General features: G+C 38.7%; 7 protein-coding genes and 2 pseudogenes across 9 annotated transcripts; 4 read left to right on the top strand and 5 right to left on the bottom strand.

The window, feature by feature from the left end:
- Positions 1–931, top strand: part of LOC132105396 (RAD50-interacting protein 1-like) — a 4,236-nt pseudogene extending 3,305 nt beyond the window's left edge.
- Positions 932–10,709: 9,778 nt separating this feature from the next.
- On the top strand, positions 10,710–11,522 carry LOC132105395 (protein SCO2 homolog, mitochondrial-like). The gene is given in 2 exon segments (XM_059510479.1): positions 10,710–11,330; positions 11,332–11,522. Coding segments are annotated over 2 exon segments (774 nt in total). The 3' UTR covers positions 11,485–11,522.
- Positions 11,523–12,338: 816 nt separating this feature from the next.
- Positions 12,339–19,064, bottom strand: LOC132105818 (condensin-2 complex subunit H2). The gene is made up of 19 exons (XM_059511240.1): positions 18,853–19,064; positions 18,281–18,411; positions 18,091–18,192; positions 17,054–17,115; positions 16,886–16,961; positions 16,732–16,797; positions 16,396–16,475; positions 16,027–16,193; positions 15,361–15,479; positions 15,201–15,275; positions 14,975–15,044; positions 14,773–14,874; positions 14,643–14,687; positions 14,492–14,562; positions 13,786–13,882; positions 13,519–13,658; positions 13,336–13,437; positions 13,073–13,222; positions 12,339–12,507 (listed from the first exon to the last, which is right to left on the bottom strand). The coding sequence occupies exons 2-19, from the start codon at positions 18,392–18,394 to the stop codon at positions 12,364–12,366; spliced, it is 1,782 nt and encodes a 593-aa protein (XP_059367223.1). The 5' UTR covers positions 18,395–18,411; positions 18,853–19,064; the 3' UTR covers positions 12,339–12,363.
- A 5,832-nt stretch (positions 19,065–24,896) lies between these two features.
- Positions 24,897–38,518, top strand: LOC132105816 (suppressor of cytokine signaling 2-like). 3 transcript variants are annotated; one of them, XM_059511239.1, is made up of 3 exons: positions 24,897–25,275; positions 26,585–26,839; positions 35,270–38,518. In XM_059511239.1, exons 2-3 carry the CDS (start codon positions 26,713–26,715, stop codon positions 35,734–35,736), a joined length of 594 nt encoding a protein of 197 aa, XP_059367222.1. In that variant the 5' UTR covers positions 24,897–25,275; positions 26,585–26,712; the 3' UTR covers positions 35,737–38,518. The 3 variants fall into 3 exon arrangements, with proteins under 3 accessions (XP_059367222.1, XP_059367220.1, XP_059367221.1); XM_059511237.1 differs by having other exon boundaries at positions 35,267–38,518; XM_059511238.1 differs by lacking the exon at positions 24,897–25,275 and adding an exon at positions 25,473–25,869 and having other exon boundaries at positions 35,267–38,518.
- Positions 38,519–42,555: 4,037 nt separating this feature from the next.
- Positions 42,556–63,752, top strand: LOC132105394 (death domain-containing protein CRADD-like; annotated as a pseudogene).
- A 14,156-nt stretch (positions 63,753–77,908) lies between these two features.
- On the bottom strand, positions 77,909–89,078 carry LOC132105814 (plexin-C1-like). The gene is made up of 10 exons (XM_059511235.1): positions 88,890–89,078; positions 88,673–88,784; positions 88,495–88,588; positions 88,294–88,332; positions 79,749–79,882; positions 79,482–79,661; positions 79,207–79,303; positions 78,738–78,908; positions 78,444–78,605; positions 77,909–78,259 (listed from the first exon to the last, which is right to left on the bottom strand). The coding sequence occupies exons 1-10, from the start codon at positions 88,903–88,905 to the stop codon at positions 78,122–78,124; spliced, it is 1,143 nt and encodes a 380-aa protein (XP_059367218.1). The 5' UTR covers positions 88,906–89,078; the 3' UTR covers positions 77,909–78,121.
- Positions 80,214–83,874, bottom strand: LOC132105357 (plexin-C1-like). The gene is made up of 9 exons (XM_059510448.1): positions 83,850–83,874; positions 83,430–83,719; positions 83,168–83,293; positions 82,742–82,876; positions 82,017–82,117; positions 81,777–81,888; positions 81,521–81,680; positions 80,457–80,568; positions 80,214–80,320 (listed from the first exon to the last, which is right to left on the bottom strand). Exons 1-6 carry the CDS (start codon positions 83,872–83,874, stop codon positions 81,864–81,866), a joined length of 702 nt encoding a protein of 233 aa, XP_059366431.1. The 3' UTR covers positions 80,214–80,320; positions 80,457–80,568; positions 81,521–81,680; positions 81,777–81,863.
- A 43-nt stretch (positions 89,079–89,121) lies between the features above and the next one.
- Positions 89,122–93,562, bottom strand: LOC132105813 (plexin-B2-like). The gene is made up of 5 exons (XM_059511234.1): positions 92,552–93,562; positions 92,290–92,415; positions 91,981–92,115; positions 89,441–89,541; positions 89,122–89,258 (listed from the first exon to the last, which is right to left on the bottom strand). The coding sequence occupies exons 1-5, from the start codon at positions 93,455–93,457 to the stop codon at positions 89,132–89,134; spliced, it is 1,395 nt and encodes a 464-aa protein (XP_059367217.1). The 5' UTR covers positions 93,458–93,562; the 3' UTR covers positions 89,122–89,131.
- A 7,501-nt stretch (positions 93,563–101,063) lies between these two features.
- Positions 101,064–134,298, bottom strand: LOC132105815 (plexin-C1-like). The gene is made up of 5 exons (XM_059511236.1): positions 133,890–134,298; positions 133,631–133,756; positions 101,954–102,088; positions 101,383–101,483; positions 101,064–101,200 (listed from the first exon to the last, which is right to left on the bottom strand). Exons 1-5 carry the CDS (start codon positions 134,148–134,150, stop codon positions 101,074–101,076), a joined length of 750 nt encoding a protein of 249 aa, XP_059367219.1. The 5' UTR covers positions 134,151–134,298; the 3' UTR covers positions 101,064–101,073.
- Positions 134,299–144,179: the final 9,881 nt, after the last annotated feature.

The following is a 144,179-nucleotide window of genomic DNA, read 5'->3' as shown; positions in this document are numbered from 1 at the left end:
GACCAAGCCACTATGTCATTATCCAGCTCTGCATATCCCATGATGCTTTGCCTGAGGGATCACCTGCTCCAGCTGCAGCAGTTGTTGTGTCTTCCTCTGTTTCAGATGTTCTGGCAGGGCCTCTCCGAGAGACTCGACTGCTTCACCTACAAAGACGTCAGTCTCTTGCTTCTGCTTTTTAAATGTTTTTGAAAGAAGTCTCCTATACTCAACAAGGCTACACTTCTATCATCAAAAATACAGCATATATATAGTAATATTCCGAAATGTTATTACAAATACTTTCCTTTTGATCAGTTTGATCATCCTCATTGAATAAAATCATTCATTTCTTTCTTTTTTTTTTGTCTGACTGACCCCAACGTAAAAATGAAGAATGGTTAAAGAAATCAAGTCAGGATTAACCGTACTTAAAATCTGCACACAGTAGTGTGTCAGGTTTTTTTTTGCTTTCATCCTTAGCTGATCCTCTATAACCATTTCAGTGAAGGCGGGGAGGCACAGCTTCAATACGATGTGACCAGAAATCTCTTCCCTCTATTTGGACACTACTGCAAGAGACCTGAAAACTTCTTCAAACAGTAAGTGTGTTGAATCAGAGCTAATATTAAGAAAAACCTGATTCTGCTGTCTCTGTTTCCTCGTCTCAGTGTGAAGGAGGCCTGCATCATCTTAACTCTTAAGGTCGGCCCGGTGTTGCTGTTGTGTGATGTGCATCATCAGCAGCCCAGTCCAGATTCAGCGCTCAGTGAGCTGGGAGTCTATAAGCTGGCCCCCAGTGATGTGCAGAATCAGATCCTACTCAACCTCTGTTCAGCCTGGCTCAACCAATCATAAATTACCCAAAGCAGCATTAACAAAGCATCACCAAGCACTAAAACTCCTGTTATACTTCAGATATGACTGAATGAAATATCCTACATCAGCTGCACTACAGTATTTAAAAATTGAACTGAAGTGAATTGAGAAGAGTATGCTGATGTACAAATGTAAAACTTGGTGGATGGTGAAACTTGCCCATCAACCTCTACACCTGCTGTGTTCAGCAGTGCATGAACAGCCTTTCAGCCTAAATGGAGTAATAAGAGTAAACAAAACTCAATTAACTACAACTTAAATCAAACAGACAAAAAGAGAGGGGTCAAAATAAACCACGGTCACATTTGCTAACAATAATGCACTATGTAAAAACAGCATATGTGTATCCAACACAAAATAAGGTTTGTCTTTAGATAGATAATCAAAATCTACCTGTCTAAACAGATCGCTCTTTGTCCAGCCTGTAGTGCTTCCACTGCGTCTGCAATAGGGCTCATTACTGATAGAGGAACATTATTAACAGCAAAGAGAAGCAGAATCTAAAGAGATCAAATACAACTCTTGCTCAGGAAATACAGAGTTCTGGCATGAAACTGTGATGGCGCAGTCCGATAGGTCTAACTCAGTCTGATAATGACAGTAATGACATCATTATCACATGGCACAAGCTGATTGGTTCTCCTCTGTATCGGTAGCCAATGAGCTCACTGCCCAACATTTAAATATCTGACTAGAGCTTGCTGTAGCAGTGCATGTTGCTTCCGAAACTCTCCACCTTCCCCAGCCTCACCTATATAGATCTGCTATGAGGTGATTCATGTATGCTATATGGGGGTTATTTCATGTATGTTATATTTGCAGCAGCAATATTCTTACATGCTCACAGCAGCATGTTGTGGATGTATTTGCATTAGCAAGTCTCTGTTCTTGTTGATCTATTCTGGCAAAACCAAATACATTAACATTCTCATGTACATTACCATGCCAATCCCTCTGAAAGTTGTCATGATAGAACTGATATTTATTACACAGAGAAGCATTTAATTTAAATAAAGGACAGATAGTTAAAAAAAACTTACTCTAAATAACTAAAAGAAGAAGAAAAAACGTTAAAAAAAGTTAAAATAATTTGTAAAAACATGAAGGTCTGATTACAGTGTTGTCCTCTGACATGGGTCTGTACTGGATGCTCCGTTCTTGCATGTCAGTGCTGGCCCAGGGGTAAAGATCTGACAATGGCTGGTCATGCTGGCAGGAGTTAGGAGAGAGACAACAATAATGATTTTATTTTTTCTATGATCATTTGGTGAAAAAGTAATGCATGTGTGAACAGAAACCTGTATTATATGATGCCTCTGTATTACAGCTGCAGGGGGATCAGAAACAGCCCACTGCTGTCTGTAAGAGGGTTGGTGATGGCTAAAGAAGGTGTGTAACTGGGAGAATCTGAGAGCAGGCTTAGGATCACCAGACATGGACAACAGCTCATCAACAACCTGAACTCCACCTGAATATCAGTCACCATTACATAAAAACATATATACAGTGAAAAGATTTTCAGAGTTTAGATTAATTGTTGAATGAACTGAATAAAAACCCTAGTTTAATAAAGTTATTTTTCCTGATCCTGTAATGTCATGTTTGACATTACAGAATTAGAGGAGAACTTTTATAGTAAAACAACTTAACATAAGCTTTGGATAAGAGTATGGTTAAATGTGGTTAAACACCCAAAATAGGCCTCTAGGTCTTTCTGTGGATCAGATTTTTGCATGGAAATAAGATGTCTGCCCACCAATCCTGCAGACAAAAAAGATCGACCATCTACAGTTAGTGCTGGTTCACAAGAGAAGATGCTAGGTATAAAGATTACGCCCTACTGGTCACCTGTACAGGATATCAGCCTCCAGCAGGCAGTCTCTGTTGCTAGAGGCCTGAGAGATGCTGAGCGCACATTGCAGAACTTCCTGAGCAGATATTAAGGGCCTCCAGGGTTCCTCACCTCCCTCAGAGGAACTTGACAAAGCCTGCAATGCCAAAGGGTGACCTAGAACAGATAGAATCCATATTCATCATAGCAGCATCTGCTAAGCCATTTTTGGAAAGAAATAGCCATGGCATAGCAAAATAATTCGTTTGACATTTGATTCTGTGTAAATGTAATGCTTAAATACATGTTAACAAAATTTCTATATGTTAAGCAGTTGAATTAACACATTTTAGATAACAGCAAAGTTTAAGTCCACATGAATATCTACTTGAGTCAGGCTTCAACAAACATTTTGAGCATAATAATATCAAAAAACCTGTTGCTGCAGTAGTTTCTGTGTGAGCAGATGGAGAGTCTGTCTTCCTGTTCCTCTCAACTCACAATCTCCTAAATAGACACACATCAGCCAACAGAAAGAGTCAAATAGCACTAAATCAAAATCAACTGTCTTAACAAACTACTGACCTGTAGCATGGACGAACTGTCTTCTCTGGGTCTGCCAAGGTGTGTGTTGAGTTGGACACCCTGTAGGAGCAGCAGGGCTTTAGTGTCAGGGTCTCCCCAGGCCTCAGTCTCCTCCAGACCATCTTTCAGTGGCCGAAACGCCTCTGCACTGCTGTCCGCACCTGCACAAACAAGCACAAGTGTTCAAAAAACACCGGATACCAGTTACATCCAGCAACATTTACACCACATTAAACTTTGCAAAGCAGCTAACCAGAGCAGATTGCAGTTAAGGGATATGGCCTACGAGGGAGCGAGCTACCGCCAGCCCATAGTGCAGCCAGAGAAGGAGATCCATGCGTTTTCTCGCTTCCACTTCTTCTGGAACTTCTCCACTATGGAGATCAAGAACAGACTTTGGGTCCCGGGAGCTTGTCTGCAGAGATAAAGACAGAGAGATAAAAGCCTAATGAAACTCATGCAAGACCTGAATGAAGCACTGGATTTATCTCAGTAAATCAGAGGTTGATCATTACCTGATGTGCTTTGGCTCTGGGTCATCTGAAAGCAGAGGAGGGTGGTCCAGGACTCCTGGACAAGGAGGAGCCTCAAAGCAGACACTGACAGATCTGTACTACAATAGTGAGGAAAGATGTTTAGATTTATAATGGATTCAAACATACAGACAAGCATGCATTCCCAGGGACCTACGATGCCATAAAAAGTTTTTGAAAGTTTCATAGGCTTCTTATTTGACTAAAAAAAACTGTAATATTGCTAAATATTATTACAATTTAAAATAACTGCTTTCCATTTTAATATGTAATTTATTCCTTTGATGACAAAGCTGACTTTTTAGATGCCACTACTCCTGCTGCTGCTGGAAATCCTGATGCATTTTTTTAGGATTTTTCAGTGAATTTAAAGTTCAAAACAACACTTATTTGGAACATTATAAAAGTCTTTACTCATATTTTCTGAATAAATTAATGCATCCTTACTGAATAAAACTACTAGTTTCTTAAAAAAAAAAAAAAAAAACACTGATCCCAAGCTTTGTAACAATATAGTGTTCATACAGACACCCACACAACTTCACAAACATGCATCATTCCTCTTGATTTAAGTTTCTGTACTACCTGGCAGACATTCTGACCTGGTGCATGTTGATATTGGACATTAACAGTCTGATCTCCACTGCAAGCTCCATTTCTTCAGGATCGGTGTTCAGAGGATGTGGAGTAAAGAGCTCTAGACTAACCAGAGCTTGTGCTTCTTTAAAAAGTATGGTCTGAAAGGGGCAATAAAGAGACATTATGTTCACTTTGTCCTTAATGTTCTTGGCATTCAGCAGATGCATTTATATTTGTGTTTATAACTTTATACTTTACAGCTATTAATGCTATAGGGTCAAACAATGTTAAAATGCTTTTATAGGCCTAGATCTGGAAGAACAATTTAACAGAAATGAAATCTGGAAAGCTTTAACAGTAAAATGGAGCACCTTGAATTCTCCTAATGTGAGTTTCCTGGCACTGAGCTGAGACCCTTGGACTCGTCACTGCTGGAGACATCAGGCAAACAGGAAGTGCTAGAGCGTTTCTCCTGAGATTCGGATAACTCTGTGGGTTAAAGAAAATAATTCAGTAATGTGTTATGGAGATTTATTATCTGTATAATAAATCAGTCAAAACAAGTCAGTGGCTCAGGCAAAATGAGATTAACTCTGGCCATCAGGAGTCACCTGGTCAATTTTTGCCATAAAGATCCTTGATCTCTTTACAATGCATACTGTTAACCACTTCCTCTATAACCAAAGTAAGAGATCACACAAAACATTAAGCTTTTTACAAACAGTACAGTATTTTCTCAATGACTTGATGTACATGTATAAAAACAGGTAAACTAGAAGATTGGAAGGATCCAACAGCGGTTTACCTTCATTAAATATTTCCTTTGGCTGTGGGATTCAATGTGAATTTTTCAGTGTCACATGCTGCTTCAAAAATCTTTCTAATATGCTGACTTGGTACAGCATTAGAAATTAACTGCTGTATTGCTTTTGTAAACTGAGTATTTTTTAAATTGTTTATGCTGCTTTACCCAAGATTGTTTCTCCGCTCTGTGGTGGCTTGCATGAGGTACAGGCATTTCCATGCTAATTGTGAGACTGCTGAGTTCTTTAAATGCCTGAATGAAGGCCCCCAAATCTGTCAAACCACATGGAAAGAACCTATATGTGGATATATGCGCATATATGAAACCTATATGCAGTGTATATGCACATATATGCTGCATATACATATATGATAATATATATGCTACATATGCGCATATATGCTGCATATATGCATATATATGCGTATATATGCTGCATATATGCGTATATATGCCACATATAGGCAAAATTGAGGTGCTCATATCCCATTTTTGACTGTCATACAAGATGCATAGCTCATATTTTCTATTATTTCTGCAACAGAGATAGACTTAAAACGGAGAAGACATGGATTTGCTGATAAACCTTGCGCGTGGTACACAAGCGAACACAAGCGAATACATTTATTAATCCGTGTTAATGTTAGCGTTCAGTGTTTGTTCATGTTTTTGTTGCTGTTACGTGATGTAGTGGTGTTTGACTAGGGGCGAGACGTGGGCTGATGACGCCATATTTTCAGAAAATGTACGGATTCGCCATCCGGACGAAACGCAAGGGCGGCGTTTTCAAATATATCCACTCTGGGACCCGGTTTCAAAACATCGGGTTCACTCTTCCAAAACGCCAGATCCGTGTGGACGAAAATGCCTATCCGCTAAAAAATGTGTGCGCGAAAAAAAAAGGAAAAAATAAAAATCTAGGACACCCTATCAAACGTCATTGGATAGTGCAGGAAGGAAGAGGATGATGAGGCGCGTTATGACAGACCTTCAAAGAATAATAAAGATTTACAACAGTCGTTAAAAAAAATCTGTTTTTTGTTCTTGTACTATTTGATTGTTTTTGTAAATACATAATTTACATTTCTATATTTTGGACTTTTATTTATGTTGCTTAGCAGGTTTTTGTCTTATTTTTGTTCTTGTACTAGATTTTTTGTTTTGTACTATTTGATTGATCTTGAGTAAAGAAATAATTTACATTTCTAGATTTTGGAATTTTTTTTATGTTGCCTAGCACCTATGGATTTTAATTTTACTATTAGTGAACATATAGGTGCATATATATGTGCATATATGTACCTATATACGTATATGTATGCACATATATATGTGTGCATATATGTACATATGTGTAAATATATGTGTGCATATATGTACATATAATATAGGAAAACGGCCAATTTTGTATGTCACATATATTCAAAACCTATATGTTTTTATAGGTTTTTTCCATGTGGGAATACCTTTACCTGTAACTGCGGAGCGTATGATCTTATTAAACTCTTAGTGTTGACATGGGTGCTGCTTGTCATAATTTCCTCATTAGCGGAGTTCCAAAAACTGCTTTTTCAACTCTATGAAAAGTGATTCAGTTTTCATATTGAAGAGTTTACCAGAGAGAAGGCAGCACTTTGTGCGCTGATCGATGTTGGAAGTCAGGATGTGCCTGTTATTAGAGGGGAAATAATACTGCTGTAATGAACAGTCACAAATATGCTTTATGGTTTCTCACTTACTGTGCAATCTTGGCTAAAAGCGAAGCTCCATGAACATAGGGCCATAAGCCGTGGGGTTTCCAGAGAGGAGCTGCTGCCCCATGAGTCACCATCTCAAGATTCCAGAACTCCAGAGCTTTGAAGAGCACAGTCCAAAGCCTTACTCTAGAAAGAGTGTGTGGATCTAGACACAAACATAAACACATATTGATAAAAAAAATACTTTTCTTGTCCTTATATGGTGTGAAATCAAAACATCTGATTACCTACATTGCTGTTCAAATGCTTGTGGTCAGTAAGATTTAATTTACAGAAAGTAATAGTTTCATTTGGCAAAGATGCATTAAATTGACCAGTAAATTATAAAGCATAAACGTAACACGTTATGGTCTTTAGAAAAAATGTATACATTTTGGGTTATTATATATGACCCAAATATGACATGCAAAATACAAAATGGTAAATTAATCAGGTAATATATAGAATTGTATCTGCAAGTTTCTTGGGCTCTGGGTCAGTGATCATAATCTGACCTCCTCCACAGGGAAACAGTAACTGTCTGCTTGCATAATTCCTGCATGTTACCTATGGACGTCAGTTACAAAATATAGAAATTTTTCCAACTCTAATGGACACAGAACTGGAATATCCATTCTAAAGGTTTGCACTGAACAGGCTGTGAACTCAATTTTAAGCAGCTCTTATGGGGCTCATTGATCTCCTGAAGAAGCATCATTCCCAGCTCATAACCTAAACAATATAAAACATAACATTAAGTGGATGCCTATTTTGCACGACACATAATAAAGCTTGAACAATTTACCTGAGCTATGTGGGCCCAGCTTGTTTGTAGTGGTAGAGGCAGGGAGGCAAGTAGAGACCTGGTGGTCTTTCCAATGGCACCCCCCACAATTTTACCCTGAGCTTTAAAAAGCAGCCACTGCAAAAATGTACTTCTTATCAGGTTCTAACCCATCTACATGAAGTAAATGTTCACCTCTGGCAGGAATCTGGTTGAAACACAAATTTCACTTAAGGTACAAACAGTTCAGTATGAACAAATAATTCGGACATTAAAAATGTAACGTAATATGATATTTCAAAACTCCTTGAACCCACCGTATCTCAAGTTCCACACAAGCAACAGTCTTTAAGTTCTGAAGTTCAAAAATCCACTTTGTTAAAAAAAAAAAATCATTTGGTGGTCTTTTAAAAAAAAAAATTATGAGTGAATCAAATTATGTGATTAGTACCAGCTTGACCATCAAAAGCAGCATCTTTCATGATGAATTTAACCCTTCGAGTGGACATCAAACATTCCACATCCTCCATAATCCTCAGTTCCAGCTCATACTTCCTAAATGCACGTCCTTCCATGTTCTGTGAACAGTACAAGAAAAAAAAATCCACTGCAATCTAACTCTTTCCTGAGAGACACAAAACAAAGTCTCTTTAATCTCAAATAAGTGTAAAGGAAAATAAATGGCAAATTAAATCCAAGCACTCACCAGCAACAGCTGTGTCAAAGAGAGAGGAGGAAGGAGTGACTGCATTTAAAGAGGGAGACAGGCTCTCATCAAAAGTGTGATCAGAATCACCAAAACCTGCGAAAGAAAGGATATTTAAAGGTCTGTTTACAACAATAACTATATTAGCTTGACACCAAATGCACAATAATGTTCTATTTATCATAAGCACACACAGCAGTTTTGTGGTCTGTATAAATGCTTAAATTCAACAGCTGGGAAAAAAACGCTATTATTCATCTGTGTTTTGTTATTGTTATAGTAGGGGTGCGAACTCCATTGTTGTCGTAGTATTTAAAAAATTAAGTATAAAATAAAGTGTGGCCCTCCAATGCAGGAAGTTGGCAGTCAACAGTGGAACAGCGGTCTTTAGGCATGTGCATGCCCATATAAGTACTCTAAAACCTGAACAAAGAAAAACCAAAATATAAAAAAAATATATGTTTTGTGAAAAATACAAACAAGTAAATACATAAAGACATTGAGTACTTGCTCCAAAGATGAAGGAATTTAATTCAAAGAAATGTAATAGGTTGTCAATTACAATTTTAAGCAAGTAGGCTATCTTGTTGTTTTATGTATCTACCAACATATTCACTAATATTATTTTTATTATTATGTGCACTTTTTTTTACTCTTTTCACCTCATTTACGTTTTTCTATATGTATGTATATTTGTATTGCATAACATCCTGAGGCAGGGGGATATGGGAATATAACAGTGGATATGTAAATAAACTACACTTACGTTCAAACGTTTAGGGTTGCTTAATCTTTTCAAGTTTTCTAAACTTAACTTTCTTATGCTTGCCAAGGCTACATTTATTTTTTTTATCAAAAACACTACAGTATTATTATCATATAAAATAATTGTTTTATATTCGTAAACTATACGTTCTTTTGAAACGTATTCCTGAATTATCAGCTGCCATTACTAAAGGTTTCAGGATCACGTGATTCTTCAGAACTCATTCTAATATTTTGATTATCTTTGTTGAAAAAGCTGTGCTGCTTAATATCATATAATGTCAGTCTTCTTTTTCTTTTCTTTTTTAGATGCATTAAAATGCACTTTATACCAAAAATGCCATATTTTATCATGCACGTTTTCTTTTTTCCATGTTTCCTGTTTTATTTATTTATTTTCTTGGTTGTTAGATGTAAAGTATAATTATATGCAATACGTTTTCCCTAAAACACAATAAATAAAAAACGAACAACTTTAAACTTTGTCCGTTTAACAGTTTTTCACTCAACTGTTTATTTTTTACCAATCTGGCATCTACTGGCCATTCAGTAATGACGAATCTACTGCAATATATGTATCTTAGCAAATATCGATACATAGTATATAGTAATGTATTATACTTAATAATATAAAATAATAATTATTTATATTTCATTTATTATTATGTTATTTAAATTTACGACAATACTACACGACGAATCTGCGCCCTCGAAACTCAAGTCTGACATGTTACATGTGGAGCTCATGTTTATATCGAGAAGGACAGACGACTGGAACCTCAAGGTTTGTGACATTTAAACGTTTTGTAAATGTAATATTGAGTTCATATTACAAAGCCTGTATTTGCACCGACCAAAGGCTCTATTATAAACAGACATTTTTTCGAAGAGCTATCTTTGCTAACGTTACCTTCCATAGAAGGCTGTTTCATATGGGATGTGATAAATGCATATTAAGTGTCCATTCAAAATCCCTTATATGTCTTAATTTATTTTGTTTGTTTATTCGTTTTCAATATAACAAAAATCAAGGTAAAATTAGCAGTATCAAAAATAGTTTTTACTTTATAGTGTTATTTTATTTATATACTTTTATACCGATGATTATATGTTGAATATTTATAAACTAACGATTTTTTAGTTTTCAAATATTCTTCATTTGTAGATCTGAATAATCCATGATGAATACACTATGAATATCAACAGATTGTGATCCTGTTTCTGTAGATCTGCCTGCTGAGTTGAGGCTCAATCCCTAAATAAACACACCAGACTTCTCACTTGTAAATGGCAACATGTCCGTCTGCAGGAATACAGTTCTCCAGGATTCAGAGCCTTGAACGTGATTGCTCCACTCACTCTTCATCAGTTATTCTGAGGATGTTGAGACTCGGCCGCCTCGGAGGACTGGACTGTCATTTGATGTCACAGAGCATCCTACGGTCAACAACCAGAGAAACAAATAACCTTACACATCACATCCCAAAAGCCTCATTCCTCTCATGCAGATCTCTCAAAAAGATACAGATGTACCATATTAGAACCTCAGCTCAAGGTGTTGCTCCACCACACTGCCATATACCACGATTACTTGGAAAACAAATAACTTTTTACTCTCAAGACTCCTCTAAAAGGCCAAACCCAGGCTCATCAGCGGGGATCAAACTGCATACACGCTTAGTGGTGACGCTGCTTTTCGGAGGTGTCGTTATTGGTACCTGGTGGTATGTTTATCAGGAGAAACAAAAGAAGATCCAGATGCAAAGACTGGAGCAGTTGAGAAAAGTGGCAGTCGGACAGGGAGACTTCAGTCTGTTAGATCACACAGGACAGCGAAGGACCAAACGTGACTTCTTGGGCCATTGGGTGCTCTTATATTTCGGCTTCACCCACTGTCCAGACATCTGCCCAGACGAGCTGGATAAAATGACCAGTGTGGTGCGTATTCTTGATGACGACCCAAGCCTGCCCTCTGTCCAGCCAGTATTTATCACCGTTGACCCTGAGAGAGATGATGTGTCTGCTATGGCAAAGTACGTGAAAGATTTTCACCCCCGGCTGATTGGATTGACGGGAACTGCGGAGGAAGTGAAGCAGGCAGGACGCGATTATAGGGTATATGCCAGTGCTGGGCCTAAAGATGAGGATGGGGGATTATATTGTGGACCACACCATCATCATCTACCTGGTTAATCCAGACGGACTCTTCCTGGACTACTACAATAGAATGAAAAGCGATGTTCAGATTGCTGAGAGTATACGTAATCATATGAAAGACTATGTTAAATTATTTCCAGATTAATCTAAATGGGGGGAAAATGTTTGCACAATAAAGCTGTATTTCAAGTTAAACTGAAACTATTATCTTTTTGTAATTAAAATTAGGCTGAAATATTATATTGAAAATTTAACACTTGAAAATCTGTAAAATGATGAAAACTAATGGAAATAAGTTTAAATACTAATTTGACTCAAATTAAAACTACACAGAACAATTTTTGTGACAAAAGCATATAAAATTACTCAAATAAAAAGAAAGTATATCTATAAAAATATAAACCATGAATTAATATCTACATAATTAAAAGATTGGTAGAGGGAAGGTTCTTTTTCTGATTTAAACTCAGTTTGTGCAGTTGATTAAATCTGTACAGTACATATAAAGAATCTTATTTATCTAAACTATAAATCCAGAAGCAGTTCTCATATACCTCACTGCTACTAAATGTTAGATGCACATGCAATTTACTTACATCACACAAAATGACTTTTTAAATAGTGCAGCACTCTTTTATTTTTGTGTCTTCTGTAATTCTATAAAAATTGGTATAGAAACTGTACAGACATGCAGTTTACATAGAGATGAAAATAGGAGGGAAATGTCACCATCATCTTAAAATCTCAAAGAATGCATAGAAAAATACTTTTTAAAAACTTTTTTTTTCATAATTTTAGCCAATGAAATATGACATATTAGCTTCTTAAAATGCAAAGCCAATCTCAAACACAGGTTATTTCTTCACCTGTTATTTCTTTTATTTTATTCAGCATATGTAAAGGCCAAACTGAAATCTTAAGTACCGTGCTGGATATAAGAATACAGGAATTAGCAGACAAAAAAGAAAAAACTTTTTGAAATGTTGAGCAATTGAGATGATGAGCAATAAACAAACATAAAGGGTCAAGGTATATCTGTAGCAGATGGTGCGTTGTAGGTTTTGAGACGTTCATGAGCCCTCTGTGTAGTCAGTAACGTGAGCTCCATAGTATCTACGCTCTCTTCAAGCCCATCTCTCTTGTCAATCTCCACTGTGTAATCATTGGCCTGTAATACAAAAGTAGCGTCAGGTGACATTTTTTTTTAGAAGGTTATGTTGTTTTAACTTAAATGTCGCAAGTATCGATACAAATCTCAGTAAAGAAATAGAAGTTGCTTAAAATGCCACAGACAACCTTTCTGGTAATGCATACCGTATTTTCCGGACTATAAGTCGCACTTTTTTTCATAGTTTGGCTGGTCCTGCTACTTATAGTCAGGTGCGACTTATTTATCCAAATTAATTTGACATGAACTGAGAGAAATGAACCAAGAGAAATGAACCAATAGAATACATTACCGTCTCCAGCCGCGAGAGGGCGCTCTAATGCTGCTCGGTGCTCCTGTAGTCTACATACACTGAAGACATAGAGTGCCCTCACGCGGCTGTAGACGGTAATGTTTTCTCTTGGTTCTTAATAAATGTGACTTATATATGTTTTTTTCCTCATCGTGACGTATTTTTGGACTGATGCGACTTATACGAGGGTGCGACTTATAGTCCGAAAAATACTGTAACTATACTCTAAGCCTCAGGTAGAAAGTACCAGCAGTCATTGCTTTTAATACCCACCAGCTGTAGTGCAGCCAGCATGTATCTGCAGACTTCTGTGTTCTCCTTGCCTTTTACGACAAAGGCAAATGATTTTTTCACACCCACGCTACAGAGTGATTGGACAATTCTGTCTCCATACTCATGTATGTCAAAAACTGGATGGGTCTCCTGTGCACAAAATATTTCAGACATTCATTAAATGGGGATAAATGGTCACCAATTGTTTAATTCACTATTGAATATTTTACCACAGAAACCTTGCAAGGCTCAGCCCACATTACCTGAGCAGCAAGATGAGGGTTGATTCCATCCTCCCACTCTTTGACTCTCCGAGACAACGCAGTCTCCTGCGCATACTTCTGAGAGTTCACCAGAAACAGGTCCTACATACAGAGAAAGTTTAGAAAGAATAAACTACCACTGTGCAATTCATTTCTCTAGAAATCGATCTTAAGCTTTCATACCACACTCTTCTTGACCAGATCTTCATAACTCATCCGGCTCATATGCAAGTCATGGAAAATTTGCTCCTGTTCACTAAGTTGCTCCGCGGGTTCAAGATCATCAACCAACTTGTCATGTTCCTCATCCGAAAAGTCCTCACCTGAAAGAAATTGAGGGAATAACCACAAAATATTTATGTCTGGTGCATTTTAAACAATGGTTCTGGGCAAATAATGGTGTAGGGGAAAAAGTCTAGGGCTGGATTATTTTTAGTGTGTGCATCTCACCCTCTTCGTCTGGATGCCGGACAACCTCGACCTGGTCCTCAATATTTTCTGGTTCCAAGTAAGTTTTCTTTAACTCCTCATCAGAGACAAAAACACCCTAAAACAGAAAATACCTCCGGTAACATGACACATCACAAATACACTACTGTTCAAAGTTTAGAAACGGTAAGATTTATGTTTTTAAAAGAAGTCTCTTATCCTCAGCAAGATATTTATTTAATTTAGAAAATACAGTAATATTGTGAAATTTGATCACATTCAATTTGATATTAATATATAAATTAAAATGTAATCTATTCCTATAATGCTAAAGCCAAAATGTGATTGCTCCAGTCTTCCGTGTCACTTGATACTACATTTACATTCAGTCTTTTAGCAGATGCTTTTATCCAAACCTACAAAAGAGCAATAATATGTAAATATGCTGTGACAAGTCTCGGTTAGCCTTGCACAGTACACGTAGCAAGGCTTTTTTAATATAAATAAAAAGAAAACAAGTAGCTTGAATAGAAAAAGAATAGGAATGCTAGCGAGGGAGGGTCTAGAGAGAATAGATCCTGCTGATTTGTTTAATTAACAGAAGGTTCAAAAGAACAGCATTCATTTGAAATATAAATCTTTTGTAACATTACTGTCACAAATTCTTGCTGTCAAAAGAACCCAAACGTTTTGAATGATATATCACACTACTCAAAATTGTACTTACCCTTTTCCTGAGGATCTGCTTCTGTGCTTTCAGACGCTGACCCATCTTACTCACAAAGATGTAATTAAGGTCTACAATAAGAAAAACAAAAAACTCAATTTGTATACATTTCAACCACTTCTTAGAGAAAATGTATATATATTTAAATTACCAGGATGAGTAGGTCCATTCTTAAGCTTGCGGTCTGCAGTCTCAACTGTAAAATAAAAAAAAATACTCTAATTCATCCAAACAGTTATCCCATCCATTCCTTTTCAAATAACAGCCTGATAACAACTTACAGGCTTTAGAGAACCAGCTCCCAAAGTCCTGAAGTTTTGAAGGACCCTTCCTCTTCCTCTTCCCAGACTCTTCAAGACCAGCAGGCACTTTATAACACTTCCCTATAGAGCAGAGAAGAAAAGAAAAGTTCAACTGCAAAAAGCCACTATAAAATAATGTAATTAGTTATTTTATTGGAAGAACATCAGATTGAGCACACACCTGTTTTGAGAGGTTTGTCCTCCCCAAATGCAGCATATGAATCATGGCATTTCCAAGGGTCCACAATTTCCTGGAATATGCACATGCAATTGAATACTTTTACAAGGACATGATTACAGAATGCATAACAAACATAACATACCAAGATCATATTGATATTTTAACATGTACTACATGTGAATGTTGTTTACATGATTGATTTAGTGTAAGTGTGAAGAATCTATACCTTGAGCTGCTTGGGTTCCTCTGGAACTGGCTGTACTGTAGGTCTCGGTCTTAACATCCTCCTCTCACTGGGGGCCTAGATCATTTAAAAAAGGGAAAACTTTAATAATTACATTCAACAGATCTTTTTCCAAATGCCAAATATATCAATTGTTAATCACCTGATGTCTTTCCACCCACTCTTCAGACTCCACCTGCATCCCATGATCTTCCAGTGGAGGAAGAACCTTCGCACCATCGTCGTCTTCATCGTAACCACCGTTAACCTCAGCGACACCCTCTGGACCCCAGATGACAACGATAAGACAAAAACAAAGCAGATCAGTGTGCAGATTAGTCTTGAATTAATAATAAGGTTCAGGTTTAATTCTGGGTCGGTAAGATTTTGGATAAATTTGTTTGAAATAAGTCTCATATGCTCACAAAGGCATTTATTTGATTAAAAGTACATAAAAAAAACACTAATACTATGAAATATTATTACAACTTAAAAAGTGTTTTCTATTTTACTGTATTATAACATTTTAAATTTTAAAATGTTTTTCTGTGATGGCAAAGCTGATTTGTCTCCAGTGTCACAAGATCCTTAATAAATCATTATAACATGCTGATTTGGTGCCAAATAATAATTTCTTCTTGTTATTTTGAAAGCTGTGGTGCTGCTTCATATTTTTTGAGGAAATTGTAATATATTTTTCAGGATTCTTTGATGACCATACAGTGACTTTTTAATCAATTTGTAATAATCTGATCTAGTGCAAGTTCTCGGTTGTGAAACTTTCAAAAACATCTGTGTAGATTGTCACACGAGAAGCCTGTGTACTCACCATTATCTAAAGGCAGAGGTTCATGTACAGAGAAGTTGTGCTGGATTTCTGCGACCTCCTTGAGGAAGTGAGTGTGGGAAGAGCCCAGACGCATCAATCCGGATTCATCCATGGTGAAATGATTCATTCGAAAATCCTTACAGCTGCCAAGAAGCTCCCCTTTAAGGCTAGAGGATAAAAATTAAGCAATTTGGTAAAGCATTTTTAGCTCTTTGCAAGTATGAACTTAATTTCCAGCAACTTGTCACTTGTTCAGATAATATTCTCCTGGAGAGCATGAGACTGGACTGCTATTTTTGGACTCTAGCACCAATATGATTACAGAAGGAACAGTGTGCCACTATTTTCTTTGTTTGTGTGGGTCTTTACCTGAGAAGGGGGTATTTCTGTTTCTCAAGTGATTCTACAGGAATGAGAGATTCAGGAGGGATACGAATTATCTTCACTGGCTAAAAAAAATTAAAAAAATTAGTCCCCACAAAAAAATAAAAATAAAAAAGACAAACCAAAACTCACATGCTATACAACTTGTCTGCAGAGCATTAAAAAAAAAAAAAAAAACAGTAATATTTGTCAATATCAACATTTTTCCTAATTTCTCAAAATTTTTCCTAGTCAAAGACACAAACACATTAGTATGGATGCCTAGTATACACATTATAAATTGTAGAAACAAAAAGTATGATGAAGTGAAGCACAACCCACCTCTGTTGGATCTTTCATCGTTATATTCTGAGAGTTGACGTTCTCATCCTGCTCAATCTCATCAAACTGCATCAAAATACTCAATTACTTACACAGATATTTAAAAACCGAAATCTTTGTTTAAATTAATAAGCACTATTGCTCATTTAGGCACCTCACAATCATCTCCTTCATTGCCTGAAGGGTTTTTTTCCTGGTTACCGTCTGACGAAGAACCTTGTTGGTCACGTCTGTGGAAACAGGGACAAACAGCATGACAACACACCAAATGCCGATTCAACAGAATAAGCAGAATATGAAGGTCCAGGACAATAACACTTACTTTTTGTTTTTGTTAGAGATGTAATCTAATGTTTGAAACACCAGAGTGTGAAGGAGCTCGACCTAAACATTCAGAACAGATCATTTTGTAAAGAAAGTCTTTTGCCATAATAAATGTAACGAGGTGACATATTATAGGATTAGTTCCCACAAAAATTTTATTTTATATGATGTAGGTGGTTTTATTTCTTCGTCTAGTAGATTTTGAGATTCACTTGCTCACCAATGGATCCTCTGCAGTGAATGGGTGCCGTCAAAATTAGAGTTTAAACAGCTGATAAAAGCATTACAATAACCCACAAATAATCCACACGACTTCAGTCCATAAATAAATGCCTACTGAAGTGAAAAGCTGTGTGCTACAGATAAACAAATCATCCATCAAGGCATTTTAATACCACCTCCAGTGAGAAATAATAAAATAATGCCAATGCAATAATAAAATAATGCCACCTCTTGTAAGAAATAATAAAATAATGCCAATGCAATAATAAAATTATGCCACCTCTAGAGAGAAATAATAAAATAATGCTAATGCAGTAATAAAATAATGCCACCTCTAGTGAGAAATAATAAAATAATGCAAATGCAATAATAAAATGATGCCACCTCTAGAGAGAAATAATAAAATAATGTTAATGCAATAATAAAATAATGCCACCTCCAGTGAGAAAGTGGCTTGCTCAGTGCATATGTCTCTCCTGATTCAGACTAGATGACTTTTTTTTAATAGAGAAAGCAGTATAATGTACAAACATGCATATTTGTGCATCTCAAGATGTGAACTAACGGCCTGAAATTGTGTAAATTACTTGTGGATTATTGTGATCGTTTTATGAGCTGCTTGGATTCTCAATGACGGTTAAGACTCTAATATGAATTATAAATGTATTTATTTCTGCCACGCATAAAACTTTTTAATAAAATATCAAAAAGTAAATAAATTAAATAATATTTTAACTTTACTGAAAATCACTAAATCTATATATCAGTGTAACTAATCACTGTAGCACACACATAAAACATCAAATGTTTTACCTTTCTGCCATAGATGCATGTGGATCCTTGGATTAAAAGTGCAGCCTCTGCAAAGTTCATCATGGTTTTCCCACCATCGAATGAAATGGTCATCTGGTCCAGCTGTGAACACAGACAACATACTTAGGCTAGAAAATGAAGCTTTAAATGAATGAAGGTGCTTCTTGATCAGTCTGTCTGTGTTTCTCACCTCCTCAAGATACTCTCCGAGCTGGCTGGCCAGGTCAATGTCCCAGTTCTTGGTGAGGTCTCGCAGGGGCTGCAGCAGATGGGCATATCTCGTCTCCGCAGAGTCCATGACCATGTATTTACAAAAATACTCTGCAAATAATCTTTCAAATTAATCACCATTCACCAAATATATTAATAATGATATAAAACAAGACTGCTTCATTTTGAAAAGAAGACAATGGCATGTTGTATTTGATTTAATAAGCTCTGTTTCACTATGTTACTGCTCTTTAGAGTCAAAGACAGAAATCCAGTTAACGTTACACATGAAAAAAACAATTATGTCGTTAGGGAATCACAGTAACGTTAAGTGTAAACATGACATTTGCTATCTGTCTAGTAACTACAAGCATAATAAATATATCTGTATATAAACATTACCATTAAATGTAAGGTGGTTTTATAACCAGTCGTAATCGCTGTTAAACTGTAAGATATGTTTAATTTAAACCGGTTAAACAACAGTAACGGTTTAACAACATTGAAGCGCCGCGCGACGCTCATATATAAATTACATGTCAATACGCTCACCTTTAGTATGCGAATAAGCAACGGTTGCTGGGTAAAAATAATCTCTTGATTGCGTATTTCGAAAAACGTACAGGTTCTGTCTCTAAATTTAGCAAAAAAAAGAGTAAAAATTTAAATCTACTCTTTGAGGAAACTCGGCACGTACGTCATTTTTGTTTTTGCCGCCTGCGTGACGTCACATCGGAGTCACTAGGCATCTAGTGAACCGCTGCCCACTTTCGGCCTGGAGGAGGATCGTCGCAATCATATGTCTATATACAGGTACATACACGTATATACATATATGGTCTGTACAGGTACTGGTCGAATAATTAGAATATCATCAAAAAGTTGATTTATTTCACTAATTCCATTCAAAAAGTGAAAATTGTATATTATATCCATTCATTACACACAGACTGATATATTTCAAATGTTTATTACTTTTCATTTTGATGATTATAACTGACAACTAAGGAAAATCCCAAATTCAGTATCTCAGAAAATTTGAATATTGTGAAAAGGTTCAATATTGAAGACACCTGGTGCCACACTCTTATCATCTAATTAACTCAAAACACCTGCAGAGGCCTTTAAATGGTCTCTCAGTCTAGTTCTGTAGGCTACACAATCATCGGGAAGACTGCTGACTTGACAGTTGTCCAAAAGACACCATTGACACCTTGCACAAGGAGGGCAAGACACAAAAGGTCATTGCAAAAGAAGCTGGCTGTTCACCGAGCTCTGTGTCCAAGCACATTAATAGAGAGGCGAAGGGAAGAAAAAGATGTGGTAGAAAAAAGTGTACAAGCAATAGGGATATCCGCACCATGGAGAGGATTGTGAAACAAAACCCATTCAAAAATGTGGGGGAGATTCACAAAGAGTGGATTGCAGCTGGAGTCTCTAGGTCGTCCTCAGACGAGCCTTCCATCGTTGCCTCCAGTCATCCTGATTCTCCATGCATCTGGCCAGTTCATTGGTGCTCTGGGCTCCTGCATCCCTCTTGAGTATGTCCACGTAAGTTAGCGTGGGACGTCCTCTTGACCGATGGCCATGTGTTGGTTCCCATAGCACCAGCTTGCTGGCTGGCAGCTCTCGATGCCTTCGGCAATGTCCTGCAAGTCTCATTCTCCTCACAGCAATCTTATTGCTCACTCTTGGTACTCCCTCATACAGGATTTTGTTGGTTACATGCTCACTCTTGCTGATGTTAAGCACTGCACGTAGCATCCTGGTGTAGCACCCGTCCAGGGACTTCTCTAAGGTTGGATTCAGGGTCCAGCATTCACTGCCATAGAGGAGAACGGACTCTACCGTCGCGTAGAAGAAGCTGAGTTTGATTTGGCGGGAAAGGTTGTAGTTCCATACACTGTTCATGCCATTCAGGGCCCTCCATGCAAGTGCCTTCCTCACTTTTAGATCTTGCTCAGTTGAGTTGACCCATGCACCCAGGTATTTGAAGTCCTCAACTTCTTTCAGCACAGTGTCTCCTGCTGTTATCAGAGGTTGATGATCTGGTGGAACGTTGTAGGTCATGACCTCAGTTTTCTTTGCATTTATCCTAAGGCCAACCTTGGTGCACTCTAGCTCTACCCTGTGTAGTAGTTCCTGTGCTTGTTCCATGTTGTCGGAGAGCAGACTGATGTCATCTGCATAGTCAAGGTCTGTCAAGACTACTGCCGGGTGTCGACTTGACTTCCTTGGTGTCAGCGTGAAGCCAAGTTCCTGCTCTCGCCCACTGATTGCCTTCTTGAGCGCATAATCAAGGACTATGATGAAGAGGAAGGGGGCTAGTGTGTCCCCTTGCATAACTCCAGCCAGGATGTCAAACTCCTCACTGTTGCCATCTGGGGTCACCACCCTGGCCCTTGTTCCTGAGTACATGGACTCTATTGCCCGGAGTAGGTTTGGAGGAATTCTGTATGCCTTCAGGATCTTCACCATCGTACCTCTGTGAATCGAATCAAATGCCTTTTTGAAGTCTATGAAACATAGGACTGCAGTCAGGTTGTCCTTCCTCACCTCCTCTATCAATCTCCTGAGTGCCAAGATCTGGGCTGTAGCAGTTCGCCCTTCTCGAAAGCCGTTCTGATTTACTCTCAGATGAGGGTCGATTGCTTGCCGCACCCTGTTCAGAATCATGCGGTTGTAGATTTTCGCAATACTACAGGTCAGGCTGATGCCTCGGTAGTTGTCCGGCTTCGAGAGGTCTCCGGATTTGGGCACTGGCACGATGTTTGATAGAGACCACATATCAGGCAGCCGATTGTGCAGCAGAGCAAGGTTGCAGAACTCTAGAATGATGTCATCAAAGTCACAGTTCTTCAGCACCTCTGGGGGTATGCCATCCAGACCAGCACTTTTTCCCTCTCTTACTGTGGCTTTTGCTCTGACGAGCTCACCGAGTGTGAAGGGACCATCGTTGATGTTCAGGTTTGGGAGGTCTGATGGTATTTCCTCTTCCTCAGCTGCGTCTGCTGTTTCCCCCAGCAGCCTTTTGAAGTGGCTTGACCAGGTCATCACCCTCTCCTCTGGGCTGTGTCCCTTCACCTGTCCCTCCTTTGTCCTCTTCCGCCCCGTCATTTCATTGATGACCCTCCAGGCCTCCCCATACTGCTGTTCCCCTTGCGCCGCCTGCACCCTCCGCACTTTTTCCATCAGTTCTTCCACTTTAACTTTCAGTCAGTGCTTCAAGAACCACTACGCACAGACGTATGCAAGACATTTCAGCGGTTTCAGCTGTCGCATTCCTTGTGTCAAGCCACTCTTGAACAACAGACAGCGTCAGAAGTGTCTATTGGACAAAAAAGCAAATTGACTGCTGCTGAGTGGTCCAAAGTTATGTTTTCTGATGAAAGTAAATTTTGCATTTCCTTTGGATATCAGGGTCCCAGAGTCTGGAGGAAGAGAGGAGAGGCACACAATCCACGTGGCTTGAGGTCCAGTGTAAAATTTCCACCTTCAGTGATGGTTTGGGGTGGCATGTCATCTGCTGGTGTTGGTCCACTCTGTTTTCCAACGCAGCCGTAAACCAGGAAGTTTTAGAGCACTTCATGCTTCCTTTTGCTGACCAACTTTATGGAGATGTCGATTTCATTGTCCAATAGGACTTGGCACCTGCACACAGTGCCAAAGCTACCAGTACCTGGTTTAAGGACCATGGTATCCCTGTTCTTAATCGGCCAGCAAACTCGCCTGACCTTAAACCCATAGAAAATCTATGGGGTATTGTGAAGAGTAAGATGTGATATGCCAGACCCAAGAATGCAGAAGAGTTGAAGGCCACTAGAGCAACCTGGGCTCTCATAACACCTGAGCAGTGCCACAGACTGATCGACTCCATGCCACGCCGCATTGCTGCAGTAATTCAGGCAAAAGGAGCCCCAACTAAGTATTGAGTGCTGTACATGCTCATACTTTTCATTTTCATACTTTCATTTGGCCAAGATTTCAAAAAAATCCTTTCTTTGTATTGGTCTTAAGTAATATTGTAATTTTCTGAGATACTGAATTTGGGATTTTCCTTAGTTGTCAGTTATAATCATCAAAATTAAAAGAAATAAACATTTGAAATATATCAGTCTGTGTGTAATGAATGAATATAATATACAAGTTTCACTTTTTGAATTGAATTAGTGAAATAAATCAACTTTTTGATGATATTCTAATTATATGACCAGCACCTGTATCCTCTGTATGTTTTCAAAGAGTCTAGTGAAAGTCTCAGGAAGACCACAGGTATTTGGGCTTCATTGGGATATGTGTTATTTTTTATATATTGCATATCAAAAAATACAGAAAGAGCTTACATATAAGGTGGTTAGACAAAACAAAATTCATATGGTTTATTAAAACTAAGTCAATAAAAAACTAACAAATATTTGCACTTTACAATTATTTATTTGTTTATTTTTTCCATCTAGCAGGAAAACCAACGTAAACTTTACATCATCCAGAAGAGGTCACTATAAGGCAGACAGACATTTTTTTTTTGCTCAACCCCAGAGATGCATAACCAAGATAAAAGTGAACAATTACAGTACAAAATATGAAGATTATTGAATGATTATATTTTATAGCATTTCATTCATTTTGTCCTAAAATGTTTTTTATTGGTGTTTATATGTATTACAAATTAATTCAACACAATCCCTCAACCCTAACCTAATATTCCCCACAATTACCGTAATGCTGACCATTTTCATAAGATAATTGAACAATGAATTTACATACATATGTACACACACGCACGGCAATAAATAAACAAATAAACTGGTTTTACATCCATTTGGCTTAACAGGGATATTTTGTCAATAATCATGTATTATTTAGAACAATTAACAAAGGGGTACCAGATCTTAAAAAAACAAAACAAAAAAAAAATCAGGTCTTCTTTATAATTAGTCTCTATCTGATCTTTGCAAGGTGGAGGCAAGATATTATATCCGGATGTAAATGGGTGGAACAGCATCCTTCCACTTTAGTAGTATTTATTTGCATTCTAACAAGGAAGAAAAAGCAAGGACTTTACCCACTGGTGCTGAGAAACATTGATAGCTATTACGCATACATAGGTAAATTTGGGCTCATTTAACTTTTGACCTATAAGAGTTATGTACTATTTTAAACCGAAATGATTGCAAAACCAAGCACAAATTGGTGATGACTGAACCCGCTTGAGGACACAGGCCCATGTGTCATCTGAGGCTAATCTGCCAAGAGCTTCCTCCTAACTGTATAAAAACAAGAGGATGCTCAACCACAATTTTATTTGTTTTAAAGTAGCAACAAATTGGCTTATATACACAAGTAACATGACCCAGCCATAAAACTAACAAGCATTCCAGTTGTCTTCGTAAGAGTGTGAGCAAGGTCATCTGAGACATCAGACTTACAGTCATCTCTGAGCGATGTGTTAAATGGATAGTTCAAGCTGTTGACAGTAGTCATAGACTTCCATAGGAATAAATACTATGGAAGTCAATGGCTACTGTCAACTTTTTGGTTACCAACATTCTTTAAAATATCTTCTTTTTTTTTCAACAGAAAGTAACTCACAGGTTTGGAACAGATTTGAATATTAAATCCACTGTTGTCTTTATACAAAGATATATACAAGAATCTATCTATCTATCTATCTATCTATCTATCTATCTATCTATAGGTGGTTTTGGGGGTTTTACACAACGACAAAACTCAATATTATACAGCTTCTTATATTTTGTTTTGTCATGTATGTAGGCAATAAATTCCTGGTTTAAGGTGGCACTTGTCATGCTGTGACTTGCTCAGAGGAGTTCTGTAACACAAATATCTCGAAAAGCAACAACTGTTTATTCTTTAAACAACAACAACAACAACAAAACATTCCCATCACAGATGTTTTAAACATAAACATTTTATTACAGAAATACAACACAGAACGAATAATAAACAATAAAATAGATTTGTGACGTGCTATATTGAACGTATCGCAGTATATTTCGTCTGTCCCTTGCACTTCACTGCTGGTTGTGATATTAGGTTTTTATGTACGGTATGTATATATATATTCTTCCGTATATATATGTATATATGTATATATTCCGTATGAATATATGTATATATATATATGTATATATATATATATATATATATATATATATATATATATATATATGTATATATATATATATATATATATATATATATATATATATATATATATATATATATATATATATATATATATATAATTCAATTAGTCTTTCAATGAAAACTATAAGGAAGACCTAAATGTAAAACCAAACGAAACAAATAAATAAATAACTATAATTATAATTAGCCTACATGCAGCGTGGATTGTGATATAAACATGTGTCTGGCAGATCTCAACAAAACAAACAAATAAACAACAACAAAATAGTCTGTTGGCACGACCTTAAGAGAGCGCTCGCACATCAGACCACGTGATACGATTCCTGGAAAGTTCCTGGAAATTAGTATTTAATATACTAGTCTTTTAAAACGAGAATTAAGTTGTTAACGACGAGCGCGCGCACACACACACACACACACACACAGAGAGAGAGAAGGAGAGGGAGAGAGAGAGCAAGAGAAAAAAATATTCGTTGGAATATATCACTAAACTGCTGGAGAGAGTAATTATATGTCCTGCTATCTTGGCTCGCGTTGTAACGCGTTAGGACGCGCAGTGCGCGCGGTGCGCTTGCAGACAGCGCGAGACATACAGTGTCGCCAGTGTCGCTCCCGACAGAATCAATGCAAATACACGGAAAAACGCGTGCCAATCTGCTGAGCATCAGGGGGTGCTGGTCGTTTGACAGTGAGGCGATCAGTGTTTCCCATCAATAATAAACGATGGGTCTGAATCATGGTGCCATTGAACGACTGTAACGTGAAACGCGCTGGTCTTGATTATTGCTTTCACTTAGACAAAAGGTAAGTGCTATGCGCTTTTTCTGACTGTCACCTTTCAGGCTCAAGTTTAAATTCAAAATATACTCTGGTTTATTTCCTCTGATTCATTATGTCTCACATAGCAGCTACATCAAATAATCCGTGCATTTAGAACTAACGTATCTTCATTTACACGTTCAGGAGAAAATACTCTCGTTTCTCTTATTTGTCACACTATCGTTTACCAGGAGCTAGCTGTCAATGCAGTTTCCTAGTAAAGGCAGTTCTGCGTATTTTGCCGTCTCTCAAAGACACCCTTTGTTTTTATTCCTCATGCACGTGCGCAATGAGCCATTCACACAGAAGACGGACGTTTGTAGCCTAATGTTAATGAAGCTTATGGTGATGTCATTTCGCTCTTTTATCCAATTAAAAACAACAACCGAAAACATAACAGTAGCTGCCCTTTGGTTTATTCAATGGAGAACTCTATGAGAGTTTTAAAAATAACAACAATAAGAAATGCGCTACAGGAGTGAAATGACTATCATATTAGAGCACCACCCTCCTGGGTGACAGTAGACGCATTAAGACTGTAAAAATACTAAGGATTTACAGGACAAAAACTATTTTAAGGTAGGACGAGGAATGATTTTGTTTCTGTCTTAAGCTAGGTACAACTCAAATTCAGATCAGGATAATGAATGTTGAATGACAGAACTGGTTTCATTAATGTTTAGTTTGACAGCTATACAAGTATACAAGTGATAGTTCACACAAGCTTTTAATTTACGTGTTAAAAACTATAAATACCATGTCTGAGGTGACGGGAAGGGATGTAACATTTTCCATTCTGCTGGAGACACAAACATTGACCAAACCAGGACAGTGTTGCTACGTTTACCTCAATTGTGTGAGTGACTAACACACACTCTTTCGTTTAGCTGTATTATGCATTTGCATATTTGTTTCTTGTTTTATGTTATTTTAAAGCTTTTTAACGTTTCCTATACGGTGCCTTTTTGAATTAAATGATTCAAATGAATCGAGGTTGACGTGGGGTGACATTGTTTTGAAGAAGTACATTTGATGACCATAAATGCATGCATGTCCACGTTTTCTATTACTCTCAGGTAATGTAGAAGATTGTAGCAACAGTACAGTACCAGTAGGCCTTGACATCAGTGCACACGGTTTTATGCTACAATGTAGTTCTTAAACATCAGCAAATTTGCAGCAGACATGTATGGAAATACTAATCAGCAAAAAAAAAACAAAAAAAAAAAAACCCAACAACAGCACAAAAAGCATCAAACAAAACATATGGTTAAAATCATGTTTGTATTTTCAGATCGGCGCAGCCAAACAGTATCCACGGACGCTGTGGAAGACTTCTCACATGTTTTGGTCGATTTTAAGAGTCAGTAGTCTTCGAAGGATAATTATAGACATTGAGTGGATGCAGAACGCCGTTCTCCAATGACCTGTCACTCTTCCGACTCCACGGAAAGTATCGAGAATGAAAGGAGATCGCAAACCGAAACCCAAGTCGCGGAGTCCGAGCAGAGTCGCATTTCCACTGCCATGAGAGACCTTAAAAACACTGGTAAACGTTTAATGCTCGTTTCACTTACATACTCTCTTCATTTGCTCCTGTAACTCTCACTGAATTCATGTCGCATGCAACACAGCAACAGGCAGGGATTCATATAGTTAAAAAATAATTATCACAATGCGTCAAATTTTATGTTAAAAGTGAAAACAGTCGATTTAAAAAAGATTAACCTTCTAGGTATATAAAATTTCATTAAAATGTTTAAAGGTCGTTTTAAGTGTACTTTAAACTCATAAATCAGATTAGCAGCAGCTGTATCGTGCTTTTGCCATGAGTTTGTTGCAGGCCCATACACAGGTTTTTTTTTTATTATTTTAAATACCGAGGTCCCAAATTGGAGAGTAAGGTGGTTCCTCCCCCAAGAAAATTTAGATTTTCCTGACTTACATGTGTGCATTTTAAGATGTTTAAAGGCTCATAAATTGGATTATAATGTAGGTTTTAAACCAAGGCAGTAGTAGCACAGATTATTTTTTCAAGATAACAGATTCTTGAACATGAGAATAAGATTAAAAGTTGCAACGAATGATCCACGCTACAAATAGAGAAGATATAGTTTGTTTATGACTTTAATAAACTCAGTTATAATTATCCTGGTAGCCTTCAGTAAAATCACGTCTAAAATGATTAAACATGAATTTGATTATTATTATTTAATTCACACTGATAGAAATTAATATTTTCCAATAAGTTTAAACTGATTTTTACATTTTATGGGCAATTGTAACTTTATACCCCCCCCCCCCCCTTTAAAGTGTCCATTATCTTACGTTTAATCAGTGAATTAAAATAATAAGACATTTGGGCTGTTAGCATGCAAATGAAATCGACACAGAAGCTGCATCTGAAGTGGCATTACACTGTTTAATGCAAGACATGAATTCATTTATCTGCAATTACAAATGCATAAGTAATGTTTTGATATGTTAAACATAAAACGTTTACTATACTGATATTTGAAATGATTTAAAACATGAAAAAAAAAAAAAAACATCGAAATGTGAAATTAAAATCGCCAATAGGTATCAGCAAGTCACTGTTCATAAGTGAGTCATTGCGATTGAACCGAATCATTTAAACGGTTGATTCATTCAGGAACGAAACAACGTCATGTTGCTCAGAGACGCAAAACTGTGCTGTGGCTGTGTTTGGAATGAATTTGTTGGTGAAATAGAGCAAAAACAGGCAATATGTAAAACAGGCACCCCTACCGCTGAGGCATCTCAGATGAGAAGATCTTTTCTCTTTCATCATATCGTGTTCGAGATCCACCTATGGGAAGGGCATCCGTACCTGACCTCTGCAGAAGCATCCAATTGCACCAAGTCTGGCTAGACAGACAGAAGCGTTAGCCAATGCCAGGTAAGGCCCCGCCCCCTTACCTAGGGGTATAATAATGGCTGCAGCGCTGCCATTCTCCACTTGACATTCGCTTCTCGCAATCTCTGCATTGACACAGTTCGGTTGGATTACGCTGCTCACTTTCGTGTCTTCAGGAGGACATATCAATTGATCAGCCTCCGCCAGACGTGACTGTCGTCTTCTCAGCCTTCTGCTGTGTTCTGCATTCAGAGCCGCCCGCGCTCTCGTCGTTTTCACCTGCTCCCACGGCTGCCCGCCACGGATTTTTCAGATTTCTTCTCCGGTATGTCGCTTTCTAAACCTACCGCTTCTCCGGGGAATAGCCTATCACGGGCCTTTCCCCGGCCGCGTGTGGAGCGCTCATTGCTGCTAAGGACCTTCACCCGCTCTGCGTGGTTTGCTTGGGCCTTAAACACGCTCAAGAAGCCTTGGAGAACCCAGAAAATTGCAGTCATTGCCTTATGCTGCCCAAAAAGCTTTTACGACGCAGTCTTAAAGTTGCAGCAACCCAGTGCGCCGAGCTCGGCCTTTCTGACTCAGATGGGGGACACGGTGACGACGACGCTCTACCGGGGGACTCCCGGGGGATTCCCGGGAGACTCCCGGGGCTCCTCCTCACTTGTTTAGGCTGACCAGCCCAATCCCGCATTCCCCGAAGAGGACATCTTCGCGTGCAACCTCATGCTTGCCGACGAGGAGGCCATCCCGCCCTCTGGTGTTCCCCAGGCTAGCAGCCACGCAGCCCTGCCTCAGTCCATCCTCCTGATAGTGTGTGAGCGAGCAACCGCTTGCCTCATCATTGAGTGGCCGGCTCCACAGAGCGCCACCGACCAGGAGAGGGATATTTACGACGGAAAAGTGTTGGGTCCTCCTCCCGGTCCGAGGAAACAACTCTTCTCCTTCCTTCCAGCGTGCGCTAAGCACATGAGGCACAATTGGAGCGACCCCCTCGACTTCAAACACGGCCTTACGGGCCTTGAAGTAAAGGATATGGCAGCTCATGGTATGGGGGACCCCCCCGCTATCGAGCCTTCCATCGCCAGGCACCTTAACCCCGCTCAGGCCGGGCTGCTCGCTCCCCCTAAGCCGGTCTTGTCCAACAAGATGGACCGTTTTTCTGCCTCAGTTCACCAGTCCGCATACAAGTCCTCGGCCTTGGCTGTCAGGGCCCTGAACGTCTCGTCTCTCCTCTCTGCTTACCAGGCGGAGATTTTGGATGAATTAGGGCAACAGCTAGAAAAGGGAACTCCTTCTCTACCCTTGTGTAAGGAGATCCTCACGGTGAACGACCTCGTCCTTCGTAACGCTCGGCAGGCCATCCAAGCCTGCGGGCGCTCTATGGCGCTTTCTGTGTTGCGAGAGCGCACGCTCTGGCTTAACCTGTCAGGCTTTCCTAACAGTGAGGAGCGGCGCATCGTGGGCGCGTTGGTGGAGCCCGGCTGGGCTCTCTTCGGCCCCGCCGTCGCATTGATGCAACAACGGTGTGACGACAAAAAGAAGGAGGATGAGGCCTTCAAGTTATGCCTTCCTAGGAAGGCGGCCCCACACCAGGCACCCCCTGCGCGTTTGCCTAACACTCCTGCCATAGGACGACACTTCCACCAGGACAAGGAAAGGCCCCGCAACAAACCCCCTCCATGGCAGAATAACCCACCACCTGCTAAGCACTGGGGAAAATCGACTCCCGCCGCGGCTGGAAGACCATCTAACCCTACCCCCATCCACTCGAAATGTAAGCGGCTTGCCTGATGTTCGGTTGATGGGGGCATCGAGTCCGCGTTCACAGGCCACGAGCCCTTCGGACTCTCTTCCTGTCCCAGGACCCCCGTTCAAAAGACGCAGGGTCTCCCGCGGATGGATCGGTTCCTCTCCTTTCGAGGCTGCCCAGCCCATGTGTTCAATGAACGTTGTGTGTTCCCCCCTCACGTTCAGGGGGTCTGTTGTGAGGAAAAGTGCAAAAGCAGTGTCACCACACCGCATACACTCTGTTCCCATCACCCAACCAATAAAGGCTTCGGCCCCAGTGTTTCCCCAACACAAAACACACACACAAAAAAAAAACACATTAAGACAAACAAATCAAATGAATTCGTTACGGAGAGAGGATCTCTCTCCGCACAGAGAGTCCATCTCCCTGCGGAGAGAGGAAATCTGTCTGAACCCCTGCATGTTGCCCCTGGTGTGTCCACTAGGTGGCGCCATTGCATCACAAATAAACCAGCTGGGCTTACACAGCTCTGCTGCAGATCTGGTGGGAACACTCGCAGGTCACGAATGGGCTTGGCAAACTGTTTCGGCTACCGAGTGGGTGATGTGTACTATAATGCAGGGATACAGACTGCAGTTTGCAATGAAACCCAGGCATTTCAACGGCATTCTCTCTTCACCCACGGAAGAGAACGCCTTACACATTCTGAAAGAGGAAATATCCTCCCTCCTAAACAATGGAGCGATTCAGGTGGTGCCCCCCAGTCTGATGAATCAGGGATTTTATTCTCGTTATTTCCTGGTCCCAAAAAAGGACGGCGCTCTCCGCCCTATTTTGGACCTTCGTGTGTTGAACAAACATTTGAGGAAATACAATTTCAGAATGCTGACTCATGACTCGCTCGCCCGTGCCATAAAACAAAACAACTGGTTCACATCGGTCAACCTGAAGGATGCTTTCTTCCATATAAGCATTTATCCGCCACACATGAATTTTCTTCGTTTCGTCTACCAAGGCACATGTTACGAATTCACAGTTCTGCCGTTTGGGCTCAGTCTAAGCCCCCGGTGTTTCTGTCTGTGTGCGGAGGCGGGTTTAGCACCCATGAGAATGTCAGGTCTGAGGATTCTGACATACATAGACGATTGGCTCATCATAGCCGAATCGAAAGAGAAAGTGTTGCAGGACACCTGCCGTGTGCTCACGCACATCACATCTCTCGGGTTCAGAGTGAATGTGAGCAAGAGCAATTTTACACCCAGTCAGAATGTAATTTTCCTGGGTTTGGAGTTGCACTCAGTCTCCATGCGAGCGCGTCTCTCTCAAGAGCGCGTTCTCTCTCTAATGAACTGTCTGTCGCAGTTCAGAGAGGGGGCAAAAGTACAATATCGCACATGCCTCAGGCTGCAGGGTTTTATGGCTTCATCTATCCAGGTTGTACCGCTGGGACTCCTGAGAATGGGAGCGTTCATGAAATGGGTTTTGTTACTGCATTTCAGCCCGACGTGCGATCTTTGCCGCTCTGTAATAGTGACGCGCGCCTGCTCGGCAGCCTAGCGCCACTGTAAGAGTGCAGACTTTTACGCACAGGGAACCCCTCTGGGGACGGTTATGATGCGGAAAGTTGTGACGACAGATGCGTACTTAACAGGCTGGGGCGCCAGCAATGAGGGCAGAACGGTGAACGGTCTGTGGCCGAGCAGACTACGTTCAGCGCACATAAATTATTAAGAGCTTATGGCCGTATGAAAAGCTCTGAATCATTTTCTGCCTTGCCTGCAGGGACATCATGTGCTCGTACGCTGCGACAATACCACGGCAGTGGCTTATATCAACCGTCAGGGCGGCGTGTGCTCATCGAAACTTCACGCTCTAGCTTACAAGTTTAAGTGTGGAGCAGACGGGGTTTTCCTGTCGTTACGCGCGACTCATGTTCCGGGCCTTCTAAACAGAGGCGCGGATCTTCTATCAAGGGGAAACCCAATCTACGGAGATTGGCGCCTTCACCCGCAGATAGTGGATATGTTATGGATGAGATTCGGACAGGCAACCGTAGATCTATTCACCTTGTGCGAAAACTACCATTGTCCTATGTTTTTCTCGCTAAAGGACGTGGACGCGCCTTGGGGGTAGATGCACTGGCCCTCCCGCGGCCCAGAGTGCTGCTGTATGCCTTTCCTCCCCTTGGCCTGATAATTCCTACACTGGCCAGGGTGAGAGAACAGGGCCTGTCTCTCATTCTGATAGCACCCAGATGGCCCAAAGCACCATGGCTGGCAGAGATAATCCCTCTGTTATATGCCGAGCCGTAGCACCTCGCCCTCCCGCACAGACCTATTGTCCCAAGCGAACGGGGAGATTTATCACCCGCACCCGGACAGGGTGGCTCTTTGGGCTTGGCCCGTGAGAGGACAAACCTAAGCGCACTGGGGCTTTCGCCGCAGTTTTTTTATGGCAGTAAGTGGCAAGTGTTTGAAGGGTGGTCTGATGGGCGTGGTCTCACATCTTATCAGTGCTCAGTTCCTGATATTTTGTGTTTCCTCCAAGACCTCTTGGAAAAAGGCAGGTCTTTTTCCACAATTAAGGTCTACTTGGCTGCGATTTCGGCCTGTCATGTGGGCTTTGAGGGCTCAACAGTCGGGCAGCATCCTCTAATCCACAGATTTATGAATGGTGCCCGTCACCGCTTTCCAGTCATCAGGAGAACTGTTCCTGAGTGGGACCTCTCCATGGTGTTGGAGGCTCTGTCTCAATATCCCTTTGAACGTCTTGAAAGTTTTTCCCTAAAGCTGCTGTCCTTCAAGACAGCTTTGCTCTTGGCCTTAGCATCAGCTAAACGTGTCAGTGAGCTACATGCACTTTCGGTTCATCCCTCGTGCACTAAATTCTCTCTTAGTGGAGATATGGTTTCCCTTAAGCCTAATCCGGCCTTCATGCCGAAGTGCTTCCCTGCGTTCACTTCGGAGGTGTTGGAGCTGTCCGCTTTTCACCCTCCACCTTTTTCCTCACCGGAGGATGAGAGGCTAAATGCTCTGTGTCCCGTCCGTGCGTTACGGACATATATAAACAGGACCAGTGCTTTCCGGAAGAGCGACCAGCTCTTTATTTCATGGGCACCCCCTCATGGAGGGAATCCTATTTCTAAGCAACGCCTCTCACATTGGCTTGTGAATGCTATAGCTTTGGCTTGTTAATCAAAGGGAATGCAGCCACCAGGGGACATCAGAGCTCATTCCACGAGGGGCATTGCCACCTCTTGGGCTTTGTTTAGGGGAGTGTCGCTAAAGGACATCTGCTCCACTGCCACTTGAGCTTTTCCTCATACCTTCGTGTGTTATTACTGGCTGGATGTCACCAGTATCTCGGTAGCACATTCGGTTTTAGGGGTGGTGTCTTCTTAGCCCTTCCCTGCAACCCCGATGGAAGTATGAAGAAGGAGTGAATGGGCCGGCTGGCCATGCACATCCCTGTCACTAAGCATGTTTTTACATTCCTTTTCTGGGTGTATTTAATGCACATTGGTTATCATGTGTGTGATGCTAACATTTTTTCATGTGCTGCATATGCACAGCAGTCACGATTGTGCATCAGTATTGCAGGTTCATGAGTATGGGACGTGTCAGGCACCGCCTCTCTGGGGCGACCGTCCTTCTCTGGCTTTCAGAACCTCACTGTGAGTGTATTGGGCAATCGGGGAGCTGTCCATGTCTCTCCCATAGGTGGATCTCGAACACGAGATGATGAAAGAGAATAATAGGTTACTGTCGTAACCCAGGTTCTCTGAAACATCGAGTGGAGAGATCCACCAACTTTGCCCCGCTTGCCACACGAGAAGCGAATATACTTACTGGAGAATAGCAGCGCTGCAGCCATTATTATACCCCTAGGTAAGGGGACGGGACCTTACCTGGCATTGGCTGCACGCTTCTGTCTGTCTAGCCAGACTTGGTGCAATTGGATGCTTCTGCAGAGGTCAGGTACGGATGCCCTTCCCATAGGTGGATCTCTCCACTCGATGTTTCAGTGAAACAGGGTTACGACAGTAACCTGTTGTTATCTTGGCTTGTCTAGACCTCGGGGACCTTGATGGTGGGTGAATCTCAAATAATTGAAAATGTTTCAAGACTTGCTGTTAATGTTTTTTCTTTTTTCTTTTTTTTGTATTACAATTTGCATCTGGTCTGTTGTTTCGGGACTGTTGTTTGATCAGAAGATAATAATGAAAATATGAGAGAAGTGAATGTCAAGAAAAAAAGTAGGATAATTATTTTTTACATTAAGGGGCAGTTTTCACCATGTTTGGATTTCCAGGGGCATGTTTTTATTTTATTTTATGAATCCATTTATTTTCTATTAAATTATACAGTTTTTCATTATTGTATGTCACCATTTTAATTTAATACATTAATAAATCCAAATAATTAGATTTAATGTATGAAGTATATTTAAAATTAATTCAACATCATAAAATAATATATTCCACATGAATTCTGGGGTCATTTTTATCACTTTATTTTTATCACCCCCTTCCTCAACCTGATAAGAAGTATGCAAGTGAATTATTGGAACTATGCAAATTTCTTGAAAAAGCTTTTACTGTTTACATTTTCTGTTTTGCTTTTTGTGCAACAAAAGAGTGACATTATCATGTCTATGAAGCTTTTGTTATATATCCTGGTCTGGCTGGAACATTTGTCCTTAGTGGTTTGTGTCTCTGTCACATCACATCCCTTTCTGGTTTCAAGTGCATGAGCAAATTTAGTCCAGCACTGCACTGTATAAAAGAGAAAACAACATAAAGTCATTATGATGCTGCAGCGAGATCCTTTTTTAGGTTTGTTTGTTATTGAGAAATACAATGTGAGCAGCTTTGGGGAACATCTGTCAAGCATCCGCCATCACAAATGTCAGATACTCCCAAGATGAATAGTCAGATCTAGTTTACTATTTCAGGAAAAATATGTCATTTATGTTGATATTTCTGCCGTCTTGTTTAGTCTTGCTATGCCACAGTTGTCATAATGTTTTCAGTTAACATTCACTTATCAGCTCATTTTGGAAGTGCTTGGTTTCTGCTGCATTATCAGATGTGAATTAGCTCTTTAAATCAGGGCACAGTTGAGAGGTTGCGTCCTCTTCTGAAAGCCAAAATCTCTGCAGTGACTCAGAAAACGCCTGATAAAACAACAGCCGAATTGCTAGGATATGACTGTAGCTGTGACGGTTTTTGTGAGACTGTCTTTAGAGGGTCACGTTATGGGTCTCATGTTACACAAGCAAGCGACTGAAACAGATACTGTGGAAGAGGATACGTATATGACCACCTCTATGTCTTCTTTTCTTGGAAGCAGGCTGGTATTGGGGCAGCCTGACAGCAAATGAAGCCAAGGAGATCCTGCAGGACACATCGGAGGGGACGTTTCTGGTCCGAGACAGCTCTCAGAGGGACTACCTCTTCACCATCTCCGCCATGACATCTGCGGGACCCACCAACCTGCGAATCGAATACGAGGACGGCAAGTTCAAGCTGGACTCTGTGGTGCTGGTCAAACCCAAACTCAAGCAGTTCGACAGCGTTGTCCATCTCGTGGAACACTATGTGCAGCTGTCCCGGACGTCTTGTATGGGCAGAACTACCCCTCTCGCCCCGTCCAATAGCACTGTGCAGCTGCTGCTCACAAATCCGGTGTACACAGCCACACCATCTCTGCAGCATCTGTGTCGTATTGCCATCAACAAAACCACACGGCGGGTACAAGAACTCCCTTTGCCGAACCGCCTGAAGGATTACCTGACAGACTACACTTATAATGTATAGAACCAGATGGTCAATAATGACCATAAGTGCTTAGGTACTATGGATCATAGACCCAGCGATACTGGGGTGCTGATGTCCCGTTTAGGATCATTTGCCTGGGATCCCTCATCTTGTGCCCAAGGACAACTTTGAAAGGATAACTCACACAAAAAAAAATAAAAGTCTGTCATTAATTACTCACCGTCAGTGATGTTCCAAACCTGTTTGACTTTTTCATCTGTGGAACACAAGAGAAGATATTCCATTTTTGTCCATACAATGAAAGTCAACGGGATCCAAAAGAACACATCAGCGTTTTTCAAAACATATTCCACTTTCTGTTTTGATTCGGTGAGTAAATTATGACAGAATGTACATTTTCTGGCTGAACTATCCCATTAATACACAGAATATCATAACTGTTAAGTGTCCTTCATTGCGTGCTTAACAAGTTTATGGCCTGTAGATATTCTACAGTCGATTTTGAATGAGTGACTGAGCAGTATCTGTGAGGAGCATTGGCCTGCACTGACATTGGTGGGTTTCTTCCTGTAATACGCACATCAGATATACAGGACGCCTCACGGTGTGACCATGCATCACTTTTAAAAGGAAGAGTTCACCCAAAAATGAATACACTAGCTCAATCTTAAACGTGATGTTCTTTATTCTGTAGAACATAAAAGAAGATATTTTGAAGAATCCTGCAGCTGTCTTTGTCCATATATTGAAAACTACACTCTTCAAATTTCCAGATGGAGTTTTGCAGTGCTTCCATAAAGGAAACCTTTTGGGTCACCCAAATAACTTTTCAGTGAACAGTTCTTAAAACAATTTTTCCTTAGTGTGAAGAACATTTTAATATTATAAAAATACCATTTTCCACTATAAAGAACTGAAATGTTTCGATGGATGTTTATTAGATGAAAAAAATCCATACGACTTCTAAATAAGGATTATTTACTCTCCAATCACTGATCAAAGCACACAAAGGCAGACCACATTAACTATGGTGGCACAAACATCCACTGATGTCAAACCTCATTGGGATGTTAATTGAAGTATTTTCTTTTATGTTCCACAGAAGAAAGCAAACCATATGAGTTTGGAACAACATGAGGGTAACATGAGTAAAGAATTCTCATTTTTGGGTGAGCTATGCTTTTATTGCAGCAGGTGTCTGAGATGTTCTGCATCCTGTGTTTGGGACATGGGAGTTTGAAACTGTATGCTTTTGGACTATGTTTTATTTGCTCATTATCCATGTTATATTTTTGTACTGTAGTCGTAGAAGATCATTTGATGTCATGGTTGCCCAAGGAACTGCTGGGAACTGGCAAGTACCTTGTGATATGATATACTGTATATACATGTCTTCATGATATCGTAAAACCTACTGAAAAATTACATGAAAAAAATTGCCCTTTTAAAGGTAATTTGAAACAAATAAAATGTATTATACATATACACTACCATTTGAAAATTTGGGGTTAGATTTTTTAATACTTTACTTCAGCAAGGACACATTGAAGTGAACAAATGTGTCAGTAAAGATATTAATAATGTTACAAAGGATTTCGGTTATGATCTTTTGAACTTTGAAGAATCCTGAAAACAATCCTTTCATCAAACACATTAAGCAGCACAATGATTTCTGAAGGATTATGTGACACTGAAGACTGAAGAGAAATGGCTGCTGAAAATTCACCTCATCACAGGAATAAATTACATTTTAATATATTATCAACTTTTTTTGCTCTATTGTTTATCAAATCAATGCAGCCTTACTGAAAATAAGAGACTCAAAAATATTGGAAAAACATACCAACCCCAAACATACTAAATTTTGAATGGCAGTGTGTGTGTGTGTGTGTGTATAAACATTTTAATTTAAAAGCTCAAACTTCCCCCCTTCCCCAACATTTAAGGGTGTGTACTTTGCAAATAAAATATACCGTCTTAGTATTTTATTGCACATTCTGAACCAAGAGGTAATTTAGCAGCATGGTTTGTTTCAGCTTTTGTTGCATATGGTCAAGAAGTAATGGCCTGTGTTAACCCTACCTCAGGAGGGTGTCGTGATAAACCTGCATGCTGATTGGTCGTCTCTGGAGAATCTTTGATTCTATACTGAATCGTAATTTTTTAACCAAACCAAAAAACAAAACAAAAACGTACTAGGTCAGAAGCTTTTTATTCTCTGCTTACTGCTATTTGTGGAGAGATTATAAGAAAAATGAGATTTTCCTCTCAAGTTCCTCACTAATCTGAACTCCTTTCTATTTTGGTTTAATGAAACATACAGAATATTATCTCTTCAAGAATGGGTCACTCAATGTATTCAATTCACCATTGTTCTTGGGTGCTAAATTCCTGCATTTTCCCTTTATGCTTAGTCGTTCAGTTAAAGCATTCGAATAGTATTATCTTAAAAGCATTGCGCTTAAAAGGATTACAGGTTGGTGCTTGATTTTGACATTATTTTTAAATAAAGAAGTTCATTATTTAATATGATTTAATTAAAATAAAAAAAAACAATCTACCAGAAATTCTTAAATAATTGGGAAGCTGATCTCAGATCAGCTTAAAAGGTAATTCTGCCAACATCTTTAAGATCCAGTATACTATTGTCAATATTATTCATCGTCTTCCTTGAGGACATGGTATATCTAGGGTAGTAAGTCTGATGTGATCTCTTTGCCACTACAAAATTCCACTAATATCATTTTACTACATTGTGGTGCATCAGGGGTGAATGGATTGTCTCCCAAAAAGTGAGAAATAAAAGCAAGCATAGCTTTAATTCCTGTTCTGTGTGTGTGTGTGTTTTTTTGGTAATGTCTGATAGAGGACTTGGGAAATAGAGTATGATTTCTACAACAACTTCACTCCTTTATTTCTGCCCCAAAATGAGCCAATCATGAGCAGAACAGACAATAACACCCATCACCAAGGTCACACACCCACAACCTGGCAACCTCTCAAACCTTCCGTAAACCCACATCCTAAATGGAGTTCTGGTTTCTAATGTTCTGAAAATACAGATAATCAAGTATATTTGGTGTTTGTATGGAAATAGTTTGTTTGGTTGTTTAGAAAAAAATCACTTTTTAATCCAACAGTGTTTGCAAGAAATTTGTATAATAATATTGAATTTATAAGTGTTTTTCTTGTGTACATTTTCTTTGGAAGTGTTTTTTCTTTGCCATCTGAATTGGGAAGTTTCACTCCCAGTTTGCCCAGTCCATTTTCCATTTCTACAGCGCTTCTTGTCCCCTACATGTTTTTTTTTTTCAAACCATGGAAATTCTGAGTAACAATTTGAGTCACTCCATATTTTCCAGGGATTTTTAGAGTGAATTGTGTGTACAAAGGCTGTGTATTTACAGACGTTTCCTCGAGAGGCAACCAACTAGCTGATAGGTGCAAGAAAGTAACTATTTCTGTTAAATATTGACACCGTTCCCAAGAAAGAGCTGCTAAAAGCAGGAGTTCTCCTTGTCACAGCACAAAAGAGTTGTTTAGTCAAAGATAACGTCGAGATAGCACTGTTTTCCAAGTAATCTAAACTTAATTTTACATGGAAATTGGATGTAATTGAACCCACAAGTGCACCGTCACAGTTTCTGCAGTCACAAACACATTTAAGTGTTGGCTTCGGCATGTTAGAAGAACAGCGCCATCCTATCCAAATGACTTGAATTACTATACAAATGACTTCATGTTTAAAGTTACACCAACACAACCTGACATCATATACATACGTATGTGTGTGTGTGTGTGTGTGTGTGTACATACACCAATGACTCCTTGCAGGACTTGTTGTACCTTAATTGTATGTTATAATTTATATGTTATAAAGTGTTACATGGAATACATCATTTAGATTTTTTTCACATCTTTTGACTTTTTTGACATTTTTGTTACCACAACAATTTTCTCAAATTATTATTGTTTATATATATATATATATACATATATGTCAGTAATTTATATGTTATAAAGTGTTACATGGAATACATCATTTAGATTTTTTTCACATCTTTTGACTTTTTTGACATTTTTGTTACCACAACAATTTTCTCAAATTATTATTGTTTATATATATATATATATACATATATATATATATATATATATATATATATATATATATATATATATATATATATATATATATATATATATATATATATATATGTGTGTGTGTGTGTGTGTGTGTGTGTTTATGTGTTTTTATTTAATTAACAAAAATTAAGCCAAAATGAAAAGCCATGTGTGACAAAGTTAGGACACCCTATGATTCAATTGCCTGTAGAACAACTTTTAGCACCAATAACTTGAATGAATCATTTTCTGTTTGACTTGATCAGTCTCTTTTTTGTGGAATTTCGTCCCACTCTTCTTTACAATGTTGCTCTAGTTTACTGAGGTTTGAAGGCATTTGTTTATGCACAGCTCTCATCACAGCATTTCAGTCAGGATGAGCTCTGGACATTGACTGGACCATTTTAACCCCTTTATTCTTTTATTTTCAGCTGTTCTGTTGTAGATTTGCTGCTGTTCTTGGGATCATTGTGCTGCTGCATGACCCAATATTGGCCAAGCTTTAGCTATTGGATGGATGTCCTCACATTTGACTCTAGAATACTTTGGGATACAGAGGAGTTCATGGTTGGCTCAATGACTGTGAGGTGCCCAGGTCCTGAGGTTACAGAACAAGCCCAAAATAATCAATCCTCTATGTGTGACTTCGGCGTTTGTGCTGAAATGCTCTTTAGGTTTTCATCAAACATGGCATTGTGCATCATGGCCAAACATCTCCCCCTTGGTCTCATCTGATCAAAGGACATTGTTCTAGAAGTCTTATGGTTTGTTTAGATGCAACTTTGCAAACCTAAACTGTGCTGCCATGCTTTTTTTTCTTTCTTTCTGGCAAGCCTTCCAAACACGCCATACTTGTCCCATATTTTTCTAATTGTACTGTCATAAACGTTATGTGTCACTCTTCCCAGATTGATGGCAAAAACAATTGCTTCTTTAAGATTATTGCTGATGTCTTACCTCCTTGGCTTTGTGTTAAGACACCCAAAGGCTCCAGACCATTAAACTGCCAAAACTTCTGCTTTCACACTTACTAGTGATCATACAGCTCACGCGGTCAAGTAAACAGGATTTAAAAGGCCAGTTCAGGGGTGAGGGCTATTGAACTCAGACCTCATATCACATGCACAAAACAATTAAGTTGACTACTTCAGCCAAGAGTCTTCATGTTGTACTGTACATCTGATAAAAAAACATAGCTTCTTCCAATCCAAAGCACAGTTCGCAAAAGCACATGTGACATCTTTTGTATCAATATAGCATTATCAAGACCAGACAATGATGTTTGGTCAAACTTGAGGCAGGAGCGGTGCCATGCGCAGAAACACAGCATTTGGAACATCATTCAGAGCTATGGTTGATAACAGATTATTAACATTAGAATAATAAAACATAAGATTAATAACTAACAATGTTAAATGTTTGAAACATGCAGTGACTGTACAGTATAGTTTTACACAAATATCCTTATTTGGCCCAGTAGATGCTTCCAATTTAGTCTGAAGTCCTTAAGCCTCAAAAATAATGGATTCTCTGAAAGGAAAATCCCTTCTAACAGATTTTAAAAGGATTAGTGTAAAACGTGCTTGTTGGCAAAGCTGACCTTATGTATGGTTGTATAAAGAGCCATACCATAAATGTAATGAACTGAACATATAGTGCATTATTTTCTTGAGGACACGGGGTCGACTGCTGCAAAAGGCAATGATTGTATGGACCTTCAGGATTATACAAATAATACCAAGGGGGATTTACATAGATACATCCAACTTCTTGCAGCTCATAAGTGCCATGATATTTAAATAATCCGCTCTTCCTGGAACAACTGTTGCTCTACAAATTCATAACCAGTGTTTGAAAGACTAAAGCCACTTTAAGGGCAAAAGAAAGCTTAGCGTTTCAAACAAGCTGTTTAACTGAATGTCACGAGGACAAGAAAATATATACAACAGAACTTTCCTAATCAGGGGACAATGTCAGCAATAGACAGCTTTATATACAATGTTTTTGTAAGAGTCATCATCACAGGACAAACTGGAAAGACAAGAGCATCACTCAATAATATCACTCGCTCTACATCATGGGAAAAGAAGAGAGACAAAGAGAGACCGAAAAAAGACTGTAATTATAATCCTTCGCCAACGTTTACTGTAGTAACTAGGCTATAGTTTAAGCTAAAATATCAAAGTTGCTCTAGTTATTGTTAATATATGTCTGGGAAAGTAAAGACATATGCCTAACACATTCTATTGATTTATATAAATGTGTTGCATTAATAATTCAGAACGCTTGCTTGTTAATATTTCAATGTATTAGACTAGAAAATCCATCTTTTAATATTGAAGGTTTCTGGATGTGTCTGAAAGAGATAAATACAGCTCTATTATGTTAGGTTATAATCTCAGGTTATTTTTGTTTGTGATCATTATTTCTGCACAATGTTTAGCCTAAATTACCCAATTTATTAGTTCCTCCTGCTGTTTGTTTCCAGACGGTAGAAATTAATACGACATTATGTGGAAAACTCAAACAGAATGTATTACAGACAACAGCGCCAACTTATGATATTTATGTGATATATATACACAAACACCCCTTTATGTGCCCTCACCAACAATTTATTGATATGTTAACGAAGAATTCTTCTACGTTGTCCAGGCTGTTGTAGTAAACTCTTCATAGTTCAGTCAGTTGTTATTGTTAAAAGTGGGTTTTACTGGGTTATCGGGTTCAAATATGGACCCACAACACAAAAACCTGCTCCGATCTCAGCAGCTTTTTCTAGCCGGAGTAGCTTTTTGTGGACAACATGATCATAGAGCATTTATACCAAGAGGAGATCTTAACGGAGAGTCATTTAGAGGAGATTCATTCTGAGTTGTCTTGTAGGGAAAAAAAAACGCTAAAGCTGCTGGATATTCTGGCCACGCGGGGTTCGCGCCTTCAATCAATTTATTCAGTCTTTAGAAAAAGATTTTCCATTGATCAAAGACACATTACTGCGACTGTGTGCTGAAGAAGACACCAAGCCTTCTCCTCCGTCCTTCTCAGGTGAGTCCTGCGTGGGTGAACTTGGCTATCGTACTTGGCCACATCTGACAGAACACCCCTTTTTGGGATGTCTTTAATTGGAAAAATACTATTCATAAAGAAAGTAAGTACAAGTAAGCACAAATGTTATATAAGTCATCATTTGCATAGCTAGACGAATGTCCACACAAAATGAAATTAAATGAAAATTAAACCTTGCATGAAAGTTTTGTGTGAGGTTTAGGGAATAGAAAACATAGCCTAATTATCACTAACTCACTAAACTAATTAACTAATTACCTAAATGAAATCCTCACAATGACCACACACACACACACACACACACACGCACACACACAGGTGGGCCTGGTGAATATACGGAGGGGCCTCGGGTTTTTTAATCTTATACACGTGATTCCCGGGCTCCGTATTATAGAGCTTTCACGCTGCGTGCGGATGCGGTCCGGCGATCCCTTCCATGTGCGGTGCAGTGCAGAGATCGTTTCCGCACCGAGTCTATTTCTGATGTGCTGCACGCGCTGAATTAAAGTGACAGGCTGACAGTGCATGGTTCGTGGTCAAAATGATTGACTTAAAAAAATATAATAATCTCACCATAAATGTGTTTAATTAAATAAAATGTAGTAGTCTCACCATAAATGCATTTAATTTAATTATACTCTTTTACACAGTCATCTTTTTTTACTTTAGGACTGGGGTAAAGCAAGGAAAAATAAAATTTACTTCAACAAGGCGACATAATGAACAACTCTCGTCTCATTCATGGTGGAGGTGAAAAAACAATTTGTTTGTGACATGCAATATTTATTGTATTAAAACTTAAAGAGTAACTAAACCCTAAACCAACTTTTTTTTAGTTAATGATCTATAAGAATGGGGCTTTATTAGTGCTGTTCATTGATTCGAGTAACTTTTTTGACATTTGAATATAAAGTGTTTTAATTCTACAATATATGGTGTAAAAACGTGTGAGTGCTGCCCTCTTCAGGTTGAACGGTGGCTACTGCAGTTGATTTTTCCTATTGGATGTTGCGGTGGCAAGTGACGTAAGCGGTGGCAGGTGACGTAAGCAGTTTCCAGCTCACCACGCCCCTTGGTACGAGCTACCACGCCCTTGGCAGTATAAAACCATCAAAATCACTGTAGTGAGTCAGGAGCTGGAATTGCGAATATTGGTAACAAACAGGATAGACTAATATAGCATCTATTTAGCATAGCAATTATATAGTTATTTAGATCTTCAAGTTAGCGTAGATTTATCTGTATTTAGTACAGTGGTCAGGATGGTACGGAGGTGTGTTGCTGGTTGCGACAGCAATGCTGGACTGCATAGTTTACCAGCAGACTTTAAAATTAAGCGCCAGTGGTTGCATGCATTTGGCCTGGAAGACCGCAAGTTCCCGCCTAGAGCTCGAGTGTGCAAACTGCGTTTTACACGGGATTGCTTCCCCAACGCAATGGAGGTGGAAATGGGCTTCTCCACACAGCTCGCGCTGAAAAGCGACGCGGTGCGGGAGTTAAGACCGCAGTTTGAGCCAGCGGCTCGAATTGATATGAACAGACACCTCGACATCCTCCACTTCAGGTAAAAGTGGGGGAGAAAAGTCCTCTACTTCAAATGATCGCTCTGTTGCAAAGCTACTTGCGTCATTACAGTCACTCTCCATTTTAGCGACTCTGACAGCAGCTGTCAATCAATCCGTCACTGCGAGTCTCAGGATCACGCCGCACTCGCTCAGCCCCGCCCCAAAGGTTCATCCCCTCTATCTCCGCTGTGATTAGTTACACTTTAAATGCAAAAGAAAAGGCATGATAGTCGGCTGTTTTTGTAAATTTTAAGTTTTAATTAGAAATGTTAGCAATTTTAATATAAGTACTACATGGTTAAATATTTTACCACTTGTTTGAGCAACTTAATATATAAATCTATATAAGTAGAGCTGAATAATACGTTGTTTAAATTGTGTTAAAACGTCTATTAAAGAGTGTATATGTTTTTTTTTTAAACTTTTTTTAATAAAAGTTTCTGATAACTTCTGGATTTGAAATACAAATAGTGAGTATGTGTTTTCTGGTAGCCTACAGTCGTGGATCAGTCACGCAGAGCGTGTGGCCGGCCCGTGCAGAAAAAAAATTCACAAGAGAACGAGCTGATTCTGTGTTTTAAAAAGAATCATGACAGAAGAAAACAGGTATGCTATGTGTTATATATTCACAAGGCAAACAACCAAATGCTATCAAACATGTTTTTACTGGTGTTCAGGTCACACACAGATTACATCACATCAACACGTGCAAATCACATCACGTGACTTAAATACCATAATATACTCAGCTGTATTTCGAGACACAGTTGCATTCACAAAACGTAAACAAACGCCAAAGGAGACGGTGAACATAATACAAAAAGTGGGCAGAATAACACAGATAACAGCCTGTTAGATGACACCACACATAAAATAAGAAACAACAACAGGTCTCATAAAACTTGTTAAAAGAGTTGCTACACCCAAACCGAACATGAATAAGCTTTTAAAAGCCTATTAATAAAAATAACTCGAATCAGACCATCCTTTCAGAAACAGCAGTAATGCCATGGTGGGCCAGCATAAAAAAACACAGTGAAAATTACAACATAAAAAGTGGGCAGAATAACACAGATAACAGCCTGGTAGATAATGCCACACATAAAATAAGAAACAACAACAGGTCTCATAAAACTCGTTAAAAGAGTTGCTACACCCAAACTGAAATAACTCGAACCATCCTTTCAGAAACAGCAGTAATGCCACGGCGGGCCAGCATAAAAACACACACAGTGCTACCTGAACTCTAAACCAGGTGGAGTCTTCTGGGCTTTGAGTTGAAAACGCTGATTATGTCATCATAATCCGAACTGTCAATAAATTCTCTTTCAAAGGACAGAAGTGCCAAGTTGTTCAGGCGTCCAGTCAGCATGGATGACCTCAGGCGCGTTTGGATCCTGTTTGTTGCGGAGAAAAGTCTCTCTACGCTGCAGGATGTTAAAGGCAGTGTTATGATGGCCCTCAACAAACCATTGATGTTGGGAAAAATGTCGGCAGGGCAGCTATCCAGTATTTCCATTAATGTGGGGAAGTTCTCCTTATCCATTTTCCATCTGATGTGCTGGATGAATACAGCATGTTCAGCATGAGGAATGGCAATGCCATACAAAGCACACGGATCATTTAAAATGTTTTTTACTCCAAAAGTGGCAGATCCAGGTGTGAAAGAGGCAGAGGCTCTCATTACACCGTAGGTGTCGTCTTTAAACCTGCAGTTTAACTCGGTTATCTGTCGATCAATGATGCAGTTCCACAGGGCCTTTAAATCCTCATTGCTTCTGATGGCCGAGGTCTTTCCCAGCGTTGTGGTGACAACAGAGTCATGAAACTTTGAAGGCAGCTTGCGTTCACAGGCAGCAACCACGTCCCAGTTAGCTATCTCGTGCTTTTCCATCAGCTCTTCTGTCAGTCTGAGCACTTCAAAAAAGTCACCCTTTGAATCCTCTCGGAAAGTTGCATATGTAGCTTTAAGTGTTTCAATGAGTGAAATACAGTCCGTCACACATAGCGTTGAACTCTGCAGCCCCTTGGTGGCAAAATCGCTGTTTTCAAACAGTTTGCAAAATGTTAAAAGCATGAAAACAAACTTTTTCGTCTGCACCTGTTGCAACAGCTGGTCTGCATCGATTTTACTTTGTCCACTAGTTTCGGAAAATCCAGCCAGAGCCTCCAGCAGTACATCAAGCAACTGCAAAATCTTATGCACTGACCCTGATTTTGAGCTCCATCTGGTATCACATGAACGCTCCAGCTCCATAACCTGGCGGTTGGGATGCATCTCCTTTTGTACCTCCATCAAACAAGAGTGCCGATGGGCTCCGGTAAAGAAGTTGTGTATTTGATTCACGGTGTCAAAAAAAGTACTCACATGTCCGGACGCTTTGGCGGCGGTGCAAAGCACTAAGTTTAGCCGATGAGAATTGCAATGCACATAGATGGCTTTAGGAAATGTTCCTTTCAAAATAAACTGTACCCCTCCCTTGTGCCCCGACATGACCGATGCTCCATTGAATCAGAAACCGACGCAGAGAGCAGGATCCAGTTCGAGTGGTTGAAGGACCTCCAGGATTTTCTGTGATATCCCTTGCGCTGACAGATCTGCGGCCTCAACAAAGCCCACCGCCCGCTCTTTGATAATTCCTCCATGTGTGAATCGCAAACACACTGCAACCAGCTCACGTTTAGCTAAATCCTTATACTCATCCGCAAGTATGGCAAAATATTGCCCATGCAGTTCAGTCTTTATTTTACGGAGTAGGATCGATGCTGCAGCTTCAAGCAGCTCATCCTGGATGTGGTGGCTCATGAATGTGGCATTTCGGGGCAGCTCGTTCAGTCGATTTTCAATTTCTGGAGCATATTTTTACATGAACTTGAAGAGCTCTAAGAAATTACCTCTATTAAGTGTATCTTTAGTTTCTCTATGGGCCTCTGAGTGGTATTTCCAGCTTGGCACATAACATGGCAATGTCCAACACCAATGTCCAACAAGTTTAATATGCTCCCTGTTTCGCTCCACAAATGACGGCGTGTCACCGTGCAGCTGGTTCAAAACTGTGGCTTTGCGGTGCATGGCTGACCATGTACGATTTTTGCTTAGTTAACGCCATAGCATGGGGCTTGCTTGCTTCATGTTTGTCGCAGGCTTCTCTGAGACGTTTCCAGTTCTTGTAGCCATCTTTAATAAAAGCAAACTCTTGTGTGCATCTCCGGAAAATGTTTACATGCCTTGCAAAACACTGCATCCCGTTTTTTGCTGTATTCAATCCATTTGAATTTATCATACCAGTTGCTGTTGAATGAGCGTGGTTTTCCACTTATGATAGTAGACGGAAATGTTGACAGCTTTGGCTGAGTGGCAGGTTCCTCCAATGCCGATAGATCCGATGGCGTAACGGTTGTCTCTTTGGATGCTGGTGGCGGTGGAGTGCAGTGTCAGCCTTCATGCTGACATTAACGCTAGCATGACTCGATGAAAATAAGCCACTAACGTTAAGTGTCTCACGACCATCCTCCTCCTCCTCAGGTAACGTTATGACATGGTCCAAAAGTATATCATCATCTTGACGTGTTTTTTTTTAAAGTGCGTCAATGATAGCTGTTTAGCTATAGCTCAGTTAGTTTTTCGCGGAAAACGTTTGGTCTGAAACGCGCCCGCGGTGTTGCGTGATAGCATCACTGGACTGACACGTGATATGCCGACATAATATTTTTATTTTGTAGCTATTTTTCGTAACTTCTGTACTTAAATGTCTTCAGGAAACTATTAAAATTAAATTATTTATTAATTCGTTATTAATAAAATTAAAAAAATAAATTGTTTTTATTAATCTGATTGGGTGGGCCACCAGTCACGTGCCCACCCAGGCCCACCCATAAATCCGCGTCTGACTCAAACTGCGTTCCATTTTTTTGGGGGGGGAGATTCCATAAGCATAATTGTTTTTACATTGTCCAAACTGAATTTTCCCTCACACAAAACTTTGTCATTTTAGATTTTCAGAAAAGAATAGCCTATTCTGTATGATTTCTGAGCTTGTTTTAAAATGTACTGGTATTACTATACTTGTGGGGACATTTGGTCCTCATAACATTGAAAATTCCAGGTACAGACACACACACACACACACACACACACACACACACACACACACACACACACACACACACACACACACACACACAAATAAATAGGTGTGTGAACTTTATTGTTAACATTAGAGTGGGTGTGGCCATGTGTAACTTACTGTAAATGTGCAAGGCTTCATTTTGTCTTGATATTGCAAACTAGTATTTAATCACATTATTTTATTATCGTATTCATAAACACATTGATTTGTAGTGCAAATCGTTTTGTAGTCTATTGTACCTTACTATCTTCTAGTTATTTATCTGTAGCTCTTAAAGAAGTCTCACATATTCACAGAAAATAGTTTACATTACTTATGCCTTGAAAAATAAGGTGGATATGCAAACCTACACTGTTTGGTCAAATGTCTCCAGATTCTGAGGCAGGCATGTCTCACATACGTGTGAGAGAAACTATATATAATATATATATATATTTTTTTATTAAATATAATATATGTTAATATTGTTATACTTGTATAGCTTTTAATAAAAATACAAATAATAAAATATAAAAAATAAGTAAATATCACAATATAACACATCATTAACTAAAACATAATTGTATTTTATAAAAGCCATTTCAAGGCACCAGTTGCACTACACGTAAAGCATTTTGTTGTCAGATGTGTTTCTATATTTCCTCGTATTCTTTTCCTGTTTCACCTGATTTCACTCTCTGCCTCATAATGAAACTAATCTTTTTTTTTTTTATTGAGATGAGGTTATGAAAGCTTGAGGTCAAGCTATTACATCTCCCGTTACTGCCCGGAGGGTTAAATAACAAATGCTTTAATTGCCCTTTCCCTAATCCTCAACACTAAACCCTCTGTTACCAGTTTTAGCTGGGAACCTATACAGCAAATGCATTTAAAGCATAGCAGATTTCCATATCATTTGAAAACTAATGTTTTTGCATATTTACAGTCTGTGAAGTGCCTTATTTACATCCACACCAGTCTGGTTTCAGACGTTTGTAAAAACAAAGGAGTACTCTGCATGCACTATATATATTTAAGCTGCTCTTTCACTGAAAGACAGCTTATTATCTGCTTTCTGTTGTTTTCCCACCCACTAACAACCCCACACTGACACTCCGCATTTCCCTTTTTAGACAGTTAACCGAACCCCAGAACATCTAAAAAAACAAAAAAAAAAAAAAAAACAACCAACCTCCTAGAAAAAAAGAAGTAAAAAGAAAAACAGAAGAAGAGCGATGTATAAAAAGAAAAAAAAAGAGCTGAAGTTGTGTTTTGAGTCTCTCAAGGCCAGGCCGGCTTGGTGCGCTGCCCTGGTTTTCCATGAAAGCTGCATTAATTCCTGGCACTAGCGCTGCGGCCCAGCACTCTCGCTGAGCATCCTCCTTTCTAGGAAAAATATAATCAAAGCCGTTTGTTGGCAGCTCTCCCTCTCCCTTTCCCTCCTGTCTCCAGTTACTGAGCTGAAGATTTTATTGTGGTTCAGATGGTAATAAATTGGGGGATGGGGTGGGGTTAGAGAGAAAGCATAAAAGAAATGGAGGGAAAAAAGAAGCATGCTTGCAAATTTCTTGGAAGTCGAGGACGAGCGCTACTCTGAGCAGGCATTCTTCACACTGAAGTACTCGCTTTAATTTTAAGCTCTTCTTAGCTTAATAGGTTTGAGTCGTCAGGGGCCGTTCGGGGACAGAAACGGTTGTGGTGCTTTGTTCTTCCTTTCCCGCTTTTATTGTCATCCACTGCTCATATTATCAATATTCATGTCACTATGAATTTGGATCTTGACACCAATGATGTCATCCTGTTGGCATGGGAACGTGTTTTTCATTCAACTCGCTTTCATGCTCCATCGTTGTGACAGGCTCTGAATCTGAAGTGTCACGGACACATTAATAAATGAGACGCATGTTTTGGTTGAATTGAACAAAGCACCATCCTTATGATCTTATTACCCACTTTTAAACGGAGATCAGTCAAGTGGGGACACAATATCCTCATTTTAAAGTCCATTTGCACACCTGCTGCGAGTCATGCGTGGCATGTTTATTTATGAGATGCTTGCTTTAAGGAAAATTATGCAAATGGATCCTTAAACCTTCACTTACGGGTTCTGGGAATGATCGTACTTGATGCTGTAAGGTTTTGAATTTTAAGTTGTTTACAAGGCTAAATGTTCTGTGCCAGGCCTCTAGACAAATTTATCACAACTGGCTTCCATTATAGCAGAAGTTAGCATGTCCATAACAATTGGTGACTGCTTATTAGTGCAGTTGTGAGTCATTCTGGGAGCTTTCTTCTCCAAATTGGCTTGTATGAGACCTTGATCAGACAAAACGGCATATTTTTTTGTTGTTGTTCTGTTCTTTACTTTGTCAGTTTTAACCAAAGAACTTATTCAAACTAATGGTAACACTTTAGTATGGGGACTAATTCTAACTATTAACTAGTTGTTTATTAGCATGCCTATTAATTAATATTAATATATTTGCTGTTTATTATTACTTATAAAGCAGATTTTGCATGACCATAAGCTACCTAGTTGTTCAATCTTAGTTGCTTTTTCATTGTTTTCATTTAGCATTGTTTTTGCATTCCCTATCAGAACAGAACGTAGGAAGCTGACAAACACTGCTCTACATGATCAGTAACATGTGTCCACCAGACCAGTGCTACTAGTCATCAGACCACGATGACTATTGTATCTGTCATTTGCACAGCTGCATTTGCGTGTGTCTGTCTTATTTCTTCAGGTCAATCCCTTATACGTATGTTAGTCACCCTCTGTAATACCCAGCAGCTGCAGATTCATCTCAAGAGCTTTTGCACCGTTCTCGAAGTGTTTACTTGTACAGTGTATGCCAGTGTCGCCCACAAAGACTATAAAAAAGCTTGAGTACTAAAGTAGATATCCAGCACATAATATAATCTGACGGCATATGGCAAGCATATGGTAAAACATTCACATACAATCCTGTTTCTGTATAACAGAAGCACAGAATTTTTTTTTTTTTTTGTGCTATATGGTTGCTGGAAAGTATATTGCAACCAAAATGAAAACTGTTGTTTTGAACCTGTATGATGTTTTTTTTTCCTCAAGTGGAGACAAATATTAATTTTATTTGAATAAATAATTTTGTTCGCCAAAAAAAAAAAAAAAAACGACTTTATTCAACAATTTCTTCTTTTCCTTGTGACTTCACGCGTTTACAACAGTACCACGCGAGGAGAGATAGGAGAGACTGACATGGAAGAAAATAGGAGAGACTGACATGGAAGAGAAAAAATTGTTAAATAAATTAGTTATTTTTATTTTCTCCTTCACAAAAAGTATTCTCGTAGCTTTATAAAATTACGGTTGAACCACTGATATCACTTGGACTATTTTAACAATGTTCTTACTACCTTTCTGGACCTTGAAAGGGATAGTTACGTAGCTCTAGGATTTCATAAAAATGTATTTTGTTTGCCAAAGATCTTATGGGTTTGGAACGAAATGGGGGTCAATAATTAATGATAGATTTTTTTTTTAGGTGAACTATCCCTTTAAGAGATCCTGAGATCATATAGTGAGCAGGTAATGTTAAGCTCCAAACAGGACAATAAAAAAGAAAAGTTGTACAAACTTTGAGGTTTTTTTATGTTTTTGAAAGAAGTCTCTTATGCTCACCAAAGCTGCATTTATTTAATTGCATTGAATTTATTTTTACAGTAAAAACTGTAATACTGTCAAATAACACGTATCTCTTTAAATTAAGATTTTATTTATTCTTGTGATGCAAAGCTGAATTTACATCAGCAATTATTCTAGTTTTTAATGACCGTTATTATCTTTCAGAAACCAATGCAATATTTCTATGAAATAAAAATATTTGATTTATTTAATGTGTCCTTGCTGAATAAAAGTATTCCTTTCTAATGTCTAATATATAAAGCTACACCATTTTCACCAGCATCATTCTAGGATGTAGTTACAGTGAAGTCATCGTAACATGTGGGATCGATTTTTCAAAGCCATTTTTTGATCTAATTACAGTGAATTGAACAGATCAGAACAGTCACGAGTAGGTCATTATTTTAGGAAAACATGCTTAACCAAATGTTTGAAGCGTATAAAACCTATAAGCAAGGTAATTTATAATAGCAAGCAACCTTGTTCCTAGTAACAATCACATCAGTGTCGGCTAAGCCAGACTCTTCTCCTGGTGTGACTTGTCGCCTCTCTGCCTCACCAACGGACCAACGCAGGAAAACAAAAAGCAAAAGCCGTTCCAGCTGGACTCAACACTCAGACTGATTCCTTGATGTGCTGCGCCGGTTAGGAATGTTTTGTATTGACAAACAGAGACAACACTCTCATGTTGTTGCAGTTTGGAGATGATTGGGAGGTTTATCGAGATCAGATGTTGAGCGTCCACAGCCAGTTTAGCCACACAAGATTGTTTTTTGTTCATGTGCCCAAACCCAAGGCTTACACATGGGGTCTAATAAGGACAATTAATAGGTCTTCGATTTATGCTCCATTTGAACATTTTGAGCCACTTCATAACACGAAACCATCTGTCTCAAGTTGCTTGTCTAGGCAAATCTTTATATTTTAGATTTTGTGTCTGCATTCATTGCTGCCATTCTGATTTATATGAAGCTGGATTAATAAATTAATAAACGATTGTGTCAGTCATCTGAAAAATAACAAAACTGTGCTGGCCCAGTCAGTTCAGATTTGTACTTTTCCTGCTCATATTTTGATTGAGAGATAAGATACAAAACACAATACAATTGATTTTTGCAAGAAAATTTATTTGTTTTCCAGAATGTCTTTTTTTTTTTTTTTTATTAAACTTTTTTTATTTACCTAAAAAAGTTAAATAATAATATAAGTTATAAATAGAGAACATATACTTTTACCCAAGAAGAGTTGTCAGACCATGTATATATATATGTGTATATATATATATTTATATATATATATATATATATATATATATATAGATAGATAGATAGATAGATAGATAGATAGATAATAGAATACATTCTATATGTTAAATAAATAAATTACATATAAAATAGAATGTATTATTATTATTATTACATTATGTACATATATATTTTTTAATTAAACCATTATTTGTATTATTAATTGTATTCATTACAGTTATTAAAAAAAATAAGTTTATCATGTTTTCAATTCACATTAATAGCTCTGGTCTGATCCTTGTGTCAGTGTGTACACTTTCCACAAAGGATGCGTTTTTGTGCATAAACTTAATTATTCATTCCATTCTTTTTTCGTTAGATGTACAAACAGAAGCCACATATTTTTGACCAGACATTTCAATCTTATCTTTCAGTCTGCAGTATTTTCGGTTTAGAGCCGAAAATACAGTAATCCAACTGGAATTCCTTCCTCGGGCAGCAGAATTGCGGTCATAAGGAATGAGATGGAACGTCTGAAGCCTGATAAATACTGGAATGTACTGAAATCACGTTTGAATGTATGAAATGTACAGCCTCAGAGGAAGCCAATCACATCAAACCACAAGAAAAAAAAATAAATAAATTAATGATCAAAAATATACAATTTGAGGCTAGTTTGCAGTAATTTGTATCAATCTGGACAATTTGGAAAATCTGGATTGTTAGCATGATAGCCTGTATTGAGCCTAAATGTCCTCAGTGAACCCTCCTCTACTATCTTTCTTCAAGAGGAAACAGGAACATTAATGTCACATTGTGATGGTATCCTGCAGGTTTATGTGAGGTTAGCTGTGAAATTCTCTGGTTTATATTGTATATTCTGGTGATTTATACGCCTGTGACTTTTCCTCTTTTTAACTTCGGATAAACAAGCCCAGTCCTGTGACGTCAGGCTTGTTGAAAAGCAGGGTTTATTGTGGGATTTCGTGGAATTTTCCAGAGATACGACACAGCTTGCTGTTCCCTAGAGGCCATGTGTGGGCGGTTCACTATTACCCTGCCTAAAATTAACAAATTTACTATTTCTAGAGAGACAGAGTGACCTGTTTTAGGAAATTCAAACACTCACACACATGCACACTCGCTCACGTCTTCATTTTTATTGCCTTAAAAAAAAAAAAAAATCCTAGTCCTTCAAATTTACTGCATCCTCTCACAAGGATGTTTAATTAATTATGTAAACACTTTCTGCTGTTATGAACGAACTCACGGGCACTTCTTATAACAAAAGCGTGATGGATAGGCTATATATATATATACTGTACATCAGAGCTACATGTGCCTCCATACGGCCTCTTAAGACTAAAGTACACTAACTGTCCCCTTCAGATCAAGGCTTCTGCATACTTTAGGTTCTTAAAGTGCACAATCAGTTCCCTCCAGCAATCTGGAGTTAAGTGTCCACATGTACGCATGAAAATGGAAGCTGGAATGCTCCATCCTATAAAAAAGAAACAATTCTCAGAAAAGTTAAACATTTCGCCGAAACCCAGGCAATGTTCTTTGCAGAGCACCCTCTCTCTCTCTCTCTCTGTTTTCGTTCTTTCTATCTACACTATATTTTTATACATTTATACATTTATCTATTGTATTCACAGGAAAACCTCTTTTTACCAATTGTTCTACTTTGTTTTTATCAACTTTAATCGTGATTGTGCTATACACATTTTAAATTAGTTTTTTTTTATTTTTTAATAATATTTACTGTGAGGCTGATTCTCAAAATGTCACTGAAATGCTACTTTTTCTTGGTAACCAATATTGTTTCAGACATTTTTGTCAGCAAAATAAAATAAACGGATGACAAATATGCCTGCTAATATATTGAGTACAATGGCAAAACTGTACACAAAAATAAACACAGAATGTGACCACAGAGTCACAAATAATCCATCTAAGGTATCGCTTTATTGAATTAACTAAATAAATCCATGAGAGATGTTAATAAATCTGACTCACTTACTGAATCACAAATTGAAATCTGTGAAATTAGTAATTTTCTTGTCAGAATGAAGCTTTTTTTTGTACTTAAAAGTTAATTCAGCATCATTACTACTCTATGTTAAAATGACAATGTGTACTTATAGAATTGTAAGTTTTTTTTAAATTGTTTATTTCATTTTTATATTGAAGAATATGTTGAAAATAATTTTTATGTCAAAAATAATAGTATTCATATTTTTATGTTATAATAACATTAATGTAATAATATTATTAAAATATTCGTATTTAAAAACATTTATTTTAAAACAAAACATTAAAACAATCACTGGCCATTCTTTTGACTACTATTATGGCTTGATTGCTCACTCCCAATGTCTTTTATGCACTTTATCTTTATTCTTAATCTTTGTCTCTGACTGTTTTTTTCCACTTTTCCTTTGTGAACCTCCACCACCGTGTGTCGTTAATCAGATAAAGTATTGCCACAGACATGTTATGGATCTTTACCAGCTCACCCCTGTTTACTAAAGCAGCACTTGCCGTGTGAAATCCTCTTTGCAGTGTTTATTGCTGATGGTTGGGCCACCTCAACGCACTAATCTTCTTTGTCTCAGGGGTCTAGAAGCTTTAAAGCTGTGAAAAACTACCATAAAGTGTCCAAATCCATGGCAGAGAATTCCTGCACTTTGTTTTTTGAGCACTTATAACAGTGAAGAGGAATTGAATTGAATCTTTTCTGCTCCCATTATAGCTGAAGTGGGCAATTTCTGCACCTGTTAGTGTCACCAAGTGTTTCTGAACAATGTGGATCCTTTATAGAAGATTATAGGAAATAATGTATGAAATGAAAGAGTGTTAGAATCTGCTCATAAGTTATTCAAATGTCCTGCCTTACAGAGTTGTTATTCTCATGGCGTGGTGTGGCCACTCCTGTCTCTTGACGACAGAAATCAATGGACGTCCTTGATTTTGTGAAGAATTTGGGAACACTCAAAACAAACTCTCAAACCGACCTTTGCTCCATTCATCCCCGCTGCTCAAATAAAACACATCTCTATTCTCTTGGGACAAAAACAATGACGTGACTTGTTATTGCACAGGGACAGAAAGATTGGATGTTGATGTCGCCGCCAAGAAACTGATTTGGAATGGTTACATTTTTTTTCTAGTCCTTCTCTTCCGATATAATTAAATGGTGTTTGCTTTTATGTATATGTATCATTTTAATTTAAATTAGTTTATGTCTTATATGTAAATTCTCGATCAGTCCAGTAAATGTGCTTTGACTTACTGATGCTGCTTTATGTAGAGACTTATCACATGCTTTTAGCAGTTTAAGCTGTTCCACGCAGGTGCATGGTGCATGGAGCATGTTTAATTCAAATAAATATACTTGCATCATCTAAGCGATGCTGTTTTGTGTCCCCCGACCCCCTCAAACATCTGTTACTGAGGTCAGAAATACATATACATGGCTTGCAAAACTTAAGTCATTTAGTGACAACCTGAGTGCATTATAACATGGAATCATATATGAATAAATCATGTTGCACAGCATTCCCTTACATTCTTTCGCTTTCAGTGTTTATTTCTTATTTCCCTGGAACTGCATTTGCAACAAATTTCATAGTTCTGATTCAGCCAAAACAATTTTAAATATAATAGAAAAAACAGCATAGACAAACACGGACACACACAGTATTAGTGTTGGGATACTTGCACTCGGACTGCAATTAGGAATGAACTTGTATGGACTTGAACATTGTCACGGATGATACAGGAGGCAGACAAGGTGGTAAGTCTATTAGCTTTATTAGCAGAATGCTCCGAAACCAGATGGAGAATATGTGAGCGAACAGGATGATAAGAACCAATGTAGACTTAACTGAAGAGTCTCTGATCACAGGAAATGGGTGAGGGATCGCAGAAGGAGGACTGAAGACAGAGGAAGACTGGCTGATCTTTGGGAGATGACTGACAGGTCGCGGATCCTCAGGTGAGTGTAGAAATAGAGTCTGTATGCCATGAAATGACGAGACCAGACGAAGACTGAGGGGTGAGAGTGGGTATATAAGGGTGAGCAGTGATGAGGGATAGCAGATGACGGTGATGAGGATGAAGAGATGCAGGTGATGATAATTAATATTGCGAGGTCTACCACGACCCCTGGGGGCAGGACGATCAGGATGGTCTGCATGAAACTGGGTGAGGAGAGCTGGGTCCAGGATGTCTTCGCGGGGTACCCATGAGCACTCCTCGGGGCCATAATCCTCCCAGTCTACTAGATATTCCAGCCGGGGACCTCGTCGCCGTGAATTCATGATGGTGCGGACACGGTAGATAGGTTCTTCTTCTACTGGAATGGGAGGAGGCGGTACGTCACTGGATCCTCGATCTGAGGGAGGAGAAGTGACAGGATCAGTGAAGGGTTTTAACAAGGAGACGTGAAATGAAGGTGAAAACTTGTAATGAGGTGGAAGGTTGATCCTCTAAGTGACGTCATTCAGCTGCCTCTGCACGGTGAATGGTCCAATGTATCGAGGACTCAGCTTACGGCAGGGCAGGCGAAGGCGGATGTCTCGGGTTGAATGCCACACCTTCTGAAAAGGTTGATACTGGGGAGGGTCTGTCCGTCGACGATCGGCTTGGGTCTTGTGCCTTTGCACTGCCTGTTGGAGGTGCACGTGAGCTGAGTCCCATACTCTCTCGCTCTGATGGAACCAATAGTCAACAGCTGGAACCTCCGAGGGCTCACCAGACCAAGGGAAGAGAGGAGGTTGAAAACCCAGGATACACTGGAATGGGGTGAGCCCGGTGGTGGATTGCCTGAGAGAATTCTGGGCGTATTCAACCCAGGGGAGGTAGCGGCTCCAGCTGTCCTGGTACTGGTGGCAATACGATCTGAGGTATCGTCCTATCTCCTGGATCTTCCGCTCAGTCTGGCCATTCGTCTGAGGGTGATATCCTGAGGAGAGACAGTAACCCCAAGTAGTCGGAAGAAGGCTTGCCAAACTCGAAATATGAACTGCGGACCTCTATCAGATACTATATCTTCGGGAATTCCGAAATTTCTGAAGACATGGTGGAACAAGGCTTCAGCAGTCTCGAAGGCAGTAGGGAGTCCAGGTAATGGGATCAGCTTGCAAGCCTTCGAGAACCGATCCACTGCTACTAGGATACAGGTGAAGTTATTAGACTTTGAAAGGTCAGTCATGAAGTCCACTCCAAGATGAGACCACGGACGATGGGGTATAGGAAGTGGTATAAGTTTACCCTCCGGAAGTTTTCTGGGAGTATTAGTGATGGCGCAGACTGAGCATCCTCGAACGAACCGGGAAACATCTTGGGAGATAGACGGCCACCAGTACCGTTGTTTGAGGAGCGAGAGGGTACGCTTGCTACCTGGATGTCCAGAGCCCGGAGCGGTATGAGCAGAGTCCAGAAGGGCGGTGCGGAATTGTTGAGGTACAAAGATGAGCCCCTCTGGACCTCCCGGCGGAGCGGGATGGAGACGGTTTTCCTGGGATATCTGTTCGTCTAAGTCCCAGAGGATTGGACAGACGAACACGGCTGGAGGGAGAATGAGTTCAGGGAGGCGCTCCTCAGACGAGGAATGATGGAGGCGAGAGAGAGCATCCGCTTTACCATTCTTACTGCCAGGTCTGTAGGAAACAATGAAATCAAAACCTGTAAAGAAGAGAGCCCAACGGGCCTGACGAAGATTGAGCCTCTTAGCTTCTTTGAGGTATTCCAGAATACGATGATCAGTAATGACTTGAAATTGGTCATTGGCTCCCCTCCAGCCAATGCCTCCACTCTTCCAAGGCAAACTTGATTGCAAGCAGTTCCCGATTCCCGATGTCATAGTTCTGCTCCGCCGGGGACAGCTTCTTGGAGTAGAAGGCACATGGATGGAGTCTGGAAGGTTCACCCTGCCGCTGGGAGAGGACCGCTCCCACCCCAGTAGAAGATGCGTCGACCTCGACGACAAATGGCAGATCTGGATTAGGATGGACGAGGATGGGAGCGGTTAAGAAGGCGTCCTTCAGTTGTTGGAAGGCTTGGATGGCTTCGGAGGAAAAGGGAAAGAGACTTGGGCTGGCCTTTCAAGGAAGAGGTCAGGGGAGCACTGATAATACTGTAGTTATTGATGAATCTTCTGTAAAAGTTGGCAAATCCGAGGTATCTTTGAAGCGCTTTCACAGTAGTGGGCTGCGGCCAGTTCCGGATGGTATCCACCTTCCTCTGGTCCATTTGCACTCCATGCTGATTGATGATATAGCCCAGGAACTTCACCGAAGTGGTGTGAAATTCACACTTCTCCAATTTCAAGTATAACTGATGGGCTCTCAATTTCTTCAGGACCAGAGTGACATGGCGTCTGTGTTCAGGAAGTGACGATGAGTAGATGAGGATATCATCCAAGTTAACCATGAAAAATTTATTGAGATACTCTCTGAACACTTCGTTCATATAGCCTTGAAAAGCTGCAGGGGCGTTGGATAAACCGAAAGGCATTACCCTGTACTCATAGTGGCCGGAGGGTGTGACGAAAGCAGTCTTCCACTCGTCACCCCGACGAATACTGATCAAGTTGTATGCCCTGCGCAGATCCAACTTGGAGAATATACAGGCCCCACGTAGTTGTTCTTGGGCTGCTGGGACCAGAGGAAGGGGATAAGTAAATTTGACTGTTTGGGAGTTGAGATGGCGGTAATCAATACACGGCCTCAAGCCTCCGTCCTTCTTAGCCACGAAGAAGAAGCTGGAAGCGGCAGGTGAAGTAGATGGATGGATGAACTGTTGCTGAAGGGCTTCTTCCACATACTCCTTCATGGCCTTCTGTTCAGGGATGGAGAGAGGGTAGATACGGCCTTTAGGTAGAGTGGCTCCAGGTAGCAGGTCGATGGTGCAGTCCCATGGCCGATGATGTGGTAACTTGGTCGCCAACTGCTTGCTGAACACATCCTGGAACACCCTGTACTCAGTAGGAATCTCTACCTGATGCTGGACTTCTGGACTCTCAAAGGAAGTCGAACAGACTGGAAGCTTGGGTTTTCGCACTGAAGACGAAGAAGAGGGAGAAAATAGAGCTCTCAGGTTCCTCTTGACCGGAGTTAGACAGGTATGAGTACAGTTTTCTCCCCAACGAAGGACCTCCCCGGATTTCCAGTCAATGGTGGGTTGATGTTGGACCAACCAGGGGTGTCCCAGGATGAGCTCAGCAGTAGACTCCTCCAGCACCAAGAATGAGATGTCTTCTGCATGTAAACAGCCAATGCGGAGCGTTAATGTGGGAGAAACATGACTGATTCGACCTCGACCCACCGGCTTTCCTTGAATGGTGTGGATTCTGAGTTCTTGATAACTGCGGTGCTTGCGGACGTTCAGTTTTTGGAGGGGCTGGATTGAAATGAAGTTCCCCGCTGAACCAGAGTCAAGGAGGGCTTGCGCTGAGACACAGACATGAGAGGTTAACAGATGAACCATGGTACGGTTTAAGGATTCAACTTTAGGAGGGATCTAAATGGAGCTTACCGCTGAACGTTGAGGTCGAACAGGGCAGGAGCCGATGAGATGATTGTCGCCCCCGCAGTACAGACAAAGGTGGAGCTGGATGCGACACTGACGCTCAGAAGGAGTGAGATGGGTGGAGTCCACTTGCATGGGTTCAGGTGCTGGAGGAGAAGCAGTGGGAGCCGGGAACGGAGGACTGACAGCGGTAAATGGATTGTCACAGCCAGATAAGCGTTGAGATACTCGAATGGTTTTTTGAATAAGGTTCTCAATTCCCATGGAGTCATCATAAACTACTAGCAGCTGACGGATGTTTGGATTCAGGCCGTGGCAGAAAGCAGTAATCAGGGCAGATTCGTTCCAACCACAGGATGCCTCCAGGGTATGAAACTGGAGAGCATACGTGCTGACAGAAGAATTTCCTTGACGGAGATTGTAAAGCTGATCATGAACTGAGAGATCTGAAACTGCTTGGCCAAAGACTTCCTTGAAATGAGAAATGAAACCTGACAGGGACTTTAACACTTGAGAATTTGAATTCCAGAGAGATTGGGCCCATTGGAGGGCTCTGCCAGATAGTAGAGAGATAATAAAGGCCATTCGGGCAGAATCGTCGGTAAACTGATGCGCTTGCATTTGGAAATATAATTAAACCTGAAGCAGAAAACCGCTGCAATCCTCTGCCTCACCACTGAATGGCGCTGGTCGGGCCATGGGACTCGCAGAGGCAGCTGGCGAAGCAGCGGGTGTTTGCGGAAGTTGGTGTTGGCGTGCAGAGTGAAGGATTGCTTCGGGGATGGTGGGTGGGTTGTCCGGTAAAGATGAAAGGATTGACTGGCGCACTGCTTGAACTAGCACAGCAAACGGGTCTTGAAACGGATTCGTAAGATTCTGCATCTTCGGTCTGGTCTTCTGTCACGGATGATACAGGAGGCAGACAAGGTGGTAAGTCTATTAGCTTTATTAGCAGAATGCTCCGAACCAGATGGAGAATATGTGAGCGAACAGGATGATAAGAACCAATGTAGACTTAACTGAAGAGTTAAGTCTACATTAACTCTTGTGATCAGAGACTCTCTACAAGAGTCTCTGATCACAGGAAGTGGGTGAGGGATTGCAGAAGGAGGACTGAAGACAGAGGAAGACTGGCCGATCTTTGGGAGATGACTGACGGGTCGCGTATCCTCAGGTGAGTGTAGAAATAGAGTCTGTATGCCATGAAATGACGAGACCAGACGAAGACCGAGGGGTGAGAGTTGGTATATAAGGGTGAGCAGTGATGAGGGATAGCAGATGACGGTGATGAGGATGAAGAGATGCAGGTGATGATAATTAATATTCGGGGGATAACGAGCTAGTGGGAGGAGGGAGTGATGATGAGGACGGTGTTGATGGTGGAATCCTGACAAACATGAACTTTACTTGAACTTAAGTACAGTCAAATCCTTGTCATGTCTAACATAAAGGATAAAGAAAGCAACAACGTCACAATTTAATCCCATCTAACATCAAAGTTTTAAAAATATACTTTATATTACAATAATTTCACATTCAATCTTCAAATTAATATAGAAACAACATAAAGACAGTATATGTTATATTTGTTTAATGGCATCTTTTTTTAAATGACTGAAGGCAAGTATCAATGATCCCATTACTTTTGTTTACTGATTCCAATTGAAAGCAGTTCAATGATGTTCTACTGAAGCTGATTCGTCACTTGTACCGTTTAGGCATTCGTTTGACTAGCGTCTGGTGATGAGGCGTTTGGAATGCACGTCTGAAAATCTCCTGTTTTATGTCGTCGTAAAGACATTCTGCGTCTAAATAAACAAAAGTCTTCTTGTCTTGTAGTTCAAAAAAATAACTATTTGTTTGAGAATTGGACAACTCTGGTCATGCTGTATGTTAGTTGTTGCATGCAAACAAAAAGGAGAACACAAAAGGAGATGTTAAAGAAGCCGACAGAAGTGAATGTCAAAGAAATCATCCAGTTAGAAAAAAATTGGCCCAAAACAATCCCAACTGACCCTTCACAAAGACTCTTCGTTACTGTAGCTCTGTCTGACAAGCCATGCCACTCTCACACAACACATCATGTTCTCATGCAGTGAAAAATACACTGTGGAGCAAAGAGAAATCAATAAATGCTTTAATGTGCACCTCAGTTCAAGTGGCACATGAACCGATCATCTCTTCAACTTTGCTAGTTACAGCACAAAATAAACATGAATGAAGATCAGAAGGTGATTTGTTTCAACTGCAGATGTCAATACACACTATTTTTCATGTTCAAGTCGACTGATGCTAATCTACTCTCCTGTCTGGTTTGTTTGGCAGATTCGGATTGCCTGTCAATCAAACTCTCTGCGAAGGGTCACTTTCCTTACAGTATTTGTTGTTTGGTTTTGTGCTGTAATTATTTCAATGAGATGTGCTTGTGTAACGACTTACTGTACTTCTGAAATCATACATTGTTTTTTTTTTTCAGTTCAGTGTAGCGTTCCTGACCACATCCTTCAGACTGTTCCGACCACGCAGCATCTGAACCATTTGGCCACTCGTCTCAGTTCAGGGTGGAAGTCTGTGCTGCTTGACCTGGGCCTGAGCTCTGCAGATCTGTACTGATTCAGAGTCAGGTGCTCACTGGGCTGGTCTTGTGGACGCAGAGGGACGGAAGAGAAGCCACAGTGAGGCGACTGCTTCAGAGGCTGCAGACATCCTGACATCTGTCTTCCAACAGGTGTTTGTGTGACATAACAAGTCCTTCTTTTCAGGACTTCATTCATCTCTTGAGCTGTGGAAAAACCATGAAACACAGCGAAGGAAGAGAAACAGACAGTTTCCTTGCATGACTTTTTGTATTTTGTTACAGGAATGTACTGTAACTCCATCGTAGAAAATTATATAAATGTGTTTGGCAAACTGCTAATGACAGGTTAGCTCAGAATAGCATGGTCATTAATTGACAGTAAAAGTCTGAAATGTCCTCCGGTGTGACATCTGTACTGTCACACCATAGAACAAAATATGTCAAATTAAGATTTTTTTTTATTTTTTCTTATAATTTTCAGTGTTCTTAAATGAAATAATTCCATGAATTAAACAAATTTCTGATGTTTTTGCAGAAAACTTGTACTGTAATAAAGTGTCATGAAAATAAGTCAAAAATGTGACCCTTTGTTTTTCAAACAGAAAGAATTATGGGAGAGAAATTAGTGGAAGAGAGAGAATATGGAAATATAGACAGAAAATGAACTGGGATCCATAGAAGGGAGGAGATCCTGAGAGAACGATGCAAAAAGTAAATAGAATCCAAGAGTAGCCATTTGTATAAAAGGAATATTAGTGAATATAGTATGGATATGAATCATATGTGCCGCATATGCAGCGGGGGGCTAGAAGAGTTTCAGTAACATACTGATTTTGACAAAAGAGACAGAATTTTGTTGATGAAAATTATTTTTGATGAAACATGAAACATGTTAGTATTGTTTATATCTAAATTAAACTTTCTTTCTCCTTTGACATTTTCAAAATGAAAAAGAAATACTTTAATAACTATCGTTTCCTATGGTGTGACGTAATGTCTCATGGTGTGACACATGTAAAAGAATCACAGATTTGTTTTTATCTCAAAATATATTACAAAAAATTAACAGTTGAGTATTACAATAGGGGAGATATAAATATCACTCTTTTTAAAAGGGTATAATTTTCAGCAGTTTTGAACGAATGACAGGAAAGTTTGTCTTGTTTTCAAAGTTTGCCTTTAAATTGTCCAACAAGTCAAGTGGAAAAATTATTTTAATTATAATTTCTTAAATAGATAGCACTATATTAAAAGAAATGTATAACAATGCTCTCTCTCATGCTGTTTGTATATATTATTAAGAGTATTTTTTCTGCATTTTTGTTATGTCACACCATAGGACAAAATTATGGTACAGTTCAGGATGATTTGATTTGCCACCAGAAATGTCCACCTATTTTTGAATTGAAGATATTGCCTTTCTACCACCAATGGTGATTTAAGTCAAATTTGTATGTAGTCGTACAATAATTTAATGTTTATTCATGTTTTATAATGTTTTGGTAAAGGTTTCCTGTCCCAGATAGCGTGTGTCCCTGATGAGGTGAGATGAGTTAAGACACTTTATGCAATCTTTATTTGAATCTGTTTACCATCTGCTAACTGATACATGTGACGTTCTTAGCGGGGTCATGCTTTTTATTCCCATTCATAAACAAGCTGTCCTGCCCACTGATTCCATCCAGTAATAACCCTCTGAAATGCCCACATGGGATTTATGTTCCCAGACGGGTTACCAATTCTTTTTTCATACTTTTTAAAACACCATTTCTATACTGTTCACGGTAACACTTTAGTATAGGGACAAATTCTCACTGTTTATTAGCATGCATATTGTCCGTTTATTAGTAGCCTACATATTCTTCATGACCATAGTATGCATCCCTTGTCCTCCCCAATACCTAAACTTAACCTTACTATTAATAAGCAGAAAATTAGGAGTTTACTAGTCACGAGCTGACAAAAGTGGTACTTGATGGTTTATTTAAGTTCACTTATATTTAAGTGAAAGTTACTACGAGCTCAAATGCATGTAATTCTTATATACAAGAATTGAAACATTTGAAAAATAAAAATGACACTTGTATGCCAGTTTGTTGAGATACTATTTCAGCATAATATCTCAGACGACTACATCGGGTCTGCTCTCTGTTGTTTTTCTCTCCATCTGTCACTTGCTGTTTTTATTCAGTGCTGTTTACTCAAAGCGTACTCAATATTTACAGATCAGGTGTTTGTAATATGACACAGGTTATTTCCTAATCTCTCACTTATTAATCAGAGAGAGAGAGTGTGTGTGTGTGTGTGTGTGTGTGTGTTTGTGTGTGTGCGTAATACGTGCCATCATTAGTAAACATTTGTACGCATCAGTTTCTCCTGCGATTACCAGCTCCCTCCGCGTTTGTCATTGACACGTTTTTGTTTTCAGCTTTGTCTCCCAGATGCCATGTTATGAGACTTTGAATGCTTTCCTAGAATCTGAGCGTCAAAGAGTTTACACTGATGTATAATTGACTTACCTAGTAGTTAAATATCAATGGCCATCAACAGCCCCATTGTCCCTGAGGTGATCCAATAATGTGATGTCTAAGAAATCAGTCGACTTTTTTGTGGTATTAAACTGATGCTTTGTGATGAATGTTCATCATCTGACGAGAAAGATTGATAAAGCAATCTACATACGTCCCCTGTGGCGTTTTTTATTTCTGTATAACTGAGTATTGTTTCGCTACATGTGCACAAACACAGCTTTCTGACACAGGCCTTCTGTCCTCAGTTCCCTAATTCCAGGGAAGCGTTTGAAATTCAGCAGTTACGGTGTTTCTCAGAAAAGTGCAGGGGTATTGTAATCGCAGCCTTCAGTTGGGACGGTTGAATTCATACCCATAAAATGATGTGTGTGCGGTCCAGTGGTTCAGAAAATTCACATGTGGTGCCAAAAAACACATCAGCGCCCGTTAAAGCAGATAAAAGTGCCTCCATGGGCTTACAGCGTGTTTGTTGTAGATTTAAAGGTTGCTGAAGACAAAGCGTTAAAGCAGCTCTTTAGCGAGCAATATGTCTTACTCCATTGAATTATAGCGGTGGTCACCCGCCTTCCCTGAACTCAGGAGGAAATATATACTTGAGGGTTGCTGTAAATGCTGTGGCGGGCTTTTCGGCTCAGGTTGCCGTGGAAACCGGATTTGGATGGTGTGGCATTCTATACCCTGTGGGCTCTTGATGGGTTGGTCTGCGTATCTGTTCCTCTTTTGGTTTCTGCAAATGAATGTCTGGATAGCAAGGCTAAGACAGGAATTATTTTTTCCCTGATGCTGAGTTATGACATAAAATGCAATTATTATTATCCTGCATTATGACTGATTTGAATAACGTTAGGAGTTTAACTGATTTTGTGACATGAGTGATTATTAGCTGTAATTATTTACCAGTCGTTGGTGGTTTTCCTTACCTGCTGGAACAAGATGTGTGTTAATCAAGGTAGTAGCTTTATGAAAGGAAATGTTGAATGTGAAATCCCTCAGAGTGAAAAGTGTAGTGCATGTAAGTAAGCCTTGAGGTCATATATATGCTTTAAGGCAGTCCATTGCTGTCTACATTTATGTACATTTATGTATTTGGCAGACACTTTTATCCAAAGCAACTTTCACTGCATTCATGGTACAATTTTTATCACTTTTTGCATTACCTGGGAATTAAACCCATGACCTTGGATTTATAGTGCCATGTTCTATCGTTTGAGCTACAGGTAAAGGTCTTAGGATAATAAAACCTGAATATAGCCTGTATATAGATGTAGTAAAAAGTGAAAAGTCACACTTTTGAGATATAAAGTTGCAGTTTCAAGTACAAGAGTTAAAGCAACTTTATAAAGTCACTTGTAAAATAAACTGTAAAGATATCAATAGTGGCAAAAGTCATAAAAGCTACAATTGAGTAGTCATTTTGTGAAATACAAAGTTGCAGAAACAAAGGCATATTTGTGAGATAGTCAATTGTGAGATGTAAAGTTATTTTGTGACATACTGTCATATAGATACTTTAAGATACTTTGAACAAATTTGGCTTGATATCTGTAATGGAGGGCTCAGAGAGACTATTCTACTCAAGTTCTGATAGCCCCCTATAGACAGAAAGATAAAAAAAATCAATATGCATAAAAAGGAGGAGATGGTAAGGAGGAGGGATGGCGAAAGAACTAACAACGGAAGTGGTAAGAGGCTGTATTTATACTTGGATTTAAATTGGAAGATTAGTTGAGTATACTCCTCCTGAAAGTACATTAATTACTTAACTAAAATTACAAGAACAATTTGCAACAGTGCTTTATGGTTTTACAGTTGTGAGATTATAAATTACAGTTATGAGAAACAAAGTTGCATTCGTGAAATATAGTCACAATTGTTGTGAGATGTAAAGGCACATTTTTGCAAAGCCGCAATTATGAGAAACAAAGTTGCAGTTGAGAGATATAAAGTCTCACATACACGAGAATCAAAGTCACACTGCCAATATGAAGTCACTTTGTGAGACATACTGTAATTACAAGAAACTAAGGCACCATATGTGATATATAATGTAACAAATATGATATATAAAGTTACATTCTGAGATTTAAAGTCGCAGTTATGAGAAAAAAAGTCAACCTCGTGACTGCGTCACTAAGACAAAAAATAGCAAATATACAATAAATGATTAAATAAGTTAATTTGAGAAACGAAGTTGCAAAGGGTTTATTTATTTACTATGAAGTGAAATCAGGCTATATACAAAGCTGACATTTAGCTGATAAACATTTCTCTGTAAAAGTAAGCATTGATGATGGGATGCATATAAACTTTTGTCCGATCAAATACCCTTCAGACTGACAACATCCTTCCTCTTAATACCATACACAATAATGGATTACATCTGTGATGTAAACTACAGGCTATAGACTACTTAAAAAAGGAGTTTCTATACCCGACCCAAACTTCTTGTTTCAATAGAAAACACATCAACACAAGATAAAAACACAGCTCTTTGTTCACAGGTTTTAGAAAGCAGTATTTAGTCATTCACAAAGCCCTTGATTTGAATGTTTGAAAATGAATATGTGGAAGTGCTGAAGGTTAAAGTAAGGACTTTGAGCATGTCCTAGTGAAGGCATCGGAGGTCATGTGAGATAAATCAGGATCAGGAAGAATATTTAAACCTGTGCATCATCCTTCTCTACTCAACTGTGTACAGTAAATGCACAGGGGAGACTTTATCAGAGCAAACCATCACAGCCCCACTACTTCAAATCCGGACACCTCTGTCATCGTTTCCTGATCCTGTGTTTGTAGGCTTAATGGTTAGGGTTAGGGTTAGGGTTAACCCTAACAGAAACTGCATCTAGAACCATCTTTGGATGACACACAGTCTATATCTCCGTCTCTGTGAGTTACAAAAACACAAATGAAACACATGAAACATGACTCTCGATAAGCATATACGTGAACGTTGTTTAGTACGATTACATTTACACAGCACAGGGTTGCTAACAATGCCGTCATGAGTCCTGAAATAGTCGGTGAAATTAAGTAAATTAAGTAATTGTTAATATACATACAGCAGATATTATTAGATCAGTAGACTTTTTTTCTTGATCGTAGATGGCACACTATTTCAGCACTTTTGACTAATGGCTATTTTAGATTTTATCATTTCACCTATCAGCATTTATTAAATTATGTCAGTCCAAACTGTATTCCGGTTAACTGATCGAATTTTGCATCTCTGGAAATTAAAGTAATGATCTATGACCATGTATTGTTGAATTTCAAAGTTTCTGTCTGTTTGTTAATGAGGGATGTTATTAATGTCATTAATGTTTTTGGAGTAAAAGTTATTGAATGTCATTAATGTTTTTGGAGTAAAAGTTGTAGATTATGCTAGGTTTCTGCTTCAGAGCATGTTGTTACATGTTATTATTTTTTAAGTTAATATTTATTGTAATTATTGGTGTTATTTAATATTTCCATAAATTACTTATACATTTCGGGAATATTCCCTTTCATTAAAACCTAGCTATAGGTTAATTTAGTGACATCATTTGCATTCACAGTGTTGCTACAGTTGCTACAATATTTAATCTTCAATTAAAATATGGTCTGTTAAATATGTAAATACAACTGCAAGTCATAAAATAATTTACCTTTCAGATTAATCTCTTTTACTGGGATTCTGCTTTGCATGTCATCAGGTATTAAATTATTCAACTAAATTGTTAACATGAAATTTTAAATACAATATCTGATCTAGTATTGCTAATGTAACTTTAAACATCTATAAATCTAATAAGAGTTATATCAAAAGTAATTTATACATTTTATAAAAGTTTATCTGGACAGGCTTCTTAGCCCAGACGGGGGCCATCTTATCCCTTTGTTAATATTTGACATTTTGTGTTATAACCACTATTTATTTAACAACGGGCCGGTGCATAGTCATCCTGAACATCCTGGGCATCTTCCCCCATCTTCCCCTAAGCATAATGACATGTACTTTAATAAGTGGGTATATTTATTTGAAGTAGCGTCTACACTGGAGTACCAATATATCAAATAGCCCATCACTGCACTGTATGTAAAAACGCTATGGTATTAACACTGATACCACAACTGTATATTGTTTTAAATGAACAGAACAACAAAAGCTACGTTACTGCTACTTATAATCTTTCTGGCTGCCAGTGAGATCAGACACAGCTTGTCCAACATTATGCTGCTCTATTACATCGTATAGCCTTAAAGCTAGACTAACAGCTGCAGTGAATGAATGCAAGAACAAAGAGTTGTGCCTGAGCTTTAGTTTTAGACCGCAGTTCCCCAGTCATCTGACTGCGTGCATTACCGTGGAAATGAGCTCACCCCTGTGTTCTGCAGTGTAGCGTTTCAGGCCACACAGTGTTTGCACAGATGTCAGTTTCAATGACATATAAAGCTCTGGTAAAGGGGGATTTTGTGTCTTTGTGAGATTGTGTGGTGAAAGAAGGCAATGTGATTGGAAGGTGTGGAGAGACAGTGGACATGTTCATGTCTGTAGGCAGAGAACAGGAAAAATGTGTTTCTCCTATACCAGACTGAGTCATAAGGGTCAGTTGTGATCAATTTTGTGAATCAACAAAAATGCTTAATCACTATCAGAGCTAAAACATCAATAAAGCATGCCAATATACAGCAAACCAGGACTTCCCTAACATACAGTTCAGTAGATACGCTATATGCTATATAAAGTGATAATCACTGGGATTGTAATTTATTATGCAATCATCTGCTATGCCATGTGTGGCAAGTTAAACACGAAAATAATCCTCTTGAGATTTGTACATAAGCTGTGCATTGTAGGAATTGTTTGATGCTATGACATGACAGAGATGTTTCTCATGTTTTATGCTAGAATCTAAAAATATATTTAAAAATACATCAAAAATACAAAATTCATACAGACACGGGCTTGATTAAATTACATAAAAGAATAAAGCTACAAAAGATCTGGTATGACCATTTACAATTGTCATAAAAAATAAACAGCCTAATTACAAGACGTAAATTTTATTTAATATGTGGCAGGATTTATTTTATCAGAAGGATTTATTTCCAAAAAGAATTACTTTATATAATATTATTAATATTTGATAATGTTGATAATCAGTGTGGTACAACAAAAATGCCATTTTGCCAAAAGTGGCATTTGTTATATGATTGTTAATCATGAAACAGAAAAAAGCTTAACCTAGGACTGCTGTAGAAACCCTATTAGGGTCTTTAAAATATTAAATTACCTGGCATTGATGGCAAGGTATACAGTATGTTGTCAAACATGATATTTATGTATTTATATTTATGACTCAAATTTTTTTATAAAAGTGCTCACAAAACAAACAATCAAATAAATAAATATACAATCAAATTAAAAAACATTGTCAGCTGCATTGTAAATCTGACCTTTTAAATAGTAATTTCCCCCTCATTCGGTTGGTTTGAATTTTTTATATATATTTAAATTCAATAAAATATATTTTTCCCGTGTTGGTCCAGACAGTGGAGCCTCCTTTGTTTCCTTACAGTCGTGTTCACAGATTCTGATCCCTCCCTTCAATTCACGTCCTGTTATTCTTAAGCTGTGGTTGTTTTTGCTTGCACAGTAATAAGCAGGTGGGGTCTCGACGTCCATATCCTCTGCGTGTGTGTTTGTGCGAGACAGACACTTAGCATTTACGCTCGGGGTCAATGTGGCCACTCAGATCTCTGGGTGTTTGTGTGTAGGGAACGGTGTGTATTCCCGTGAGACTGTGACCCAAAGCCACAACATCTCTGGTTATTGTGTGAATGTGTGTGAGTTTGGCCACTAACTTGCCCCCAAATGACATGGCTGAGAGGTGTCTGTCCATATCCGACCCGTTTCTTTATTTGTCTATAGAGTGGCCTACAATTATGGCTGTTCGCATACTGTAATCCAACATAGTAAATCATATTTTACAGCAGCTCCAATCTTGCTAATCCACGTATTTGAATTCTATAGATATGGCATGTTGAGCTACACTAGGCTTGATTATTGAGAAATATTCACATATCAATATAACCTGAATATATATATGCTGTAAATTAGATAAAAAAAAAAAAACATATAAGATGTTTTAATAATATGTAAATAAGATATAATAATAGTCATCATATTATCACTATATATTTTCATTGCTGATTTGCAGAAACTAGATCTTAAAGCAGCTCTTTTTATCTATTTGTGCGTTCTGTGATTGATAGTTGTTTATTAGATTTTCATTGATCTCAGCACAACTGGACACTGTGTTCCCACACCCATATGTTCAGATATGCAACACACACACCAACACAAGCTGAAAATAAAGCACCATATGTCCAGATTTCAGTGAGCCTGGCCTGAGCCACACATTTATGTCGACACGAGCAGATCCACGTGGCTCTCGGCATATGAGATGAAGGCATCAACACTGCATTGATTCTATAGACCGGTGGGTCAGCCCCGATTATATTGATCATAATGTACGCCGGTTTACCTTTAGTAGCTATGTTTAACCAAAGGAGCAGAAACACGGAGTGTGACTAGATAGACTTACATAGCATCTTTAATATACCGCCTTATGGTTTAACCAGTGTCACTCTCTCTGTCATTCACTCTCTTTTTCTTTCACTCACACAAATATACACTTCTTAAAGAGAGAAAAAATCAAACGTTCTTTCATCAGTTGCAAGTATTATGATAATAGTCAACACACCAGCTTTGGGCTATTATTCACTGAAAATATGGAGAAAAGGCACTTTGTTTACAAATCATTCTTTTGACTAGAATCTTTTAAAAGATTCACAATGGATGTTAACAATTTCTTCTTAAATTTCAAGAACTCTTTATTGATTGACTATCATATGACTTATGACAGAAGACTTGGACTACAACTGATGAATATTATATTTTTGGTGATTTTATGTTGCTCTTGCATCCCTTTTGAAGTTTGAAAGCTGCAGTCCCTGTATACTGGAATTGAATGAAAAATACTTATTCAAACAAAAAAATAAAAAAATAAATAAAAAAGGATCGAAAAGCATTGTAAAACATTGTGAAAGTTGTCAACATGATAGCTTTGGGTCATAACTTAATGACAGCAATGTCTAATTTGTGAACAAGTCATTCTTTTCAGTTAAATTGTTTTAATGAATCAGATAATTTAATTCACAAAACCAGTGACTTGGCTTAGAAAACAGCTCATATTTACTCTATGATACATTTATATAGCTTTTTTGCATCCCTTTTGAATCTTTAAAGCTGCAGTCCCCATTCAAAAAGAAAAAGAAAAAGAAACTAGCACATTATTCCAAATTTTTCCTTTTGTGTTCCATTAAAAAAAAAAAACATACAGAGAATTTTTGGTGAACTCTTTTTTTTAATCTACCATTAGTCAGTTTCCATCACTTATAGGTTTGGTTGTCGTGTAGCTAGATATGGCTTTTCTTTTTCTATTTTTTCTCTTTCTTACTCTCCTTTGGAACCACGTAGATAGAGCATAATGAATAAAAAGCCATTTCTCTTTTCCCTCCTGAAACACTTTTCTGGCGACCAGCAACAAAAGATGTGTTCCCAGAAGGGCATCTGCTTTCCTGGTAGCAGCACACACCCACAACACACACACACACACACACACACACACACACACACACACACACACACACACACACACTCACTCACTCACTCACTCACACTCACTCACTCACTCACTCACACACAAACACAACCACACACACACACACACACACACACACACACACACACACACACACACACACACACACACACACACACACACACACAGACATTACCCTGATGTGCACACTGAGTGAGGGCAGGAGAGTGTCTCCTTTCATGGTCTAAGGAGATGAGAGGAATTTCTCTGGGATTACCTACAGTACAGCAGGCTTCCCAGAATTCCTCACACCAGGAAATGGATTTCTAGGAAGTGGTGATTAGAACGAAGTGGCAGAACGCCAGACAAGTAGGATCACCCATCAGCAGCTCCTCCCTTACTGATGCATACTCTCTCTCTCTCTCTCTCTCTCTCTCTCTTCCCTTCTTCTCTCTGTCAAAATGCTTGCTAACTCAGGGACAGTACTATTGCACCTATCTTGGTGTGATTGTATTATTATCAATATCATCTTGATGACATTGTCCTAAGACTTCCAACATGCACTGCACATGATACTTAAATACAGATAAGGCTTGAATGAGAATGTCTGCCCATTTCAATCATTAAGAGATCTCTCAGAAAAGCCCTGTATCAACATGCTCCAGATTACAATAAATGGCATAAATTAGATTAAAATAGCAACAGATTAAAATACAAATTTTAATGGCTGTGATATGAGTACCTAAACTGATTTTGCTTTTGTTTTTTATTTTATAAAGGTGACTATAATACCAAACTATCAAACTTTTTCATAACACTGTATATATTTTAACTAAGAATTGTTTAAATTGTTAATTTTTAAAGCTTTTTCTCAGTAATGGCTGAAACAGATTATATTTTATGTAAATATTTATGGAAAGAGATTGTAATAATGATCAAATTGCTGATTTCTGTGATGTATCTTTTTTTTCTAATTTATGGCTAATTATTTATTTTCCTCATTTATAACATTTTATACAATTCTATTGTTATGTCACATCTTTCTCCAAAAATGGTCAGTGTTTGAACTGATCCACTGCCTCTTTCTGTCTGTGTTTCTCAGTCTCTGTCAGTCTTTCGCTTCAGCGCACCTCGTCACATGAGATTTATTGAGTCTAAATTAGTGTTGGAGAAGCCGGTTTGTTTGCCTTGCAGTTTAGTCTCTCTCTGATTACTGTCTTTACATGCTTTTGGCACTTGTATTTAGTCAGGCAGAAGGAATTGACGCTAAACATTTGAACTGAGCCTAACAGAAGCACTGCAGTATCGTTCAGGCGAAATTTGTGGAAATTACTTGAAAAGAAGTTTTTATATATCTAATGAGCCATTTGATTCCAAGAATGTTTGCTCACAGATTGTTTAAGGGTGTTATAAAGAGTTGAACAGAATACCTTTGCACAGAGTGTCACCTGTCATGTTAGCCAGAGGGTGAATAGGCCACCTGTGTGAACCCTCTCTCTTAACTCACACACACACACACACACACACACAAACAAAAGAGACGTGAATTGACAAGTGAGATGTGTGTTTGTGTGTCAGCATTTGCTTGTAATGTGGAACAAATGTCACTGCAGAAATCACCTACATTGTGTGGAGTTCCCATGTGAAAAACAGCCAAATGCATTTGCAAAGTAATAAACAAATAAAAATGCAAAATAGTGACAATATGACAGTAAGCTTTAAGAATAGGAGATAAAAAAAATATTATTTGCTCGTTATAGAAATGCTAGAAGTGAAACAGAAGTCTTTGTGATGGTAGATTTAGTATTACAAATAGTATTATTGCTTTAATAAAATCTCTTTCTTGGTAAACAGGCTTGTTAAAACATACAGTCTTTCCAACAAAAACAGAACACCTTGTCCTCTGCTGTCATAAGCACTGTTTAGTTAGGCTTATTAAAACATATTAATAGTTTTTCATACTTTCAGTTTTTGAAATATCTCCGTATTTCTATTTATTCCTGCACATAAATCTCTCGGGGTCTCCTCAGGGACTTGGTGACAGCGTGTGGTGCTGTGTCTGTGAGGGCGGTTCAGACGAGGATTCTGAGAAGTCTCCATATACCCCTGGTTGTGCAGATAACAAGTATTAACCAGGGCTTATTGGCAGCAGATGCCCTTTTTCCAAAAGCCTCAGCTGGGTTAATTTCTGAGAGTTCAGGACTGCTTCTTTCACCGCTGTGATCGAGGGGAGTGTGTGTGTGTGTGTGTGTGTGTGTGTGTGTGTGTGTGTGTGTGTGTGAGAGAGCGCAGTGATTTTTCTGTGAATGATGCTCGAGTTCCTTGAAGGGCTTGCCAACTGATGCGTTTCTTTTGCTGATGTAAAAGCTTAATCAGTAAATTCATGTAATCATATATATATATATATATATATATATATACACCACCACCACCAGTAAAAGCCTGAATATGAAATATAACTATTATTTTAATGTTTTTGAAAGAATTCTCTGATGTTTTCTATTTGAACATTTTTTTAAAATGTTTTAAAATTCCTGCCACGACAAAGCTACATTTTCAGCAGCCATTTATCCAGTCTTCAGTGTCACATGATTTTTCAGAAATCACTCTAAAATGCTGATATGGAGCTCAAGAAAAATATTAATATAAATGTTTAAAATGGATGTGCAGTTTAATATATTTTTCTTAGAACTGTGATTTACCACCATTCAAAAGTTTGGGGTGAGTAAAAATTAGAAAGAAAGAAAGAAAGAAAGAAAGAAAGAAAGAAAGAAAAAGAAAGAAAGAAAGAAAGAAAGAAAGAAAGAAAGAAAGAAATGAATGCTTCTATTGCGCAAGATCAAATATAACCGTAAAAACATTTATAATGTTACAGAACACTTCAATTTCAAATAAATGCTGTTTATTGTAAATTCAATTCTTCAAAGATTTCAGAAAGAAAACATTTCCACAAAAATATTAAAGAGCAAACAACTTTTCAACATTGATAATAATAAGAACCATTATTAATAACTGCGCACCAGGAATACTAATCACAGGAATAAATTACATTTTAAAACTTGACTGTTTTTAAGCAAATAAATGCAGCCTTGGTGATCATAAGAGAGTTTTTTTTTTTAAACAAGACTCTTTATATAAACTAATGGTGAATTATAAATGTACCCCCCTCAGACTAATGATCTGTGTAAAAATACATAGTTAAGAAGAAGTGGTTCTGCCTATTGGAAAAGGCTTCAGGTTTCCTGGAACATTAGAAGGAGTGAATAATGTGCCATTGATCTTTCCAAGTGAAGAACTCAGGAATGTGGCTTGTCTTGTTGCTATAGTGATTACAGTCTCTCCATACCTTTATTTTTATCACTGTCTGATGGATTGTGTCTCAAAGCATGAGCTGTAATTGCATGAGTGTGTTTCTGTTTATTTGTGGGCTAGTGCACTAGTGATGCTTTTCTGCTAGAATAATTATAGTAAATTGAGTTCTCTGAAGCAGTTCTTCTTTTTAAAGGTCATTTGCAGTGACTCTATTAGCAGAATAATAGATAAATTATGTCTGACATCAAATGAATCATGTTCCCTAGTTGGATTCAGAACTGGCATTGAGTTTAGGTGTTTTTCTTTGTTCTGTCCTCATTTTGTTTTCTTTTTATCACTCTTTCAGAAGGAATATTTCCATTTTGTGAAATTGTGATGGTTGCATAGGCACTGGTAAAGTAGCACAAACAAGCTTTTGGAGCAGATGTAGTTTCTCTGCTAAACTGTGATAAGCTTTCTGTATTAGATTTAGATATAAAATATATTTAAACTGCATTTAACTAGGAGTTATTTTGATAATAAAATATATATTTCATTCCAGAAATGTTTGAATAAAATGATATGCCTGAAAGGGTTAATGCAGTTAAATCAAAAGTTAAATCAAGTAACTATAGTCATAATCAGAATAGGCCTTTGTAATGATCATGGAAAAATCTTTATTTAATTACACTTTGTTTTAAATTATATTGATAACATCAAACTTTCTGATTAATAAGAGAACAATGGGAAAGATACAATTAAAGCCTACTAATGCAAAATAATTGTACGACAGTGCTAAATAACAGCCCAGTCCTCTGTAAGAACTTTGAATCTTGAATGACAATGTTTTTACAGCGTGTCATAATATGTGAGTATAAAGCGCCACCTGCTGTCTGGAGAACAGCTCTACAGTATAGATCTAACAGGAGATTTCTGAACAAGAGATATTACTCTGACTTAAACATAACTTTACAACACAATTTCACTTTTAAAGGCTGTATGTTTGTATATATCTTATTTGGAGTGGCCACTGAACAGGAAAAATAGATCGGAAATCATGTTAAACCCGACAAATTGATAACAAAATCAAAAAGATAAGACAAAAGAATACGAATACTAAAGAAAATACTATAGAAAAAAATCCCAAATACTCTGGTCTTTCTTGTCGTAGGGAAGTAGAAAAATACCCAACGTTGATCTGAAATGACAATGAAAGAAATTTCCTACTCATAAAATATCTCATAAAGTTGACAAAGATCTATGAAAAAATTTAACAGTGCTGCAATAATGGCAGTTATCAAAGCAAAAATATGAGATTCTCCCTCCCATAATCTATTGAGAGACAGTATTACATTTACGTAAATATCAAAAACTACACTTACTTTGAGTGAGTCCACTGCTGTGACGGCTCCTGATTCTCCTTTAATCTTACAGATGACAGCTTTGGACTGAATTTCCTCCAAAACACACTGATACTGCTGATCTCCCTGTTGACCCATCACAGTCACCTCATTCACACTCAAATGCAACATATCTGCCCTTTTCTGAGAAACAGAGAGTGTGGCATGGTTCGGAGGTTGTGAGTTTCACATGCTGATGTGCAGAAATGCTGACTGCTCACAATAATAATATTTACTGAAAGTTTTTTAATACCTGTACACTGATTTTAAACTCACCTTAATTTTCACCTGTAGATCATTGGCCACCTGAAAGGTAGTGAATCCGATGAAAACTGGATCGGGCTCATAGGACAAATACTCATAGTTCAGACTGGAGTCCCCCACATGCAAGTTAAAAGAACGACAATCATAATAACCATAGCATTGGGGGGAGTGAAACCACATATCCTGAAAAAGAGAAAATATAACTAATACATGTGATGTACAGAGTAAAGCTACATGTAAGCTGTGAATAGAATAAATTATATTTTGTTTGAATAAATAAATATTGATAGTCAATGAAGTACAATTATACTAACAAAGTAATTATAGTAATAATCTGCCAAACTAGATCTCATGTGAATATGGGCTGTTTGACTGTTGATCTCCATATGTTAGATACAGTGCTATAGATTGCTGGACTGGATCCTTTTTCGGGTAAAGCTCATTTTTCGGCTAATGCAAGTGTAATAAGGATATATCTTACCCCTGAGCTTGTGTTGTATTTTGTTTTCATATTACTGACAGAAACTGATTCCACAAATTCCAGATTGCTGCCCTGAACATGAATCTTCCTTCCTCCACTGAAAATACATTTAAGACTATTTAATCAAAAAGCAGACACCAGAATTAAGGAGGAGCCAAATCAGTAATCTATGGTATTAAATATCTGAAATATCTACAAAAAATAATCATGAAAAAAAATTGTCAATTAAATTTTTCAACAATGACAGAAAAGCAAATGCATGTGTGGAAGCCGACCTGTTCCAGCTGACTGTGGGCTGTATCCCAGTGCAGCTGGGCTGAGAACCGTAAGTGATGATGCTGTTACCATGACAACGGTCGTCAGGAGTAACAACACACACTTTGACTGTTCCTTTAGTTCCACTGGGAGGAATGTGGAACCATAAAGTGTCACTGAAGCGATCAAACACTAGAGATCTGAAGAGAAACATTCATGTACAGATATACAGTATCATTTATCTCAATCTATACAATAACACTAAACACAAACACACAGAATCTCACTCTTTAGGAATGCAGTCCAGATCTCCTTTAATACGGATTTTAGTAACAGATTCCAGGTTCCTTCCTTTTAGTGAAACGTTGTTTTTGCCATGGAAAGAAACCTTGTTGGGCTCTAGAGAAAGAATCTCTGGCTTCTACAGCACACCAAAGTGTGAGGATATAAGATGCAACCAAACATATTTAAAAGTACATTTAACATGACCTTTGGTCCTTATAAAGCAAAATCATCAGTATTTGGTATGACACTTACTTCATATTCCATCTGTGCATTTACATCACATGCATCCTAAAGAAAGGAGAAAGACGGAGAAATATGAAGACAGAGTTTTCTTCAGCCAGGTGCAATGATATTTCAGATATCAACGATAAAATAATCTCTTTTTGAGAGAGAATATCCCTTTACACTTTATGAAGGTTATGCTATTTCCCATTACACATATACAAATTAGTGGATTGTAGGTTACACATTGTCTCTCACCTGTATGTTTAACTTTGTTTCAGGTCCATCTGCCCATTCACAACGCTGAGAAGATGAGGACCAGCGACACCCAGCTGAGATACACTGAAGACACCTGCATTATTTCATGTTAAACGTGTTAAACAAATGTGTTTAACCACTTCATGGCATTTTTTTTAACTTTGTAATATATATATATATATATTTGTATTTATGTATTTTAAAACTCTTTTAAGCTCTGCATTTCTTACTGTGTATAAGAAGCCCTTGGTGAATTATCTTTGATATTCAGGCAGTCTTTCAGCTCCAGCTTCTCTTTGATCTTCTGTTCCCCAAGAGCCACTTCAGCTGAGATGTTTAAACCTTAACAGATTATCAAAAAGTTATTATAATATATATATATTTTAAGTTTAGATAGTCAATACAGCAGAATAGACCAGACAGGCTGATCAGGACTTCTCACATTGGTACTGTATTTATGCATTTAGCAAACATCCAAAGTGGCTTACATTGCATACTGCCAGTCTCATTTATTTTGTTTGTTTTTTGCTTTTTTTTTAGATACTTTATCATTAAATATATTGGTTTCAGATGAGTCATGAAGTTTCTAACATGGTTACGGTTGCTGGGAGAGTGAAAGGAAATAACAAGATATGTAGATATGCTCTGTGGTCAAAGAATCTATAAATAATTTCCTTCCTACACCATACAGACTCAGACATATTATTGAGTCAATGTTACTAGTCCCTGTGTGTAAGTGAGAAATAATAGGCAAAAACATTAAAGGTTGTCATCATAAGTAATGTATTGAATATTTATGGGTGTTTACAATTTCTTCCTGCTATTTAGCTATTTATTTTAGCTTGTGCTAATTTCCTACCCTTTATTTTGAATAGAAGAGCAGCAGAGTTGCAACTTCACTTATACATAATTTTAAGCTTATTTCTTCAAGGGTCCTAACGATTTTGTTACTGCTTGCATTTTTAGGGCTTATTTACAGAATTTGTGCTTGTTGGTAGAAAGCGAATGAGGATGAATGATCAGATACTTTATCATCTGATTACGTTTCTGTCTATTAATGCCATTGGAAACTCTGTTCTGTCTGTTTGAATATGCACTGTGGTGTCAGAGTCATTTCCATTGAAATGCTGCTGTTATACATGTCATCTGCATGCATGCTAAAGCTGCTTTTAATGCAACAGTGTTTATATAAAATAAAGTGGCTGGATTTTGAGGACAATAAAATCTTAATTTAAGTGTGGTACATGTGCACATTGAATACAAAGCACACAACACCAATCCACAGAGAACCAACCTGTAGTAAATAGTAGCTGGTCAGAAAAACTACAGTAGCAGTTTGGAAAAACTGCATTCAGATCAGACCCGTCACACAGTTTTACACTTCCAGTGGTGAAGGTGCATGAGAAGGCAGGGTTTTCTCTGCTCTCCAGACTCAAGGAAATACGTAGAGTAATCTGTGTAGGAGCGGGCATTGACTGGTCAGTAGAAATCAATAATATGTTTTCAATGCAATGAAAAAATGGTCTTATTTGAAGTTAATATAATTATACCTTGCTGGAAGTTTTGTCTGACCAAACCTGAAAAGAAAACAGCATTTCCTGAAGGGAGTTTTTTGGGGTGGACACCCATGAAGATTTCTAACATTCATCTTGGGTGGAGCATCTAGATGAGCAGAAATATATCATTTGGAGTTGTAATGCGTGCTTGGATAAGCTATTGATTTTTTAAAAACTAGCTAGCATATTAAACTTTTTTTTTTTACTTCTAAGTGCGACAGATGTTGATCTGACCTCAATGTGTTCACACACCAGCCGCAGAGAGGATCCAGAGCAGCTCTGCAGTCTTTCAGAGTGCTGTATTTAGCACACGGAACTACAGACACTCTTCTTAACTACATCACAGACATGAGCAGACAAATAATAATAATAATTAGTTCACAAGACTATTTAAAATAAGGACAAATTAAACTAAAAAACAGAGATTATGGCAGTCAGAAAAAAATCTATAAAAATTACAGTCATTCCTTCTGCAGCTCTATTAAAACACATTGCAGCAGTGCTACAGAAAATGTATCATTATTCTATGCCAGAGTATAACACTGCACTACTGTACACATAATTTAAAAAGAAACAAAGAAAAGCATTCAGATTTTATAATATACATTGTATATTGGACATATCACTGTGAAAATACAGGTTGATAGTAGGCTGTTATGCTTCAAGCATAATGAAACAACAAACTTTAATTTATTTTTAAAGCATGTTTTTGCACAGTAACTCTGTAAAACCATAGACTAATTATTTGCCTTTGACTCAGTTTTCAATTTCACTAAAACACACAACACACAATTCTTTATGTAAAACACAAATATCTAGGAATTAATATTATAGCACGTGTTTGCAAATGTTTGCTTTTGAGATGTGTTTGTGATACTTTGAATGCAGTGCTTCATTTTACAAGATACATTTTGTGTGTGTAGTTTGTAAGATTTGTGTGTAAAATTTGTAAACCTCACCTGTTTCTTCAGAGCAATGTAGATGTGTTTGAAATCTACTGGATCAAAGTGCATTCTGGGAAGCACTGCTCGTTCATCATCAGATTTGTACAGCATTATTGGACAGCCTGGTGTATATTTCTCATCCGACATCAACTAAAAACATAAACCACAGCATTATCCAAACTTTAGCCAAATCATTATGTTGAACACTGTTCATTGCTGGCATATCAAACACGTTTCTATTATTCACAGATTCCACAAATAAAATATATATTTTTTGTGGCCATTTAAGATGCTTACTGTGTTTAACAATACTTCATGATGTGTAAGCCTTATAATTTTAACAAGGCCCCACAAATTCAAAAGCTACTTATACACTTAGTGTTTTGTAACTAGAGATGATAACATTTAAGAAACTAGGGAAAAATAGGATATGAGGCAGACCTTTATGAGTTGTCCATCACTGGTTCCTATGAACAGCACAATCCAGGATTCAATCCTCGTTGCTGCCACTGCTGACACTGAGCTGTACTTGAACACCACAGAGAGCGGCTGAAGTTCACTACCACTCTGAAACACAAACAACAATATTAATTTTAGATGTCTTTAGTGAATAGTACAACTATGTTTATCATGCAACATCAATAAGGTGAAATACTGATCTCAGTCATTTTATTTAAAAACATGTATGAATGCAATTTCCAACCTCAGAATCACAATTTCCACTATAAGCGCAGAAACCCTTGACTTGGCCTCGAACGTTACTGATGTCGTACAGAGCCAGCGCGCTGTTCTCCGGATCCTCCTGATTCTGTGAACTGAACACACCTGCCCAAATAACACCGTTCGCTGAGGGAATAACGGTGCTGGCGACGAGCACTGGACGAACTTTATCACTGCAGCATTGTATCCTTGCAGCCTGCAGGGATTTGATGATTTCTGACTTTTTCCCTTTAGAGCTGTCTATCTTCAGGACGATTCTGAGGGTGAAACTCTCTGGAATCCATCAACAAACTCCACATCTCTCACTGTGCTCTCAATGATGGCATCTGATCCTTCTGCTATTCTTGAGAAAATCCCTCCTGGTTGAGAATCTAAAGTGCTCCACAAGGTAACAACAGAATACCTGGTTTCTTGAGCTTTTGCATCATCGTCCTTTTTCCCAACTAAAAGGAACCTACCGGCTATGAAGGCAACAGTTTTTTCATTCTGTTCCGGTCCTACCAATGTATTACTTTCATAATGAATACTGTTTGTAACATCATTTATATCAAGAACTTCACAATACCCATCTTCAAAAGTCCCACACGTTATCAGGGTACCGTTCGCGTCAAAAGGCACCAGAATGTTGACTCTGTTAAGGTCAGTGGCATTAGTGATGTCTTTCCTCTTCTCCTCATATAGATCGTGTCTCATCTGATGAAGTCGATGGTCAGTAAGAACAAACAACTTACTGTTACCAACTACAAAGTCCTTAATGTCTCCATCAAAGTCCTTCACATCAACGCAAATGCAATATTTCAAAAGTAAAAGTATTCCAAGTAAGTGTCTTCCCATCTTATTTAATAAGTAAATGAGCAGTTGGAAAGGCCTACTAATGTATTTGATGATGAGATCTTGTCACAGAGATCAGCTGTGCTCAGATGAGTATAAGGGTGAAGTGAGTGGATTTGAAGTAACACTGTGATATGAGGGCGGAGGTTTAGCAACGACAGATAAATTTTGGTTTCTAAAACGAAGATAAACTTTACAGACAGTTACTTAAGAGAAAGTTAAAAATAAATAAATAAAAATACTCGTACAATACACAAAATTATATTAAAATAATGTTTAATCGGTTTAAAATGTAAATTATGACATCAAGGGGAAGGAGATTTTTGCAAATTATAATTTAATAGTTTAATAATAATATTCATATTGGTTTATGGTTTTTGTCCTGATCCAAAAATAAAAAAACCCATCTTATATAATTCACCTTGCAGGGAAAACATACATCTGTATATGTAAAAACAATTTAGGCTATTAGTTTTGGGACATACAGTAATTGCTGATGTTCTATCAAGCTAAATTAATTACCATTAAAAAAAATTATATATATATATATATATATATATATATATATATATATATATATATATTCATGGTAATTAATTATATATATAAAATAATGTATATATATATATATATATATATTTTAACCTTTTCTGTTCATGTAACGCATGGCAAAAATATATAGTTATAAATAGCAGTCTCTCCATACTTTTAGTTTTATCACTCTCTGATGGATTGTGTCTCAAATCATGAGCTGTAATTGTATTAGTGTGTCTCTGTGTATTTGTGGAATCATCACTCTTCATTTTGTGTTCTTTCATAGCCTCTCAAATGTAAAGATGTAGTTTCTCAGCTTGTTTATTTTTGCTTGTTTCTGTATGAACAGAAGGAAAACGTGTCAAAGTATTGACATTAATAAAATATTACAACGCAGCAACCACTATGAATACTGGAGAAATGTGGTTGTTAATATATTAACCACTGTGCATATGCAGCATATACCATTTCACCTAGCAAAAGAATGTGTTTTTATGAACACACAATTAAAACAACAAGCGTAACATTGCCACCAAAATATCAAGGGTCAAGAGCCCAACAAAAGGAAACACTGATCTCCTTGATGGTGATTTCAAATGAAACAATATAACGTCTAAACCTCAGCTAATTCTCAATAAGAGCTTCTCTAGATGTCTGACAGAAATAAAGTCAGTCTGGCTAATAATGAGATGCTGGTAAAGCTGTTTAAGGAGTTGTTTAATCAGATCTTGAGAGATTTAATGTCTTGTATTTCAGTTGATTTCTTCTTTGTCTGTGGGTGTAGTCAGTTGTAGTTCTTGTGTTTCTCTTTCCTTTGGTGATTCTGCTTGTTAACAGCAGCTGTTCATCATTAATGCTCAATCATCTCATAATTATCTTCCTAACTCATGCACTGCTTCTATGCTACTTTAACACTCTGTAGAGTGGAAATACATGAACACTGAACAGTGTAGGGACTTTGCTGTGAACTAACTATGACATAAATCTTAATCGTTTCATTCACGTATGATTGACGCATATGAATCACATTAAATTTATTGATTTGTTTTATGTTAAAACTATGTAATCTGAATGGACGGAAATTTGTTATGTAACTGAATTACATAAAATTTAAATTTAGACTAAATATTCTTTTGAGTGTAGAAACTTTTGATTTCACTGTGTTTATAAAGAGTATAATTAATAAGTCACGCAGAGCACCACCTGCTGTTTAGAGAACAGCGACACAGTATCTGACAGAAGATTTCTGACCAGTCAGAAAGGTGAGATAGGAGTAATATTATCCTTCTGATCTCCCAGGCATACTTTTTATACCTTTTATATCTGTAAACAGTATTATATCTAAAATTTACTTACAAATTCTGTATGTTTGTATGTGTCACAATTCGATCCAGGAACAACAGGTCAGAGGATTAACAAGGTGATTTATTGACAGACTTTAATTTGGATCACAAGGAGCAAATGGCAGGTGAGAATCTTGAGATACAGTTAAATGGGGTCTTAGCTGAAGACAGACGAAGGATATCCTTGCAGGACATTAGGAGAGAGTGAATCAGAAATTACAGAGAACAACACTGGTAAGGGCACATAGAGTCAGGACACAGCTCAGACAGGTGAACAGAAGACACTGAAGCACTGTGGTGAGAGTGGCTTTGTAGCTGACGTGATTAGTGAATGCATGTGTGGGTCATCAGTAATCTGGTGACAGGGATCGGGTGTGAGTGGGAACAGGTGTCTGTGATGATTCTCTGACAGTATGTAAATCACAGGGCTCACTGAACAGGAAAAACAGACTGGATATTGCGTTAAATCTACATCTAATATACAAAATAATTAGTATATTAGTAAATAGCAAATCATGCTCTCCTAGGGGTGTAACGGTACGTGTATTCGTACCGGACCGTTTCGGTACAGGGCTTTCGGTACGGTGCACGTGTGTACCGAATGCAATATTTTGTGGGCGGAACATAGGTACATTTTCGTGTTTCCAAACGAACATATTAAGTGGCGGAAGTCTTCGCGTTCAGTGCAAATCCCGCCCTGCAGCTGATTCTAAGGCGTGAGCATGGCGTTTCTGCTGCGTGTCAGTTGCGTGATGTCTGCTTCGCGTTTTCTGTGTCTTTACACACCAGAATTGTGCCTGGTGCGGTGCTGGCGCACTGCTGCTACTGTAGGTGACATAGAGGGAGGCCGCCGAGACGCCGACAGACCAGGATCTTGTCTTCACGACAACAATATCTATACTTCATGTTGAGCATAAATATAAAGCCTACCGATAAAGGACACCGTCAACAGTATTGACGGCAAAATAGACTTTTTTTGACAGGTGCAATATGCCAGTGTGTCACCGGCCTAAGGTTTTCAAAAGGCATCACGCGAGTGTGAACATCACTACAACTAGGAAAAAAACTATTGTAATTTAAACGCAGCTCCCATCAGCATTTAAACAGACCTTTGCTCTTAATTCCGATCGGTCCAACGCAATAACGAAATCTGAGCAGGTCTAAAAACTGAAACTGTTGATGCTGCACTTTACACCTTGGAAAAGTTATATATATATATTAAATATGAGCAGGCCTACAAGCTGGGATTGGTAATGCTGCACTGTAATCATAGTTATTTATTTATATTTTTCATTATATTTTATTATATGATATTGGTTTGAGACTGAGAGTATTTTATTTAGTGGAGAACTTTGCAGCAGTATCTTATTTCTTATTCTTTATTTTATATATATTTTATTAAAAAGTATTTTAAAAAAGTGTAAACAAATGTAAAAAGAAGTTTATAGTAATAAACAACCTGCAGTTTAATGTTTGCATTTCTTTCCCTTACTGTACCGAAAATGAACCGAACCGTGACTTTAAAACCGAGGTACGTACCGAACCGTGATTTTTGCGTACCCGTTACACCCTTATGCTCCCACAGTCTTCAGATTTTTTTCTGTGAGAAACCGGAATTGTTTCTATTACTACTTCATACTTGACCAAATGATTTCTGTGGACTGAGGCAGAAATAGTTTATATTTTCACTCATTCTTTGAAGACAAGAATTCCCAAAGCTGATCTGAAAATATAATGAAAAAAAAAAATCTCATAAACTTGACTAAGAATTAAATATATATACACACACACACACACACACACACACACACACACACACACACACACACACACAGTAGTAAACATTTGATGTAGATGAAAAGAGTTCAAAGTTAACCTAAAACCAAAATGAGTTCCCTTAGGACAACTTTCATGAACTCTTTTGATCCACATCAAATGTTGACTACCATACACACACACATACACACACACACACACACATGCATGTATAAAGTATAATTATGATTGTGGTAATTTTTTTCTCAAATGGGGAAACAAAATCTTCGGCCTCTTGTAAAGTCATATTCATTTAAAACAGGAACATACTGAAAACACAATATCCCAATTCTATGAAGTTGCAAACACAATCACGACACTTACTTTGTAGTCCATCTGAGAGAGCAGATGTTTACATGCATCCTAAAGAGTAGAGAAAGAGATGTTCATGTACTTACTGAGTTCACTTCAGTCAACACAATGAGTTTAACTATCAACAATGAATTGATAATAATTTATAAAGGTATGCTATTTCCCAATACACATATACTGAAACACTGGATTATAGGTTAGATGGCATCTCACCTTTATGTTTGACTGTGGTCCGGGTCCAAGTGTCCAATCACAACGCTTAGAGGAAGAGGACCAGTGACACCCAGATGATACACACTGAACACACCTGCATTTAATTCATGTTTTTAATATCATTGAAATAAAAGTTCAAATAAGTATTTTAAACTATTTTAGACTGTGATGTTCTCACTGTGTATAAGAAGCATTTGTTGAATGATCTGTGATACTGGAGCAGTTCCTCAGTGTCAGCATCTCTGTGATCCTCTGATCCTCAACAGTAACAGTAGCAGAGACTTTTAAACCTGAACAGATTACCAACAAATGTTTATGATTATAATAATCATATTCTGACTAGACAAATGCACTGTATGTTAGTAAATATGCAACTTCTTTGAAGGAGAACCAACCTCCAGTATAGAGCATCTGGTCAGAAAAACTACAGGAGCAGTTTGGGAAGACTGCAGACAGATCAGAGCCAGCACACAGGTTTACACTTTCTTTAGTGAAGGCACATGAGAAGGCAGGATTTCCTGTGCTCTCCAGACTCAGGGAGAGATATAGAGTAATCTGTGTAGAAGAGGACAATGGCTGGTAAAAAGTAATCTTGTAAATGAAAATAATAATAATAATAATAATAATAATAATTGTTTTAGATATTGATGTCTGCCTTTCTTGAATAATTCTCTGTCATCTGAAAAGAAAACAGCTGTGTCTCAAGAGAGTTTTTTGGGATGGACACCCATGAAGTATTTGAGCATTCATCTTGAGTAGAACATCTAGATAAAAAAAGCAACAACAAAAATATCACAACAGAACTGTTTGCACACTGCTCATCATGTTTATAGATGATGAGAAGTAACATGTCGTTCTAAAATTAGGCACATTTAATATACTGTAGATGCAGTCTAGAGCAGACGTGTGATGTGTGAAAAATCACACGTGATAAAGGCAGGCTGACCTGTGAGTGTTCACACACCAGCCACAGAGCGGATCCTGAGCAGCTCTGCAGTCTTTCAGAGTGCTGTATTTAGCACACTGAATAACGGACACTCTTCTTAGCTAAAACCGAAAACATGAACAGAAAGAGACAGGAATGATGATTTGATCTAACACACAGTAAAGTATCTGATATACTGACTGATATAATAACTTCTGGACTGCTTAATTCAGTGGTTTCTAACTGTGGGGCATGGGAAAACTGCCCTTTTCCCAAATAAAAAAAATGATCTTGGATTAAAGTTTTGGACAAAAGTATGCCTATACAGTAGGTCAAACTAAAAAGAAATCTGCATCTTCAAAAAACTGTTCAGCAGAAGGAAGCATGAAGTGCTCCAAAAAATTTTGGTAAACGTGTGAAGTGACTTTGGTTTTCAAAAAACACAATGGACCAACACCAGCAGATGACATTGCCCCCCAAATGATCACAGACTGTGGAAACTTAACACTGGACTTCAAGCAACTTGTGCTATGAGCTTCTCCACCCTTCCTCCAGACTCTAGGACCTTGGTTTCCAAATGAAATACAAAACTTGCTCTTATCTGAAAAAGGGACTTTGGACCACTGGGCAACAGTTCAGTTCTTCTTCTCCTTAGCCCAGGTAAGATGCCGCTGACGTTGTCTGTGGTTCAGGAGTGGCTTAACAAGAGGAATACAACAACTGTAGACAAATTCCTTGACACGTCTGTGTGTGGTGGCTCTTGATGCCTTGACCCCAGCCTCAGAGCATTCCTTGTGAAGTTCACTCAAATTCTTTAATAAATTTTGCTTGACAATCCTCATAAGGCTGTGGTTCTCTCGGTTGGCTGTGCATCTTTTTCTTCCACACTTTTTCCTTCCACTTAACTTTCTGTTAACATGCTTGGATACAGCAGTCTGTGAACAGCCAGCTTATTGACAATGAATTTTTGTGACTTACACTTCTTGTGAAGGGTGTCAATGATTGTCAGAGACTATTTTGAAGGCTCAGGAAACCTTTGCAGGTGTTTTGAGTTGATTAGCTGATTTGTTGCGATGGTGAATTGGTGGGTTTTTGTTAAATGTGAGCCAAATCATCACAATTAAAATAACCAAAGACTTAAACTACTTTAGTCTGTGTGCATGGAATTTATTTAATACATGAGTTTCACAATTTGAGTTGAATTACTGAAATAAATGAATTTTTCCTTGACATTCTAATTTATTGAGAAGCGCCTGTATAAGGCAAACTATTCCTTTGCTTCTGAAAAGCATTATCACATTTTACTTATTTATTTTAGATTAAAGCTCCCATTTTTCATGCTTTTTTGAAGCTTTGATTGCGTTTACAGTGTGCAATATAACATGTGTTCATGTTTCGTGTGTAAAAAAACAGTAATTTCACAATTCACCTATCTGTATACCGCTGTTTTCACGGTCATAAAAACAGGCTGATGACTTCCTTGTTCTATAAAGTCCCTCCTTCAGAAATACGTAACGAGTTCTGATTGGGCCAGCGGTTCCTGTGTTGTGATTCGACACCAGCTTAGCGCACGCTGCCCTCCTGGAAACGCGATTGGCTAGTTTTGAGAAGCAAGTGGGCAGGAGCATGTGCTGGAGTAGATGTATTTATAATCACAGGAGCGTTTTTACTAACGAGATGTGCATGAAAGTCGCATTCAATTTTTGCACAGCCCTAACATCTAGTTAACAAAGCTAAACCGCGTTGCCCTTTGTGTAATAAGTTACAGAAACTGTTAAACGCACCAACTTAAATAATAAAATACACTTACTGGTTGTGGTCCATAAACAACTCCTTCTCAAGACAAAGAGGGAACTGCTCCATCTTTCAGGAATAATCTTTGTGCGAATCTGGCATTAAACTGATTGAGATTAAAGCTCTTTCTGATTCTGATTCTGATTCTGATTCTGAGATTGAGGAAGCTGTCCTCAGCAAAATGTGCTGCACATAGTTTTACATGTGGATTATAATTTTTCGGGAACCGAGTTAAACATAAATTGTAACCATTAATCTCCAAGTACAGCATCCCTGGGAAGCCCAAACAAAGGTGATTGGACTCCGAGATGAAAATAACAGCGTTTCGACAACATGGCGACAAACACAAACGCAACTCTTCCTCTTCTCCGTAGGAACGCAACAAGACCACGCCCCCCTTTTTGTGAATTAATGTGGGCGGAGGTTAGTCAAAAAACTGTTTTATTGACGTCATTACTGCAGGAACTAGAGGGATTTAGTGCGGGTTGTTTTTTGTAAGCAAATTCTGTTAAATAAAATATCTCACTTGGCATTGAACTTTGAGCTTTAGAATTTTACAGATATTATTAATACTCTAACAACATTACACACTAACTAAAGTTAAAAACATGGGATCACGAAGAACGGGACCTTTTAATTTTTGTATAATTAAAATGTTATATACAGAAAATATTTATTATTCAATATTTTCAAGATTTTACTACACTAGTAGTATATATACTACATATTTCTTTATTGTTTGTTAATTGCACATTTTTAAACCTCACCTGTTTCCTCAGAGCGATGTAGATATATTTGAAATCTACTGGATCAAAGTGCATTCTGGGAAGCACTGCTCGTTCATCATCAGATCTGAACAGTACTGTTAGACATCCTGGTGAATATTTCTCATCCAACACTAGCTAAAGAAACAAACAGAAATACAAATCATAAATTATGACTGCAGTAGCTCAAAAGCAGAATTAAAAAAAAAAATTAAAATTAGGTATATGTGTAAAAAGAAATGGTGGGCATGTGTTTAAAAATAAAAAGTCTAGTGAAAATAAAAGTACATGTGAGAGAGAGGTGAAGGAGACCTTTATGAGTTGTCCATCACTGGTTCCTATGAAAAGCACAATCCAGGATTCAATCCTCGTTGCTGCCACTGCTGACACTGAGCTGTACTTGAACACCACAGAGAGCGGCTGAAGTTCACTACCACTCTGAAACACAAACAACAATATTAATTTTAGATGACTTTAGTGAATAGTACAACTATGTTTACCATGCAACATCAATAAGGTGAAATACTGATCTCAGTCATTTTATTTAAAAACATGGATGAATGCAGTTTCCAACCTCAGAACCACATAACCTTTCACCGTAAGCGCAGAAACCCTTGACTTGGCCTCGAACGTTACTGATGTCGTACAGAGCCAGCGCGCTGTTCTCCGGATCCTGATTCTGTGAACTGAACACACCTGCCCAAATAACATCGTTCACTGAGGGAATAACGGTGCTGGCGACGAGCACTGGACGAACTTTATCACTGCAGCATCGTATCGTTGCAGCCTGCAGGGATTGGATGATGTCTATCTTTTTCCCTTTAGAGCTGTCCATCCTCAGGACGAGCACTTTCCTCTCATTGTCAGTCTCTGTGTTGAGAAATAAATACGATTCTGAGGGTGAAACTCTCTGGAATCCATCAACAAACTCCACATCTCTCACTGTGCTCTCAATGATGGCATATGATCCTTCTGCTATTCTTGAGAAAATCCCTCCTGGTTGAGAATCTAAAGTGTTCCTCAAGGTAACAACAGAATACCTGGTATCTTGAGGTTTTGCATCATCGTCCTTTTTCCCAACTAAAAGGAACCTACCGGCTATGAAGGCAACAGTTTTTTCATTCTGTTTCGGTCCTACCAATATATTTTCATAATGAATTATGTTTGTAATGTCATTTATATCAAGAACTTCACAATACCCTTCTTCAAAAGTCCCACACGTTATCAGGGTACCGTTCACGTCAAAAGGCACCAGAATGTTGACTCTGTTAAGGTCAGTGGCATTAGTGATGTCTTTGCTCTTCTCCTCATATAGATCGTGTCTCATCTGATGAAGTCGATGGTCAGTAAGAACAAACAACTTACTGTTACCAACTACAAAGTCCTTAATGTCTCCATCAAAGTTCTTCACATCACCACAAATACAATATTTCAAAAGTACAAGTATTCCAAGTAAGTGTCTTCTTCTCATCTTGCACATGTGACAAGCAGCTGAAGTCTAGAGATCTTGTCACAGAGATTGACTGCGCTTAGATGCGTTCACTTGTGAAGTGGATGGAAGTGAAAGCGGCTCTGAGGATGCAGATGACTTCCGCGCAACACACCAACAAATCTACAGCCCTGGTGCGACATTTAGATGTTTTGAAAGTTATAACATTTAATGATGGAAAAAAAAAACATTTTTTTCACACAAAAGAAAATACGAGTCAGGAACAAGTCTGTACTCTTTTGGATTAATCTTACTGAAAAACTTCATATTTAATAGTTGTAATTTTTCCAGTTCCAGTTCTTTGTAACTGTTGCACCCTTGTGGTAGCTAAATAAACAGCTTCATAATTAGAAAAGAATATAATATGCAAAAATAGAATATATTGATATTTAGATATAATTTGATATCTATAATATTGGTTGCTTTGGTGAAACTATTTATCTGTCTTTTTCTATTTTCTATTAATTATAAGCTTCAGTGAAATAGTATCACAGTTGATTATAGATAAACATTATTTGGATATTATTTCTGTTGACATTGGTGCATCATAATATACACACAAAAATCTATTATAGTCTAGTCTTTTGTTGCCATACAGATTTAGTTTTTGTGTCTATAAACCACAGAGACAAAACAGTAGTTTTGGCAATAAGTATCTAAAATAAAAGTGAAAGATTTAGACATTTTAAGGTATTAAAATATGACTCAATGATAGGCTATTTTATGGGCATTAATTTAGGTTATGATATTAGTTATATTACCATAAAAATTTAATTAATATTATATGTCCCAAAACTGGTATACTATATTTTTATGACTATTATTTTTCATAGGAGCTTATGGAAGCCTCGAAAATGTGCTGAAAATTTTTGTTCTGTTAACTTAAAATGACACACAGTCACTTTATCATGTTCAGTACACTTATGTACTTAATGTAAAATTGGAAGTTTACTAATTCAATTTGTGTTAGGACTGCATTAATCATTTTGAATTTTAATATATTTTTTAGTTCCAGGAGTATTTCAATTTCAATTTTATTTGTATAGCGCATTTACAACAGCCCCCACACTGACCAAAGTGCTTGTGGCAGGGGAGGTGTGGTTTAGCGAGGTCTGCGACGGGAGAGAGAGTGAAGAGATCAGCGGTGGTAAGTGAGTTAAGTGAGAGACAAGTGACACCTGCTTCTCATTGCAGTGATTGGCGTGGGGAAGCAGTATTTAAGCCAGCTGTTAACCGGAGACAACGAGAGACCTGAGGACTCGTGGGAGGAAGCGGCCGACAGAAAGCGAGAAGCACCTGAAAGTATCAAAGTGAATGTTTTGATTTATGCGCATGTGGCGCGACTTTGTTTTCCGTCCTTTTATTTTTGAATATAATAAAGTTCCCACGAGCCTCAGTACGCCGACCCTGGTCTCCTTCCTTCTCTGCCATACGAACATTACTACAGTGCTTTACGGAAGAGCAAGAATATTACGCATACATGGAAAATAGACCAGAGAAAAATGTAAAACCACCCATTTAAAATTTGAGATATTTCAGTAGTCAATACACTAAGGAAAATAAAAAAAGTTTTTAGCAAGGACTTAAAAATAGACAAGGAAGGCGCCAGTCTAATCTCTAAAGGCAGGGTATTCCAGAGTCGTGGCCTTGCCACCGCAAATGCACGCTACCCTCGACGCTTTAGTCTAACGTGAGGGACCACCAACAAAGCCTGGTCACAGGATCGTAGGCTTCTAGATGGAGTAAAAGGATGAAGAAGTTCAGATAAATAGACAGAAGCTTTGTTATGAAGGGATTTATAATCGAAGAGGAGAATTTTAAAATCTGTTCTCTGAAAAATCGGCAACCAGCGAAGGGATCTAAGAATTGGAATGATGTGTTCATGTTTAAACAGTTTAAAATAAGTCTGGCTGCAGCATTTTGGACAAGTCACGCAATTTGAGATTTGATGAAACAAATGCATGAACAGCCATTTCTAGAGTTTTTGGAGTGAGAATGTTTTTAATTTTAGACAGTAAACGAAGCTGATAGACACTGGATCCAATAACAGAGGAGATATGTCTATCAAATTTTAAATGCTGGTCAATAATAATACCTAGGTTCTGCACCCGTGAGGATCTAAAAACAGATAAACTTTTTATCTCATGGCTTACACACTGAGAGTTCTCATTAAGACAGAGAAAAATTACCTCTGTCTTGTCCTCGTTTAAGAAGAGGAAATTAAGGGCTAGCCAAAATTTAACCACCTCTAAACATTGGAGAAGAGAAGAGATCGCAGTGAAGTTGTTTTTCTTGACTGGAGGATAGATTTGAGTGTCATCTGCGTAGAAATGAAGAGACACAATGTTTCCGTAGAATAGAGCCCAGAGGCAGCATGTACAGAGAGAAGAGAGAGGGAGCTAAAATAGAGCCTTGTGGAAGGCCACAGTTCAGAGGAGCAGGGGAAGAGAAAAAATTTCCCAGCTTCACTAAAAACTTTCTGTCAGATAAGGATGACTGAAACCATTTCAGAGCATTTGCTTTTAGACCTACACCCAAGACTGTAATCTAATAAGGAGGGGTTTATGGTATCAAAACCAGCCGATAAATCTAAAAGAATAAAAACCCCGGAATCAGTGGAGAGATAAATATAATTTAACACTCTTGAAACAGCGGGCTCAATGCTGTGAGGAGACTTCAAACCAGATTGAAAAACCTCATAAATAGAATTACTAGTCAGAAAGTGTTGAAATTGATTCAGCACAATTTTCTCTAAAACTTTTGAAATGAGAGGCAAAACAGAAATTGGACGAAAAAATTTAGGACAGTGGGGTCCAGTGATGGCTTCTTGAGCAGAGGAGTGAGTGTAGCGACTTTAAGGTCGGGAGGAACAGAGCCAGTTTAGAGTTTAAAAATTTGGGGTGAATGATATCACTAGAACAAAATGAGGGTTTAAGATTGTCAATCACCTCCTTCAATTCCTGGAGACTGATGGGTTCAAAAGCATGCAAAAATGCAGAGGCAGATGACATGATTGGAGAAATGGTTAAAGTTAAAGTGGGGCAGACACCAAGTCTTAAGTTAGTAATTTTGTCAATAAAATATCTCAAGAAGCTTTCACAGAGAGCATCAGAGGCAACAGGCAAGGTGTTAACAGAAGGATTGGTAACGGATTGAATAATTGAAAACAAAACCTTAGGTTTAGAGTGATTAGTTTCAATTAGGTTAGAAAAGTATGCAGCTTTTGAAGACTGAACATTTGAAGAGAGATATGCAGTCTGTCTTGTTTCTATTTACGTTCTGCCTTTCTACAGTTTTTTCATAGGAGACGGGTATCAGAGTTTTGCCATACTACAGATTTTGTTTTTTGTTTAAGAGGGGTAGTTACATTGGCTGCATTAAGCCAGGCAGAGTTCAAGAGGCTAAGATGTTGATCAGCAGCCAAATCAGATAACGGTTGATCCAAGTGCAATTGTGAGCAACATTCAGCAAAACACAAGTTGAAATTTGTGCTAAACTGTTGAGAGTAGAAACGAGAAAGGCTTACAGTTGTATTAGAAATATAAGAGAGCTCTGGAAGTATGCTTTCCATAAAGACTGAATTGGGAGAATAGATGTTGAAGTTAAATGTTAGCTATGCAAGATGAGAAGATACTTGAAATTCTTGTACTTTTAAAATATTGCATTTGCAGTGATTAACTGTGATTCAGACATTAAGGACTTTGTCGTTGGTAACAGTTGCTGTTTTTTAGTTGTTTGTTCTTACTGACCATCGACTTCATCAGATGAGACACGATCTATATGAGGAGAAGAGGAAAGACATCACCAATGCCCCTGACCATAAGAGAGTCAACATTCTGGTGCCTTTTGACACGAACGGTACCCTGATAACATGTGGGACTTTTAAAGATGGATATTGTGAAGTTCTTGATATAAATTACATTACAGATAGTATTCATTATGAAAGTAATAATATATTGGAAGGATTGAGACAGAATGAGAAATCTGTTGCCTTCATAGCCGGAAGGAACCTTTTATTTGGGAAAATGGATGAAGATGCACAACTTCAAGATTTTCTGTTTGTGGAGAATCTCAGAGGTGGGATTTTCTCAAGAATAGCGGAAGGATCAGATGCCATAATTCAGAGCACAGTGAGAGATGTGGAGTTTGATGATGGATTTCAGAGAGTTTCGCCCTCAGAATCGTATTTATTACTTACGGAGCCCGGCACGTCACCTGTAGGAGAAAAAAAATCAATCCGTGGCGACGGTTTTGCAATCCGTCCCCTCAATTTATAAACCGTACTCACGAATTCATAAACTGTGCCCTCGGTTTAACGAACCGTGCCCACGAATTTCCAATCGTGCCGCTCAGATTTTGTAAACCGTACCCTCGGTTTTTGAATCTGTACCCATAAATTCATAATCCGTGCGCACGGTTTTGCAATCCGTTCCCACAGATTTGTAAACCGTACTCACGGATTCATGCAGCAAGCTCCTACGTGTTAACATACAGTTTTATTGAATATTATTATGTGGAATAGGTTTACAGCAAAGTGTCTTAAGTGATTCTCTATCAAGTGTAGTACGAGGTGGAATACAAAGATTTAATAAGAAAGATGTGCATTAAAATCTTGTTCAATTGGTGATAATCTTATAATAGCACTTGATTATTAATGTACAATAAACCTGGCATTGTGACTGACTCTGTAGTATTTTTTTCCTCTTTTGTAAGTTGTTTTTGATAAAAGATTTAATTTGTAGGCTAAATGAATGAGTACAAGACAGTAAAAATGTTTGTCATAAAATAATTCATGAATTGCTTTCTTTTTAAATAACCTTTGACAGTTTTGGAAATGCTTGTATACAATTCTTTCTTTACATGAAGACTTATTTTTGTGATTTTATTATACTAAGCTCCACCCACCCCACCTGCCGGAGTTAGATGCATGCTGTTGAAGCTTAACGCAAGCTAAAAGCTAAAAGCAAAAAGCAGGCATGACTAATAGCAGAAGCATAGCTAAAACTAAAAGCAAGATTTTATGGTGTCCTAAGTATTTAAACTGGCCTGTTGGCCACACCTCAAATGTTGTCTTGACCAATCAGATATTGTCTTGGCTCGGGGGTATCATAAATCATATGTTATCTTATCAAGCATGTGGTCCAAATTTTCCCGCTCTTGCAGGGTATAATTTTGGATATGATTCCTATAACAAGAATATGATACATTTGACAAATAACTGATGGTCAGGACTGTTTCAAGCTAACAGATTCAAACACATACATATGAAACATGAATATGTATCCTTAAGCTATCCAATAGTTATTAAAATACATACACAATAAGTGATTAAAAACATGATAGTCAAATGTGTGGGTTACATATAAATGAATATGGAGTGAAGCGATGGACTGATATTCATTTATAAGTCTTTTTGAGTTAATTTTGGTCCATATATATGTAGAAAAGACAGTTTCTGTGTCATTATCTGACAAAGATTTCTGTGGATACCAGAGGTTCAAAGGCCCCTCTTAGGAATTTCAGTCTGGTTCTGCTAGGTGGGGGAAGTGTTTAAGGATATTGTGTATAACTCTCATGGGTTTACATGTGATGTCCGGCGTTGCATCTCAATTACTTGCCCCAAATTTGACAATCTCTTCTCTGTGGCGGTGCAGCTTTTGTCGGACCTTGTAACAGGGCACATAGAGTCAGGACACAGCTCAGACAGGTGAACAGAAGACACTGAAGCACTGTGGTGAGAGTGGCTTTGTAGCTGATGTGATTAGTGAATGCAGGTGTGGGTTATCAGTAATCTGGTGACAGGGATCGGGTGTGAGTGGGAACAGATGTCTGTGATGATTCACTGACAGTAAGTAAATCACAGTGCTCACTGAATAGGAAAAACAGACTGAATATTGCATTAAATCCAAAATAATTAGTATATTAGTAAATAGCAAATCATGCTCTCCCAGTCTTTTTTTATTCTTCAGATTTTTGCTGTGAGAAACCGGAATTGTTTCTATTACTACTTCATACTTGACCAAATGATTTCTGTGGACTGAGGCAGAAATTGTTTGTATTTTCACTCATTCTGTGAAGACAAGAATTCCCAAAGCTGATCTGAAAATATAATGAAAAAAAAAGTTTTGCTCTTAAAGTATCTCATAAACTTGACTAAGAATTAGCAGCATTTAATAAAGTCAAACTACAGACTTCTCCTTCTCATTATCTATTGAGATTGAACATTATGTATCTTAACATTTGAATAACCATATGAAAGAAAATAAAACATACATTTAATTTTCAAAAAATCCATAATGGGGCACTTTAATAATTATAATTAGTAGTACAGTAGTATACTACTATTGATAAAATGTGTTGTAAAAATAATATATATATATATATATATATATATATATATATATATATACAAATACATATATATACATATACATATATATACACACACACACACACAGACAGACAGACACACAGTAGTCAACATTTGATGTGGATGAAAAGAGTTCAAATTTAACCTAAAACCAAAATGAGTTCTTGTCTTAGGACAACTTTCATGAACTCTTTTGATCCACATCAAATGTTGACTACCATACACACACATACACACACACACACACACACATGCATGTATAAAGTATAATTATGATTGTGGTAATTTTTTTCTCAAATGGGGAAACAAAATCTTCGGCCTCTTGTAAAGTCATATTAATTTAAAACAGGGACATAATGAAAACACAATATCCCAATTCTATGAAGTTGCAAACACAATCACGACACTTACTTTGGAGTCCATCTGAGAGAGCAGATGTTTACATGCATCCTAAAGAGTAGAGAAAGAGATGTTCATGTACTTACTGAGTTCACTTCAGTCAACACAATGAGTTTAACTATCAACAATGAATTGATAATTTATAAAGTTATGCTATTTCCTAATTCACATATACTGAAACACTGGATTATAGGTTAGATGGCATCTCACCTTTATGTTTGACTGTGGTCCGGGTCCAAGTGTCCAATCACAACGCTTAGAGGAAGAGGACCAGTGACATCCAGATGATACACACTGAACACACCTGCATTTAATTCATGTTTTTAATATCATTGAAACAAAAGTTCAAATAAGTATTTTAAACTATTTTAGACTGTGATGTTCTCACTGTGTATAAGAAGCATTTGTTGAATGATCTGTGATACTGGAGCAGTTCCTCAGTGTCAGCATCTCTGTGATCTTCTGATCCTCAACAGTAACAGTAGCAGAGACTTTTAGACCTGAACAGATTACCAACAAATGTTTCTGATTATAACAATCATATTCTGACTAGACAAATGCACTGTATGTTAGTAAATATGCAACTTCTTTGAAGGAGAACCAACCTCCAGTATAGAGCATCTGGTCAGAAAAACTACAGGAGCAGTTTGGGAAGACTGCAGACAGATCAGAGCCAGCACACAGGTTTACACTTTCTTTAGTGAAGGCACATGAGAAGGCAGGATTTCCTGTGCTCTCCAGACTCAGGGAGAGATATAGAGTAATCTGTGTAGAAGAGGACAATGGTTGGTAAAAAGTAATCTTGTAAGTGAAAATAATAATAATAATAATAATTGTTTTAGATATTGATGTCTGCCTTTCTTGAATAATTCTCTGTCATCTGAAAAGAAAACAGCTGTGTCTCAAGAGAGTTTTTTGGGATGGACACCCATGAAGTATTTGAGCATTCATCTTGAGTAGAACATCTAGATAAAAAAAGCAACAACAAAAATATCACAACAGAACTGTTTGCACACTGCTCATCATGTTTATGGATGATGAGAAGTAACATGTCGTTGTAAAATTAGGCACATTTAATATACTGTAGATGCAGTCTAGAGCAGACGTGTGATGTGTGAAAAATCACACGTGATAAAGGCAGGCTGACCTGTGAGTGTTCACACACCAGCCACAGACAGGATCTCGAGCAGCTCTGCAGTCTTTCAGAGTGCTGTATTTAGCACACTGAATAACGGACACTCTTCTTAGCTAAAACCGAAAACATGAACAGAAAGAGACAGGAATGATGATTTAATCTAACACACAGTAAAGTATCTGATATACTGACTGATATAATAACTTTTGGATTGCTTAATTTAGTGGTTTCTAACTGTGGGGCATGGGAGAACTGCCCTTTTCTCAAATAAAAAAAATTATCTTGGATTAAAGTTTTGGACAAAAGTATGCCTATACAGTAGGTCAAACTATTCGTTTCCTATTGGAAATGAAAAGCAGTTTCATTTTTTAATTCTTCAGTTTAAAACAACGATTACCCTCGCACACCTGTATGTGATCGATAGATGTGAGGATAAATGACCAAAAAAAGGTAAAAAAACATAAAAGCAAAATTTAATGAATCTTGCAAACTATTAGTACTTGCAAACATATCAAATACTTCCCTAGCACACCGGTATATATATTTTGACGTTTTTTAAATGCACCAGCTTTCTAAATCTCACCTGTTTCTTCAGAGCAATGTAGATGTGTTTGAAATCTACTGGATCAAAGTGCATTTTGGTAAACACTGCTCGTTCATCATCAGATTTGAACAGCACTGTTGGACAGACTTGTCTGAATTTCTCATCCAAAACAAGCTAGAAAAACAAACAAAAATACATGTCATGAATTATGACTCCAGTAGCCTAATTAAAATGCAGAATGAAACAAACAAAAAAAAGCTTACAGCTATGTGTGTAAATGAAAATCAATAAAATCAAGGAAAACATTATACAACTAAAAGAAATTCTTCATATAAACGAAGGCTTTGTCTGTGCACTATTTTAAATCAGAGGAAACCATTTGAATTACTATCCAAAAAATATAATAAATAATTTGGATTGTATAATTTACAAATTTGAAGCAAAAACAGAATGGTCCGATTTTAGCTTTGTGAATGAGATGCAAATGTCAATCTCTGACAGCAGGTGCCCCCAATAGAACTCCAGGTATTTAAAGGCTGCTGCCCCTTTAAGACAGAGTGCACGGGTCCAATATAAAATTAATCATGCACAGTTGATTTATTTCTCCACTGTATACGTTCACTTAAGACATCGATTGTGTTTACGAGAATAGTTGCAGAGACAATTATTTAAAGATAATGTACGAAAGACGAATCAGTATTGTGTACGTGCATTGTCTGAAACGCTGCTATCAACACGTGCCTTGAATGAGTGTGCGCAAGCTCCGAATTCACGCGAACGGTTAAAACGCTTGAATGATTAAATCGGCAATACTTAGAAACTAGTGCTAACGATTAACCCGTTTCCCCTCTACAAGCGAGTGAGCAACGTGAATTAAAGGTCCCGTTTTTCGTGCTTTTTTTAAGCTTTGATTGTGTTTACAGTGTGCAATATAACATGTGTTCATGTTTCGTGTGTAAAAAAACACAGTATTTTTCACACAATTCACCTATCTGTATACCGCGGTTTTCACTGTCACAAAAACGGGCTGATGACTTCCTTGTTCTATAAAGTCCCTCCTTCAGAAATACGTACTGTAACGAGTTCTGATTGGGCCAGCGGTTCCTGTGTTGTGATTCGACACCAGATGAGCACACGCTGCCCTCCTGTAAACGCGATTGGGCTAGTTTTGAGAAGCAAGTGGGCAGGAGCATGTGCTGAAGATGTACTTATAATCACAGGAGCATTTTTACTGACGAGATGCGCATGAAAATCGCATTCGATTTTTTTGCACAGCCCTAACATCTAGTTAACAAAGCTAAACAGCATTGCCCTTTGTGTAATAAGTTACAGAAACTGTTAAACGCACCAACTTTATAATGAGCTACACTTACTTTTTGTGGTCCATAAACAACAGCTTCTCCAGACAAAGAGGGAACTGCTCCATCTTTCAAGATTAATCTTTGTGAGAATCCGGCATTACACTGATTGAGATTGAGAAAGCTGTCCTCAGCAAAATGTGCTGCACATAGTTTTACATGTGGATTATAATTTTCGGGAACTGAGTTAAACATAAATTGTAACTGTAACACCGGAATCACACCACTTACAGTGCCACCGGACCAGTTCTAGGTTCTAAGGACTGGGGAGCAAAAAAATAAATAATAATAATTACACCAGAGACCGTTGCTTTAAATACAAAAGGCTGGCAATTTACTGAATGCAAAATTCACATTGAATATACAGTAAACAAACAAACAAAACAAAAAAAATACCCTGCAGATTCTTTGTATTTAGGTAAGTATTATAAATGAAAAGGTATTTCACTTTCTTTTTGTTCTTTAGTTCACCTAAGTTATTTTAATCAGGCTAATCTTAGTTTGAGAAGTCTTTTCCTAGGTTAAACTTATTTTAGAATTCCTATTTTTTTCCTGAGTTAACTCTTTTCCCCCTTTCTTTTACAGGTAAGAAAATACCTTCAGTTTACACAACCAAATCAAAGTGGACCACAAGCATTTCAAATCACATTCAAACATATGAACTCAACATGAAAATAAAAGTATGACACTTTAACATAAGTTCAATTCCAAATGTGAGTTCAATTATTCAGTTCAATGAAAAGTTTCAGTTCGATTCAGTCCAAAAATAATAGTTCAATCGGTTTCCAGTTCAATTCAAAACCAATTCCTGATTCTCCTACCACTCTGGCACCGAGCTACCATACACAGGAGATTTCCTCACTGATGCAATGGAGAAGATGAGTTGAAAGTCTGGGTCTGGCTCGCCATCTTGAATCCCGTCTGTGCATGTGCACGCCTGCACACTGCAGACCAATCTTCGCTCCGACCAAGCTTCAAACCAAGCAGAAAAACCTGACCTGTGTAACAGGTCATAAACACAATAAATCTCTTTTTAAATCCTCAAATAATACAAATGAATGTTTCAGTCTCTGAGTTGTAACGTTACTGCTATGGTGCTTTTTCACCTCAAAAATGGTACTGCGGTCAAGCCAGCCGCCAAGTAGAAAAGCACGGTCAATCTAGCCGCCACGTTATTTCTAGGGTTGCGTATAAACTGCGTATTACGGTAATACCGATCTGAATGCAGTGCTCTTCCAGCAAACGCTACTTTTTTTATGCTGAATACCAAAATAAAAACCCTCTAATACTCATATTACAAAATAAGAACAATAATATATGCTTACATTCAAAAATAAAAGTTATAGATTGCACAGGCCACTATCACCTCAGATTGAGAGTACACCTTGCCACAATGTCAGCTGCATCGTTTCAGGACTGTCTGATGTGTAATTACAGAATAAGAGCCCCCCAAATATCATAAATAAGCTGCTGCATCTCTCCTTTTAAAAATGTATATTTAACCCTTTCATGCATGAATTATGATAACCTCAGTCAGGATTTTTTCCCTATGTGTTTTTATTGCTCTTAGGGCATGAAAAACAAGAATTGATTTTTATTTTATTTTTTTTACAAATTTTTCAAAGAGATCTTCAGATGTCCACTTGAGTGGACAGCATGCGGATGGTTTAAACTGAAGATATACTGTATTAAATATAAGACAATAATCAAACAGATAAAGTATGTGAATTTAACAAACTAATCAATGCAATTATATCAAATAATGTGAAAACTATAAAATATATGCAAAAAATATAAATGCAAAATATTTCAATGGCTTCATACAACTTCATACAAGTTGCACTTCGCGTATCTATGATATCAGAACATGAGGACGTGATTCCATCAGAATTTTCTACAGCCTGTCAAGGTACAACTGTGGAAACCACTCAGATGCTCCCTCCAGTGCACCAGAGTATGGAGATTTACCCTTATTAGCTGATAATTATGATTATGTTCAAGATGGACATGCACATTTATATCATAGCCCTCCTCTGAGAAAACCTAGCGATACGTTTTTTCAATCTCATCTGAAATTATCAGTGTTGGGGGTAACGCCTAACAAGTAACATGCATAACCCATTCAGATTACTTTTTTGATGTTACAAGTAAAGTAATGTGTTACAAGTAACATGCATTACCTTATCAGATTACTTTTTGATCTAACAAGTAAGTAACTACAAGTAATGTGCATTACCTAATCAGATTACTTTTAGATGTAACGAGTAAAGAAACGCATTACAAGTAACATGCATTACGTAATCAGATTACTTTTTGATGTTATGAGTAAAAAAACGCATTACAATAACGCACATTACATAATCAGATTACTTTTTGATGTTATGAGAAAGGAAACGCATTACAAGTAACATGCATTATGTAATCAGATTACTTTTTGATGTTATGAGTAAAGAAACGCATTAAAAGTAACATGCATTACGTAATCAGATTACTTTTTGATGTTATTAGTAAAAAACGCATTACAATAACATGCATTATAAAATCAGATTACTTTTTGATCTAACAAGTAAAGTAATGCATTACAAGTGTCATACATTATGTAATCACATGACTTTTTTCGATGTCAATGAAAATTACATTCTAATAATACAAATACATTTATTTACAGTAGAAAAAGTCAATGCATATAAAGTTTTTAAGTTTTAAATTTCAAAAACAATATTCACATTATAATTATGAATTGTAGCTGAAATATAGCCATTGCATGCATGACGTCCACTACAGTGGACATGTGATTAATCAGAGTTTTCTCTCAATCTAAAATCAAAACTTGGAAAATTTTACTGTGATATGACTCATTAGATATTGCTTTATGCTGAAATATTTTTTTTACCTACAAGAGTCTCCTAGGATAGAAGGAATGGGTGGATATTCTGGAGCAACTTGGCATGTCTGACTGACCCTTGGCCATCTTGGTTTGGAGGGGGAAAAATCAAAACACAAAAGCTTGCCACTTGGTTACAATTTATAGGATGATGCACCAGGGTCCAATGAAGAGATTGATGTGCAACTTTGCCATAAAAACCCGTGCAAATTCAAGAAAATGCTTTTTTAATAGCTGTCCACTGTAGTGACCACTATGCGTGAAAGGGTTAAAAACGTTATAGATTGCACAGGCCACTTTCACCTCAGATTGAGAGTACACTTTACCACAATGTCAGCTGCATCGTTTCAGGACTGTCTGATGTGTAATTACAGAATAAGAGCCCCCCAAATATCATAAATGAGATGCTGCATCTCTTCATTCAAAAATCTATAAAAATAAAAGTTATAGATTGCACAGACGACTTTCAACTCAGATTGAGAGTACACCTTGCCACAATGTCAGCTGCATCGTTTCAGAACAGTCTGATGCGGAATTACAAAATAGGAGCCACCCAAATCTCAAAAATAAGCTGCTGCATCTCTACTTTCAAAAATGTATATTAAAAAAAGTTATTGATTGCACAGGCCACTTTCACCTCATATTGACAGTACACCTGCCACAATGTCAGCTGCATCGTTTCAGGACAGTCTGATGTGGAATTGCAAAATAAGAGCCTCCCAAATCTCATAAACAAGCTGCTGCATCTCTACTTTCAAAAATCTATAAAAATAAAAGTTAAAGATTGCACAGATCACTTTCACCTTAGATTTAGAGTACACCTTGTCACAATGTCAGCTGCATCGTTTCAGGACAGTCTGATGTGGAATTGCAAAATAAGAGCCTCCCAAATCTCATAAACAAGATGCTGCATCTCTACTTTCAAAAATCTATAAAAATAAAAGTTATAGATTGCACAGACCACTTTCACCTCAGATTGACAGTACACCTTGCCAAAATGTCAACTGCATCGTTTCAGGACAGTCTGATGTGTAATTACAAAATAAGAGCCTCCCAAATCTCAAAAATAATCTGCTGCATCACTACTTTCAAAAATGTATAAAAATAAAAGTTATAGATTGCACAGACCACTTTCACCTCAGATTGAGAGTACACCTTGCCACAATGTCAACTGCATCGTTTTAGGACAGTCTGATGTGTAATTACAAAATAAAAGCCTCCCAAATCTAAAGAAAAATCTGCTGCATCTCTTACTTTCAAAAATGTATATTAAAAAAAGTTATAGATTGCACAAGCCACTTTCACCTCAGATTGACAGTACATCTTGCCACAATGTCAGCTGCATCGTTTCAGTACAGTCTGATTTGGAATTACAAAATAAGAGCCTCCCAAATCTCATAAACAAGCTGCTGCATCTCTACATTCAAAAATCTATAAAAATAAAAGTTATAGATTGCACAGACCACTTTCACCTCAGATTGAGAGTACACTTTACCACAATGTCAGCTGCATCGTTTCAGGACTGTCTGATGTGTAATTACAGAATAAGAGCCCCTCAAATATCATAAATGAGATGCTGCATCTCTACATTCAAAAATCTATAAAAATAAAAAAGTTATAGATTGCACAGACGACTTTCACCTCAGATTGAGAGTACACCATGCCACAATGTCAGCTTCATCGTTTCAGAACAGTCTGATGCGGAATTACAAAATAGGAGCCATCCAAATCTAAAAAATAAGCTGCTGCATCTCTACTTTCAAAAATGTATATTAAAAAAAGTTATTGATTGCACAGGCCACTTTCACCTCATATTGACAGTACACCTTGCCACAATGTCAGCTGCATCGTTTCAGGACAGTCTGATGTGGAATTACAAAATAAGAGCCTCCCAAATCCCATAAACATGCTGCTGCATCTCTACTTTAAAAAATGTATATTAATAAAAGTTATAGATTGCACAGGCCACTTTCACTTCGGATTGAGAGTACACCTTGCCACAATGTCAGCTGCTTTGTTTCAGGACAGTCTGATGTGTAATTACAAAATAAATGCCTCCCAAATCTCAAAAATAAGCTGCTGCATCTCTATATTCAAAAAATGTATATTAAAAAAAGTTATAGATTGCACAGACCACTTTCTCCTCAGATTGAGAGTACACCTTACCACAGTGTCAGCTGCATCGTTTCAGGACTGTCTGATGTGTAATTACAAAATAAGAGCCCCCCAAATCTCATAAATATGCTGCTGCATCTCTACTTTCAAAAATATATAAAAATAAAAGTTATAGATTGCACAGACCACTTTCACCTCAGATTGACAGTACACCTTACACACTTTTAGCTGCATTGTTTCAGTACTGTCTGATATGTAATTACAAAATAAGAGCCTCCCAAATCTCAAAAATAAACTGCTGCATCTCTACTTTCAAAAATGTATATTAAAAAAGTTATAGATTGCGCAGGCCACTTTCACTTCGGATTGAAAGTACACCTTGCCACAGTGTCAGCTGTGTCGTTTCAGGACTGTTTAATGTGGAATTACAAAAAAGAGCCCCCTAACATTTATATACAGGTGCATCTCAATCAATTAGAATGATGTGTGAAAGTTTATCTTTTTTAGTAATTCAACTCAGATTGTGAAACTCAGGTATTAAATGAATTAAATGCACACAGAATGATGTAGTTTACATCTTGTCTTCTTTTAATTGTGATGATTTTAATTGTGATGAACAAAAACACACTGTGACGAGTGGGGCAGGGCCAAAGCCATGAGATCGAAGCCGGTGAAGTTAATGAGAATGAGAACACCTGCACCACGTACCGGTCTCGAGTCCCACGGAAGAGCTCCGGACGGATAATTGGAGGAGTACAACATTGAAGGACGAGAGAGGACCAGGCCTGGGTTTTATTTTTTGTTTTGTTTGTGCGAGACAGTCGTTCGTGAGGGCGGTGGGCTGGAGTGAGTTGCCGGGCGGATGGACGAGCTTGCTGCTGGCCGCCTGGGATGTGGAGTGAAGGCTGCTGTCCTTGAGGGAGCGGAGGAGTCGCCATCATTGGCCTGGTAGCAGGAGCCTGCTGCCATCCGCCATGACTGGGGAGGAGCAGGGAATGGGGGAGTCCTGCCAGCTACCAGGAGCCGTCATCGTCCACTGGGCTATCCAGTGCCGCCACAAGGCACGGTGAAAGAGTTCACCCAGCTTGTGAAGGGCTGAGCTGCGGTGTGTTTGGGAAACAGAACAGTTTATTTATTTTTTCCTCTCTCCCCTCTCTCATTTCTGTCTCTCCTCATCCTTCCGTCTCCTTTTCTCTCGCCTCATCTGTCTGTTCTTCCCAATCGGTGGGGGGGGGGGGGGTGTTTAGGGGACATCAGTCTCGTGAGTACACTTGTGGACTACTGTTGCTCTGTTTTGTTTATTTAATTATTACAGTTTTATTTGAATGTTCACCGGTTTCCACCTCCTCCTTCCCGACTTACGAATGTTCTTACACCCATCAATTCACTCTGCCAACAAATTATTACACACATTGCCAAAGAAGATGGCTGTTCACATAGTGCTGTATCCAAGCATGTAAACAGAAAGCTGAGGGGAAGGAAAAAAGTGTGGAAGAAAAAAATGCACAACCAACCGAGAGAACCGCAGCCTTATGACGATTGTTAAGCAAAATAGATTCAGAATCAGAATCAGCTTGCTTGCGCATACAAGGAATTTGTTTTAGTGACATAAGCTTCCAGTACACAGAGACAAAAAAATAAAAAATAAAATTCGGGAAATAAATAAGTGTATAAACAATTGTGCTATAAATGATAATGGAATAGGATAGAATAAGATGCAGGGATGTACTAGGGTGGAGGGGTAACAAATAAATATAAGGATATTGCACATTTCTATTGCATAAGCATAAGTGGGGAACATTTAACTGTTCATGAGGTAGATTGCGTGGGGGAAGAAACTGTTCTTGTGCCTGACTGTTCTGGTATTTGCGGCTCTGAGGCGCCGGCCAGATGGCAAAAGTTTAAAGATAGGGTAACTTGGATGTGAGGGATCCAGAGTGATTTTCTGAGCCCTTTTCCTCACTCTGGATGTATACAGTTCTTGAAGGGTGGGCAGGGGAGCACCAATAATCCTTTCAGCAGTCCGAACTGTTCTCTCTAGTCTTCTGATGTCTGATTTTGTTGCTGAACCAAACCAGACAGTTATTGAAGTACACAGGACAGACTCAATGACGTCTGAGTAGAACTGTTTCAGCAGCTCCTGTGGCAGGTTAAACTTCCTCAGCTGGCGAAGAAAGTACAACCTTTGTTGGGGCTTTTTCACAATGTGATTGTCCCACTTCAGGTCCTGGGAGATGGTGGTTCCCAGGAATCTGAATGACTCCACTGCAGACACAGTGCTGTTCATGATGGTGAGTGGGGGAAGTGCAGGGGGGTTTCTCCAAAAGTCCACGATCATCTCCACTGTTTAAAACGTGTTCAGCTCCTGGTTGTTAAGACTGCACCAGACAGCCAGCTGCTCAACCTCTTTTCTGTAAGCAGACTCGTCACCGTCCTGGATGAGGCCGATGACTGTAGTGTCGTCTGCAAACTTCAGGAGCTTGACAGAGGGGTCTTTAGAGTTGCAATAGTTGGTGAACAGGGAGAAGAGCAGAGGGGAGAGAACACATCCCTGAGGGGCACCAGTGATCCAATATATTACTGTCTCTGGTGGGACATGTAACATGCTGTCTGTATTTTGGCAGTTCATGGGAGAGATTGGCTTTATTAAAGTCCCCAAGAATGATTAAAACAGAGTCTGGGTGTTGTTGTTCTGTCTCTGTGATCTTATCAGCGAGTTTCTGTAAAGCCAGACCTACGTGCGCTTGTGGAGGGATGTAAACATTCACCAGAATGAACGAGTGAAACTCCCGCGGCGAATAGAATGGCTTGCAGTTGAAAAACTGCATTTCTAGATCTGGACAGCACATCTTCTTTAATACAGTTACATCTGTACACCAGCGTTCATTGATGTAAAAGCATGTCCCGCCACCGCGCGATTTTCCCGTTGATTCTGCGTCGCGATCCGCTCTAAACAGCTGAAAGTCCGGCAGATGGAGCACGCTGTCCGGTATGGCGTCATTCAGCCAGGTTTCCGTGAAACACAGAACAGCAGAGTGTGAGGAATCCTTATTTGTCCGAGAGAGCAGAAGGAGTTCGTCCGTTTTGTTGGGTAGAGAGCAGAGATTTGCCAGATGTATGCTAGGCAACGGCGTTCAAAATCCACGTTTCCTGAGTTTGACAAGCACTCCTGCTCGCTTTGATCAGCGCCGCTGCTCCTCCGATAACAATGTTCAGTAAAAAGTCTGAATAATTTAAATCCGGTAACAGATCTTGTGGTGTGTTCTGCCGAATGTTCATCAGTTCATCCCTGATGAAACGGATTGTGTTTGTTAAACAAAAAACAGGAAAAACGAACAAAAACAGTATAAATACTGGAGAGCCAAGCACTGAAGCAGCCGTGTGCGGCACCATCGAGTGACAGACTATGACAAGAATTCAAGAATTTGAGTGAACTTCACAGGGAATGGACTGAGGCTGGGGTCAAGGCATCAAGTGCCACCACACACAGACGTGTCAAGGAATTTGCTGAAACACGGACAAAGTCTTAGCCGGGCTAAGGAGAAGATGAAGTGGACTGTTGCCCAGTGGTTAAAAAGTCCTCTTTTCAGATGAGAGCAAGTTTTGTATTTCATTTGGAAACCAAGATCCTAGAGTTTAAAGTAAGGGTGGAGAAGCTTATACCCCAAGGTGATTGAAAACTGCTGGTGTTGATTCATTGTGTTTTTTTAAAACCAAAGACACTGCACCCATTTACCAAGAAATTTTGGAGCATTTCATGCTTCCTTGTGCTGACCAGCTTTTTGAAGATGCTGATTTCATTTTCCAGCAGGATTTGGCACCTGGCCACACTGCCAAAAGCACCAAATGTTGGTTAAATAGTGTTGGTCAAGTCACTTTTATTTATATAGTGCTTTAAACAAAAAAAGATTGTCAAAGCAACTGAACAACATTACTTAGGAAAACAGTGTGTCAATAATGTAAAAATGACAGTTAAAGGCAGTTCATCATTGAATTCAGTGATGTCATCATTCAGCTCAGTTCAGTTAATTTAGTAAATGAAGTGTCCCCAACTAAGCAAACCAGAGGTGACACCGGCAAGGAACCAAAACTTCATCAGTGACCGAATGGAGAAGAAACCTTGGGAGAACCCAGGCTCAGTCGGGGGGGGGGGCAGTTCTCCTCTGACCCGATGAAGCCAGCAGTTTAATTACAGGCTGCAGCAAGTCAGATTGTGCAGAAGAATCATCGGTTTCCTGTGGTCTTGTCCCAGTGGTCGTTGAAGACAAGGTCTTTACAGGGGATCTGTCTCTGTGGCTCATCTAGTTGATCTGGTCTCCGCTGTCTCGCAGGGCTGTAGAGGTCCTTTCTAGGTGCTAATCCTCCATTTGTCTGGATACTGACTGAATGCGGGTGACCCTCTGATCTGGATAAAGACTGGATCTGGTGGCTACAGTGACCTCAGAATAAGGGAGAAACAGACTAATATTAGCGTAGATGCCATTCAAATACTTAGGTGCTAAACCATTCAGAGCTTTATAAGTAATAAGCAAGATTTTAAAATGTATACAATGTTTGATAGGGAGCCAGTGCAGTGTTGACAGAACCGTGCTAATATGGTCATAGTTCCTGGTTCTATTAAGAACTCTAGCTGCTGCATTTAGCATCTAGGACTAGCTGAAGTTTGTTTATTAGGCATGCAGCACAACCACCCTATAAAGCATTACAATAATCTAACCTTGAGGTCATAAACGCATGGAGTAACATTTCTGCATTTGATATTGAGAGGATAGGCTGTAATTTAGATATATTTTTGAGATGGAAAAATGCAGATTTACAAATGATAGAAATGGGTTTTTTTAAAGAAAGAATTGCTATCAAATAGCAAACCTACGTTCCTAACGGATGACGAAGAATTAACAGAGCAGCAATCAAGTCTTAGTAAGCGTTATAGGCTATTACATGCAGAGTTTTTAGGTCCTATAATTAACACCACCTTTTTTAAATCGTCTATGCATTCCGTTTTTTTTTTAATTGGTATGTTTCGCCGGGCAGTGAAGAAATATAGAGCTGAGTATCATCAGCATAACAGTTAAAGCTAACACTGTGTTTTCTGATGATATCTTCTAAGGGTAACATGTAAAGCATTTAGAGTCATGGCCCTAGTACTGAGCCTTGATGTACTCCATACTGCACTTGTTATTCATATGATACCTCTTCATTCAATGCTACGAATTGATGGCGGTCATATAAGTACGATTTAAACCATGCTAATGCACTTCCATTAATGCCAAAAATGTTTTCTAGTCAATGCAAAAGAATGTTGTGGTCAATAGTGTCTTGCACTAAAATCCAATAGCACAAATAGAGAGATACAACCACAGAGATCGGTCTATAATTAAGTAGTTCTCAACTTTGGGATCAAGTTGTGGTTTTTTGATGAGAGGCTTAATAACAGCCAGTCTAAAGGTTTTGGAGACATACCCTTATGGCAATGAGGAATTAATAATAGTCACAAGAGGATCTATGACTTCTGGAAGCACCTCTTTTAGTAGCTAAGATTGAATAGGGTCTAACATATATGTTGTTGGTTTAGATGATTTAACAAGTTTATACAATTCTTCCTATCCTATAGTAGAGAATGACTGGAACTGTTCCTCAGGGGATCTATAGTGCACTGTCTGATGTGATACTGTAGCTGAAGGCTGCATTGTTACAATTTTATCTCTAATAGAATCGATCTTAGAAGTAAAGTAGTTCATAAAGTCATTACTGCTGTCATGTTGGGAAATGTCAACACAGTGTGCTTGACTTCCCAGCAAACTCACAAGACCTGAACCCCATAGAGAATCAATAGGATATTGCCAAGAGGAAAATGAGAAACCCAAAAAAAATGCTGCTAAGCTGAGGGCCACTGTCAAAGAAACCTGGGCTTCCATTCCACCTCAGCAGTGCCACAAACTGATCACCTCGATGCCACGCCGAATTAAGGCAGTAATTAAAGCAAAAGGAGCCCCTACCATTTATTGAGTACATGTACAGTAAAGGAAAATTAAGAAGACCAACCATTCACAATTTTTCTTTTTATTGTTCTTAAGTATAATAACTTGTTGAGATTCATCACAATTAAAAGGACCAAAGACTTAAACTACTTCAGTCTGTGTGCATTGAATTTAATTACAATACACAAGTTTAACAATTAGAGTTGAATTACTGAAATAAATGAACTTTTCCATGACATTCTAATTTACTGAGATTCACCTTTATATGAAAGTTAGGGGGGGGGGGGTTGGCTTTTATTTTGTAATACCACATCAGACAGTCCTGATGTGACACATCTGACAATGTGGGAAGGTATACTCTCAATCTGAGGTTGAGCTAGTCTGTGCAATCTAGAACGTTTATTTTTATTGATTTTTGAAAGTAGAGATGCAGCAGCATATTTATGAGATTTAGGAGGCTCTTATTTCGTAATTCCACATCAGATAGTCCTGAAACAATGCAGCTGACATTGTGGCAAGGTGTACTCTCAATCTGAGGTGAAAGTGGTCTGTGCAATCTATAACTTTTATTTTTATAGATTTTTGAATGTAGGGATGCAGCATCTCATTTATGATATTTGGGGGGCTCTTATTCTGTAATTACACATCAGACTGTCCTGAAACGATGCAGCTGACATTGTGGTAAGGTGTATTCTCAATCTGAGGTGAAAGTGGTCTGTGCAATCTATAACTTTTAATTTTATAAATTTTTGAAAGTAAAGATGCAGCAGCTTGTTTATGAGATTTGGAAGGCTCTTATTTTGTAATTCCAAATCAGACTGTCCTGAAACGATGCAGGTGACATTGTGGCAAGGTGTACTCTCAATCTGAGGTGAAAGTGGTCTGTGCAATCTATAACTTTTATTTTTATAGATTTTTGAATGTAGAGATGCAGCAGCTTGTTCATGAGATTTCGGAGGTTCTTATTTTGTAATTCCACATCAGACTGTCCTGAAACGATGCAGCTGACATTGTGGCTAGGTGTACTCTCAATCTGTGGTGAAAACGTTCTGTGCAATCTATAACTTATTTTTATAGATTTTTGAAAGTCGAGATGCAGCAGCTTGTTTATGAGATTTGGGAGGCTCTTATTTTGTAATTACACATCAGACTGTCCTGAAACGATGCAGCTGACATTGTGGCTAGGTGTACTCTCAATCTGAGGTGGAAGTCGTCTGTGCAATCTATAACTTTTATTTTTATAGTTTTTTGAATGTAGAGATGCAGCATCTCATTTATGATATTTGGGGGGCTCTTATTCTCTATGTACACATCAGACAGTCCTGAAACGATGCAGCTGACATTGTGGCAAGGTGTACTCTCAATCTGAGGTAAAAGTGGTCTGTGCAATCTATAACTTTTATTTTCATAGATTTTTGAAAGTAGAGATGCAGCAGCTTGTTTATGAGATTTGGGAGGCTCTTATTTTGCAATTCCACATCAGACTGTCCTGAAAAGATGCAGCTGACATTGTGGCAAGGTGTACTCTCAATCTGAGGTGAAAGTGGTCTGTGCAATCTATAACTTTTATTTTTATAGATTTTTGAAAGTAGAGATGCAGCAGCTTGTTTATGAGATTTGGGAGGCTCTTATTTTGTAATTGCACATCTGACAGTCCTGAAACGATGCAGCTGACATTGTGGTAAGGTGTACTCTCAATCTGAGGTGAAAGTGGTCTGTGCAATCTATAACTTTTATTTTTATAGATTTTTGAATGTAGAGATGCAGCATCTCATTTATGATATTTGGGGGGCTCTTATTCTGTAATTACACATCAGACTGTCCTGAAACGATGCAGCTGACATTGTGGTAAGGTGTACTCTCAATCTGAGGTGAAAGTGGTCTGTGCAATCTATAACTTTTAATTTTATAAATTTTTGAAAGTAAAGATGCAACAGCTTGTTTATGAGATTTGGAAGGCTCTTATTTTGTAATTCCAAATCAGACTGTCCTGAAACGATGCAGGTGACATTGTGGCAAGGTGTACTCTCAATCTGAGGTGAAAGTGGTCTGTGCAATCTATAACTTTTATTTTTATAGATTTTTGAATGTAGAGATGCAGCAGCTTGTTCATGAGATTTCGGAGGTTCTTATTTTGTAATTACACATCAGACTGTCCTAAAACGATGCAGTTGACATTGTGGCAAGGTGTACTCTCAATCTGAGGTGGAAGTCGTCTGTGCAATCTATAACTTTTATTTTTATAGATTTTTGAATGTAGAGATGCAGCATCTCATTTATGATATTTGGGGGGCTCTTATTCTGTAAGTACACATCAGATAGTCCTGAAACGACGCAGCTGACATTGTGGTAAGGTGTACTCTCAATCTGAGGTGAAAGTGGTCTGTGCAATCTATAACTTTTAATTTTATAAATTTTTGAAAGTAAAGATGCAGCAGCTTGTTTATGAGATTTGGAAGGCTCTTATTTTGTAATTCCAAATCAGACTGTCCTGAAACGATGCTGGTGACATTGTGGCAAGGTGTACTCTCAATCTGAGGTGAAAGTGGTCTGTGCAATCTATAACTTTTATTTTTATAGATTTTTGAATGTAGAGATGCAGCAGCTTGTTCATGAGATTTCGGAGGTTCTTATTTTGTAATTCCACATCAGACTGTCCTGAAACGATGCAGCTGACATTGTGGCTAGGTGTACTCTCAATCTGTGGTGAAAACGTTCTGTGCAATCTATAACTTATTTTTATAGATTTTTGAAAGTCGAGATGCAGCAGCTTGTTTATGAGATTTGGGAGGCTCTTATTTTGTAATTACACATCAGACTGTCCTGAAACGATGCAGCTGACATTGTGGCTAGGTGTACTCTCAACCTGAGGTGGAAGTCGTCTGTGCAATCTATAACTTTTATTTTTATAGTTTTTTGAATGTAGAGATGCAGCATCTCATTTATGATATTTGGGGGGCTCTTATTCTCTATGTACACAGCAGACAGTCCTGAAACGATGCAGCTGACATTGTGGCAAGGTGTACTCTCAATCTGAGGTAAAAGTGGTCTGTGCAATCTATAACTTTTATTTTCATAGATTTTTGAAAGTAGAGATACAGCAGCTTGTTTATGAGATTTGGGAGGCTCTTATTTTGCAATTCCACATCAGACTGTCCTGAAAAGATGCAGCTGACATTGTGGCAAGGTGTACTCTCAATCTGAGGTGAAAGTGGTCTGTGCAATCTATAACTTTTATTTTTATAGATTTTTGAAAGTAGAGATGCAGCAGCTTGTTTATGAGATTTGGGAGGCTCTTATTTTGTAATTGCACATCAGACAGTCCTGAAACGATGCAGCTGACATTGTGGTAAGGTGTACTCTCAATCTGAGGTGAAAGTGGTCTGTGCATTCTATAACTTTTATTTTTATAGATTTTTGAATGTAGAGATGCAGCAGCTTATTTATGATATTGGGGAGGCTCTTATTTTGTAATTCCAAATCAGACTGTCCTGAAACGATGCAGCTGACATTGTGGCAAGGTGTACTCTCAATCTGCAGTGAAAGTGGCCTGTGCAATCTATAACTTTTTTAAATATACATTTTTGAATGTAGATTCAGCAGCTTATTTATGAGATTTGGGAGGCTCTTATTTTGTAATTACACATCAGACTGTCCTGAAACGATGCAATTGAGATTGTGGCAAGGTGTACTCTCAATCTGAGGTGAAAGTGGCCTGTGCAATCTATAACTTTTTTTTAGTATACATTTTTGAAAGCAGATACAGCATCTTATTTTTGAGATTTGGGAGGCTCCTATTTTGTAATTCCACATCAGACTGTTATGAAACGATGCAGCTGACATTGTGGCAAGGTGTACTCTCAATCTGAGATGAAAGTCGTCTGTGCAACCTATAACTTTTATTTTATAGATTTTTGAATGTAGAGATGCAGCATCTCATTTATGATATTTGGGGGGGCTCTTATTCTGTAATTACACATCAGATAGTCCTGAAACGACGCAGCTGACATTATGGTAAGGTGTACTCTCAATCTGAGGTAAAAGTGGTCTGTGCAATCTATAACTTTTATTTTTATAGATTTTTGAAAGTAGAGATGCAGCAGTTGTTTATGAGATTTGGGAGGCTCTTATTTTGCAATTCCACATCAGACTGTCCTGAAACGATTGTGGAAAGGTGTACTGTCAATCTGAGGTGAAAGTGGCCTGTGCAATCTATAACTTTTTTTAATATACATTTTTGAATGCAGATGCAGCATCTTATTTTTGAGATTTGGGAGGCTCCTATTTTGTAATTCCGCATCAGACTGTTCTGAAACGATGCAGCTGACATTGTGACAAGGTGTACTCTCAATCTGAGGTGGAAGTCATCTGTGCAATCAATAACTTTTATTTTTATAGATTTTTGAAAGTAGAGATGCAGCAGCTTGTTTATGAGATTTGGGAGGTTCTTATTTTGTAATTACACATCAGACAGTTCTGAAACGATGTAGCTGACATTGTGGAAAGGTGTACTCTTAATCTGAGGTGAAAGTGGTCTGTGCAATCTATAACTTTTATTTTTATAGATTTTTGAATGTAGAGATGCAGCATCTCATTTATGATATTTGGGGGGCTCTTATTCTGTAAGTACACATCAGATAGTCCTGAAACGACGCAGCTGACATTGTGGTAAGGTGTACTCTCAATCTGAGGTGAAAGTGGTCTGTGCAATCTATAACTTTTATTTTTATAGATTTTTGAAAGTAGAGATGCAGCAGCTTGTTTATGAAATTTGGGAGGCTCTTATTTTGTAATTCCAAATCAGACTGTCCTGAAACGATGCAGCTGACATTGTGGCAAGGTGTACTCTCAATCTGAGGTGAAAGTGGTCTGTGCAATCTATAACTTTTATTTTTATAGATTTTTGAATGTAGAGATGCAGCAGCTTATTTATGATATTGGGGAGGCTCTTATTTTGTAATTCCAAATCAGACTGTCCTGAAACGATGCAGCTGACATTGTGGCAAGGTGTACTCTCAATCTGCAGTGAAAGTGGCCTGTGCAATCTATAACTTTTTTTAATATACATTTTTGAAAGCAGATGCAGCATCTTATTTTTGAGATTTGGGAGGCTCCTATTTTGTAATTCCGCATCAGACTGTCCTGAAACGATGCAGCTGACATTTTGGCAAGGTGTACTCTCAATCTGAGGTGAAAGTCGTCTGTGCAATCAATAACTTTTATTTTTATAGATTTTTGAAAGTAGAGATGCAGCAGCTTGTTTATGAGATTTGGGAGGCTCTTATTTTGTAATTACACATCAGACAGTTCTGAAACGATGCAGCTGACATTGTGGTAAGGTGTACTCTTAATCTGAGGTAAAAGTGGTCTGTGCAATCTATAACTTTTATTTTTTATAGATTTTTGAATGTAGAGATGCAGCATCTCATTTATGATATTTGGGGGGCTCTTATTCTGTAATTACACATCAGATAGTCCTGAAACGACGCAGCTGACATTGTGGTAAGGTGTACTCTCAATCTGAGGTGAAAGTGGTCTGTGCAATCTATAACTTTTATTTTTATAGATTTTTGAAAGTAGAGATGCAGCAGCTTGTTTATGAGATTTGGGAGGCTCTTATTTTGCAATTCCGCTTTAGACTGTTCTGAAACGATGCAGCTGACATTGTGGCAAGGTGTACTCTCAATCTGAGGTGAAAGTCCTCTGTGCAATCAATAACTTTTATTTTTATAGATTTTTAAAAGGAGAGATGCAGCATCTCATTTATGATATTTGGGGGGGCTCTTATTTTGTAATTACACATCAGACAGTCCTGAAACTATGCAGCTGACATTGTGGCAAGGTGTACTCTCAATCTGAGGTGAAAGTGGTCTGTGCAATCTATAACTTTTATTTTTATAGATTTTTGAATGTAGAGATGCAGCAGCTTATTTATGATATTGGGGAGGCTCTTATTTTGTAATTCCAAATCAGACTGTCCTGAAACGATGCAGCTGACATTGTGGCAAGGTGTACTCTCAATCTGCAGTGAAAGTGGCCTGTGCAATCTATAACTTTTTTTAATATACATTTTTGAAAGCAGATGCAGCATCTTATTTGTGAGATTTGGGAGGCTCCTATTTTGTAATTCCGCATCAGACTGTCCTGAAACGATGCAGCTGACATTGTGGCAAGGTGTACTGTCAATCTGAGGTGAAAGTGGCCTGTGCAATCTATAACTTTTTTTAATATACATTTTTGAAAGCAGAAATGCAGCATCTTATTTTTGAGATTTGGGAGGCTCCTATTTTGTAATTCCGCTTTAGACTGTTCTAAAACGATGCAGCTGACATTGTGGCAAGGTGTACTCTCAATCTGAGGTGAAAGTCCTCTGTGCAATCAATAACTTTTATTTTTATAGATTTTTAAAAGGAGAGATGCAGCATCTCATTTATGATATTTGGGGGGGCTCTTATTCTGTAATTACACACCAGACAGTCCTGAAACTATGCAGCTGACATTGTGGTAAGGTGTACTCTCAATCTGAGGTGAAAGTGGTCTGTGCAATCTATAACTTTTATTTTTATAGATTTTTGAAAGTAGAGATGCAGCAGCTTGTTTATGAGATTTGGGAGGCTCTTATTTTGTAATTCCAAATCAGACTGTCCTGAAACGATGCAGCTGACATTGTGGCAAGGTGTACTCTCAATATGAGGTGAAAGTGGTCTGTGCAATCTATAACTTTTATTTTTATAGATTTTTGAATGTAGAGATGCAGCAGCTTATTTATGATATTGGGGAGGCTCTTATTTTGTAATTCCAAATCAGACTGTCCTGAAACGATGCAGCTGACATTGTGGCATTGTACTCTCAATCTGCAGTGAAAGTGGCCTGTGCAATCTATAACTTTTTTTAATATACATTTTTGAAAGCAGATGCAGCATCTTATTTTTGAGATTTGGGAGGCTCCTATTTTGTAATTCCGCATCAGACTGTCCTGAAACGATGCAGCTGACATTTTGGCAAGGTGTACTCTCAATCTGAGGTGAAAGTCGTCTGTGCAATCAATAACTTTTATTTTTATAGATTTTTGAAAGTAGAGATGCAGCAGCTTGTTTATGAGATTTGGGAGGCTCTTATTTTGTAATTACACATCAGACAGTTCTGAAAGATGCAGCTGACATTGTGGTAAGGTGTACTCTTAATCTGAGGTGAAAGTGGTCTGTGCAATCTATAACTTTTATTTTTTATAGATTTTTGAATGTAGAGATGCAGCATCTCATTTATGAGATTTGGGGGGCTCTTATTCTGTAATTACACATCAGATAGTCCTGAAACGACGCAGCTGACATTGTGGTAAGGTGTACTCTCAATTTGAGGTGAAAGTGGTCTGTGCAATCTATAACTTTTATTTTTATAGATTTTTGAAAGTAGAGATGCAGCAGCTTGTTTATGAGATTTGGGAGGCTCTTATTTTGTAATTCCAAATCAGACTGTCCTGAAACGATGCAGCTGACATTGTGGCAAGGTGTACTCTCAATCTGAGGTGAAAGTGGTCTGTGCAATCTATAACTTTTATTTTTATAGATTTTTGAAAGTAGAGATGCAGCAGCTTGTTTATGAGATTTGGGAGGCTCTTATTTTGCAATTCCACATCAGACTGTCCTGAAACGATGCAGCTGACATTGTGGCAAGGTGTACTGTCAATCTGAGGTGAAAGTGGCCTGTGCAATCTATAACTTTTTTTAATATACATTTTTGAAAGCAGAAATGCAGCATCTTATTTTTGAGATTTGGGAGGCTCCTATTTTGTAATTCCGCATCAGACTGTCCTGAAACGATGCAGCTGACATTTTGGCAAGGTGTACTCTCAATCTGAGGTGAAAGTCGTCTGTGCAATCAATAACTTTTATTTTTATAGATTTTTGAAAGTAGAGATGCAGCAGCTTGTTTATGAGATTTGGGAGGCTCTTATTTTGTAATTACACATCAGACAGTTCTGAAACGATGCAGCTGACATTGTGGTAAGGTGTACTCTTAATCTGAGGTGAAAGTGGTCTGTGCAATCTATAACTTTTATTTTTTATAGATTTTTGAATGTAGAGATGCAGCATCTCATTTATGAGATTTGGGGGGCTCTTATTCTGTAATTACACATCAGATAGTCCTGAAACGACGCAGCTGACATTGTGGTAAGGTGTACTCTCAATTTGAGGTGAAAGTGGTCTGTGCAATCTATAACTTTTATTTTTATAGATTTTTGAAAGTAGAGATGCAGCAGCTTGTTTATGAGATTTGGGAGGCTCTTATTTTGTAATTCCAAATCGGACTGTCCTGAAACGATGCAGCTGACATTGTGGCAAGGTGTACTCTCAATCTGAGGTGAAAGTGGTCTGTGCAATCTATAACTTTTATTTTTATAGATTTTTGAAAGTAGAGATGCAGCAGCTTGTTTATGAGATTTGGGAGGCTCTTATTTTGCAATTCCACATCAGACTGTCCTGAAACGATGCAGCTGACATTGTGGCAAGGTGTACTGTCAATCTAAAGGTGAAAGTGGCCTGTGCAATCTATAACTTTTTTTAATATACATTTTTGAAAGCAGAAATGCAGCATCTTATTTTTGAGATTTGGGAGGCTCCTATTTTGTAATTCCGCTTTAGACTGTTCTGAAACGATGCAGCTGACATTTTGGCAAGGTGCACTCTCAATCTGAGGTGAAAGTCCTCTGTGCAATCAATAACTTTTCTTTTTATAGATTTTTAAAAGGAGAGATGCAGCATCTCATTTATGATATTTGGGGGAGCTCTTATTCTGTAATTACACATCAGACAGCCCTGAAACGATGCAGCTGACATTGTGGTAAGGTGTACTCTCAATCTGAGGTGAAAGTGGTCTGTGCAATCTATAACTTTTATTTTTATAGATTTTTGAAGGTAGAGATGCAGCAGCTTGTTTATGAGATTTGGGAGGCTCTTATTTTGTAATTACACATCAGACTGTCCTGAAACGATGCAGCTGACATTGTGGCAAGGTGTACTCTCAATCTGAGGTGAAAGTGGTCTGTGCAAACTATAACTTTTATTTTTATAGATTTTTGAAAGTAGAGATGCAGCAGCTTATTTATGAGATTTGGGAGGCTCTTATTTTGTAATTACACATCAGACTGTCCTGAAACGATGCAGCTGAGATTGTGGTAAGGTGTACTCGCAATCTGAGGTGAAAGTGGTCTGTGCAATCTATAACTTTTATTTTTATAGATTTTTGAAAGTAGAGATGCAGCAGCTTATTTATGAGATTTGGAAGGCTCTTATTTTGTAATTACACATCAGACTGTCCTGAAACGATGCAGCTGAGATTGTGGTAAGGTGTACTCGCAATCTGAGGTGGTCTGTGCAATCTATAACTTTTATTTTTATAGATTTTTGAAAGTAGAGATGCAGCAGCATGCAGCTGACACTGTACTTTCTGTCTGAGGTGGAACCAGTCTGTGCATTGTAGAACTTTTATTTTTATAGCTTTTCGAATGGAGAGATACAGCAAGCATACATTATTGTTCTTATTTTGTAATATGAGTATTAGAGGTTTTTTATTTTGGTATTCAGCATCAGACAGTAACGGACTGTGTGTTGGGAAAAAAAGTAGCGTTCGCTGGAAGAGCACTGCATTCAGATCAGTTCTCTGACGTAATACGCAGTTTATACGGGACTCTAGAAATAACGTGGCGGCTAGATTGACCGTGCTTTTCTACTTGGCGGCTGGCTTGACCGCAGTAAAATGGTGACGGAGCGATCTCTTTTAACTCACAGCTCCGTTCCTCACACAACTACCGTACACATCTCTCATTTACAAAGCATACATTCACATTTATAACATTCACAGTTTCCATAAGCCTAAAATATTAACTGGTAAACAGTTTATGGCGAAGCATTTCCTTGTAAACAGCTACGTTCTAACGTTAGCTCTCCGCCGGAGAAAAAAAAGAAAAAAAAAAAAAAGTACCTCACGGCAAAATGTGAGAAAACAACTCAAACTCACCAAAACTGGTGTGGCTTAGTTCCCATAAAATCCCTGTCAGTTCCCGACCAGGCAAGTTATGTTTTTTCAACTGCAAAATCAACTTTTTCACTCTTTTCTCTGCTTATTAAACAGCTCGTTCTCTCCGATTTCTCCTCTGCTGCAACGTCACTGAAGTGCTGTATCTAGCGTCACTAGTCCCTTAAAGGGGCAGTGACATTAATTTTCTGTCAGCATACTTTTAATTTTAACATTAAATTGTCGTATTAACATTTTTAATTAACTAAATTTAATTAACTTTAATTAACATTTTAATTATTTATGTCATATTTTAACATGGGTTACATCCTCCCCTCTTTACCTAATGCACGTCCCTGTGCATTCTGAATCTATACTGTCATAACACTAGGGGTTTTTGGAAAACTAGGCTCTTTAAGGGAATCTGTAAACACATCACTCAAGGTTTGAAATAAAGACTGAACTATTGTAACCAATGGGTTCCCTAGCTCAGGGTAAGTCAGTCTTTTAGTCGCTTTTCTGTCTCTGATAGGTCTTCTAGAACAGTCACCTTGTTTCTTGATGTCAGTTTGGTCCATAACACTGGAGTTTTCTTTGCCCTCCTGAACAGGTTGAGTAGAAAGATGGACATTATCCAGGCCTTCCTCATGTAGGTTTCCAGTTTCCTGTCCAGCGGTTGAGCTGCTTTCTTCAGTGTCAGGTAAGTCATTATTTCCAGGATCAGGTAAGTCATAGTCTGCAGGATCGGGTAAGTCATAATCTGCAGGATCAGGTAAGTTCAAGTCACAAGTCTCTACTGGAACATCCTCAGGAAAAGCTTTGGCTATATCTAAAGGATCTTGCTTAACAGCAGCAAACTTTTTTGAGGGTTCCGGTTCAATCCTTTCTGATAAGTGTTCTATGGGTTCAGGGGTCGGGTCAAAACCCAGCATTTCCACTCTTAGGTTTCTGTGTCTATCATAATGATATTCCTCAGAGTCAGATTGGGATTCATCCCCATCAGCTCCATCTAAACTGTCATTTTTAGGATGTTGTCGAGTTCTTGGTCTTCTCACTGCCATTGATGGGTTAGTTTCACTTTCGATCGAGGTCACAGGAAGGAAACCGCATGGTAGCAGGAGGTCACGATGAAGAGTTCTTTGTGGACCATCTCTTGTCTCAGGCCTCACAACATATACTGGGATATCTCCAGATTGTCTCTGGACAATATACACATCGGATTCCCACCTGTCGGCTAGCTTGTGCTTGCCTCTAAGGCGGACGTTTCGAACCAAGACTCTGTCGCCTTCCTTCAAGGTGGAGTCAACAACATGCTTGTCAAACCTCGCTTTGTTGCGACTGGCTGTCTTTTTAGCATTCTCAGTTGCTAATTTGTAACTGTCTTCAAGTTGAGATTTCAGGTTGCGAACATATTGCGAGTGTGAGCCTGGCTGGTGATTGACTGGTAGGCCAAAGGCTAGGTCAACTGGCAATCTTGGCTGACACCCGAACATTAACTCATAAGGGGTAAAACCAGTTGTCTCATTTTTAGTACAATTATAAGCATGTACTAATGGTTTGACGTAATCCCACCAGTGACTCTTTTTCTGATTCTCGAGGGTCCCCAACATGTTGAGCAGGGTCCTGTTGAAACGTTCTACAGGGTTCCCTCTCGGATGGTAAGGGGTGGTTCTTATCTTTTGAGTGCCAATGAGCTCACACAGTTCTTTTATTGTTCTGCACTCAAAGTCGGGACCTTGGTCACTGTTGAGTTTTTCAGGGATGCCATAATGGACGAAAAAGTGGTCCCACAGGCTCTTGGCCACTGTCCTGGCTTTCTGATTCGGGGTGGGGACGGCCACTGCATATTTTGTAAAATGGTCGGTAATGACCAAAATGTCTTTGGTGTTACTGGAGTCCGGCTCCACACTGAGAAAATCCATGCATACAAGTTCGAGTGGTCTTGTAGCGGTGATGTTGATTAGTGGTGCGGCTTTTTCGGGCATAGTCTTACGTCGTGTGCAGCGGTTGCAGGTTTTGACCTTAGTTTTCACCTCGGCTGACATTTTGGGCCAATAAAAACGCTTCCGGACGAGATCTAGGGTGCGCTCTGCGCCCATGTGGCCCATGTCGTTATGGAGACTCTTGAGGACTAAGGATCTCAGGACTTCAGGGAGCACTAGCTGGTAGTGAGTCTGAGCACCCTCTTGCCGCTTGCGATACAAGACACCATTTAAGACCATAAGTTTGTCCCACTCTCTTAATAAGAGACCAAGCTCAGGAAGTTCCTTCCTCAAGGATGGTGGGGGTTTCTCTTCTAATTCCACTTGCCTGAGTACTCCACGGATACAGGGATCAGCATTTTGCTTATCTTTTAACTCAGCTGGTGTCAGTGAGGGGATAACAGGTAAGCCACCAAGCTGATCCTCTTCTTCAAAGCTTTGTGGGAGAGCCTTTGGATGATGGGCAAGTGACACAACCAAGGTGGTGTTGGGTGATGTTTCCCCAGAGTGATTGTTGATCACTTGGCGAACCAAATGCTTCTCACAGATAGCTTTGATGGTGTTTTCATCTAGGTGTGCATAATCAGCCTCTGACAAGTGTCTTTGTGTGAATTGTTGTATCCTCTCAAACTCTTTTTGTGATGATATGTCATCAGGTAATCTGCCGTGGGGACGCCTGGACAGCCCGTCTGCGTCTTGATTTTGCTTACCGGCTCTGTATTGTAGCTGGAAATCAAATGTCGACAGAGCAGCTAACCATCTATAACTCGTGGCATCGAGCTTAGCAGAGGTAAGAATATATGTTAATGGATTGCTATCGGTGACAGCAAGGAATGTGTTCCCGTATAGGTAATCCTGGAATTTCTCTGTCACTGCCCATTTAAGGGCAAGGAATTCTAATTTGTATGCAGGATACCTGGACTCACATTTCGACAGACCTCGACTTGCATAGGCAACAACTCGCTTCTGTCCCTCTTGCTCCTGGTAAAGGGCAGCACCGAGTCCCGAGGTGCTCGCATCTGTGTGTAAAATGTAGGGGAGCTTGGGATCAGCAAACCCGAGGATGGGTGCTGTTGTCAGTTTTTCAATAATGGTGTCGAACGCTGCCTGACAAGCAGGCGTCCATCTGTCACCAAAGAGGTCCTTTGGGTTGTAGTATTTCTCACGGTTCTCTATGGTTTTACTGCGCTTTCTCAACGGCGGATAGCCAGCAGTGAGCTCGTTGAGTGGCTTCACAATCTTTGAGTAGTCTTTTACGAACAGGCGGTAATAACCACAGAAACCCAGGAAGGTTCTTAGTTCTTTAAGGTTGTTTGGTTTTGGCCAGGTTTTTAATGCTGCTACTTTGTCTGGATCAGTTTCGATGCCCTTTTCAGACACGATGTGGCCGAGGTACTTCACAGAAGTTTGGAAGAACTTGCACTTCCCTGGAGACAGTTTCAAGCCAAACTCTTTCAATTGGTTGAGCACATGCATCAACCTTTCCTCGTGTTCCTCCAGTGTCGAGGAGAAGATGATGAGGTCATCAAGAAAAACTAGGACTTGCTTCAAGTTAAACTCTCCCATACAGCGCTCCATAAGCCTCTGGAACGTACTAGGGGCGTTAGTTATCCCCTGAGGCATCCTGTTGAACTCGAAGAATCCTAGTGGGCAGACGAAGGCGGTTTGTGTTTGTCTGCTTCCTCCATCTCTATTTGATAGAATCCTGATTTGAGATCGAGTACTGAGAACCACCTGGACCCAGTCAACGCCGAGAATGACTCCTCAAGATTGGGTAAGGCATATGAATCTTTTACTGTTTGGGTGTTCAACTTTCTGTAGTCTATGCAGAGTCTGACGTCGCCATTCTTTTTCCTGACGACAACAATCGGCAAGGAGAAGGGCGATTCCGATTCACGGATGACCTCTGCATCCAGGAGTTGCTGGAGATGGTTACGCACAGCCTCTATATCTTGAGGGTGTATAGGTCTTGGTCTATGTTTGAATGTTGTCTCGTCACGGAGGGTTATATGGTGTTTTATTTTGTCAGTGCGACCAAAATCAAGCTCGTGCAGTGCAAACACCTCCGGCATGGAACTTAATTTCTCAGTTATCCTCTCTTTCCACTCATTGGGTACAGGAGAGCCAGTGAAGTCAAGGTTGAGATTTAATTTTTGGTCAGGTTTTGTGGGAAGGTCTGGGTCAGGGGTCTTAATTGATTGAACGCTCTTGACAGCGTGTATCTCTGCTATTACAGTCTTTGGAGATAGAGTGATGTCATGATGTGACTCATTCTTGAGCATGACTGGTATGTAGCATGATAGTTTTGGTGTAAGGCTTACCAAGCTATCTGTCACCAGAATGCCACCTGGCAGGGAAGATGACTTTGATGACTCTACCATCACCCATTTTCCAACATCAGTTGTCCTGCGGCTCACTGATCCTTCAAGGACTTTGGTCTGTCCAGCTGCAATAGTCTCAAAGTCCCTACAATGAAGCCTCACCTCTCCTAGACTGGAATCAACAGACTGCCTTTTCCTGATTTCAAGGGTCTTTAAGACAACTTTGTAGCCGTAAGGAAGAGACTCATAGTTCTGAGGTGCAATATCTGCATACTCTTCATAAAGAACATCCAAAGTATTTGTGCCTATAAGCACTGATGACAAGGTGGAGCGCATGTCAGGTACAACCAAAACTAGTGTGGGCACCTCAATGTCCGCTCCAAGCAAGCTCTTTGGGAATCTGATGGGGACCTCAACATAGCCAAGGTAAGGAACACTTTGGCCGTTGGCTCCTTCCACCTCAAGCAGGTTATTCAAGGAATTCATAGGTAAGTGAAACAGGTTTTCTAGATAGAAAGAGTTGGGGATCGTTGTTACTTGAGAGCCTGAATCCAACAAGCATCTGCAGTCTTTGTCACCTATGGTCACTTGTGCAGTGCACTTGGCTCCAATCAGCCCTTTTGGGAGGGTCACTGTCTGTTTTTGTGTGTGGGAGTACACACAGGCTCTGTGCAGCTTCTTTTTGGGACACTTTGTCTGTGTTCCAGTCCCCGTTTGTCCCACAACCGGAACTGGGTCTACTTTAAATGATCAGGCTTTGAAGCGCCATTTGCAATGTCCCATGCTAACTGCTTTTCTTTTAGCTGCTTCCTCTTCTCAGCTACGAGACATGGGTTCGGCTCACTTTCACACCGAGGCTTAATGTGTCCGTCCTCTCCACATCTAAAGCAATACCAGGGCCTTGGTCTATTGCTTGTGTTGTTGTTTACATCTCGGCTGTGGTGCAGCCTTGGAGATGCTGGAGTGATAGCTGTTTGGGGAGCTACTGGTCTGGCAGCTGATTTAGCCTTTCTGCCGTCTTTCTGTGTGATACGTGTGAGCTGGGACTGTAAATCAGCTATTTGTTTCTTTAGGTCTTGGATTTCGGACCTGTGATCAAGCGCTGACTGAGATGGATTGCAGTCTTCTTCACTCTGCACATAAATACCTTGATAATAAGAAGACACTTTTGGCTTTGCAATATTGAAGTGCCGTTTCATGCGGGATGCTTTGGAAGTACGCTTATCTTCTGCTGTGCATAGTAACAAGAGAAGTTCAGCAAAGGTAGGTGGGTTTTGTTTCTTTTGTTCTAGCTGGAGTTCAGCTATCAAGAGGTTGTCCCAGCAGCCTCTGACAAACTGTTTGAGAAGATGGCGGTCAAGGTCACTTGCAGTTACACCTCCCCTCCTTAGGGTGGTGTTCAGCATGACCTGCAGCCGTTGTAGATAAGCTGAGGGTTTCTCACCGTTATCTTGCATTGTGTTAAGATACTTTGCGAAGAGGTCATCTCCGTCCTCGACAGTGCCAAAAGCGGAGTCCAAGATCTCCAAGTATGCTTTAAGAGGAGATTCAGGTGTCAGGTGCTTCACAATATCGATAGCAGGTGATAAGAGACTTTCAAGAAGCTTCCGTGACCTGTAAAGATCAGACTGTGTTGTGTCTTTAAGGAGAAGTTCCACATTGGAACGCCATGTCTCATAATCCACTTCATTGTTGGATCGTGGGAACCGCCCAGAGAAAGGTCTAAGTCTCAAAGAAGTCTGCACCTGCAGAGCAGAATCTTCATTTCTCACTATATGCTCGACTATTACTTTTTGTATGTCAGGTGGGTTGACGTCAGAAAGTTTCAGAGCAGGCTGTGTCTTTTCTCTAGATGGTGGTGGAGACCAATGATGTTGAACATGCTGCCCTGTGGCCGTACTAGGTAAGGGGCTTATTTGTGCAGCGTTTTCAGGGCCATATTGTCCTGGGGTATCAGGTGAGTTCTGTTCTATATCTTCCTCTTGGGTTTCGGATTGATCTAGTTCGACACTCTCACTGATGACGGAGAGCTCTTCTCTGAGGACAGCTGCAAAGTCTTTGCCAGTCTGTTTTGCAATGTCCTTTAACTCTGAGAGGTAAGTCTGTGTAGCTGTTTTGCTAGCTACAGGTGTGTAGACACTGGCTAAGGCTCTAATGTGATAAGTGACATCAGTCCGGGTCTTACTGTTGAGTCTGTGTGGCAATGAAGGTAAGAGAGACTGCATAGCTGTACCATATACATACTCTACTACAACCTGTTTTTCTGAAACTGGCTCAACGAAATCTACTGGAACTACCCTTTGAATGGAACCATATTGTTTCAGGAAATCGTATAGTTCCTCATCAGTTTCTGTACCAGCTATACCACTAACTATAACCGAGTTAGGGATCTTCACACTACTCCTTTGAATAATATCCATAATGAATCACTGGTAACAATACTATACGGCCTCTGGTTTCTAATTTTAAATGCTTTAAGCCACTCCTGGCTGGCTCGCCAAGTTTGTAACACCGGAATCACACCACTTACAGTGCCACTGGACCAGTTCTAGGTTCTAAGGAGTGGGGAGCAAAAAAATAAATAAAAATAATTACACCAGAGACCGTTGCTTTAAATACAAAAGGCCGGCAATTTACTGAATGCAAAATTCACATAGAATATACAGTAAACAAACAAACAAAACAAAAAAAATACCCTGCAGATTCTTTGTACTTAGGTAAGTATTATAAATGAAAAGGTATTTCACTTTCTTTTTGTTCTTTAGTTCACCTAAGTTATTTTAATCAGGCTAATCTTAGTTTGAGAAGTCTTTTCCTAGGTTAAACTTATTTTAGAATTCCTATTTTTTTCCTGAGTTATTTCTTTTTCCCTTTCTTTTACAGGTAAGAAAATACCTTCAGTTTACACAACCAAATCAAAGTGGACCACAAGCATTTCAAATCACATTCAAACATATGAACTCAACATGAAAATAAAAGTATGACACTTTAACATAAGTTCAAGTCCAAATGTGAGTTCAATTATTCAGTTCAATGAAAAGTTTCAGTTCGATTCAGTCCAAAAATAATAGTTCAATCGGTTTCCAGTTCAATTCAAAACCAATTCCTGATTCTCCTACCACTCTGGCAGCGAGCTACCATACACAGGAGATTTCCTCACTGATGCAATGGAGAAGATGAGTTGAAAGTCTGGGTCTGGCTCGCCATCTTGAATCCCGTCTGTGCATGTGCACGCCTGCACACTGCAGACCAATCTTCGCTCCGACCAAGCTTCAAACCAAGCAGAAAAACCTGACATGTGTAACAGGTCATAAACACAATAAATCTCTTTTTAAATCCTCAAATAATACAAATGAATGTTTCAGTCTTTTGAGTTGTAACGTTACTGCTACGGTGCTTTTTCACCTCAAAAATGGTGACGGAGCGATCTCTTTTAACTCACAGCTCCATTCCTCACACAACTACCGTACACATCTCTCATTTACAAAGCATACATTCACATTTATAACATTCACAGTTTCCATAAGCCTAAAATATTAACTGGTAAACAGTTTATGGCGAAGCATTTCCTTGTAAACAGCTACGTTCTAACGTTAGCTCTCCGCCGGAGAAAAAAAAGAAAAAAAAAAAAAAGTACCTCACGGCAAAATGTGAGAAAACAACTCAAACTCACCAAAACTGGTGTGGCTTAGTTCCCATAAAATCCCTGTCAGTTCCCGACCAGGTAAGTTATGTTTTTTCAACTGCAAAATCAACTTTTTCACTCTTTTCTCTGCTTATTAAACAGCTCGTTCTCTCCGATTTCTCCTCTGCTGCAACGTCACTGAAGTGCTGTATCTAGCGTCACTAGTCCCTTAAAGGGGCAGTGACATTAATTTTCTGTCAGCATACTTTTAATCTTAACATTAAATTGTCGTATTAACATTTTTAATTAACTAAATTTAATTAACTTTAATTAACATTTTAATTATTTATGTCATATTTTAACATGGGTTACATAACCATTAATCTCCAAGTACAGCGTCCCTGGGAAGGCCAAACAAAGGTGAGATGAAAATAACAGCGTTTCGACGACATGGCGACAAACACAAACGCAGCTCTTCCTCCTCCTCTGTCTGAGCGCAACAAGACCACGCCCCCCTTTTTTGTGTGTTCATGTGGGCGGAGGTCAGTCAAAAAACTGTTTTAGTGACGTCATTACTGCAGGAACTAGAGGGATGTAGTCCAAACGGGTCGTTTTTTGTAGGCGAATTCTGTTAAATAAAATATCTCGCTTGGCATTGAACTTTGAGCTTTAGAATTTTACAGATATTTTTTATACTCTAACAACAACATTACACACTAACTAAAGTTTAAAACATGGGATCACAAAGAACAGGATATTTAAGTTAATTTTACATCACTATATAAGATAGCTCGTCAGGAAGGGCGGTGATTTGGAGCCCGACTGGAAAACACCCGGGATGTCGGGCTAGTGATTTTGCGAGCCATGCACCTCCTATCTATCCAGTTTGTGAACCATTGGTTTCGTTAAACAATAGAAATTATTATTTTAAAAGTAATTATTTTTTATTTTATTATTTTAATAATCTGTTCACGAATCGGATCATGAACTTGCATTACGAGCCAAAGATTATCTATTATTGATCATTTTGAATTAATAAAGACTTAAAGTTCATCTGTAAAGTACATAAAGCTGTCTTTTGACTTTATAAAAAAAAAATATTTCATGGATGATTCCTATGGATCTGTTAACTGAATACAAAGTGTGAATTCTAAGATAATTATTTATTCGCTCACTAGGAGTTGCCAAATGAACAGACTGCTTCATGCAGTTTTTTTGTTTCAATGGAGAATCAGTTTGGTTAAAATCCCCAAACTGTTTACTTGAATATTACATTAAGAAATTACATTAAAATGAAAAGTACTTTTCAGATGTAACTGTAATCTGATAACCCCTTATTTAAAATGTAATTCTAACGAAATAACATTTTGTATTTTAAATACGTAATGCTGTTACATGCATTTCGGTACTCCCCAGCCCTAAGAGGTGAAGGAGACTTTTATGAGTTGTCCATAACTGGTTCCTATGAACAGCACAATCCAGGATTCAATCCTCATTGCTGCCACTGCTGACATTGAGCTGTACTTGAACACCACAGAGAGCGGCTGAAGTTCACCACCACTCTGAAACACAAACAACATTAACTTTAGATGACTTTAGTGAATAGTACAATTATGTTTACCATGCAAAATCAATAAGGTGAAATACTGTTCTCAGTCATTTTATTTAAAAACATGGATGAATGCAGTTTCCAACCTCAGAACCACATTGCTTTTCATCGTAAGCGCAGAAACCCTTCACTTGGCCTCGAACATTACTGATGTCGTACAGAGCCAGCGCGCTGTTCTCCGGATCCTGATTCTGTGGCCTGAACACACCTGCCCAAATAACACCGTTCACTGAGGGAATAACGGTGCAGGCGACGAGCACTGGACAAACTTTATCACTGCAGCATCGTATACTTGAAGCCTGCAGGGATTTGATGATTTCTGACTTTTTCCCTTTAGAGTTGTCCATGCTCAGGACGAGCACTTTTCTCTCATCATCAGTCTTTGTGTTGAGAAATAAATAAGATTCTGAGGGTGAAACTCTCTGGAATCCATCAACAAACTCCACATCTTTCACTGTGCTCTCAACGCTGGCCTCTGTTCTTTCTGCTACTTTTGAGAAAATTCCACCTGACTGAGACTCTAATGTGTTGCATAAGACAACAACAGAATCTCGAGCTTTTGCATCGTCATCCTTTTTCCCAACTACAAGGTACCTACTGCTACTTGTACTGGCTATGAAGGCAACAGATTTCTCATTCTGTTTTGGTCCTACCCATATATTACTTTCATAGCAAATACTGTTTGTAATATCATTTATATCAAGAACTTCACAATATCCTTCTTCAAAAGTCCCACACGTTATCAGTGTGCCGTTTGCGTCATAAGGCACCAAAATGTTGATTTGTTATGGTTGGTGGCGTTAGTGATGTCTTTCCTCTTCTCCTCATATAGATTGTGTCTCATCTGATGAAGTCGATGGTCAGTAAGAACAAACAACTTACTGTTACCAACAACAAAGTCCTTAATGTTTTCATCAAAGTTTATCACATCACCACAAATGCAATATTTCAAAAGTACAAGTATTTCAAGTAAGAATCTCCTCATCTTGCACATGTGACGAGCAGCTGAAGTCTAGAGATGTGTCACAGAGATCGACTGCGCTCAGACACGTTCACTCGTGAAGTGGATGGAACGGAAAGTGGCTCTGAGGATGCAGATGACTTCCACGCAACACACCAACAAATCTATAGCCCCGGTGCGACATTTAGATGTTTGAAAGTTATAACATTTGATGAAAAACATTTTTAGATCAAACACCAAAGAAAATACGATTCAGGAACAAGTCTTAACTCTTTTGGATTAATTTTACTGACAAACTTCATATTTAATAGTTGTAATTTTGTGAAGTTCTGCAGTTTTTTAGTTACTGCTGCACCCTTGTGGTACATAAACAGCTATATCAGAAAAACTGATCTATCTCTATTTTCTTATTATCTTATTATGACTTTCAGTGAGCTAGTATTATAGTTAATATTACCATTTGCACATCATTTCTGTTGACATTGGTGCACCATAATATACAAAGAAAATTCATACAGGTTTGATTTTTGTATTCATAAGCCACAGAATCTGTTAGTTATGAATATTCATTTATAAATTTATATATATTTCTGTTAGTCTTTTTATTTATAAAACAGTAAAAGTATATCTAAAATGAATGTGAAAGATTTATACATTTTGAGATGTGAAGCCTGATGTAAGAGGATAAGGCAGGATGGGGTCTGATGTTAGAGGCCCAGGGTGGAAAGGGCCTGATGTTGAAGGGCCAGACTGGAGAGAGCCTGATATTGGAGGCCTGAACTTTGAAGGCAAAGACTTAGTTGATGCACATGTATCTTCTATCCCATGAAGGATCCTTCCAATGCAACAGGCCCCAAAGATGGCTAAAACGTTCTCCTCCTCTGTAGGGAGAGGAGGAACTGAATTGATACCCATTGTTTGCTTCCCTATTACATGCCGCAGCCCTCTGTTTTATTACACTTGCAAAGTCCCTCCACTTATGCCTGACTTCTTCTGGGCTTTGTTCATATTCATACCCAGATTTTTTTTTTGTCAGCATTTGTAATGCCATTTTTCAGCTTTGAAAATAGCTGGACTTTATTATTTTCCACCTCCTCCAAAAGAACTGTGATTTTATGCTTTGAAAATTTGGGTTTTTGTGTCATTTTCATTAACACAAGGCAGAATGACAAGGAGACTTAAATAGGAAAAATTAAGCAAAATAAGAAACAGGTGTCCACAACAGTATATCACAGTTTTTTCAAAACCCATATTTTTTCAAATGTGGTAAAGTAGCCAATCAATATTAAATAAGAAATAATATTTAAATGAAATAGGGAAAATTATTGACATTGGGATCAGAAAAGAGCACATTTTTAACTCCGTGTGTGTATATGTACTGCAGGACAAATGAATGATTCGTTATTACTCGACTCCTACGTAACGTCATTTCAAAAGCATAATTTGAGTCGAAGAAAAGAGAAAATAAAACCAAATTACTGTAGGTGGCGATATGTGCTCATGGCTCCAGTCAGCCATTAGATCGAAGAAGAAGAAGAACGACGGCTCAAACCAACATAGTTTGAACGATGGATCTGTGACGAAGGTACCATGGTTTCGGGAAACAGTCGTGACTAGCTAGTTCATTTCCATTACGATGCATCGTACTATGGTGGTTAATCAGTGAGTTATGTCATTGTATGGGAAACGCACCCCTGTCTGTTTTTTCCCTTCTTGTGTGTGTGTGGTTGTTTACACTTACCATGTGCTTCTGTGTCATCGTGGTTCCTGTCTCCGCCCTCTTGTTTCATTATTATCTTATTATTGGCCACAATCACCTGCTCTGCATTATGTTTATCATCCGATACCCCTTTTCTCTTCCCGATTCCGATACCTGGGCTCAGGGTATCGGCCGATACCGAGTACTGATCCGATACCTGGATGTGTATCTGTATATACAGCTGTATATACTACTAGTCCTGTGTAAATTGCTAGAATTATTTTATGGTGTGCTTCAGACTTATCCCTTAATAAAACATTAACAAATACATTGTGAACTACTGTATTTATTATAGTATTTTTATTATCTGACATGAATTTGACAGTAATATTATTTATTTTCTTAAGCGAAAAAGAACTTCAAATGCAGCCAAAAATCTAACACCGCAAACTAAAAAAGGTATTTTAGTTTTACAATATAACTGTATAAAAAACTGCAACAAATAAGTCTAGGAATATAAAAAATATATATATATTAATCAGATAATCTCTTTACAACAAAACGAGTCAAAAACAAGCAACCGTCTAGGCATAATTATTATTATTAATAGAGACGTATTATTATTACTACATAGAGACATATCTAAATCTACTGTAGGCTACAACAGTAGCTTAATATATTGTCAATTTACTCATGTTAAACCGAACATTTATTTTGATGGGTTGCCATGAAGATCTTTGAGTGTCTGTGTTTATGATATGAAATTCACATGAAGTGGCAGTTTATGCGTTCGTGTCCTCATATAGTGACACACGGCAGAGACTACAAAACAGCGAGCTCCTGCGCATCTGCGCCCATCACCCACAGAGACATATAATTTGCAGGAGTAATATTTAAATAGTATTTTGCAGTTTAATATTCACAGACACTAGTATATATTCGGCTACAGTCTGGAGCCCTTATTGTGTTATTCTTTGGTATTACTAAATACAAATACGTTATTCTATGTTATTTACTCAATATGGTATTAGCTTACTTATAATATTATGCATAACTATGAAAGAAAGCAATATACTGATCAATATGCTGAGTTATTCCCAAATACTGGATGTCATGAAGAGGGTCAGGTGTATAAAGGCCCTCCCATAGGGCAGTACTAGTAGTGTTGAACAGGATTGGACATATAAAAGACCTCCCACTGGGAGGTCCTGGTAATATTCCACTAAATTGTATCTGTGACCTAAACTGACCTCTGAAATGCACCTGTGAACTAAAATAACCCTGTGAACTTTGGGTGATTTCCAAATGCTGACATCAGTAGTAAACAGACTTGGGGGGATGTCTCACGTGACCATAGCCAACCAATAGGGAGTTATTTTTTAATTGGTGATTTGGCCGAATTCCACCATTAAGAAAAATATAGTGATAAGGGGTGGTAAACTTGGCAGGCAATGCCAATTAAAAACCAGAACTACCAAATAAGGTATAGAGATAAGGGTATAAAACGGGTGCGCGGCCAGACAGAAGATTCAGATGCGGTGCCTGGCATCTCGGCTTTGTTGCTTTGAGCAATAAAGTCTATATTCTGACACCTGGAACTCCGTCTCCCGAGCCTTATTAATTTGACTGAAGAAATTCATCATCAGCCCTAAGACACAACACCCTGCACTTAGACTAACATGGAAGCGACTGAACTCAGCAGCGGGTACCGAATACACTAACTTACTACCGGTACTACAGAGAAGCTGGTATCATCACATTTTTTAATTTTCAGCACCCTGGCACTTGGTAGTGAATGCCAGTACTTGTGGCATCCCTAGTCGCCGTTTTACTGTCTGGTTGGTCCAGTCTGAAATACTGCTAAACAGCGGACATACTGCTAACGCGTTTTCATTTCTTCTTTGCTGCTCTAAACAGGGGTTGCTTATGGCAACACAGCACAACTTCCTGTGTTTGCAATGCATTCTGGGCAGCAAAGAAGAACCGTGCAGCGGTTAGGCAAAACTAGTGGTGATAACTAGGTCTTGTTTAAGAAAATGGTATCGGATCGGTATATGGGTTCATGTACTCGCCGATGGCGATGCCAGAATTTGTTGTGGTATTGGTGATATTTCTGATACTAGTATCGGAATCGGTACACCTAGGTATCGGAAGTCTATCACTCCTCTATTTAGTCTCCTCATGTGTGCTCTCTGTTGTCAGATCGTCGTGTTGTGCTTGTTGATATCTTAGTTCCATCAACATCTTATGTTTTGCCTGCACAGAAATCATGCCAGTCTTGTGTTCATCCTTTAGTTTTTTCCCCATCTCTCCTGCTTTCAGTCAGCGCTAACTCCTCCAGCCCTTCCCTTGCTCGCGATCACCGATCGCTGTCTCTGCTCTTCTTTGCCTTGCTGCCTGTGCATTACCAGTTCCCCGACTCAACAGCGCAACCGCCTCCGTCAGTTTATCTCGGCCTTGCTTTAGTGGATTTCCTTATTGGAATTCGTCCAGGAGTCACTTTTGGATCTGCTCTGGGCTGCCCTTTCCCTGGATAGTTTTTTGTTGTCCCCGTCATGGCCCTGAGCCTCATGCCAACAACCCACCTCCCTATGGTTTTCTTTGGTTTTCTTTTCTCCTCTCCTCTCTCTCACTCCAGTTTTTCACAAGTTCATCAAACAACTGCAGTAAGAATATTTCATCAAGCACGGTGAGTAATGGCTTCTCCTGCTATTGTTATTTGCACCTCTTGCCACATGTACAGTTTAACTTTTTTGGTCGCAGATGAGGGATTCACATGTGATAAATGCAGAGAAATAGTTAGGCTGACAGAGAAGATTTCAGAATTAGAGACACGCATCCAAACTTTAATTGAGGACAGTAAGAATGTTAGGGCTCTAGATACGGCTTTGGATGCGTCTAGCTCAGGGATTCCTGTACATTGTTCAGTTCCGGCAACAGAGCCCCTGCAGCAGGGCAACTGGGTGACAGTGAGGCAGCATAGTCATGGGTTAAAACACCACTCTTCTGTTCCTATTAAAACATTAAACAGGTTCTCCCCACTCAGTGATGCACCCACTGAGAAACCTGATGAAAGTGCTCTAGTTATTGGTGATTCTATTGTACGGAACGTGAATTTAGAGACACCAGCCATCATATTCAAATGTTTACCGGGAGCCAGAGCGCCTGACATCTTGGCAAATTTAAAAGTGCTGGCTAATGCTAAACGTAAATACAGTAAGATTGTTATTCATGCCGGCGCTAATGTTGTTTGACCTGCTAGTCGGAGATCACTAAAAATAACATTAAAGAGTTGTGTGAACTTGCAAGCACGATGTCAGACACTGTAATATGCTCTGGTCCCCTCCCTGCTTAACATGGTGACAAGATGCATAGCAGATTGTCATCACTCAATGGCTGGATGTCTAAGTGGTGCCCACAGAATAACATAGGTTTCATAGACAATTGGACGAGCTTGTGGGGCAGACCTGACCTGTTGAAAAGAGATGGTCTTCATCCCTCCTGGGGTGGCGCCACTCTTCTCTCTAGAAATATGGCAAATAGTCTTATTGTTTATACTTGACTAACTGGGGCCCAGGTCAGGAAGCAGACAGACTGGCTAAACCGACCGTCTGCTAGCTGCCTCACGTCATAGAGGTCAGCTAATTCTCAGCACATAGACACTCTTTCACCTAGATATCACACTATAGAGACTGTGTCTGTTCCCCGAACTAGAAAATACAAAAAACGTCCATACCAAGTTAAGATTAACAATTTAATTGAGGTTCAACAAATAAAAAACAGATGCAATATGGATAAACAAATTATAAAGCTTGGCTTATTGAATATCAGATCCCTACGAAAACACTTTTTGTAAACAATATGATCACTGATCATAATATAGATGTGCTCTGTTTGACAGAAACCTGGCTAAAACCTGATAATTACATTATTTTAAATGAGTCCAACCCCCAAGATTATTGTTATCAACATGAGCCGCGTCTAAAAGGCAAAGGGGGAGGTGTTGCTTCAATTTATAACAACGTTTTCAGGATTTCTCAGAGGACAGGCTTCAAGTATAACTCGTTTGAAGTAATGGTGCTTCATATAACATTATCCAGAGAAACAAATGTTAATGATAAATCCCCTGTTATGTTTGTACTGGCTACTGTATACAGGCCACCAGGGCACCATACAGACTTTATTAAAGAGTTTGGTGATTTTACATCCGAGTTAGTTCTGGCTGCAGATAAAGTTTTAATAGTTGGTGATTTTAATATCCATGTTGATAATGAAAAAGATGCATTGGGATCAGCATTTATAGACATTCTGTCTTATTGGGGTTAGACAACATGTTTCAGGTCCTACTCATTGTCGAAATCATACTCTAGATTTAATACTGTCACATGGAATTGATGTTGATAGTGTTGAAATTATGCAGCCAAGTGATGATAGCTCAGATCATTATTTAGTTTTGTGCAAACTTCATATAGCCAAAATTGTAAATTATACTTCTTGTTACAAGTATGGAAGAACCATCACTTCTACCACAAAAGACTGCTTTTTAAGTTATCTTCCTGATGTATCCAAATTCCTTAGCATATCCAAAACCTCAGAACAACTTGATGATGTAACAGAAACTATGGACTCTCTCTCTTCTAGCACTTTAAATACAGTTGCTCCTTTACGCTTAAGGAAGGTTAAGGAAAACAGTTTGACACCATGGTATAATGAGCATGCTCGCACCCTAAAGAGAGCAGCCTGAAAAATGGAGCGCAGCTGGAGGAAAACAAAACTAGAGGTATTTCGTATTGCTTGACGGGAAAGTAACCTATCCTACACAAAAGCATTAAAAACTGCTAGATCAGATTACTTTTCTTCTCTTTTAGAAGAAAACAAACATAACCCCAGGTATTTATTCAATACAGTGGCTAAATTAACGAAACATAAAGCCTCAACAAGTGTTGACATTTCCCAACACCACAGCAGTAATGACTTTATGAACTACTTTACTTCTAAAATCGATACTATTAGAGATAAAATTGCAACCACTCAGCCGTCAGCTACAGTATCGCATCAGCCAGTGCACTATAGACCCCCTGAGGAACAGTTCCACTCATTCTCTACTATAGGAGAGGAAGAATTGTATAATCTTGTTAAATCATCTAAACCAACAACATGTATGTTAGACCCTATACCATCTAAGCTGCTAAAAGAGGTGCTTCCAGAAGTCATAGATCCTCTTCTGACTATTATTAATTCCTCATTGTCATTAGGATATGTACCCAAAACCTTCAAACTGGCTGTTATTAAGCCTCTCATCAAAAAACCACAACTTGACCGCAAAGAACTAGTTAATTATAGACCAATCTCAAATCTCCCTTTTCTGTCCAAAATACTAGAAAAGGTGGTATCCTCACAATTATATTCCTTCTTAGAGAAAAATGGTATATGTGAGGATTTCCAGTCAGGATTTAGACTGTATCATAGTACTGAGACTGTTCTCCTTAGAGTTACAAATGATCTGCTCTTATCATCTGATCGTGGGTGTATCTCTCTATTAGTTTTATTGGATCTTAGTGCTGTGTTTGACACAATTGACCACAAAATTCTTTTGCATAGACTTGAAAGCTTTGTTGGCATTAATGGAAGTGCATTAGCATGGTTTAAATCGTACTTATATGACCGCCATCAGTTCGTAGCAGTGAATGAAGATGTATCATATCGATCACAAGTGCAGTATGGAGTACCTCAAGGCTCAGTACTAGGGCCGCTACTCTTCACGCTTTATATGTTACCCTTCGGAGATATCATCAGGAAACATGGTGTTAGCTTTCACTGTTATGCTGATGATACTCAGCTCTATATTTCTTCGCGGCCCGGTGAAACACACCAATTTGAAAAACTAATGGAATGCATAGTCAATATAAAAAACTGGATGACGATTAATTTCTTACTGCTAAATTCTGAAAAAACAGAGGTGTTAATTATAGGACCTAAAAACTCTGCTTGTAATAACCTAGAACACTGTCTAAGACTTGATGGTTGTTCTGTCAATTCTTCGTCATCAGTTAGGAACCTAGGTGTGCTATTTGATCGCAATCTTTCCTTAGAAAGCCACGTTTCTAGCATTTGTAAAACTGCATTTTTCCATCTCAAAAATATAGCTAAATTACAGCCTATGCTCTCAATGTCAAATGCAGAAATGTTTATCCATGCATATATGACCTCAAGGTTAGATTATTGTAATGCTTTATTGGGTGGTTGTTCTGCACGCTTAATAAACAAACTACAGCTAGTCCAAAATGCAGCAGCAAGAGTTCTTACTAGAACCAGGAAGTATCACCATATTAGCCTGGTCCTGTCAACACTGCACTGGCTCCCTATCAAACATCGTATAGATTTTAAATATTGCTTATTACTTATAAAGCCCTGAATGGTTTAGCACCTCAGTATTTGAATGAGCTCCTTTTACATTATAATCCTCTACGTCCGCTACGTTCTCAAAACTCAGGCAATTTGATAATACCTAGAATATCAAAATCAACTGCGGACGGCAGATCCTTTTCCTATTTGGCGCCTAAACTCTTGAATAACCTACCTAACATTGTTCAGGAGGCAGACACACTCTTGCAGTTTAAATCTAGATTAAAGACCCATGTCTTCCACGCAGCTTTGACCTGGTTGACTTGGCCCTCCGTGTAGAGACCTTCATCACCATCAATAGACTGCTGGCACCTCTTTGAGGGTGGGAGAAACGACCAGTGACTCCACCCCTGTTCTGCCTCTGCCATCCCCTGCTTACCCTGAATCTATCCAGGTGGGATGCCTGCGTCTCACTCCTCAGCATAAGCAAGAGAGATTCACCCGGGGCTTATACTTCTACTGTGGGAGGGCCGGACACTTTGTCGGCAAATGCCTACTAAAAGCCAGGGCCCTTCAGTAACCAGGGGGATTCTGGTGGGCACATTTTCCCTTAATTTACCCCATGCTTCCCGCACACTTCCCGTGAGTGTTAAGTTTGGAGGCTCCAGTCACTCCTGTTCGGCCCTGGTGGACTCTGGGGCTGGTGCTAGCTTCATGGACACGGGACTGGCCAAGCAGTGGGGAATTCCTGCCATTCCCCTCTCTACTCCCATCTCTGTTATGTCTCTTGATGATTCTTTTATCACCACCATCACTCACCTCACCCCGCCTGTAAGTCTTATCATTTCGGGCAATCACCATGAGATAACAGAGCTGTACCTTGTTGATTCCTCGAGTGCCCCAGTGGTTCTGGGGCACTCGTGGTTGGTGCAGCACATTCCTCATGTGGATTGGGCCAGAAATTCAGTTTCATCTTTGAAATATTCTTGTCTTAAGTCTTGTTTGGCTTCTGCATCTTTTCCTGCTGCTGTGTTTCCTGTTGTGCAGGTGGATGAAGCTGATCTGTCCGGGGTTCCGGAGGAGTACCGTGATCTTCGGCAGATTTTCAGCAGGTCCTGGGCTGTGTCCCTGCCTCCTCACCGGCCGTATGATTGTGCCATCAATCTCCACCCAGGGGTGAGTGGCGTCACTGGTTGGAGGGGTCAGTAAACCATAAGAATTTGGAATACGTCCATTCGTCCAAGAGGGTGAGTTCACGCCAAGCCCAATTTGCCAATGGGTTTGTTTCCCAGTTCTGGAAGGAGTTCTGTCAACAGGTTTTCACCTTCAGACCAATGGGCCGTCTGAGCGGGCAAACCAGGTTCTGGATCA

Source organism: Carassius carassius, chromosome 26 (assembly GCF_963082965.1).
Source record: "Carassius carassius chromosome 26, fCarCar2.1, whole genome shotgun sequence".
NCBI classification, from domain to species: domain Eukaryota; kingdom Metazoa; phylum Chordata; class Actinopteri; order Cypriniformes; family Cyprinidae; genus Carassius; species Carassius carassius.
The sequence above is the reverse complement of the archived record's forward strand: the minus strand, read 5'-3'. Positions and strand labels throughout refer to the sequence as shown.

What these genes read in the sequence shown, in the direction of transcription:
- LOC132105357 (XM_059510448.1), bottom strand. Translation starts at nt 83,874, where the DNA reads ATGATGCAAAAGCTCAAGAAACCAG. An exon ending in GTGGAAATTGTGATTCTGAG is followed by an intron (nt 83,294 to 83,429) that starts GTTGGAAATTGC and finishes TTTGTGTTTCAG; the next exon opens with AGTGGTAGTGAACTTCAGCC. An exon ending in GTGATGGACAACTCATAAAG is followed by an intron (nt 82,877 to 83,167) that starts GTCTGCCTCATA and finishes TTATGTTTTTAG; the next exon opens with TTGATGTCGGATGAGAAATA.
- LOC132105816 (XM_059511237.1), top strand. Translation starts at nt 26,713, where the DNA reads ATGACCTGTCACTCTTCCGACTCCACGGAAAGTATCGAGAATGAAAGG. An exon ending in GAGAGACCTTAAAAACACTG is followed by an intron (nt 26,840 to 35,266) that starts GTAAACGTTTAA and finishes TTTTCTTGGAAG; the next exon opens with CAGGCTGGTATTGGGGCAGC.
- LOC132105814 (XM_059511235.1), bottom strand. An exon ending in CTGGACTGCATTCCTAAAGA is followed by an intron (nt 79,662 to 79,748) that starts GTGAGATTCTGT and finishes GTTTCTCTTCAG; the next exon opens with ATCTCTAGTGTTTGATCGCT. An exon ending in ATCTACAGGTGAAAATTAAG is followed by an intron (nt 78,606 to 78,737) that starts GTGAGTTTAAAA and finishes TCTGTTTCTCAG; the next exon opens with AAAAGGGCAGATATGTTGCA.
- LOC132105818 (XM_059511240.1), bottom strand. Translation starts at nt 18,394, where the DNA reads ATGGTCATGGACTCTGCGGAGACGAGATATGCCCATCTGCTGCAGCCC. An exon ending in ATGAAGGAGATGATTGTGAG is followed by an intron (nt 16,798 to 16,885) that starts GTGCCTAAATGA and finishes ATTTTGATGCAG; the next exon opens with TTTGATGAGATTGAGCAGGA. An exon ending in TGCTGGCTGCACTACAGCTG is followed by an intron (nt 12,508 to 13,072) that starts GTGGGTATTAAA and finishes TTTGTATTACAG; the next exon opens with GCCAATGATTACACAGTGGA.
- LOC132105815 (XM_059511236.1), bottom strand. Translation starts at nt 134,150, where the DNA reads ATGGACAACTCTAAAGGGAAAAAGTCAGAAATCATCAAATCCCTGCAG. An exon ending in AAAAGCAATGTGGTTCTGAG is followed by an intron (nt 133,757 to 133,889) that starts GTTGGAAACTGC and finishes TTTGTGTTTCAG; the next exon opens with AGTGGTGGTGAACTTCAGCC. An exon ending in ACATTGCTCTGAAGAAACAG is followed by an intron (nt 101,484 to 101,953) that starts GTGAGATTTAGA and finishes TTTCGGTTTTAG; the next exon opens with CTAAGAAGAGTGTCCGTTAT.
- LOC132105813 (XM_059511234.1), bottom strand. Translation starts at nt 93,457, where the DNA reads ATGTGCAAGATGAGAAGAAGACACTTACTTGGAATACTTGTACTTTTG. An exon ending in AAAGGTTATGTGGTTCTGAG is followed by an intron (nt 92,416 to 92,551) that starts GTTGGAAACTGC and finishes TTTGTGTTTCAG; the next exon opens with AGTGGTAGTGAACTTCAGCC. An exon ending in TGGTGTGTGAACACTCACAG is followed by an intron (nt 89,259 to 89,440) that starts GTCAGCCTGCCT and finishes TTTTTTATCTAG; the next exon opens with ATGTTCTACTCAAGATGAAT.